Below are 122,714 nucleotides of genomic sequence, written 5' to 3' on the forward strand. Positions count from 1 at the left end.
TTTTTTGGGGGGTAACAAATGAAAAGAGGTGTTTGGGTTTTCTATTCTTAGTAGAGCAAACTGTCACCTATTTAGCAGCTTATACAAACACCTTTTACAGTTTTGGAAATCATAAATTCAAGATGGAGCGTGTTCGACTAAACATCATACCAGGAAGCTGTGCTCCTTCTGCCAACTCTGCAGGACCGTCCGTTTTCTTGTTTTAATTTCTCATGGCCACCTACATTCTCAGCTTAGAGACTCTTCCTCTACCTCCAACACTGCTTCTGCAGCCCTCTCTTCCTCTGCCTCTTTCTGAGGATCTTTGCGATGACATTGAACTCACCCAGATCACGCAGAACAATCTCCTCTTCTCAGGATCCTTAACTCAATCACATCACAAAGTCCCTTTTGTTTGCAGGCATGAGGATTAAGATGCTCATCTATTACAGGCCCTGCCTCAGCCTGCCCCACAGGGCACCGTGACAAAGGTGACGGTGGAGGTGTCAGGTGTTACACACATGCAGAAATACGCTAGAGGGATGTGGAGGAGACACGCAGTGTGAATTTAACTAAGTCTTGCATGCGTGACGGTGACTGGTGGGGATGTTCTGTGGATGTGGCAGGAAAAGGACACAGGATAGGATGACACTTGCATTCGTGATGTATGGTGTCATTGTTTGTTTCTGATTAAACAGTCCTAGTAATGTGTATTTGAGAAATCACACTGTCCGAGAGTCATGGAGCCCAGAGCCTTAACCAGGTGACTGGACAATGTGGACTTTGTGAAGTCACAATTAAGTTCTGAGTTGGGGCTGTGTTCACTTATGCTACTGTGGGCTGAGGTATCTCTATCTCTCATTTCTCATTAATATGGACCTCTCCATACATTACCTACATAACACGGCATCTACCTGAATTCCCTGAGCAGGGAGGGAGGCAGGAAGAAAGGAAGGAGGAGAGAGAGAGAGAGAGAGAGAGAGAGAGAGAGAGAGAGAGAGAGAGAGACTGAGAGAGAGTGATCCCTTCAAAGAAACAAGTTGTTTTAAACCTAACCTCAGAAATGTCATGCTCTCGTTTCTGCCTAAATCTGTATGGAGGGACCACGCAAAGAGGTGAGCACTAGGGACAGTAATCACTGGTCACATCTTACAGGCAGTTGCTTGCTGCTGTCCTGTAGGGCAAAGGATAAAGTTGGCTTGAGAAGAGAGGGCTAGAGCAAATGACGGCCATACTCTGACCCAAGGAATCTAGACCTAATCTCTTTATAGACCAGGAGGTATTGGGAGGCTTAGTCATGGGGAAGAGTGACGAAGAACACTGGTGTCCTGCAGCAGGTGAGAAGTAGGTCTCAGTTCAGGTCAATAGCGTCAGGACAATTCAGTGGATGGGATGGTTTTGGGAAGTGGGGGATGCTCCAGGGTGCTGGTTTGGGAGGGATAGAAAACACTGAATGAATTCAAAAAGAAGTCCAGAATTGGCATGTGAGTGAACAAGTTAAGGTATCTAATTCTGGAAGGTTGTATTTCTAGAACTTTCCGGTACAGTGATTACCAATGGCGTTTAGACTAGATTTCGGAAGGACACTGAGCACTGAGGTGTCTGTCCAAAGGACCTGTGTACTCTCACCCAGGAGAACTCACATCACTTTGTGTTGGTTTTATGTTCCAGCCTGTGTTGAATGATATTTCTAGCAAGTTTTTTGTTGTTTTTGTCTGTTTTGTTTTGGCAATACCGCCATCCCTGTAACTACTGTTAATTCTGCACCTCTTGCTGACCACGGTTTCTTACACTATGAGACATAACCCCAGGGGAGATCCTGTAAATGAATGTGAGGGTCTTGAAAAGTTTAGGAAAACAGAAAGGTTGATGAACATCTAATGTTCCAAAGAAACGTGCCACGAGCCAGAGATGCTTCTAGCAGTGCGCAGCTGTGTTATATATGGTAGCTTCACTATGGCCATGGTTTTGACACTCCTGTGCGCTCTTAGCTCCATACGTGTCAGGCCACTCCACAGCAATGAACACGCTGCCTGGGCCATCTCAGCTCAGATGGAGACGGCAGTATGCTGTGAACTGCCGTGACTTCTGTGCCTGCCCAGGCCTCTGCTCCTGGGAACCAATAATTTAACTAAGGAAAACAACAACTTCTTAATATTTTCTACTGCCATTCTTTAGCTTGTATCAAATTACTCTGTCTTTGGATTGTATTGAGTTGAATGATTTCTAAAACTGTTTCAATTGCTGAGTTGAGTTGCATAAATAGCTATTAAATGAGATTTGACTTTGGGTTAAGACAGACTTTCCAATAATTTCTGAAATGGTCCTAAACCTACATTTGTCATAATGCTTTATTTATGTGAAATGAGAATCCTCAGCATTGACAATTATAAAATCAAAATAGCAATTAATGCTTCCTGTCTTGCAGTGTCAAATATTCAGTAAAGAGTCAAGTTTCGTGTAGAAGTAAATAGTCATCTCTTCATTAATGTAAATTTGGCTCTGATTTAGTGAGGGGCAAAACTGTATATCTACCAAAGAACTGCTTTCAAATAAATTTCTTAAGATTTATTAGCATTTGATTTGAATACACATTTTATTTGCTTTTTATGTTGATATATATGCATAATTTTTTGAACTTCTTATTGATTCCTTGTGGGTTCCACATCGTGCACCCCAATCACCCTCAACTCCCCATCCCTTCATATCCACCCTCTGCCTTTTCAACCCCACATCTGCAAAATAAAATGAAATAAAAATCCAAAATAAAAAAAATCTCACTGCGGAAGCTGTAGGTGTGAGTGAGTCATACAGTACACCCTTCAGTCCATACATCTTTACTTGCAAATGCATTGCTCTGAGTCAGTGGTCTGGTTGAGTCCTCTGGCTTCTGCTACACTAGCAATACTGGATCCTCAGTGGGACTCCTCTTGGATATCCTATTGCTGCCTTGTGTTATGGAGCTCTTGCAGCTTTGAATCTGCAAGAGCTTTATATGCTCCAGCAAGTCACAGATGGAGTGGATGTTGGGGTGGGCCATCTTACAGCTCTGGATCTGAGGGTAGCTGAGTTGGTCAGCCCGCTTGCTCTCCCGCGTCCCCACCACTAGGGATAGCTCTCCAGCAGTGCCCTGGCTAGCTCACCAATGTGGCAGCCAGAAAGGGATGGGGCCAGGTCTTCCTCTCTCACACACTCTGGGGCTGCTCTATTGTGCTTCCCAGGCAAGGTACAGGTGAAGCCAACTCGGTGAAGCCCTTGGGTATAAACATGGTCCCAGGTGGCAGTCCAGACCAGGGACATCTACGTGGCCTTTGGTGGTGACATGGGCCATGGATACTAACACATGTCTCTGCTGCTGTATGACCATGGCCCTACAGTTTTACCATGCTGTGTCTAACTTTGGCCAAAAATTTGGGCTGGACAAATACTTGAAGATACCCAGAGGCCCTGCCCTCCTTCAGAAGAGACCCTACCCACTGTGTGGTCCACCCGCAGGACAAGCCAGTATGATGTGTAAGAATGGCGTGGGCAGAGGGACGGGGACTTCACCATGTTATCAGGCGGCTTCAGAGTTTTCTCACATCAGGCTGTTCCTTCCACCCTTGCATTTCCAGTTCACCTCTCTTCACAGGGCTCAGACTGCCCCACTTCTCTTTCTATCCCCTCTCTCCACCCCTCTGTGGACCACTCTCCCCTTCATGCCATGCAGGATTTACTTCCGTTCCCATTCAAACCATCCCCTTGGGCATGTAGCGCTCTTACTGTTTTACGTAAACAAAGCCATAGAGATGGGCAAACTTCCCCCTTTACGGACAGTTTCGATGGAGCTGATGACTGCAGAGATCATTGCAGTTCCCAGCTCCATGTCTTATCTGAAACCTTGTGTCCTTTTGAGCAGTCACCTGTGTGATTTACAGCAGTGAAGACACCACTCCCCTGGGGGATCTGCGGTTTATCAGCCTGTGCCTGTGAGAAACGGGGAGCAGACCCACGAGACAGGACCATAGTCATGAATCCTTACCTGTAATATTCGGAAGAGGCAAATGTCCTCTTCTCAGCACACACACACACACACACACACACACACACATGCACACACGCACATGCACACATACACGCACACACACACAATGGCAATACTTAAAAATGCCCCCACCCTGTTTTTCCTGTTTTCTGAAAAAAAATGTGAGGAACTGTTTTTATTTTCTTAGAGACTATCAAATTGTTCATTTTCCTGTCAAAGGAAAGCACTCTGCAGTAGCCAGACGGCCCTTCAGGCGTAGGATTCCTGCAAAGTGGGTTTTCCCACAGCGGCTTTTTCCCCCTAAGTAAGGAGAGAAAGGAGTGGGCGGTTGAAAGTTGCTAGGGACCGGTGTGCTTTTGTCTCAGGGAAGGTTCTCACAACGGCAGTAGATTCGCTGGGAAAACTGGTTATTTATGTAGAACTCAATGCTAAAGGGTTCTCCTGTCTAAGGGTGCACAGTGAATATAAGAGGCAAAAGGAACGGCAGACACAACCACCATCATCTCCAGATCCCAGGCTGGGCATTGTCCCAAGGACCCCAGCTCCAAAGCGCTGCTTCTGATAGGTCAGGTGAGAGCACAGGGCCCCCGCAGAGGAAAGAGGAACTTCACAGCCTCTGAGGTTGTCTGAAATTTTTCAGAGGAAGCAAAAAGATGTGGATAAATATAGACTTTCACCTTGAAAGGCCATAAAAGCAATAAAAGCAGGGCATAGTAGTTAAACAGGGTGGTTTGTAGGGCTTCTCCTTCGTGTTCTATGTGAGTTTCCAAGCAACAGAGCTGCTCAAATCTCGAGAAGAAAGGGAGTGGCAGGCCCATCAGCGTCAGGTGCTGGGTGATTTAGAGCCCACATACAGCTCTGAGCACAGCAAGCTGCTTGCCCCATCCATGGTTCTGTTCACAGCCAGCTCCACTTCCCATTCCATATGGTCTTACCTGCTAACCATCCTCTTCTCCTTCTCCTCCCTGTCCTCAGGATCTTGTGATGTCTCCATAAATCTTACTTGTTCACCCAGTGCACCTTTCTCCATCTTCCCTGAGGCAGGAACACACACAACACCTGTCTTAGTCTGCTCTTTATTTAGCTGCTACTATAATTGAGTACCACAAGCTGTGCGCCTTGTGAAGAACAAAAGTTTACTCAGGTTCTCGAGTCTGAGAGGGCAAAAGGTGAGAGGCTACCTTTGATATGAAACTTCTTACTTTGGTGTCCCACTGCAGTGAGCCAACTCCAATAGATTCTGCCTGAATTTACATATCTGTCAGCTTCTATGTTGGTTGGAGATGCTTTTTAAATTTTTTTCATTTTATTTCGGAGATTGTAATTTAATTACAATGTTTCTCTTTTTCCCTCACTCCCTCAAACTCTCTCACATACCCTTCCTAGCTCTTTTTCAAAGTATAACCTCTTTTTCATTAATTGTTATTGCGTGCATTTGTGCATTTGTCCATATAATATTAATAAATATAACCAGCTGACCTCATACGCTATATGTGTCTCCAGGGCTGCCATTTGGCACCGGACAGCCGGTTGGCCTGCTCTCCCCTGGGGAGGACTGTCTTTCCTCTCCCAGCTCTCCTCAGTTGCCTGTACTTCTTTGTAGGGTTGAGGCCTCATGGGCTTTCCTGGTCCACTTTGGCTTGTCTGTTGGCGTCCTCTTTGTTCCGGATTGTGTGGTCCTGTTGGTGAGACTTTGAGTATAGCTTCTGATGTTACTAGGAGACACAGTCTCACAGCAGAGTCCCTGATCCACTGACTTTTTAAAAGTTTATCTTACTTTTTTTTAAATTTTACATAACGACCAGTTTTCCCTCCTTCCTCTCCTCCCATCCCCTCCCCCACCAATTCCCATCTATTCCCTCCCCATCCACACCTCCCCCATCTCCATTCAGAAAGGGACAGGCCTCCCATGGGCCTGAATAAAGAATGTTTGTTTTTCAGTAGTTATCACCAACTTCTGTATCTTAAAAATTTTCTGCTCCCTATTCTATGATGGTCCCTGAGTATCTCCTCTCTTCCCCCTCTGTCTTCCCTCTCTTTTTCTCTCCCTTCCTCCCTCCTCTTTCTGTATGATGATGACATAGATATTCCATTTAGGGCTGGGCACTCCACAGTCACTTAGTCTCTGAAGTTTGAACATTTGTGAGTCTCTGGATTAACCACCATGCACTGCAAAAAGACGCCTCGCCTCTCTGCAGGCTGAGAGCTGCACTAATCTATGGAAATAGAAGTAAGCATCCTGAAGGAAGTCTGACACACTATGTCATGTATCGAAGTAATAGTAATAGATTCTTCCTCAGGACCCATGACAGTCCCAGCCATGGGTTCTTGGCTGTGGTTTATAGTACCAGGCATGAGTTCTATCTTGCTGAACAGGCTTTATATCCACTCAGAAAATAGTTGGTTACTCCCAAAATATTCGTGCCACAATTGCATCAATAGGCATGTCTTGCTAGGCCAGCTATTATTACGTGGTGATATTGTTTATGATCTAACAAATAAAGCTTGCTTGAGGATCAGAACACAGAGCTAGTCACAATAGTTAGCCATAGAGGCCAGGCAGTGGTGACACACACCTTTAATCCCAGCACTCAGGGTACAGAGGCAGACAGATCTCTGTTAGTTCAAGACCACCCTGGGCTATAAGAAATTAATTCATTCTAAAAAAGAAACAGCTCACACAATGGTGATCCCAGCACTTGGGGTCCCACACCTTTGATCCCAGAACTTGGGGTCCCACACCTTTAATCCCAGCACTAGGGAGGTGGAGACAGGAGTGATATGGCTGGACACAGAGAGAAATATAAGGTGGGAGAAGACAGGAGCTCAATGCAGTCAGTCTGAAGCAGTTTGAGGATGCAGTCTGAGGTTTCATAGGGACAGGATTGCCCCTTTGGTCTGAGCATTGGTAGAGGTAAGAACTCTAGTGGCTGGCTGCTCTGCTTCTCTGATCTTTCAGCTTTCAACCCCTGATAACTGACTCCAAGTTTTATTATTAGGAACAATTAGAACTCCTGCTACATATTTAATCTTTCTTTGATACAGAGCTAGGTAAGACTGTGGATGATGTTGACGACTCTCTCCCCCAGTACCCTGCATGGCACCTTCTGACTCCACAAAAGCTAGACCATGGGGTGGGAGCTTCCAGCTTGATTTTTCTGTGTCCTGTGACAAAAGCACATGGCATCTTTAGCAATAGGGTCTTACTGTCCTGTTCTTCCGAACAATAGGGTCTTACTGTCATGTTATCCTGGGCAATAGGGTCTTAATGTTATGTTCTGGGCAATGAGTCTTACTGTCCTGTTCTCTTGGGCAATAGGGTCCTACTGTGATGTTCTTCTGGGCAATTGGGTCTTACTGTCACATTCTTCTGGGCAACCAAGAGCAACCACAAAGTCTTGTATTGTATTGGAAATCTTTGGAACCCCTCTGGTCAGATTAGGCAGAGATATCCCACACATGGCACTGGGATTTTGTATGACTTCCAAGAGGAGCACAGTCCCAGCTCTCCCACAAATGTAAAGTAACTCCATTCAAACTCTTAAACAACACATCCCAGGAAGTTTATGAAAAAGTAGGTTCCTTATGGATTTTTAAGGGTCTTTTGTGTTGTTTATCCCTTCCTTTTCTACATTTCTCTCTCTCTCCTCATTTCCCAGTCCTTTCCCTACATAAACTTCCTCACCATATGATTCTCCGTTGTCCTTTCATAGCATTTTGGTCCTACCGTCCCCTTCCCTTAAGAACTTTCTCTTCCTCTAAAGGTTCCTTTCTAGTTCCTGACTTCTTCAGGTATTCCAAGTTAATCCACAATAAATGAATATTTTCTAAAATCAGTTTAGCACTTACACACCAATGCATGCATTGTATATGCTTGAGTATGTAGAGTCAAAAGACAACTTGAGCAAGTTGCTTCTTTCCAACCATGTGAGTCCCGAGGATCTAAAGTAGGTCAGCAGACTCGGAAGCAATTGCTTTTACCCACTGAGCAACCTTGCTAGCCCCAAAGCAGTGACCCATGGATTCACTAATCTATTAAATTTGAGAACAGATGTCTTCGTGGCCCAATCATCTCCCAAAAGCCTTACTCAAAACACTATTAATAAATGACCTTGAGAATTAAGGTCACTTTGATTATCCAGTTGCATATAACTTAGGAGGGGAAAGAAGGTTGCACTCTCACCTCCTTTGCCATAGTTACCCAGGTTAGTGAAGCAGGTGCCATGGTTACCTAGGCTAATGGAGCAGGTAGAGAGACTCTGAGCATGGGTCAGTCATCCTACAAGGTGGGGGATAGAAAGCTCTTTGCTATTTAAAGCATGAGCTTTAACATAACTACTAGTTCTTATTTGGGGGATCAAAATATTAGGACTTAGTTAAAATTAATTTAATTCACGCTCAGCAACTAAGTTTTTTCTCAACTAATTTTAACATTAACACATAGTTCTTTTTATTGCTCTAATTTTTTTTAACTAGATGGAATGCAAATTAACGAAAGAAAGAAGCTTATGAAACTTCTCGTCTGACTATAGTCAGTAGGTGCTTAGATGCCTACTGGTGTACTTGTTAGTGCTAATGCAAAACACAGTTTCATTGTTCAGTTTGCTTCTCTGGCTGTGATAACCACCATGACAGAAAGCAACTTGGAAATAAAGGATTTACTTTGGCTTACAACTCCCAAGTCACAACCCATCATTGAGGGAATCAGGAAAATAACTCAAGTCAGAAACTTGGAAGCAAGAACTGAAACAGAGACCATGGAGGAATGCTGCTTTCAATCAGAACAAAGCAAAAACAGAATCCAATAGTGTAAATATCTCAATGTCCAGCGTCTGGACTCACACATGGCTTTCTGAGCTTCCAAAGACTTAGGTAGCCCCATCTCTCCAGCTATACCATTTGTAGCAGACTACACAACTGGTGTTGCAGTCGTAGATCTACAGATAGAAAAATTTTACAAAAAAATGTGAAGAAGACGATTAGCTGGCAATTAACCCTCATTTCAATATACAATCCCAGCAAACAATCCACACAGATTCAATTACTAATTCAACCACGGCAAACCAGTCAAGGGCCAGAAGGAAGTAGATGGGCGAACTCAGCCTTTGCTTTGACTCTTTAACCATCTGCCATAATCAAGAGACTCATTCTTCCAGGCTCTCAATGACCAGCACTTCCTAGTCATCACCAAGTGTTGATTTAGCAATCTTAGGAACAATTTTCTATTTGCTAAACTTGTCCACATTTTATATTGACTTTGACTGCTTAAAATTCTTTTGATGTCACTAGCAAATGAGATATTTTCTGAAAGGTTTTTCAGAGAACTGAAATTATAGGAATGCATTTCAGGATAGAATCTGTTATTTTTCCTCTCTGCAGGGACACAGCTAGCCCTGGAGAAGACACTCCCTACACCCATGGATGGCAGGACTATTTGGCTGGCACTCTACGTTCTGAGGTCCAAATGGAAGTGACCTCAGAAATCTAGAATTCACTCTTTTTCCTCCAGTTTGGCTCCAATCTTCTCTGTCAACTTGTGGATTTGTTGGTTCTTCCTGCACAGAACTCTATTATGATAGCTGACTCCATATTTCAAGTTGTCTATTTGTTCTCTCTTCTATTTTTTGATCTGGCTACTTGTTTCAAAAACTAGTCTTGGTAACTTGCCCACTCTGCAAAGTCTGTAATCCACCCAACAGTGCTCCTGGGAGTCCCGCTGCCCCTGTGAGAAGCATCCAACATTGCAGGGAGTCCTTAGCTCTGCCTGAAGGAATCTGTGAAACTTTTGATTATGAGGTACCAGACGAGACAGAGGGTGGATGGTAAGAGGCCCAGTAGGGCACTTTACAGGAGGGTAGCCTATAAATAGGACATGCTAATTGAGACAGTGCATGGTCAATATTGATTGTTCCACAGTCCTGTGCTATTTTTCAAGGAAACATATCATTTTGACTATTTGTTGACTTTTCTTTGTAGTCAAATATAAATGTTCTACATATTACTTTACATAAGATTTTAAATTGCTGGTAAGTTATTGACTTCTAAGAGGTTATAATTTAGTTTGTGCTGGTCTCTTTGAATAGGGGATTTTAAAACTTGGCACCATAACCTATGTTCTTGCCTGTTTCTTAATTGGGCCTTTTGTGGCTGAGTTGGCTCAGAAATCCATTTTTTTTTTATTTGAAGATTTAAAAAAATTCAACTTTTACATTCTTTCCCAGATGTTAATTGCAAGAAATTTAACATTTAAAAAATACTACATCAGGGAAACAGGGGAGGTCCACTCACTCCTAGTGTCCAGGTGGCTCTTTCTCAAGTCTCCACTCCCCCCTGAGACAGAAGTGTGGCCCAGAAGAATGAGAGCACAGAGAACGACCTACTAATGGGTGTGTGCCTTGTGCCCGTCACCACAACACATCTGATGCTTTCCAAGTCCCATCTCCCGCCCTATAATACCAAAGCCAAACACACAGGCCTGGAATGTGCTTATTCAGAAAGCAAATGACATATTCAGCTTCCTTTAAGGAAGGGTCTCCCCTAGTTTCGTATCCAGGGAGAGATGCTGAACCCTTTGCCTTACTACGCAACATTCACTGAAAATATTCCTTTGTGAGACATCTGATGACAGGAGGGAGGCAGCAGATGCTGATGGGAAGCACTCAGCTGCCCCAGAGAGCAGTGACCCCTGCACTGGTGTCCTCCATTCCTTCCTGGAAACGGCCTTCAAATGGCTCAGTGAAAGCATCCTCTCTGACAGAGTCTGAGGTGTTTTCTGCCTCTCCAACTCTACTGCCATGCCTGGTGGGTGCTGGGAACTCAGCTTCTTCCCTACAAAATAGAAGAAATAACATCACCCTGGAAGGGTTTATGACAGGAGTAACCATGTTAATAATTTTTTTTTTTTGCTTTTTTAGAAAATTATTTTTTGCAGCACTTTTGAGACCCCATTTTTTACAAGTTCTCAGTTGTAAGGGTAAGGAAGAGAGTGGGTGACATTCGCAATGAAATTGAGTCTGAGCCTCTCTAGCACCATAATGAGACTCTGAGGCCTGGGTCTTGCCCTTTAAACTTGAACGACATTTTTCCTCCTCTACAATCCTTGACCTGCACTGGGCTGCCTGACTACCTCCTTCTGGGTCTTCAGCGTACTTCTGAAAGAGGTGATGCAGAAAAGAGCCAGAAGGCCTCTGCTTTGTAATACACAGTGAGCTCAGACTTGGTTTCAACATTTCTTTCTCTGGCTCTGACTTGGATGCAGGTACTGTCCCCTGCGTGGTATCCAGGCCTAAGTGTCTGAAGTGTGAGTATAGGGACTTTAAGGCAGAAGAACATTCCCAAAGACCTTGGTGGTATATCTGAGGACCTCCAGGAATCTCTAGTCATTAATGGGAGTACTACAATTGTACCAAGAGGTTCCATGACATCAAATAGAGTCTTAGGGAAAACCCTTGACACACTTTACCCTCACCTTTGGATCACTCTGGTCACATTATCAACATCTTAAATGTCCTCATGCTTCTTTGTAACATTGGAGTCAAGAAACTCATTTATCAATGTAATGAAAGCACTAAATGGGTTGTCAAACATAACATGCCCCCATTCAGTAGGAAACCCACAAGACAGCTCTTTATGAGCTACAGAACACATGGAGACAGCCACAGGAACATGGGCTATGGAACGCCTGCCAGAGGTGCCGTCCACATTTTCTTCATCGCGCAAGCATTTCTATGACACCAACGGTTTCCTCCACCGTGTGTGGCGATTTGGGATGTGGCTTGGTGGTATCACCTAAACCTTTGGTCAAAAAGACCCACTCTCTATTTCTCTTCAGCACCTTTTCTGGTAGGCTTGCAAGTCCATGAACAAAGCTGCCTGGTTATAAAGTCAACGAGAGAAAATAAAGTAGAAAGACAGAGACTGAGGGGGAGAAGGAAAAGGAGAGAGGAAGGCGGGAAGGAGAGGAGAGGGAAAGGCAGACAGAAACAGAATCTTGACTGTTTCTGTTGGATGCAGTCACGCCTGGAAGGTTTCAGATGCATGGGTTGACCAGTTCTGCTTTTCTTTTCTGGTTGGCTTTTCTGTTATTCACAACTAAGGAGGATAAAATTTATACTGACACCCAGGCTTTATATATCAGAACTATGTCTGTGTGGTGTATTGCCAGAGCTAAGAAGAGTGTCTGGCACAGGGTAAGCGCTTGGTACTATTTATTGATTAATCCCGCCTGGCCTCACCTCATCCCTGTCTTTGTTCCGTTACTATTATTGTGCTCTTTTCTGTTTTGGGTTTCTTGGATAAGGTAATTACTCAATTCTTTTTAATCCTTAAAATAGAAACAAGCAAATAAAAAAAAAATCTACCATTATTATCCTGGTTGTTCCTAGCTTCTTGACCTACTTTTCCATCTTGTCTGAGATTTTGTAAGGCATTTCATCAACCCATCACAGACTAGCTTCTGTTGCAGCTCTTTGGGCCCGGTTCCAGCTGTTGTGCCGTAGCTGACAGGGGAGTATGTGGTATGTTCTGTTAGTCACTCTTCTCACTTCTTCCGTGGAAGTCACTGACCCTTCCGCTTAGGCAGCAGGACCCTTCTCAGTCTCCCAGATCTTAGTTCCAGGCTCTTTTGTGTCTCTGAAAGTTCAGCTTAGGATCCCAGCGACATGGTAGCATATCTTGAAGTTTTTTTCCTTGCTCGGAACCGTGATGGGACTAAATCCTTTCTCCTTGGTCTCAGCGATTTGCCTCAAGTGCCCAAACCATTTCTCCATCATACATTATGTCCAGGGCCTAGAAGATATCACATTATGACTTGGAGAATCATGGTTGCTGGCTCAGCCTTTTCCCTTGATTAGTGCCCAGTTAGTATCAGAGGTTAGGCTCAGAGGATAGCTATTGTCTGCAGGAGAGAGATGTCTTTCGCTGGACCTAGGGTAGTGGACCACTTTTTAGAAGTTTCCGGAGAGGAACTCTGGGAGGAGGTAGCAACACACCGATTAAAGAATCCCTCTGAGTATTAATCCTTGCTGGTTCTGATGATCTGAAAAGCCAGACATTCAAGCAGGGCTCCAGATGCATGACGAATGTGCATAAAGAACTCATTATTTAATTTACAGAGGCTTAAATTAATCTGCTCATCCTGCCAGAGTTAGGAAACATTACAGTTCTTCAGTGGCAATGTTCATTTAATCCATCTAGCCAGAAAATATTTAGCAAGCATCTCCACCCCACAGAGAGCTTATTATCCACAGAGAGACAAAAAATCATGTAGATAAATAGTTTTAATAGAACGTATTGTTTAATGGGAAAACCAAATGGGTTTTCTCCTGTAAAACAGCCCCACGAAACCTTAAAAGCAAGGGTTGAGGTAACAGGTATGAGGTGTGCATTTAACTTAGATGTCGCCAGGTCATTTTGTTCACATCAGAATTTTGTGCAGTAGTTTGGTGTGACCGTTTGGAGACTCCTGCTCTCCAGTGATGTGGCCTTGGTTTGATCATTGATACTGCTACAATCTGTTTTAATAATTGGACATAAAATCACAGTCTACTGATGGTATCAAGAGAATGGAGGTGGCTCAGTTGGTAAAGGGCTTGCTGTGCACACCTGAGGACCTGATACTGATTTGCAGAACTCACATAACGCAGCTGGGTGTGGTGGCACATGCTTGTGTCCCCAGTGCTGGGAAGGAGAGACAAATGGATCCCGAAGACTATCTGGTCACCCACAACAACGATATTGAGTTCACTTGGAGAATCCTAAATACTCTATTGTAATGATAGCTGATGAACGATTTTAACTTTCTGTCTGTTTACTTTTCTCCTGCTGTTTATCATAAGCTAAATCCCAGGTTCCAGGAATTGCACGTGGGCATCCTCGGGAGCCAATTCTGTCACGGCGGGCCTTTTCACTGTTGTTTCTTTCTTGCCCTCTGTAAATTTAGGCTGTTTGCTGACAGATACAGGTCAAGAGAGTAAGGCAGGAGGGAGGATAGAAGTGTAGGGCCAGATGTCCTCTTTAAAGGGGCAACAGTTGATTAAGCCTGGCTAAATGCTGTCATGCTAGAATGGGAACCCAGTTTTCCCAGATCTTTCTCTTTCAGAGAAGCATGGACTTCAACTTTTCACTCTTTGCTACATCCTCCAACTTTAAAATTTTTACATTGGGCTTGAATATATCAAAGCATTATGCATGCTAATCCACCTGCCTCTTTGCCTATATCTGGCCTTGGGGAATCCACTCAGAACCTCTCCTCTCTTTTTCCCCTGGAAATGATTTCCTCATAACCAACGATTCAACTATCAACCTGTACTATGCCTGGTAACCTGCAAGGCTGGCTGTCTAACCAGATGTCTGTGATAAGCTGAGAACAACCCCAGCTGCATGCTGAATAGACCCATCAACCCAGATCTGCTGCCCAAGCCGATTGGAGTAGTCATTCCTTTCCTGGAAGCCCTGAAACCCTTCCCTCCTGCATTCTTGCTTCCAGTCTGAATTATATTCTTACTAGATTATTATGACATTCTTATTGCATCTCTTAGTATCCATGTGGCTTCCTGATGTCAGTCTGCTCCTACAAGATGCTATAAACAGCAGCAATAACAAAACACACACATACAAACCCCCCAAACACCAACCAAACAAACAAAAAGAAACCCTAGGATTTCTTTTTTTGTGATTCTGGAGGCCAGATGTCTCAAGCCACAGTGCTTGGGCTGTTGTGGATATGGCAGAAATGAGGACAACTTCTGTGAATTGTTCCTTTCCCTCTGCCATGAGCATCCCTGGGACCGAACACTGGTTATCTGGCCTGGAAGCATCGTCCTTCACCGACTGAGCCATCTCGGAAGCCCGTACACATCTTTTCTATTTAACACCCTCCAGTGGCTTCCCGCCATCTATAGAATGAAGCTCACAACCGTATTATATCATCTGCTGGCTGCCTCTCACGATAGGACCCTGAATGTCCCTCCCATCTCAGTTCTTATCGTTTCTTCATTGCTTGCTACTCTGGCAGTACATTAACGGTAGCAATGGTGCTGACCACTCTCTCTAACTGGAATACCTTTCCCCATTGAAACTGGAGCCCTCTGTATCCTTACAGTAAAGAAGAAGGTGCCTGTGTGCTGTAAAGTGTCCTCTGGTTTTGCCCCTGTGCTTTTCCGTAGCAGCTCTGAACTCTCCTGATGTGATTTTCATTTGTTTTTGTTTTTTTTTACACTTCTGTCTCATATGATTTTATTTGTTCTCAGTTTTGTTTTATATCAGTTTTGTGTCACAACTTCTCAGCAAAGAACACACACAGTAATATCTCTGAATGAGCAAATGGATGAACAAGGAGCCATCAAGGCAGATGGCATCTGTCCTATTTACGATCAAAATCACCCCCAAGGAGGTGGCATTCTTTGACGTGTTTCTCATCCCTCTTTCCAATCAGTTGCTGCCTTCCGCCAGCTGCAGAGCTCTTTGAATGACTTCAAATGTGGGATTCAAAATTGGCTGCCAAGAAATGCCACCTCATCTCCTTTCTAGAGGAATGTGATTTTCCCCCTGTGACCTAAGGGAAGCACCAGTCCTGGCTAGGGGGATTTTTTTCAAGGACAGACGGGAGTTAACAGGAACAAACTTGAAATTTGCTTATTCCCTTGGTACCCCACAGGTGTCTCCAAGCTTGTTCAAAGGGCACAGGCAAAAGGCACTCAAGGTCAGGCTTTTAATCACACAGTGCTAGGAAGTGCCAGCACTCTGTCAAAGTTGCTGGCTTCTGCAGTATTGTCCTGGATCTAGACATGGAACACAAACCACAAAGCATTGCTCTCTTCGACTGAGAGCAGAGTAGTCATCTTTCCAAAGATAGGAGGAGCAGCACAAAGGGATGCTTGTCTTCTCAGGGAGCAGAGTCCACAAAGCTAGTGGACCAGCTAGGAGGGCTGAGCTGATTCACTGCTGCCCCGACCAGAAGGCACCAGACAACAGGTAAACAAAACAAAACAACAAAACCCAAACCCAAACAACCCAGTGTACTTGAATCAAGTTTTCCAATATTATATTTTAAAAACATCTGAGCATTCCTCTCCTTTTCATAGGAGTATCGTCTATGTACCCTTCTGGAGGAAGGGAAGTATTGTCTATGCATTCTTCTGGAGGAATGGAAGAATGAAACATCCAACTTTTTATACTGTTATTTATTTATTTTTATTATTTAAAAAATATTCATTTTACATACTAATCCTATTTTCCTTTCCCCCCACAAAGTCTGACAAATCATTTGAGGCAGGACCTGTATCTAGGCTGAATCATAGGGAATGGGCTCCAAAAAGCCAGTTCATGCACTAGAGATAAATCCTGATTCCAATGCCAGTGGCCCCAAGGACTGCCCAAACCACACAACTGTCATCTACATTCAGAGGGCCTAGTTTGGTCCTATGCTGGTTTTCCCAGCTTTCAGTATGGAGTCAGTGAGTTCCCACTAGCTTGGGTCAGCTGTCTCTGTAGGTTTCCCCATCATGGTCTTGACCCCTTTGCTCATATTGTTTCTCCTCCCTCTCTTTGACTGGACTCCAGGAGCTTGGTCCAGGGCTCTGCTGTGGATCTCTGCATCTGCTTTCATCAGTGGCAGGATGAAGGTTCTGTGATGACAATTAAGGCAGCCATCAGTCTGATTACACGGGAAGGCCGGCTTAGGTACCCTCTCCACTATGACTTAGGGTCTTAGCTGGGGTCATCCTGTGGATTTCTGGGAATTTCCCTAGTGCCAGGCTTCTTGCTAACCCCTTAACGGCTCCCTCTATCAAGTTATCTCTTTCCTTGTTTTCCCTCTCTGTCCTTCCCCCAACTCGACCATCTTGCTCCCTTGTGTTCTCCTCCTTTCTCCCTTTCTCCCCTCCCCTGCCCCCAAACTCCCAATTTTCTCAAGGAGATCTTGTCTATTTCCCCTTCTTAGGGGATCCATGTATGCCTCTCTTAGGGTCCTTCTTATTATCTGGCTTCTCCAGGGTTGTGGACTGTAGGTTGGTTATCCTTTGCCTATTACTTATTTATGAATAAGTACATACAGTGTTTGTCTTTCTGGGTCTGGGTTACCTCACTGAAGGATTTTTTTTCTAGTTCCATCCATTTGCCTGCAAATTTCAAGATGACATTTTTTCCCACTGAGTAAGCACTCCATTATATAGATGTACCACATTTTCTTTATCCATTCTAATATTGAAGGACATCTAGGTGAAAGATCCAACCTTGAACCATGAACATTTGATGCTTTAGCTGCTTTGAAAAGAAACACATTGAAATATGAATCATGCTTTTTGCAAGCAAGAAGGCAGAGAGATCAACAATCTTGTCTACTTCCTCAACTTGATAGAAACAGCAGAGGGTAGGGTCAAGACCTCAATTCTGGGTAGGGACAATTTTCACGTCTATGCTCATTCTATTTATGTCGCTTCGGATGGAGAAAATGGCTGTGAAATTATAATGTTTGTGTTTATGTGTCATAATCAATTGCTTCTTTTAGCTTATCCATTCATGACAACTCATTGGGCTAATGTTTCCAGAGTATTCTCAGCCCAATAACTGGGCAATCAATCAACACACTAGAGGAAGGTCCTGGCAGGCTGATACAGAGAGGCCCCGAATCAGCCCCTACCTGCCAGGACCACCTCTGTCTAATGAGAGGACGCCAGTGAGGAGTCCACAGGACAACACAGGAGCTGCCTCGGACAATCAGCTCAGAGTGCTGACGGCTGCCATGGCTCACACAATGTGTGTGATGCACAGCCGGGGTATCTGAGGTCAGAGGCCTCACTCTTTGTTTGCCCACTTACAACAATGCATTGGGACGCAGGCGACTGGGAGACTGCTTCCAAAGGCACCACTCGGGTTGGCGGTAATGTCAAATCAAACATACCCACCAGGTCTTTGGAGTCTGAATTATTTGTAACTAAATACCAGCTGCTACTATTACAACAGATGATGCTACACCCATGCATTCAGAGTTATCACGACTGAGAAGCACTCCATGGGAAAGAAGCTTAATGTGGACAAAAAAGGGGATGCTGGAGGCTAGGCCGGGAAAAACTGGGGTATCTCATGCAAAACAGTGATGCCCAGACCGGCGTCTACCCTAACACAATGCCCGACAGAGTGGAAAAGAGCGGAGAGGTGAGAAGCACGCCAGGACCTCACGCCGAGGAGCTGCAGGCCAGTGACCCCTAAGTCAGTCACCTCAGAGTATGATGATTTCCCAGAAGAAAAGTAAAAGAGGGAAGGAAGAAAAACCACAAAGCTCCAAAGAAGGACCTAGGAGGAGCGAATGTTCCTTTGATCCTCTTGAAATTAGGTAAAACCATAATCTTTCCCCAGAACCTATTTATTGTGGTACAAAATTATTATTTTGAGATAGGATCTGCCTTGTAGCCTAGGTTATCCAGGCAAGGCTGGCTTGGAAATCACAATTGAGATTTTAGGCAGGCCTCACTGTGCCGGTCACCGGAGGTCATTTCTAAGGATGTCCAAGTGCTAGTAAGCACTGAGTGTTTTCCTGCTGTCATTTTCTCCATCCACACAGTTCTCTCGTGTTATCACTCATGTCCTTTCTCTTCCCAGTCACAGGAGGCTTGGATGCTGGAAGACAACGGAGACCCTGTTGGGGCTTGTTCCAGTGTGAAGCAGGGTCCCCGCCCTCTTTTGAAATACAAGTCTGCTGCCCCACAGTGTCTGCTGGCGATCAGTCAGGTCTAAGGAGAGGGGAGACACCACAGGTCTGGTGGTGACAGGTCTGGTGGCGTGCTGTGATCTAGAGCTGATCTAGAGCTCGTTTGGACAGCAAGTGGACTTGAGGTCACACATCAGCTGCTTCCCTTTTTCTAATGTTGCTTTGCACAGATTGGTTGGTCTGTCACTGGCCAGTGAGAGGTCTAGACTACCACCAACTCCCTATACCAAAATGGGACTCGAGTCCCCTCCCCCCCTTTTTAAATTGATTTTATTGAGCTATACATTTTTTTCTCTCCTCCTATCCCTTACTCTCCCCTCCCCTTCAACCCTGTCCCATGGTCCCCATGCTCCCAATTTACTCAGGAGATCTTGTCTTTTTCTACTTACCATGTAGATTAGATCCATATATGTCTCTCTTAGGGTCCTCATTGTTGTCTAGGTTCTCTGGGATTGTGATTTGTAGGCTGGTTTTCTTTGCTTTATGTTTAAATACCACTTATGAGTGAGCACATGTGATAATTTCTGGGTCTGGGTTACCTCACTCAATATGATGTTTATAAGACCCAGCAATACCACTTTTGAGTATATACCCAAAGGATGCTCAATCGTCCCACAAGGGCATGTGCTCAGCTATGTTCATAGCAGCATTGTTTGTCATAGCCAGAACCTGGAAACAACCTAAATGCCTCTCGACTGTAGAACAGATGAAGAAAATGTGGTACACTTATACAATGGAGTACTACGCAGTAGAAAACAATGACATCTTAAAATTTGCAGGCAAATGAATGGAGCTTGAGTCCCCCTTTTTATAGCAAAAATTATAAGAAATGCAAACAAGCCAAGTCTGAAGTAGAAACTAAGAAATAGCCTCAGGTTTCAGATCATCAGTAACCTTGGTGTAGCCTTCTCCTTGAACACACTGGCCTGGAGAACAGCAATTCCACAAAACAGTACATATTAGAAAGTATAGCAGAAAGAATTCAACTTCCTTCTACTTCTGCTATACTGTAAATACCAATACAATAAAGGACAGTTTGCCAGAAGAAACTGAAATAAAAATTGTAACTGAATTTTAAAGCTACTTTATTTATGCATTTGTGTGTGTGTGTGCGTGTGTGTGTGTGTGTGTGTGTGTGTCACACATGGAGGTGAAGTTAACTTGCAGGCATTAGCTCTCTCATTCCACCGTGTGGGTCTTGGGGATCGAACTCAGGTCATCAGACAAGTGTCTTTACTTCTTGCTAGCACTGTAATGGAGTCTAACACAAATCAAAAGCTGAAGTGGAAACCAAAACTGAAAAAAGTTCCTTCCCTACAAAAGATTTACAAAATCATAATGAAACCTTGTGGGGTTAGAGTCATTTCAAATTTAGACGGTCAGCACCTGGCCTCCTGCAGCCAGAGAAGAAATTGGATGACTCCCGTCATTTCTTACTTCCTCCCTTTGTTACCTTCCAGGTTTTGTGTTTTTATGGTTGTATTGGTCTGTTTTCTAAGGCTTGGCACCCACTGGCTCTATAATTAGTGACCACAGCTGCTCGAATGGGTGTTTTCTTTTCTCGGGTTCATGTTGACCCCGACCCCCATTACTGCTTCAGCCATCAGTTCTTTTCATTCACGCCCACTCGGAGCTGAAGAAAGGGCCCGGATGGAGTTTTCATTGCTTCCTTAAAGGAGCCTGTCTTGTGCCTTTAGATGCAGTGCTGCTTGGCTGGGTCTAATACTCTTGGTTCCTACACTTTCGTCCTGTGCCTTTGCAGCCATTGTATAATTTGTGTGTTAATAACGAAGAGGCATCGGAAACTACAACCTCTTTTCCCCTCTTGTCTCGGGGTAGTTGGGCTGCTTTTTTGTTTGTACGGGACCGACGGTCTTATGCGTTCTGCGGATAACTTCGGACATCTGGTCCTTTTCTCCCTATGGCTGGAGCCCAGGGAATACAGCTGTGTACCACTATACCAGGCTTTAGTCACTGTTGGGCCTCATTAGGGCCTCCCGAGTGCTAGGAAGCCCTCTACCAGCTGAGCCACATTCCTAGCTTCAGTGGATTGACTGGTATGCACAAAATTTTAATCGTCAAAATTAAAAATCTTCCTCAAGATATGAGTTGGTGTTGGGAGGTCTGAGAGTCTGCCCTGAGGAAAACAGACTGCTCTTCCAATATGCAGATTCAGCTCTTCTGCATTCGAGAGAGAAACGCTTCCCCAACCCATTGGAAGACCTTTCCTGTTTCCGTTGATTAGTTTCGAGTTGAGGAATGTCCACAGTAGGTTATGTTCATTCTCATTTGCCATTTCTGTTATCTCTTATCTTTTCCTTCTGTTTGCTGTAAGGGCCTCGATCTAGCCAGAATGCTTTCTATGTGTAAGTTTGCCCTTCAGCTCTGGTCTGGGGAGATGTTTATCTTGTTTTCATTGCGATTTATAAACTTAAAAATGTTTAAAACATGCTCTATTATTGTCATGTGCTTTGGAAGAGACAGCAGAAGGAAACAGGAAAGGCTTGTTTATATAATATAAGTTATATAATAACTTCACAGATCTGCCCGACAAGCATTCTCCTAGGTTTGAGAAGCAGTCTGCGGCTATCTCATGTTTCACTCCTAACGAACATATAAACATAGTGGGGCTTTCGTCTCTTTTTGTGTTTTCCATTTATACTTCTCAGAGGCTCCTTTTCCTGAAATACAGTCACAGGTCTCTAATAGAGGTCTGTTCACAGAAAACTCTTTCATCTGGAACAGTCATCTTTTTAAAAACCATAACTTTTTCCTTCATAACGATGTCTGGTCATCTAGTACAGTGCATAACAGGAATGGCGACCACAGGGACAACAGTCAGGGTCCAGTCAGGAAGACAGAAGTTACTCCAGCTATATAACTGATCAGAGTTATGAACGGAAGGGTCAGTTTAAACCACCAGTTGCATTCTACAGGACAAAAAAAAAAAAGAGTCCAAGTTACCTAAGAAGTTGAGAAAGCCTGCTGAAAACACAGACCCAGTAGCTACGGAACTGAGCACCAGGGGACATTCTGTTAGCCCTGGGAGAAAGGAGGTGGACTTGGGCCACACAGTAAAGTGGGGAGCCATGATAGTGGCCACGAGCTGAACAATGGGTAATATCCAGTGGATGGTGTGGAAACGAGGGGGAGGGCAGGAGGAAGGCCCTTCGTTTACCTTTCTCCTATTCTTGAGTCATTTCTCATCATTCCAGTCAGGGCTGTCTGGACCACAAAGAGCAGCCACCTGGGAACTAGTCTCTCCACACCTGTTAACCAAACAGTAGTTGCCTAGGTAAAGGATTTTAGGTTTAAAAAAAAAAAAAGTGCCGTCCAGGATGTTGGCTCTGTACCTTCTGGTGTCTGTGTCTCAGGTTAATAAGAAATCACTCCTTTGAGGGGAATGTAATTAAGACTTTGTTGTAGAAATGTTGCTTTTTGTTCCGCCTGGCAGTTTATGGACCATTTGATCCACAGAGCTTGAGGGTGCTTCTTCTGAACTTCTTTTTATTGCCACTGTCTCTAGCTCCTTCTTTAGAAAAATTAGATAATTATGTCCTATAGTGAGAGTCCCATATTTATTCACATTTTTCCTTTGAAATATTCAGGGGGCTGGAGAAATGACTTGTCAGTTAAGAGCACTTGCTGCTCTTGTGAAGGACCCAAATTTGACTCCAAGCCCTCATATGGCAGCCTCCAACCATCTATAAGTCCAGTTCCATGGAACCAAATGGGACCCAATGCCCTTCTGTATCCTCCACAAGCACACTTTGGCGCAATTCAAAGTAAAATTAAAAAAAATACTTTAAAAAATGGACTCAGATCTTTTAGACTTGCCCCTTTAAAGAGAATCAATGTGTTGGGTGGACTGAAGGAAGCTCTCAGAACTGCATGAGCCAGGGCTTGCTGGGTGGGCCTCAGTGATCACAACAGTGTTTCTCTTGGTGCCAGAGATCAAACCTTGGGCCTTGCACACAGGAAGGAAATCCCTGAGCTGTCCCATCAGCCCTATGACATGCGCCTTCGCAAGTGAAGACGGAAACAGAAGGGCCCAGTTAACGTAGTGAGGACATGGCCCAATGGTGCTGGTTTTTAGAGAAATGGTCTTTTAAGTCAAGGGAAGGAGGTAACGTATAGGAAGGAGTGGAGAAAGATCAGGAAAAAACCCTCTGAGGCTCCAGGAGAAAGGCAGCCTCGCTTCTATGCCAGCTTTAGCTGTGGGTATTGGGCATCCACAGCTACAAGGTACACCTACTCCTTAAGTCACTTGACTTAGGAAGATGTTTTAGAAGAGCAACAGAAAATGAGTACCAAATGGTCATCACCCACTGAACTCTACCCCTTCTCCCAAAGAAAACAGGAGAGAATGATCCAGTGAGATACCGCCAACATCACCGTTAGTGGGTGAGCCAGCCCCACGTTTGATGGACTGAACCTACTGGGCCTTTTCATGTTCAATTTGAACTACTCAAAGAGGTTAGCCTAACGCTCAGAGAAAACCTACCGGGGAGTTAGCAGTGACTTGAGTGGGCCATGTTTTCTTCAAGTCTCAGTGTCGCAATAGCTATTCTGTATTCCAACAAGGTCAGAAACAGGCGAGAAGGCACCTGAGCTTCCCCAACTTTTGAAAACATCAGTTTGATGGTGGCCAAGTGCTGAATGTCTGGGAGGTCAGCACATGAGTGTGGGCATGTGCAGTTCTGTAGGGGCTTTAATTTGCTAGCCTGTCCTAACAGCACCGCAGGTGGCTAGCCTGTCCTAACAGCACCGCAGGTTGTTGGCTCATCCTTCTTGCAGTTCTGGAGTGTTGACCCAAGATCTAGAACTGGCAGAAGTGACTTCTGTAGAAATGCCTCTTCATGGCTCTCGGTGCTGCCTTCTGGCCATGCTGCCTACGTCTTCTTGGCTCTCGGTGCTGCCTTCTGGCCATGCTGCCTACGTCTGATCTTCCTTTGGGATGTTACTGCCCTAGCTTCTCAGAAAGCCATCCATACAACCTAGTTTTTACATTAATCACCCCTAAAATGTTTCTTCCAACTATAATTATACTCTGAGGTACTGGGAATCAGGATTCATATATATGTAATAAATACACACATCACATTTTTTTTTTCTTTTGGGAGATGAGGCCTCTCTTTCATAACCCAGGTTAGCCTCAAATTCATGATCCCCCTGCCCTGCTCCAGCCTCTTGAATGCTGGGATTTCATGTGTGCATACTGGGATAATACATCATTTTTGTTCAAGGCAAAAGTTAAACTGAGCCCCTCGAGCACAAAGACTATCAGGCACATATTCAGAAAAGCTAAATTGAAAGCAAATATTTATCTCCACATCTAACATCTGTGCAGAAGAGAAACTTTATTGTTAATTTGGTCTCAAATAATAAGTTATAGGATAAAGACATACCCAGAACTTTATAAGAGAAATGAGAAAACTGAGATTTATATTCAGCCCTGATAATGACTAAAAAAATTAGCACTAGAAACAATAAGAATCATGTTAGAAAATGCATGAGTATTTGTAAATGTTTGCAATGACCATCAAACAAAATTGAAAGGTTTTAACATAATTATCTAAAACTGCATATTTCTCAAGCCATGCACACTGCACACTGAATGGCCTAGCTGTGAGGGTGGAGGAGAGCTCCAAGGTGGCCTTGAAGAGCAAAGCCCGTGCTCCTAGCTCACGGCACACTCAGCATAAAGGTCTCACAGCACCAAACTCACAAATTCACTCCCATCGTTAGGAGGAATCTGGAGCAGAATGAGGAAGCAGGGCCACTGGGCAACCCGGGCACACCCAGCAGTGCCGAGGTCAAGGTCTAATCTAAATAGAAGAGTTGATATTCATCCTCTCCTGGCTCAGAGCTGAGCCGCCAATCACTCCAGCTACCTGAAAACTAGGAATCCAGCCACACCACCGGCAGAAGAGACACCTAGGACGAAGGGCTTTGGCTAGAACTCAAGACTCTGCAGCCTTTAACCTTTGAAGATACTTTAATTTTGCGGTTACTGATGAATTAAAAAACACATTTTCAGCATTTCCTAGCTATAGTAGTGCATAGGAAACTGCACTCTAAACAGAGAAGTAATTAATGAAATAACAACACACCTTACATCTTACACCGAAAGCTTACAGTTTACAGGGTGTTTTTACATACATTATTTCATTGGATTCTTACAACAAGCAGAAGGAAAGAAAAACAGTCAGTGGGAAAAGGATAGCCATCTACTTTTAGGCTTACACTGAGCAAGTTTTTCAGACCAAGGGGCAATCAGTACAGGAATACACCAAGAACAAGACAGCAATACCCATAAGCCACAATATCTTTTTGGTAGGCTGACAGTTTGATATCAAGTTGATATTTAGCATTGGTGGGGGAGAAAGGAATGGGCCAGACAAGAATCTTATGATAGTCAAAGGATTCTCAGAATGTTGTCAGATGTAAGAGGAAGGACGCACAGAAATGTATCACTGTACAGAAACTTACTTCAAAGTACGACGTCCCTTAAGAGTACTGGATACAGGGAACCTTGACCTAACACGGGAAATTGCAAGGGACCCCAGAAAGTGCTTTCCAGCTCTCTGTCTGCAGCAGACATCACTCTGCTAAGTCTCACCATCCTCTCACGGCTCCTTTCTGCACAAGGCTATTCTTTACATTCTGGGCAAAAACATCATTTCTTCTGTTTTGTGTAATATAATTTAAGTAAAATACTGGTTTTTGCCACTGACTTATTTCAAACTTTAAAGAAAATCTTTTTGGCTACGCTGTGGCTAAAAATGGGAATTTTAGGTATGTTAAAAGTATTCCAATTTAGTGTACTTGATTAGCCAGAACTAGACCCCTTTGACACGTCTGATGGTTTGCTCATGTACTTAAAACAGACGCTAAAATGGAATGGCCGAGGGGTCATCTCCCGGGCAGACTCTAGCTGGGCACTAACACTTTCATAGAAAAAAATATTTTTAGGATTCATAGAAATCTGTTCAATTTTTGAAAACTAAATTATAACAATCAAATTGTCATCCCCATGATTTATTGAAACAATTTTACAGTAATATACAACAATGCTACCAAAGAAATTGTAGCATACATAAAACACAATGATCAGCATGTTCTTGGATTTAAATGAAATACAAAAAACTAAAAGTATTTTGTACAAATGATGCTTTTAATTTATTAACACAATGATATATCTTTGTTACATAAAACTTGCTACAGCAGAGTATTTCAATTTTTCTTGCACATTTTAAATACAGGTGGACCAACTGAAATCATTATCTGTCTTTGTGGGACACTGCCATGCAGAGACACTTGACAACCGAAAGACATGCAGCTAGGTGGAGGGGACGTCTCAGATAGGACTTCAGTGTCCTCAAGGGTTTAGTGAGGGTGGGTGCATATGAACAAGAGTGGTGTCAATGACCTACCTGCACCAGTAAGGAAGCAGATAGAGGTTATATATATATATCTATATACATTAGGGTTTGACGCAAAACAATCTTATATGCTTGTTGATCACTCATGAAACGGAATATTTTAAACCATTTGGGTGAGCTGATCATTTAAGGTAGGTCACTGATACAGAGAAAAAAAATGAGATGGGAAAATTAAAAGCAATGAAAGAATAGTAAAGAAAAAAGTTAGCCATTTCTTCCCAAAGGAACACCGAACTAAGTGTGCAAGAGTGTTTGAAATTTCCTCCTGATGGCAACATGTGAAGTCAATTGGCAAAAAGTATAAAAACCACGGAAACGCAAATATTAGAACTGTATCTGCATGATCATATACTCTGTCCAAAAAGAAAAGGAGTTAGAGATTCTGATATATCTAAGGATATCACACCTCGGAATTAAAACACAAATGTGGCAGTTTCTTAAGCTTAGCCTCCCTTCCCCACCGCCACAGGGCAGGGTAAAGTCGAAGTTGCAACAGTGCCCTCCTCTAACACACAGACTGCAGGCAACGGCAGCTTCTGTTCAACCAAAGCAAACAGAAAATGTCCCGTAAAGGAGGGCACCTCTAAGCTGTAAGCAGGGATCAAGGCTTTTGCTGACTTAGTATTTATCCAAATCCATGTTCCCTTGAGTTGCTCGTTTCCCTTAAGAAACAGACAATGTGGACTAGCTAAGAAATTTTATCGGTCATGTTTTCCTAAAATACTGGCTAAAACCCTCACACAAGAGTGAAGTCTTCGAAACCTTCAAACTCCTGTCTAACACACAGAGCTGTTGGTACCAAGGGAGACAGCCAGGCAAGGAGCCACGTCCCTCACTTTTCCTGACAAATGAAGAATCTCTCTGGTCACTCACTTTCTCACAGAGAGAAGACTATTAAAAGGCAAAGGGATGAAGGCTCTGGTCCACTGAGTTTACCGCCCATCACTGCCTCCTCAAAGTTATTATCTTCATGTAGGCAAATCCCCTTGGTGATAAGACATTCCATCTGCAAAAATTATTAAGAGTTTTGGCAAAACTGAGTCCGAGCTACTCGAAATAAAAATAATCATTAGAGTTTATCTTCAAGCCACTGGTCAGCAAAAATATCGCTCCAAACTACAAAAAGCAACACGCAGCTTTCCTTTAAATAACACACAGCCATAACACTGCCATCTGAAACACCAGAAAACAAAACGGAGCACTGGTCAGAGAAGTTATGAGAAGGATGCAGGAGGGCGGAGAAAACAACCGACAGCAGGAAAGTGGTGCACACTGTGTTATGGCACGGCCAGTGCTTGCGGAGTGGTGCCTTGGTACACAGGTGGTTGCAGGTGCACACTGATGACGCAATAAGGACCTCACTCAGTTGCTGGAATGAAGGAACTTGGTAACTGCTTCGACAAGCAGGGCTCGGCTCCACCTTCCACCTCGACAGCGTGCAAAGACTGAGTGTGAGCTCGAGGCAATCTTTTTCCTCCCTAAAATTCACAAAATTCTTTTCCACATTTTTCTGTTATAGAGACACGGATTTCTTCTTCTTCATAGTCATCGAAGTTGCTGGTATCTCCAGAGCCTCTGAACTTTGGTATGAATGGAGCCTCAACCTGTAATAGACATCAAGAGGAGAATCAGAAAAAGAATAACTCCTCAGAAACTTGCAGCCACTGAGAACGGTAAAGCCCCAGCATGCACTCACTCTGCTACCTTTAATGAGTAAGCCCTTGGTATGCAAGGCACTAGAGGGGAGCTAGAGTCTCACATTTTCATCTGAGAATTGTGACAAAATACTAGCGAGGTTTTTTGTTTTTTTCCCGCAAGACAGGGTTTCTCTATGTAGCCCTGACTATCAACCACCTGCCTCTGCCTCCTAAGTACTGGGATTAAAGACATGCACCACCATGCTCAACTTTATACATCAGAACTCTTTAAACACTAACAAATCACACACACACACATCAGAGAAATACATACTTTCGTACAACACTGGCTAACAATAAATATCACAATAAAGATGATAGAATCAGTAATGATAAACAGTAGGGATGATTTTACAGGAAAATGTCAATTTCTAAAACTGGCTGGAGAAGAGTAAAGAAGTTTTTATGCTAAATTTACAAGGGATAAATACAGATAATTCTGTATAAAAAGTTGTAACTATATGGGGAACTTTAAAATTGCTGAGCACCAGAAAAGTTGAATAAATATAGAAGCATGTTCTATTCAGAAAGAGAGTCAAGTGCATAATAGTTTTGTACTAAGGGGCTAAATCAAGGCTACTCAACAATGCTAACGTAACACCAGGATAGTTACTGTACAACAATAAACAAGAAATGAGATCGCTAAGTGCTGGGAGGAAGCAGGTGTCAAGGAAATTCTTTCAGAAAGGTTCTGGAATGAGGTATTAAGTCCCCCAGTGGGATGTGTATTAAGCATCAATTGTGACAGAAGACTGAAGTTGGGAACTATGACCATGACGGAAACAGCAGTGACAACATGGCAAGGAGTGGAAAGACGTCCACGGTCAACATCAGTCACGTCTGGGGGTAGGATGACTCCATGTTTGAGTACTCACCAAATTACCTGAGCATAAAAGGAGCCTGGACTTAACTGCCTAGTCCTTCTCTACATACCGAGCTTCCTACTGTTCTCTAGTTACCCACACTTTAGAGAGTGCTAAAGGCTCTGTTTATACAGTTGAAACCATGTGCTCAAGATCATACTGTAATGGGCGGTTCATCTGACCTAGGTTCAGAGTTCAGGTCTCTCTCTCTCCCCAACTCCCTCTCCTTCCTGTTGAATCAGCCTTCCCTTATAAAGACTCGAAGCAACAAGTTAAACAGGTGGTGTGTAAAATCCAAATGTTTTATGAAACAATGTGCTACTCAACACTGCGTACCTTCCTTTTAATAATAATAATGTTAGAGCAAACTTTAAAAGCCCACATTCTGGCTCAGACCTATAATCCCAGCACCTGGAAAGTCACAGCCAGAAGAGCACCCCACCCCACCAGGTTTAAGGATGGACCTGCATAGTCAGAGTGAGACTGCATCTCAAACACACACCATACAAAACCCAGAGAGAAGGCAGGCAGACTGTAAAGTGGTAACATGCTGAGATTTGAATCTGGTGAACTTGGGATGGAAAGCTTATGTGGGAAGCACTGACACTCACAGCAGCTCTCTACCTAGGCTATTTCTTTATTAGCAAAATAAAAGAAACAAAGCAAAAACCCCTAAAAAACATATTATTTTCTTTTTCACAGGAAAACTTCAAACTCATGAGAACTCGTTTAATTAACCATAACGAATGGTCTACAAGAGCCACAAGCGTGCTTTACGAGCCGAGAAGTCTGCTTTACTCACCAGGGCCCTTATTTGAGAGCATGTCACACATGCTGAGCTAAGATGCCCGAGGCCACACCCCCAGGCCTTGGCTGTGAGCTTTGGTACCCTGCTGCCCTCAGCCTGTTTCAGTCTTGCTAAGCTTTCTATTAGCTGAATTTTAAAGTTCTTTTATAGCTTTGTTTTTATAATCTTTTAAAATTTTAATGAATTAGAAAAACTGCTTCTAATATGAAATAGGGTATTAAATTCTTTTCCCTCAGGAAATGTGCTCTGTGGTTGTTCATCATGAAATGTGGCAAGCTTCTGAAACATCAGAAGCTGTGGTTTTGTGGGGCTGGGAAGAGGGAAGCTAAATATACACACTTCATGAGAGTTATTTTTAACTCAGCATTCAAGACTGAAAGCAGAGATAAAGTTAACAGAGCAAAATCTTAAATTTCCCAATTTCTTTCCACAGCAGAGCACTTACTATTGTTACATACTGCTGCTATTGGGGCTGTTACCCCGCTCACCTCAGGAGCAAAGCGAGTTTCTTATATACACACTGGCCAGCTGGGGTTGTCCTCTGCTTAGCCAGGTGCTGCAGTAATGCTCTAGACGGGCTACACTTGTACTCACAGCCAGTGTTCGCACTGCCTGAGCTTTGCTTCCTCTAGAATCTTCTTAGTCTAGGCTCTCATGTGCCGTCTCCTGTGTTCCTTTGCTATTAGCACAGCAGACTGATTTGCCTCCGATCCCTTTAGCGCTGAGGTCGGAGTTGGAGGAGTGAGACCCACTTCACTGATCTCACCACACCCTTAGCACCATGAATAATGTCCGGGGCCAGCACAGGGCGCCACTTACTAGTTGGAGGAGTGGTAAGTAAATCAATAATTCCTTAAAAGACAAAATACAGTGATGTCAGATAATTTGCTTGCACTCTCCCCAGGGCATGAACTTCATCTCTCCTAAAGAAGTCTCAAATGGACGAAGGGCAGTTGCATCTGTGGAACGATGGGTACTGGTTAGGGATTTGGCTACAAGTCAGATGCACATGTCAGTGGCTCTCGCCAGGGACAGGATATAGAAGAAGGGAGATAAAGTTCCTGTTCCCATCAAATTCTCTGAAATGAGAATGAGCAAGGAAGGACATGCTTCAGAGAAACCAGCACACTGAGGCAGAAATTTAACTTCAAGAATTCATTGGAATATGGAAGGTGGACAAACTGGAAAAAAATCCTTGGGAACTGAGAGGCAGACATGCAAGAGGACTTAACGTGTGAAAAGGCTGGATCTTCCTGGGAATGATGGAAAAAAGCTGCAACCCTGGTTAATATCCACAGCAAGGCCAAACTAAAACTGAAAACATTCCCAGAACTTAAGCTGATGCAGTGTTCGTTTGGCTATGCCCTGATTCTGGAGTGGATTCATTTATACATTATATTTTTAATGTGACTTTTATCAGTTTTGAAACACAAGCCTGTAGAATACTATCTAAAATCTAGCTTCCACAGTATTTTTTTTTTTTTTTTTTTTTTTGGATTTTTTTTTTTGAGACAGGGTTTCTCCGAAGTTTTTGGTGCCTATCCTGGAACTAGCTCTTGTAGACCAGGCTGGCCTCGAACTCACAGAGATCCACCTGCCTCTGCCTCCCAAGTGCTGGGATTAAAGGCGTGCGCCACCACCGCCTGGCTTCCACAGTATTGTTAAGAGTTAGCATGGCCAGGGAAGATTTATGAATGAAACCATGCAGGTGTTCTCTTTCACATACGATAAGGCACTTTGGGATTGACGCTGTGAAGGATTAGCTTAAAAGGTGAGAGAATTGTGACGTGCTGACGCTCAGGGCCCCTGCTACATGACGTCACTGCAACGTCTCAGAGGCTTTAAGTTCAGAGTAGACCCACACCTTTCTCTGGTAAATAGCAATCCAGTCGGTGGTGGCAAACCACTTGTGGGTCTTGATGTCGCTCACACCATTCTTCAGGTTCCCGAATCGCTTTGTCAGATCCACCTGCAGCAAGTTCCGGAGAAGGTCCTTGAGGTCAGAGCTGAAGTGCGATGGGAATCGGACCTGCACAGACACAGAGCAGGTGAGGGAGATTTCAGATTGCCGGCTAGTTCTCTGTTGATTTCATATAAGCTTTTCTCAAGGACAGATCACTATGTCAACGGGAGAAGGTAGAGGCGACCCCCAAACACTTTTCACGACATACCATAGTCTTAAAGGATGAGTGCGATTTATGTAAAAGCTAAACTCCTCGGAGAGCCTTGTTTCAGTGGTGAACTCCCTTTAAGAACACAGAGCAGCCTCTAGAAATTGAACACTATCAGAAGGCTCACCCGTATTCAGGAGAGAACCCCTTGCGCCTCACTGTAAACCCCTCAGAGATACACAACTTAAACTTGTAATCAAAGGGGAAGCGCCATAGGAAAAATATCAGTAAATGCGTTCTGGAAAAGGCTGTACACGCCCACACTGCCTTTTCCAGCATAGGAAGCCATTACATTTGTTAGAGAAAAACTTTGAGCAGAATTCTGCTACTGAGAAATAACACCGAACTGCCAGCAATAACTCAGAAGATACAATATTAAAAGGCAGGTTTGGGGGCTCAGGTATGTTGCAGCGCCCACTTCACAGGCATGGGTGAGGCAACTGAGATGAACAATAATCAAATGGCTTGTTTAATACCGCAGAGCAAAGAGACAGAGCTCACGTTCCAAACAGACATCTGGATTTCAGCACACACCCATCTCATTGTTCTGCAACGCTCCCATGACTAAGAGGCTAAAAATGGTATCAAAAATCATCTAGAGATGGTTGAAAGTTTAAGCTTAAAACTTTTCTGTAACTTTTCATCTTTTCTACAAAGTAAGGAGTATCAATTTTCTACTTTAAAAACAGCAAGACAGTAATGAGCTTCTGAAACAAACAAGAACTTCCCAAAGGAAATTACAGGGGGAAAGGCAACAGTCACGAGACCACAAACAGATGCTGGGGAGGATGGCAAGCAGAGGGACCCTTCACACGCTCTGGGACCGTAGATCTGTCAGCCACCACAGAAGCCATCAGGAGGTTCCACGACGACAGGATGAAGACTACTGCACAGCTCAGCTTTACCACCCTGGGTATTTGACCACGAGGGCCCAAGTCAAGCCATCACCGAGATACTAGCACATCCAACATGTAGACCTGGCCTGATCATGTACATTGACCTTAATAAATGCATGAATCTGAATCCACTCTTGATGTAAATCTACTGAGTGCTAGGCACTGATGTGGTTGGGACACACAGAAAACAAAGTAAGACAGAGACCTGCCTTCAGGGGATTTTTATCCTGAGAAAGGAGGCGATAAATAATGAGACAACAGAGTGACCTTCTAAAAACGTGACATCGCTCCTCAGAAAGCAACACTGCAAGAGCTTCGATTTTTACTCTGCAGAATATGGGGAAATCATAGAGAAGTGTTTTCTTTTGTTTTTGGTTCTGGAGACTGGACCCAGGGCTCCCAGCATGCTGAGCCCGAGTGTCCCCGCTGACCGCAGCCTCATCCATCACAAGCTCTTACAGGACGACAGGATGCACTTGTCCCCAAAGGGTGCTGGCAGTGGAGACAGTGGAAAGTGTAGCCAAGGGTGGCGCCAGGGATATGTTCCCTGTGTGTTGGTTGTGTTATCAGGAGGTAAAAATGCTAGTAATCTGCTTATTTATACTCTCGATCCCTCACCCGAAAGACAGGCTCTTGTAATGTTGCCTACACTGGCCTCAAACCCATGGGGGCTGCTGAGCCTCAACCTAGTTAGTCTTGAAGATGGCAGCCACCTACCATCACACCTGGTCAAATCTCCTCAGCAGAAATAATTCCAACTTGCAATCTCAACTTGAATTATATACATATTCTGTGACCTATGGAAAAACCTTTCACCTTTTTCAATCTCAATTTATCCAATTATGATATGAGAGAAGATATTTTATGTGACAGTGAAAATTATAACATTTATGAAAATGTTATGGCTTTTATTATGCCTAATAGTAATGCATTTCCCACCTTTTCAGCCTTTTTATTAGAATACCACCTTAATGTTCTGAGGCTGAAAAATCAAGGAAGGAGCTTTAAAGACAGAAGTCCATAATCTATGTCTCTAAAATATTCAAATACAGTCACTGTTGAAATTTTGATAGAATGGATGACCCTAGCCTTGCTTTATAGGAACAGCACTGTGCATACAGATGGTATCCTACATGGCTGTATTGCATTATATGATATAACATGTGAGGCTCAGTCTGAGCTGAGCAGAGTGAGAAACTGCTCTACTCTCAGCACCACTTATAGGCTCATGAGTTCCAGTTTTGGAATAACTATTATTTTCTACAAATTTAAATGGATACATTTATTGCTCAAAAGTGAAGTTACATCCAAAAATTAAATTAATGCATGTTGTCATGGTATCCATGATTTAAATGTACTAAATGGTTTTACTGGGCCCACCCCTGACATTTAGCAATAAAATAAGTCAAAATCAAATTTGTCTTCACTGAGCTTAATTATAGAAGTTATAAAACTAATTTCTGGCTGATGGAGGGAGAGTCTTGCTAATATTCTGCAGTTATTGGTATGGGGGAAAGATTACATGACTAGTAACAATTTTTATGCACTGGAATAAACTTACTAGGTTAAATGACTTAAAACAGAGTTTGAACACTGCCTAGAGTGGTACTCTATTAACTTCTGGCCACAGCATACTGGAATACATTTTAAGAAACCATTTCTCTAAATGAACTATTGCAATCTCAGTAAAGGATTTATCTAGCAAAAAAGCTATACATTAATTAAATTTTCTAAAGATAAAGCATTTTTAATCACTAGGCTTTCTATAGATGTGCCGATACTGACACTGTCCTCAGGAGTTCCTAAGAGAAAAGAGAGCTGGGCATTACAATACATTTATCAGCACTGACTCTAAGGGGAACTAATGAATCTAGATGGGTGCAGAGGACTATGTCACTCTCTTCTCAACAGTGTTGGAACAATCCGCTCACCAGACCAGTAAGACTATCTTATTAAATCACCAGGACAAAAATGTTAAAAATGGCCCTGGGTTTTATGAAATTGGTACAAGAGCTTTTGTATTTCATGGGCACAGTATTTAGGGCCTGGGGACACAGCTCAGGCAGTCAAGTGCTTGTCTAGAATGTAGGAAGCCCTAGGTCTCCTCCTAGCACCACAGCATAAAACTGGTCCTCCTGGCACAAACCCTTGGGAGGCAGAGACAGGAGGATTAGTGGTTCAAAGTCTTGTTTGGCTACACATTGAGCTTGGCGCCAACCTTCAACACATGAGATCCAGTAAAAAGAAGATAACGTCTGAATACTTCTAGGTCAAATTAACTATAGTCAAAGCTAAGCAGAAAATGGCATTGACGTTTCCTAAAAAAGCAGCAACAAAAATACCTTAGCAGTGTATTTGCATATGTGTTTACTGTTTTTTCAAAAGCAAGATACATGCAGAGCATAGTCTAAAAGCTGACTGATCATCTTTATGTGTATTTAAAAATACCAGTTTGGGTGAAAATCTTGTAGTAGAGAAATGACTTAACAATCTAATGTTCAAATGTTTGTATTTAAGTGAATCAATAATATAATAACTTGTTTTAACTATGACATTGCACCCATCTTATTATATGGTTTCAGAACACGAAATATTGCTGCATTATGTAATATGCTTTTGAAAAGATTAGACAAAGCTATTCCTTTGTTTCTTTTTGTTGTTATTAAGATGGTTCCATGTAACCCAGTTTGGTTCTGAACTCATGAACCTCTTGCCTCTACCTCCCAAATGCTAAGAGTACAAGGATGCACCATCTCTCCCAGAAGAAAAAAATGATCTTGAATGAAAAACAACTGAAAACTAGAAATACAGACTCCCCAAATATAAGATGAAAATTGGGTTTGAATGACACGAATTATGAAAACTTTAAAGCTAGCTAAGTTCCAACGTGGCTTTCTCTGCTAGCGGAGGCAGGAACAGGCTCACAGCAGAGCTTCCGTTAGATCTGACGCTGAAGCAATGTTAAGGGGAACTGTGACTGTGGCTTGTGTTTCACACACACGGATTCTAACGATGACACTCTGGCAACATTCCATGCCATGAATTTTGCTTTTGATGGGAAAAAGGTATTTCTGTGGGGGATGGGCGGGTGAGTGCCACTCAGGACAATCTGCAGGAGCTGATCTTCTCCTTTCCCTTGTGAGGCCCCAGGCTTAGAGAAGATGCCTTCACCTGTGAGCTATCTCTCTGGCCCCCACAGCTACAAAAGCTGTGCTTCCCTTCTCTCCTGAAGTGATCTCAGGCTTGAGCGAAGGTGAGAATGACTGCCTTTAACGAGAGGCTACGAATGCAAGAGCAGAGTTCATGGAATGATCTAGGCAATGCCACGGGCTCAGTCCACTCATGGTCAAGGCTGATTATTGTTTCCTATTTGCTAAAATTCAGCCTCTATTATAATCACATTAAACATAAGCAATTCTGCTAAAATCAATTCTAATTTTGATGTAATTCAAATAAGAAGTCTGTGTTTAGAACTGTTACATAAGAACAGTCCCTAAAACTGTTCTCCAAGTGCAAACCAAATGAGATCATTATTCTGATTTACAGGAATTCTGCAAATAATTACAATCATACTTTCTTTTTAATAAACAAAACCAAAATTCTAAAAAGGGACGCTGCCTTATAACCTTGTTGATGGGCTTGTCCAACAGCTCTTTCTCTAGAAGAACAGCAGAACAGAGTACTGTTACTCCCCCTAGTTTAGGGAAGTGTCTGACAACTTGCTATGCCTCTAATCTGCCAACTTGAAACCACACCCAGATAACGAGAAAGAAAGGAACAATTACAGGTATCACTGACCTTTCCAGAAACGATCTTCTCATAAATCTGAATTGGTTGGTCTGCAAAGAATGGGGGGTAACCAGCTGCCATCTCGTAGATCAGCACCCCCAGTGCCCACCAGTCCACCGCCTTATTGTACCCCTGAAACAAGGCAGAAGCAATGCCAGTCAACATATGAGTTACTGGGGAAAATGAAGACAAGCAACTTCGAAACGATCTGGAAATGCATGAACGTGACTCTAGCAGTTGTTAGCAGCTGTGAGAGGTGGGATATGAGAAATGAACAAAAGCTATCTGGACACGTTTACGCAAACGAAATGACCAATTTCCAGATACTCCAGTTTGATATTGAGAAAGACTGTTAAATCTCTTAGGCTTCAGTGGGAGACTCTTGCTGTTGTTCCACAGCAGAGAAGGAATTAGACCACATAACCTCTGCTGGGCATCCCACGCCATGGCCTGTGTGACAGGTTAGCAACAGCATAGCTAGAAAGGTAAAAACATTCTAAAACAAAATTGGATGACTAGAACAACGAATGATGAAGCTGACTTCAGAAAAGCTTATATTCTTGGATCTGAGGTGAAAATACTTGAGATAATCATGTCTATTTCAGTATCTTTTGAAAACTTAAAATTTAAGCATTTTTTAATCAGCATTAACATTCAAGTACATGTGAAGTTTGCAATCTATGGTCTGTGTCTCATCTCCTGAAGGCACAGGAAGGAAGACACATGCATAGGGTTTTGTGAGCAGCCTATCAAAAGAAAAGGCAAGTTTAAAGAAATACACTATGAGTCAAATACAACTCAAAGGTTCTGATCATCTCATCTGGTATTTTTTATATCAACCTTACTAAAATCCACATAAACATTTTATAAGAGGACACCTATTGATAATGTTTATATTAATACATTTATAGTAAGTTTGCTATAGGTCAGGGTCTTCATCAGATAAAGATTATGTGGGGGGGAACAACAACCCCATGTTTCACCTTTTTGTCAAGACGTTAGCTTTATTTAGCTTTCTAATCATTTAGCTTTCTAATCATTGAGTAAAATCTAATACAATATGGAGATTTCCCTTTTTCCTCTGATTATATATTTTAAAGGAGATCTGTTGTAAGACGGACAATATCTTGCTAATAGGAATGGGACCACCTGCTCACTTTCACTTCTGTTTTACATTCTGTGGATGTTTATAGCAAACATATCCATCAGCTACAAGATAACACGTGGGATAGAAAATTTAAATGTTATTAGAAAAACACTATACATAGTTAACAGGCAAAGGATCTAGACTCACAATTTAATTTGTATACACATACAAAGAATACTATGGTAATTGCATATTTGAAAATAGAACTCATAATCAAATGAAACGAGATACCATTTATTGTCTTTTAAATTAGCAAATATTCTCAAGTTCCGAAAGGATGCGGTAAAAAAGGCATTACCACACACTCCTGGTAAGTATCTAAAATGCTACAATCTTTTCAGAAAGCAACTTGATCATTTAAATCAAGACTCTTAAACACATTCATACCTCTGACTCAGCAATTCCACTGCTGAAAATAGAGGAAAAACTATACTACATACAAAATCTCAGAAAACTCTACAAACAACAAGACAACAGGAAAATGTAAAAAATAACAATAGAAGAGTGACTAATTTATGGTACATTTGCACACATGCACTAGCAACACACATGTACATATTTATGTGTGCATGTTATGTATGTGTAAAAAACCATACACAAATTATACATTCACCATGATTGCAACTAGTACATACATTTGGAAAAACATACAACACGTCTTTTCTTAAAGACTGCCTTTGGGGTAGGAGGACTACAGGATTTTTGGGATTCTTCATTTTCCTAAATCTCCAATTTTGTACAATGAACATTTCATAATGCACTCTAATACATACACGTGTGCAAGTTTTCACAGTTATTTTATGGTCATATTTATAAGTGCATGAAAGGGAGAAATGTGCAAAGTTACCAACAATGATATTTAATTTTTAAGGATTAATTAGACTGTAAGACACTAGGAAGCTAACTTAAGACAGCTCATAAGCTTGTTTTTAATTATCACTTAATTTCCCCGTCTCTGCAGTCCTGTAGGCCTGTGCCTGTCCTCCTCCTCACTTGTTCCTTTCTGAGCTCAGTCTTCACTTTCCCTTCCTTCTTTCTCCATCCAGAGAAGAAAGCAAAAAATGGAAACACTCCTTTAAGTGTGGCTACATTTGCTACACTAAATGTAAATGCACTAGTACCACAGTCTACCATTTGGAAAGCAGGCCAGGCTTCAGCAAGGTTAAAAGGGCTTAATTGTTGTATTACTATTTATTACTATTAAACTAAAATTAAAAATAACTTTCAAAATTCTCTTCATTTAGGTTTTGAGTTGAAACAAAGCTAACAAGCGAGCTGTCTTGTCTCTAGATTTGTGCTTGGAGGAACCGGGAGAAAGCCTCCTGTACTGGTCTACTGGGGAAGAATACTGACTGGGGCTTCAAATGGTCATTGCTCTACACGGATTAGAGACCTATGCCAAACTCTAGACAGACTGTTATCTAGAAGTCATGCGCTGGTAGATTTAAATTCATATCTGAAAAGACCTCCAGCTTCTATCAGGGAATTGCTTCTCAGAAGTCCATAGACTTTGCCTCTCTGCACACCAACAGCACCCAGTACCTTGCTGAGGATGATCTCTGGGGCCAGGTACTCTGGGGTACCACACAATGTCCAAGTCCTGCCCTTGACTCTTTTGGCGAATCCAAAGTCTGTGACCTATGAAAGGAAACAGAAACGTTTGAAGCGATCGCTTGGCAGAGAACGGATAACCTATACTTAAATTCAAAGTTAAAATTTAAGAAAAAAGGAAGATGTGGAAGTAAAGAAAAGAAGAGTCAACATGGCAGTAATCCGTGAAGGCAGAGCAGGGCAGTGCAGCTAGACACCCTCTCAAAACAAACAAACCAATGCAGCCGGACAGGTCCCAGATCAACTAATTTACACACTGAATGAAAATGGAAAGCAACAGTTTTACTATAAAGCGAGCACTGATGAAAACAGCCCTGAAGTCCAGCGTGTCTCTGGCCACAAAGTGTATCACCAGGGAAGGCCGGGACACTCCGCTGCCAGGTAAGCCACATAAAGCCGTGGCCCTGTGCTATCAACAGAACTGGAGAGAAGGCTACCAATTTCATCCCATCCCATACTGAGTGGTAAAGCGTCTGGACTCGGAGACGATTGGGCTAAAATTCTAATTCTTCCACTACTGGCTGTGTATTTGGCTGTAACTGAGTCTTATTAGCTTTAAAATGTCTACAATAAAAGTATTAACAATTCACAGGGTTATTAGTACTAAAGGAGGAAATGCAGGTTGAATATCCCTTATCCAAAACACTTAGGACCAAAAGGGTTTGCAGTTTTCCAGGTTTTTTAATACTCGTAATGTACAGTGAGCTCCTAGAGAGTCATGCTTCCTAGGCACCTTGTGGTCACAGCTGGGAGGATTCCCAACACTGTAGAACACATGCACCTGAGTGCACCGTCACACGAAGCCACCCGAGGAATTTCCCACTTCCAGTGCCTTATCAATATAAAAAAGAATTTCACACTGGGGTCTTTTTTCTTTGTGTTTTCTGGCGGAGGGCTGCTCAGCTGGTCCACACGGGCCTCCGGCACTCGTCGCTACTCCCACATGTAGCTATTACTGTGACTTTCTGCAGGAGTTTGATTCTAGGAGATATAAACAGGCTTCTCCCTGATGTGCTACTTACTTGTCTGCAGTGGCAGAACTATGAACTCACTTTAGATAGACACAATTTTTCCCTCAGATAACAACTATCAAACATTGACAGTTGAGGCAAAATGTGTGACGCTGTTTCTTAGTGTTTCCCAAATACATATACGCAAAGTGTTCAAATCCTACCTGGATGTAACCCTGGTGGTCAATTAAGAGGTTCTCAGGCTTGAGATCTCTGTAGATGAGGTCGAGGGAATGGAGGTACTCAAACGTTAGCACAATCTGGGCCGCGTAGAAACGAGCATGGGGTTCACTGGAAAAGAGAAGAGCGTGGTGATGCTCACTACTGCAGATGGTGACGAATGCTCACTAGTGGGTTGCTCACTACTGCAGATAGTGATGTATGCTCACTAGTGGATTACACACTACTGCAGATGGTGATGAATGCTCACTAGTGGATTACACACTACTGCAGATGGTGATGAATGCTCACTAGTGGATTGCTCACTACTGCAGATGGTGACAAATGCTCACTAGTGGATTGCACACTACTTCAGATGGAGTGGAGATATTTCTCACTCAGAAGTTGGTGAAGAACTCACATTTTCAAATATCTATTGCTTTCAAAAACACTACTGTACATTTATGGGACATACTCCCTTTATATAATAGTAAATATAAGATACACTCAGGATCTTATTTTATACTGAGGAAAACATAACCTTAAAATCATCTTGTTGCAAATTACCACTGCCCACACTGGGACTGGTGATGCTGTTACAATTCCAGCTGGTTTGAGAAGGACGGAACAGCCACTGTGCCCATTCTATAGTCTATAGAGCCACCACTGCAGGCTCCATTCACAGGGCGCATTTATTTTCTCAGACAGTTAGGGGCTTAAAGAATTTCATTATAAGAATCTCTTAAGTGTGTACACCTGAAAATGAACACTGTCTCTGCAGCATGTCCTGTGCACAAATGGTGACACACAGTGACCAGAGAAAAGGCATAGTATAGAGTACAGAGAAGAGCACATGCAATCCAGTCCAGAAGCCCACAGGCGATCTTGTCACGTGAATTTCCAAATCCTGTTCTAGGTATGTTTACAGTCACACATATGCAAGCTATATGTTTTCAAAAACAAGGTAAGGTTCTAATACACAGGCCATACATCAACAAACTCTGTAACTTTGACTATTAGTGTAATTTTCATGTTACAGTCTTAGTATTATTTAAAAATGGTCTGCCAAATTTCTAATCTGAATTTCTAGTTAATTTTCTCGTACATTCATTGAATGTTTCCTAATTTGCCTGACTTTAATGACCTTCATATTTGTGTCTTGAATGAACAACATCAACATTTAAAATTTTCCTCAAAGGATGGCACCAGAACCAGAAATATCTAAAGAGTGTGATACATGCTGCTCTGTATGTCCATCAACACACCAGCTCTATGTCCATCCACACATCCCAGCTCTATGCCCATCCATATCCCAGCTCTATGCTCATCCACACACCCCAGCTCTATGCTCATCCACACACCCCAGCTCTATGCTCATCCACACACCCCAGCTCTATGCTCATCCATACATCCCTAGCTCTATGCTCATCCACACATCCCAGCTCTATGCTCATCCACACATCCCTAGCTCTAAGCTCATCCACACATCCCTAGCTCTATGCTCATCCACACACCCCAGCTCTATGCTCATCCACACATCCCCAGGTCCTTGCCTCACTCTCTACAGGTGCAAAGTAAGCAATGGCTGACTTTTAGCAGTGATATTTTATAATACCCCTCCAGTTTCAGTCATGTACAAACAGTGTAGCAAAGAATGAGGGAGGCCCTGGAGTAGATTTTGGAAGATTCCTCCCCAATTTTGGGGCATGTAACCTCAGAAACTTTGAGAATTTCATCTGGAAGTTCCCTTTTATTTTTCTCCTAATGTATAAATATGAAGTCTGCTGAGTATCTTATTTTTTTTTTTTTTTTTTTTTTTTTTTTTTTTTGGTTTTTCGAGACAGGGTTTCTCTGTGGCTGTGGAGCCTGTCCTGGAACTAGCTCTGTAGACCAGGCTGGTCTCGAACTCACAGAGATCCGCCTGCCTCTGCCTCCCAAGTGCTGGGATTAAAGGCGTGCGCCACCACCGCCCGGCTGTATCTTATTTTTTATAGAAGAAATATAGAGATACGCAATCTAAAAATTTTAGCAGCTTTAAGTGCAGACATCAGGGTAAGTCAGGACTCAGGTGACTGACTAGACTGAAGAAAGTAACACTGAGCAATGATTTAAGCCCTCTGGCCTTCCCTGGGGGAGAACAAGGAAGGCCTAGGGCTCACATAGCGCAAACATGAGAGTTCAGGAAAGACAACAGCCTACTCCACTACTTCAGTCAGTCTGCTTCCTTACAGCACTGTGTGGTGTGTTAAAGCAGCTGTAGTGGTTACAGCTGTAAGCTCTAAGTGCAGACTGTGTTTTAGGACAGGTTTGAGTGCGACATTTCAGTACGAGCATGGGATAACTAGAGAGGAGCACGAGGACTCCAGGACTCTGACAGGGGACAGGAAGGAAGTGAAACAGGAAGTAAAAGGACACTATCACAAATAGAAGTCACTTTTCATTACAGTCTCCAGATAGGAGGTTCCCCTAACACTAAAGGTCAATAAATACAATCTTTGCTTAGGCCTCAGGCAACTCAAGGAATGGTTGCCTCCCTGCTCTGCTCCTGTGAGAGCCCAACTCTGTGACCAGCCTAGTGGGAGTCGTCAATCCCCAGGGAACTCACACTTAGGTTCAGCTCAATTCCGAATACTGAACAAAACTGGTTATGGTCTTAATTTTAGGTTCATTTTATGAAGGTTACTAATTTCTAGTAGCAGCTATGAGCCTTGTACACAGATAAAACTATTAGAAGGTTGTATTGGAAAAAACCTAGTACATTGTAAAGCCTTTACACTGTGTATGTATTTAAGAAACTCAACATAACAAAAGCTTTATAATATAATCTCATCATCATAACATTTATTGATTGATTCGTTTCTTTGTTTTGGTTTCTCTGTGTAGCCTGGCTGACCTGGAACTCACTCACGGATATCCCCCTGCCTCTGCCTCCTCATTGCTGTGTCACTATCATTTTCATATCTCTTCCTCATATCCACATTTACTCAAACTTCTACCATAAATGCTACTGTCATTAGATATTATAAAGCACATAGCATATATTAGTATATGCCTCAGATACTACTATTTGTTCAATATATGTTGGTATTTTAAAGTTTATTTTTTGTATTTTTTTTCTTCAAACCGTCTCACAATACTTACCAGTGGTAGAATATTTAATTGGCTTCATCCTGTTCTCATGTGGATTTTAAAGCTCATCTATGCTATAACCTCCTATTAATGCTTCCACCTAGTACTTTCTATGGATAAAATACAGTTAATGAAATCAGTATATCTTGGCTGAAAGTGAACACAAGCATGGGAAGAATCAAGGAAGTAAGACAGGAGTCAGTGTTACCTGAACCTTCCAATTCTTCTCAGATGAGAAAACATCTCACCCCCAGGAACATACTCCATAACCATGTATAAATTAGAATTATCCTATGAACAAAGAAACAAGTAAATACCAATTATAAAATCTGGGTAAAAATATTTTTAAGATGACAGCATGTTAAATTAGAAAGGGCAAAGTCAAATCCATGTGACAGGTCACAGAAGTGCTCCGGCTCTCCCACACACATCTCCACCCCCTTAGTATCCCAGCCACGGTGACGCGCAAGACTTTCGCTGTTCCTGCTCTTGCAAGGAACATTTAACTTCTGGATAATGAAATACTGTAGCAATGACATACTGGCACAGCATTTGCAAAGGAATAACAAAGTTAAAAAACAATTTGGAAGAGCTAATAAGAATATTTACATCTTATGCTTGCGAGATAGATGGCTTTAATATTTTAAGTATATAAAGCTTTATTACATTTAGAGAACAAAGGACTAAACAAAACCAAAACGCTGCCTATGATTCAGCAGCGCAGAGACCAAGTTATAACTCATTCTAAGGAACTGAGGAGGCCTGGGTTTAAAGGATCCACCCTCCCCACTTAGTCTGACTCATGGGCCCTGCACAGAGGCTCATCTCCCTGGTGGTAAAATAACAACAGCAAAAACCCAAAACCACAAAGTTCCAGAATATAAATTACTGCATGAAGAAAAATGTTCAAGTCATAATGCGAAGGGTTTAAGAGATGCAGAAAGTGTTCAGCATCCTCATTTGAATGGAGCCTAAGACAGACGAGCAAGATGCCTGCTCCTGCATCACTATAATGTTGGGTTTTGTGTGGCCTTCCCATGAAAACCACACATATCATCGTCAACACCTGCTCCGGGGAGAAATTCTGTTCATTTCCCTGTCTAGTTCCCTCATCTCACTCGAGTTCTATTAGTCTCAGATGTCAAAAGGCACATCTCATGGAAAAGATCTTCCTTAGACACTAGGGCGACTAACCTTAAAAGAATACTCCAATCGGACAAGAAAGGGAAACTCCACCGCCTGTAGTATGCGTTTCTCATTCAGAGTATGCTCTATCTGCTTCAGCTTAACCACCTGCACGTGAAAAATACATAGATAGACTTTAGAGCATTTCTATTATCGTCTCAAAGAAAAGGCTTTCATATAATAACCACAATGGATAAGTATCATTACTAGACTTCAGTAAAGAAAACAATCAACCAAGTTGATAAGAGTCAAATGCTTACAGCCTAAAAGAGTCCCAGCCTTGGTCCTCAGAAGGTGAGTATGTTCCAGCTATGGTGATGCATGTCCACTAGCCCAACACTAAGACTAGGCTAAGTTCAAGGCTAGCCTCGGCTACACAGTAAGCTACTGCCCTCCACAAAAATTAGCTATAAATCAAGTTAAGGACCAAAGTTAAAAAAAAATAGACCTATATTGCTTTAGAGGTTACTATGTGAAAGTATTTGCTACTAATGATATGATCAAATCACTTATCAGCTCAGTGGCAGGAAATTGAAGATGAAAGAAAAGTCAAAAGTTGAGAAAGGAGAACAGTGGCAAATATGAATAAGCTGTTCAAACTGTGCTTGGAGAAAGATAGCTAAACTCTAAAGGTCAATTTACATAGCCACAGAGAAGAGTGTGGAAGAAATCTGATCCTCAGAACAAATGAACACTGGATTGGTCAACAGATGGTCTTAGGGGGGTGGAGAGAATGCATGTGTGTATCAGTGGTAGGGGTTTCTTCCAGGCCAGAGGCTTCTCTTGAGGTAAGGCAATCACAGACGTCAGTCCCCTAGACTTGAAGAAGAGTACTGGCCCAGCCAGAGCCTGTCACACTGTTAGAAACGGGGTGAGCACTGCTGAGCAATGACTGACTGACCGGGAGCCGGAAGATCTGGGTTCTAGCCTAGACCTTCAACCAGCCTTGGGGTGCTTGGAATGCTACTGCAACTCTTTAGCTTTTAAAGTCCATACAATGAAGCTGTTGGGTCACTACTGTCCACGTATTAACTATCACAATGAATCACTTAAGTGACACCAACTGGAGAATTTATGTTTCTTTGTGTCTGATTTTGTATGATACAGCAGATTTTTAACTAGGCATAAAATCTGTGTTAGTTTTTGAAATAAGTAATAAAAATCACAGGAAAGACATTATCTGTCTCATGAACTTAAGCCAACTATATACATATGTGATATAATGATTGAACAGGCATTATTCAAAATAGCAGAACTGGTAAGGCATATGTTCATCCAATTTTTAATGAAAAAGTTTTAAAAAATTTAACTACTTAGACAAATTCACTTTTAATTATGATCATCCACTACATATAAATCATGAGAGAAGACACTCATGTGACAGGGTAAGAAAACGTCTGCTTTCACATTGCAAGGGTTTACTTGAAGGATGCCTGAATATGTAAAGAGTAATATGTGACTTGTAGTGATAGTTAATTTATATTTTAATAAATGAAGCTTGCCTGAGGATCAGAAAAGTAAAACAGCCACACTGGCCAGTCTTACAGACCAGGTAGCAATGACACACACCTTTAATTCCAGTAGCCATACTAGCTTAACATAGAAACCAGGCAGTAGAGGTGCATGCCCTTAATCCCAGCTCTAGAGAGCATTATAAAACAGGAGAAGACAGCTCTCAGTCTCAGAATGAGATTCCTGGAGGCAGGATCGCCATTTTCAGACTGAGGTAGAGGTAAGAGTCAGTGGCTGGCTGTTTTGTTTTTCTGACCTTCAGGTTGAACCTCAATTTCTGTCTCTGAGTTTTTATTAATTTTGTTTCAGTCAATGACCAGCAAATGAGAACTAAGATGTCAGAAGGTATCAGAAGAGAAACTGCTTACTTGAGGCCAAGTACAGAACTCTCATCTCTAAAATTCTGATGCTTTAAAAGTGGTCATGGGACACATTGCAAGGCAAACGGTTATGTACTGCCTGGTGCACAGTAACAGCGCAAAACAAGTCAGCTTACTCAAAGAGAAAAGCACTGTGATGAGTGTAGAAGATGGAGAGAGAATAAAGGCTCAGAAGACATGGAAGGAAAAGCAGTGTAGAGGTTAATCCCTAGAACCAGCCCCAAAGGAAGAAACACACGAACGGAAGCAAGCTACAGTTAAGGATAACATTTCTGAAAATTTGGTAAACAATATGTCAGAGAAAACTTTATAAATATCCCTTGGGATACAGTTCATATTTTATCTTCAAAATTCATATATAATTTATTTTTAATATGTATATTAGCTTAAATACCAGTTGGTATTTCAAGTAAAACATCAGAGGAGCTATTAATAAATCATAGGTTGTACAGCACCTCCCACGCCCAGAAAAATTACTGTATCCTTTTGTGAGTCAGCTTTCAAGCCAGAGAAGCAGACACAGGCCATGTGGACAGCATGAGGTAAGAGAGTTTGGGAGACACATCATGACAGGTTAGGAAGTAGGAGGTACAAGCTGAACTCTGTCTCCGTTTACTAATGTCAGCAGCCTTCAGATGAGTCAGAGAAAAGCTATGGGACGGTGAGAAAGCATCTGGCTGGAGAGGAAGGGAAACAGAAGTAAAAAGTCTGGGGTTGAGGAGTCACGGTGTTACTATAAAAGGCTGGCTGGTGTTAACTGGGCATCAAAGGGACTGGAAGAAAGGACCCCGGGGATAAGGGTGTGTTTTGAAGGGAAAATGAATTAGGAATAAGGCACAGAAATCAGATAAACCTTGGCCTGCACAACGGGCTTAGCTTACTGGCTGTCAGATGCTGGGGAAATTGAGAGGTGATTAGCTTAAAAGGGAGACCAATGCCTCATACACTTGTGAAGAGTCACTGACACAACAGCTGCATATATGTTACATGTTTGTGTGTGTGCACACTCACGTATATATTTGCACATGTGTATGTATGTGTCTGCTGTTTGCCTGTGCTTTTGTGTTTATGTATCCTAGCAATATCTGACACCCTGGAATAATGCCTTTAATTTTTGTGTTGATATTCCCCCTTGTACACTAAGACTGGAGAAGCTAAGTTTACCTAACTAAATGATATATATGAACTTACTGGCAGAAAGAGAGTTATTATGACCTGTTATTTTATCACTTACCTCAAGTAAATTAAATAAACAAAAAATCAGAATTTTTCATACTAATTTATGCCAAGACCCAGTATTCTGCAGTACGGAAATTACATGAAACTCTAGTTATTCCTCTGTGAAATATCCATTACCATGACTTATCCATGAGGTAGCCACCTTGGTAATTTACTTAACAGGTTTCTAGAAGCTAAAAATGTCTTTCCAAATACTTTCAAATGGTAAATGTCACTAACTTCTTAATATTTTTGAAGTGAAGCATTTCATAAATTCTTTAAGAAAGATGACACAATCTTAGAAGCTGTCCTGACAGCATTAAAAAACATTGTAATGGCAGGTTTACAAATACAAGATGAAACTGAAGCCTCACGCCTTTTTCTTACCAGCATGAACAGGCAAGTTGCTAACCTCGAGATCCATTAACTTCATCTATAGAACAAAGACAAGAATTAAATGACCTGGGAAAGCTCCAAGCTCAGACAGCATAGGAACCAAAAGCCTAAGAAAGAGTGGCTAAGAAGCTATGTGGAGAAAATGTGAAATAACCAATGCGGGTGGGTGGGAAGGTGAGAGAGAGAGAGAGAGAGAGAGAGAGAGAGAGAGAGAGAGAGAGAGAGAGAGAGAGAGCGCCTAGAGCTTAGAGACAAGCAGTCCTTGAAGAACACGGAGAAACAAAGGAAGACCCACAGAAGAAGGGCAGGGTAAGGAGGGTGGTATGTAAGAAAAGGACGAATAAGAGGAGCAGAGTCCACTGGAGTTGGCGCTGCGGGCAGAGACATGTAGGAAGAGCAGTGAGAGGCGGGAGACGGACAAGGAACAGCTACACTGTGGGGTCAGAGCTGAGAGGAGTGAGCCAGTGAACTGCTGCTTCAAGAAGAACGGCTAGAAACTCTGGGAATGAAGGCAGACGCAAAGGTGTTCAATTAGATGTATGTATCATATCTTTAATTTTAGGCACGTAAGCCATTATCTCCTTTTCATGTGAAAGATTAATCTGGTTTCCATTAAAATGAAGGTTCAAAGAGTCTGATGCTATGGTGTCCAACATGTGTGGTCATTTAACATTTAAAATGTAAAATACGCAACAGGTTTTGAAGACTTAGTATGAACCACAATAATTTTATATTTGTTAAGTACTAAACATTAGGCTATTAAATAAATCAGACTTTAAAATTAATTTCAGCTACTTTTTACTTCTTATAATGTGGCTATTAGTTAATGTAGAGTTACAGGTACGGCTTCTTGTATTACATATCACCATGGGATGGAGTTACTTTGCCACATCTGTCCCTTGGCACTGTATTCCCATAGGTCAGCTACTCCATCGTGTCTGTCCCCTGGCTACTTCCCCACTATGCTGCCACCAATTTCCTACCTGGATTCCAATAGGACAAGAAGTCAATCTCTGTCAGGTAACAACTAAGTAACATGTAGCAATATTTGCCCATGCTAATATTTGCCCTAAACTGTCAGTGATTTCTAGGAAAACAAATGCTTACTATCTAAGGTAATAAATATTTCAGATATCCAGATTTATCATATTGGTATAGAAATTATGAAAAGTTGTCTTACATTGAAGGTAGGTTTTATAGTTTCTTCATGACTTAACTGATACACTAAACTGACCAAACCTAATCCTGTCAAGCACCAAGTATCTGCTATAAACTAAAATAGGACATGAAGCAAAGCCACTAGGCTTCTGTTCAGTCTGTGGATGCAGTGTGAGAGGTGCTTGTTCTGCACACATGGAATATATATATTGTTAGTGCACACAGATATGTTATCAATAGACATAGCAATGGCATGTTCCCATAGACTAAAACCTACAGTAACCACACATTAAAACTACTACCTACACACCCAAACCTCTATTAATCATATAGAAATACTAAGTAATAAAAATGCAAGCAGCAACCTCCAGCATTAGGTGAACAAGCCGGTGGCAGCTTATCCAGCTGACCCCGAGGGCACAGGGCACCCACCTTCTGCTTGTCTAAGATCTTCATGGCGTAGTACTGCTCGGTGGCTTTGTGCTTCACCAGCATGACTCTCCCAAAGGAACCTGTTCCAAGGGTTTTCTTCCTTTCAAAATCTTCGAGCCCAGCATTACTCTAAACAAGCATAAAGATTACAATAAACCTTTAGATTAGAAATTCCCGCAGGACTGCAATTACTATGACTCAGTGTTATATAATCATTGTGGGTAATTTAACTTGCAGCTTCTCCATGTAGAAACAACACATACACACTCTTCATATTTCAGATTACTCATTCTATATTCTCCTTTGAATAACAAAAGTCCAGTAACAGAGAAAAATTTTGTAAAATGGAGTATAAAATAATGAAGGAAATAAAAGCCTTGGCTCAAACATTAATGGTCATATTTCATCCACTGTGAAGTCCTAACACAGTTAATGAACTATTTGTACACTTTTAGAATCAAATAGTGTATATGGTCACAGAACACCTGTAAATAATGGTACAAAATGAAAACAGAGAGATCAGTTTTCGTGCCTCCGAGGAAAGTGCTGCTCTTCGTGTCTTTATGTAGTGACAGAACTAGTGAAAGACGAACAACAAGCATCAGCCACAGAGCTGCACAGCTGTAAAACAACAAGCATCAGCCACAGAGCTGCACAGCTGTAAAACTCGCCAACAGTTTAGGACTTGGGAATGGCCATGGAACTAGGCAGTGTCCTCAGAACTTTCCCAGGCTTTCTCCCTGCTGTAATAACCTAGTATTACCTAAAACAGGAAGGAGAACAGAGTCTTCATTCCGCAAAGAACCAAAGCTAAAGTCTCAGAACAATAATCAGATCCTTCTCGTCCTTGAATGGCTGTTTTGTTATAAGCAGACATCTTTGTTTGGCTTTGACTAGCGCATAGAAGCAAAGAATTAGAGGCATCAATCCATTCAATTTGTTCCTCCCACAACAAAACGAAAATTACTAGGAACAAATTATGTACTAGCAACAAGTAGTAATTGCTGACCCATCTGTTTAATAGGTTTCATTATGAAGATTCTCATGAAAACCTCAGAAAAATATTTCCAAGGCTCAATCTTGGATTAGCTTGAGCAAACCCTGATGGGGTCTGACTCTTTGTACGGACAGATCTGGACAGCAGAAGGAGAGCGCCACAGTAAAGCAAGTGCATCCATCCAGAGACACATCCTAGTCTCTTGTTACGTCATTACAGAAGGAAAGCAGGATTACATTTGCTTATAAAATTGTATGACACTGTTCATTTCACATTTGTGGGAACTCTTACCAAAGAAGAAAAAAGTCTTCGTAATTCTGATTGAATTAACTTTATGGTTTTACATCTAATTATTGATTTTACTAAAACAGGTGGGCTAATATAGTCACCCTCAAGTAGTGGGAACAAACAGTGCCCAACAGAACATCTCTTTATGTTTAATCATTGCTTTTCTTCATATGATAAAAGAACGACTCCTCCCCTGCCCCCTTTCTAATATTTCCAGTGATAACTTGTATAACTAAAAATTAGTATTTCAGAAAATCATAGCAACTCGAATTAGTATCAAAACTTAACAACAGTCTTGGCAAATAGCTAGGTGGTAGAGAACTTGACTAGGATACGTGCGACCCTAAGCTCAAATCTCAGGAGTGTTCCAAGAAATAAATAACAGCAACCACCCACCTGCCCTTCAGAGATTCTATAAGAAGCGGATTGCTTCTTCAATGGCGGTAACTATAAGATTGTCAATTAATGGATGACATCACTGCATTAGGGTGGAATTCCCACCATAGTATATGCTTACTAACAACACTTAAAAACTACACTTTCTGGAGCAACAATAAATTAAGGCAGAATTGCAATTTTATATCACACAGGTGTCTCTAGCATAGAAAACACAGCTTCCTTACCGGGGGAGGGTTCTCCCATTTCCGCAGAAAGTCTTCTTTGGCTTTGGCTAGAAATTCTTTCACTGGAAAAAAGAAAAGAAAAGAAAAATGGATGGTGTCTTGAAAGAATGCTTATCTCACATTAAAGAAGACAGATGACGTGGTATGTGGATACAAGTATCCTCATGTGAGCTACTGTTGTAAGGACGGGGTGTCCACCAGTGTGACATCACAGGGAGCTCTCAAGAGTCTCCAACGTCTAAGAGCCTCAAGCATTGCTCTACGTAGGGACCACTCTGGCAACTTCAAGCTCAATAACAACAATGTCCCAGGAAACATATCTGAAAGTCGTGTAGAAGATACCAATCAAAGGCAAATCCTGCCGTGAGTAAGCTGAAAGAGTATGAACAGAGTTGAAACGTAAGCTGAGGATATTTACATGTCTTGGTCTACGGCGTTCCGAGAACAGCTGGCTGTGGTAAAGGGTGGTTTCAGATACAGCATTTGTGCATTAGATCTGTGTCTCTACCAGCAGAGAGCAAAGGAGAAAACACAGACTGACAGCTACCAGATCCTCAAACCCATAAACCCGAATGGAACAAAACGCTACAACAATACAAACTACTTCAAAAACTAGCTCTGAACTTGTATAGAAAATTAAACTGAATGTCTGATTTAAAATTTACATTAAAATAAAGCCAAACAAAAGCCAGTGTTAAGACAATGGCTAATGACAGCTGCACTTGTACGGAGCAGCATTTGTACTGAGTCATTTAAGAGGATCCACTTACACACGCCTCCCACAGGCTCACTAACAAGGGCTTCTGTGGAAAACAAACTTCCATGTTTTAGAAACAAATACTCTTGAACGTTTTAAAAATTTGATATATTCTTATGTTTTATGTGAAAAATGAAAATACAGTCAGATTATACAAGATCCCTTTGCTATTTCTCTTTCGTTCAGCAGATTCCTGACATCTCCCTGTCCGACTCTGTGCAGGAGCAAAGGATAGAGAAGAACTGACAGCCACAGAAACAGTAAGATGATGGGGGCGACTTCAGAAACACTGAATGGCCTGGACCAGAGCCAAAAGCATGCTAGACATGGCCGGTCAGGTCTGTGATCCTGGCATGCGGGAGGCTAAGGCAGCTGCAGTGTGTGTTCAGACAGCCTGGACTACACGGTGAGCCCCAGGAAAACCTAGCCTACTGGGAGAGGACTCTGTCTCAAGCAAACAAACAACCAAACTACGAAAACAAAAGACAACACCTTTTCTACAGTATACCTTTGGCCTGCCCCACCCAGCACAGACCAAAATGGTGCTTGGCATCTAACTGTTTTGCCCACTCAACATAGTGATGATGACAAGTGTCAATGCCAGACGATTGTTTTAAAAGAACACTGGCTTCTGCATTTCTGGGAGGATCATTTTACTACTTTCTAAGAACTGTACTACACAATATTTCCAAGACATTAGAGAAAATTAACTTTCAAAGTTAAAATTCTCATGTACCAACAGTTGCACCTAATCAACACGTGAACTAATTCAGTCTAGGACTGGAAAAGTCAAGAGGTTTTGGATCGTGGTGTGATCTTTGTATTTCTAGTATGTATGTACCTCTAGTATATATGTATGTGCACTATTTAGATACAAAGACTAATATAATTGGTTCTCAATAAAATAGTTTACACATACACATGTATATATGAAAAATGAAAACTGACAAAATAAAATATTTTATATTGAACAGTCAGTATACTGGCTGCAGCCGAAGAGCGCTGGTTTGCTTTGTTTGAGCTCCAGGATTCCAACCCAGGAGCACATAGCTGGCCGATCTCCCACCATTGAGCTTCATCCTAGGTGCAAGAAAGCTGGTTCTATAAGGTTTGTTTGTTTGTTTGTTTGTCTGTCTGTTTTTTTCCCATGGACTAGAGATGCCTGCACATGGTCATGACTTGGAAAAGATGGCTTTAAGTTAAATTTAAAAAAAAAATATATGTTGGAACATAAAATTGTGGCTTCTGAGAAACCACACTACACTTGGTGATCTTTAAACAACAGACAATCCAGAGCCTCATGTATTTTCCATGGACTGATTTTATATTTCAGATACGGCTGGCTTTACCTTCTAACTGCTTTTCTATGGGTCTTTTCACAGCTGCTCCCCACTGACATATTAGTAGGTAACAAAACAAGAGCTGGGGAAGACGGGCAGACTCACACACTGTAGCCCTGTAACCCATTCAATCAGTGCACTGTGAGGTTCTCAAATTTCAGTTTCTTCTGCTCTAATACGTAGTCCGTCCAGACATCTAACCATTTGGAGCAGTGCGATTGGCTGGTGGGGTTTTTGGAACCTGGTACCTAACAGGAACAGTGGCTCCAGCTCTGTGATCACAGGAACCATCAGCAAAGCTCCAGAGTGTCTAACAACTACGCTTAGAAAAGCCTTCAAGGAAGGGGTTTCTCAAATACATTTTGTTCTGTGTTGTTTAATAAGGGAGCAAACTAGATACAAAAGAGGGCACACCAAAAATCTCATTTATTCATTCACGATTTTACTTATTATACAAATGAAATGATTTTCTCTTCAGTTTTGGTCATTTCTGGTCTGTCATGTTGCACTCTAGAAGAACATAGCAAAGGAGTCTATAAGCTCATCCAGAGATTGTTCTTATTGTTCACCTGGCCAAGGAATGAAGAAAGACACAACAAGAGGCAGGTCTCCTGCATTTCCACAAATACAGAAAAACTCTCATTTCTTATCACTTTCTCCACCACACTGATGTTTTCGTACATTACTTGAAAACAAGTCACAACTTGAAAGTCAGATTAAAGCTCATTTAATCAGGAAATTTAACTAAAACGTCAAGTATGCTGTAATTTTACCTATGCCATTCACGTAGCTCTACAATGAACGAGAATATTTCAGTGGCGACATTAACAAATTCACACGGTGTTGTTAGACTTGAGAGTTGCTTATCTATCATGACACACTGTGAGTCACACTGGGCAAAGGTCTAACTGCTGGACGTGATCATGAGCATCTCATGTGCAGAATGCGTAGATTCATTACTGAAAACGCGACAATGCTGCTACTGATGTTGAACTCTGGAGTCTCTAAGGAGACACAACTCATCTCCTCAGCACTCCTCACACAATGCAAGGACCACTTTCAGTCCAAATATATTAGAAAACACAACCAACAAAATAAAAACTTCCTGGGACAAATGTACAACTACAACATTAATTGTTTCACTCAAAATCTCTAACACTGTATCTTTTCAAAAGCCACCCATCATAATCCTAAGTGATACACAGCCCATGTCTTCTGCCTTCTGTCTCAGAGAGCTCTCTTCATTAGCTGTAAAACATCATACAAGGACTACAACACCTAGATGATGATCTTATAAAAATCCAACATAAATTTAATTAAATAATTTTCTTCATTACAAAAATATTTTATTAAGTCAAAATAATAAAATCAAACTATGAGAATAATAAAAATTTACAAACAAATGAATAGAAAGTTTTAAAGTAAACACTTGTTTTATTAAAAAAAAGAGTTGCCTACCAGATATGTCTGAAGAACAGGAAGCTTGTGTACAAAAAAAATAAAATAAATTAAATAGTGATTAAAACATACCCATAAAGTAGTAGCATGTTAGAATAAAGTCATTTATATACATTTTCTAGAATATTTGTAGAAATAAAATATTAATGTAAAAACTCATTTATTTGACTGCATATATTCAAATAATACAATTCAAAATATCAAGAAACGAAACTAACAACTACTATTTGATACCAAAATTTGTTTCATGTTAATTTTCCTTAAAATTACAGGTGACTGGGCATGGTGGCACCCTCCTTCGATTCTAGTACTTGGAAGGCAGAGAGGCAGGCAGCTCTCTGTGAGTTCAGGACCAATCTGGTCTGTCTACAAAGCGAGTTCCAGGACAGCCAGGACAGTTACACAGAGAAACCCTGCCTTGAAGTACAAGTGCCAATAAATTTGCCAAGGGTTCCTGGTGAAGCACCATGGGACATATCTGTGCTGAGTCTTGAGGGACAGAGCTGCTCCAACAGGCAAGGTTGGAAGAGGACCTCCGAGGCTGAGAGATTGTGTATAAAAGGCATGAAATTCACTTGTCCCACCTGGCAGTCTTTAGAGAAAGCAAGGAGCATGCACCTGTGAGGAACGGGGACGATGCCTACTCCCGCTGCTTCTCTAGCACTGTGCTGTTAGCTAACATAACACTGAGACAAGAAAAGGTTAAGGCCAGAACTGCCATTATTCACAGGTGACTCACGGTTGCTTACACAGAAAATTCCAGCTCTCGCTGTCATCTTAGAACCCACAATCTGACAAGGCTGCTGGATACACTATCATTCTGTAAACATCTACTCAGGGACGAACTGAATTCAAGATTCCTTCTTTAGTCTCTGGAAGTCTTTTACTGAACTAAAACATTTTAAAATTTTAATCTAGTTTTGTCTTGTTTTGACAAGGGCCTCACTCTGTCCCCATGGCTAGACTGCTACTTGCTATGGCGCAGATGGGCTTGAACACAGGCCAATCCTCCTGTTTCAGTCCGTCCAATGCTGAGATTTACAGACATACACTCCCATGATCAGCTTGAATAAAAGGGTACAGTTTTAATCTGGTCTTTAAAATTGCTTTGATCAACCAGGGGCTGTCGCTAACACTTTGGCTCGTTCTTGGGACTCTCTTCCTCATATGGATTGTCTTGCCCAGCTTAAACACAAGGGGAGGTGCTTAGCCACACCAAAAGTTGATGTGTCATGTTTTGTTCATATCCACGGAGGTCTGCCCCTTTCTGAATAGAAACAGGAGGAGGAATAGAGGGGGGGAGAGGGAGGGGAAAGGGAATCGGAGGAGAGGAGGGAGGGGAACTTCAGTTGGGATGTAAAATAACTAACTAAAAATGCTTTCCATCAAAAGCTATAGCTCTTATTTGTATTTTCTGTTCTACTGCCTTCCACTCAAGTCTGTCACTCATTTCTCCCGGACTCTTTACCTATGCTGGACTTTCAGAAACTCATTGGCTTGTGTAACTCTTTCCTGAACACTTCACAATCTCTCTTAAGATGCATCTCAAAATCCACTTTGGCTACACTCCATAAATTTCAATATATAGTTGAATTTTAATTTATATAAGTTACTTCTTGGCTCCTGAATTATCAGAATTTTGTAAATCCATAAGCAAACACATTTGTGTTTGTAAAAGAGCCTTTATTGACTGAACTCAATTACTCCATGTCCAAGACTGTAAGTAAATAAATAAATATATCTCACATTTTGAAATTTGTTGATTATGATTATAGAATTGATTTTATAAGCATTCTTTATATTGGCTTATTCTGTGATCACTAGGTAAGAAATCTCAATTAATTTATACATTTTATATTTTATAATTTCTCCCAAACAGGCCAGTTTTGCCTTATGCATTTTGAGAACCACACAAAGACTCTGGTCTCTGAGATCTTACAACATGATACTCTTGTGAAGACCTCACAAGTGTGGAGATTTGCTCTAGGATGGTGAACAGAAGCTTGGCTGTTGTTTTACCTGCAGAAAATGTCAAGGCTTGTCCTAACGGAGGCTCTGCACCTGTTTCTGCTGGGATCAATGTGTTACTAGTCTGGATTTGTCCCAACAGTGTGTTTTATTAGCAGCTCCATAGACCACAAAATTAATATACATTAAATCCTGAAGCCTCCTAAAGGGGTAGCAGCTGATGCTGACTGTTCAAAAGAGGCATCCCACATGAATGAACACACACGTCCCGTCCCTACCACATGAGTGAGTACACACATCCCACCCTAACCAGACACTCAAGCCCAGACGTGAGCTTCCTGTCTTGCCAACAGTTGGTTTTCTAACTTACACTGCACCGGGAGATCTTTCCAGGGTCCTGATCACACAATCCCAGGCTGCATAGATGGAAGAACTTGGTTTCTCTTTTGTGAGAACATTTAACTGGAGAGTCCTCAGCTGGCCATAGTGGAACACACCTTTAATCCCTGCACTCAGGAAGTGGATCTCTGTGAGTCTGAGGCCAACATGGACTACATAGTGAGTTCTGGGATAGCTAGACCTATATAATGTGGCTCTGTCTTACCACCTCCTCCCCCACCCCCCAAAAAAAGAAAGAAAAAAGAGGAAAGCTGTTTGGACAACAAGGTATGTAAAGAGTGGGGGAAATAAGAATACGCGCAAAGAGGTCAAGGTCATGATGATCAGCTTACCTGAGCTGATAATGGGAGACCACCAACTCTGGCCTGACAGAGAGGGAATCAGAATCTGACCAAACTAGGCCCTCTGAATGGGAGTCACAGTTGTATGGCTGGGCAGACTGTGGGGCCACTGGCAGTGAGATCAGGATTTATCCCTACTGCTTATTCTAGCTTTCTGGAATCCATTCTCTTTGGAGGGATACCTTACTCAGCCTAGACATAGTGGGGAAGGCCTTGGTCCTTCTTCAAAGCAATGTGCTAGATTTTGTTGACTCCCAATGGGAAGCCTCCCTCTCTCTGAGTAGTGGGGAGGGAGTGGGAACTGTGATTGGTACATAAAATGAGAAAAGATAGCTGTTTTTTTTTTTTTTAAAGAAAATCTATAGCTTGTTTCCATCCCCTCCCCTTTTTTCTCACCATGGGAATTTTTTTAATTCGTGTGAATTTAGAATTTACTTAAGGGATGCTTGTTACAGAGTCTTCAGCATTCTAAGGTACTGGATCTTCATTTTTTTTCCCCTTAGAAGGAGCTCTTTTTTTGTTGTTTTGTTTGTGTGTTTTTCCTCACTGGAAAAGCTTCACATGAGAGTTTAAGATTTAAAACCTAGATATTGGAAGATTGATTTGTTTCCCTTAAAATTCAAAACTGCCACCAGCAAGTGCATGGTGCTGGGATCTTTATGAATTTTATCAAAGCACAATGACAGCTTCTGCTTTGCAGAGGAAGTTTTCTTAAAGATGTTTTCTTATGCGCTATGTGTGAAGCGTGGTGGTGGTGGTGGTAAGTGCTGGAGGTCCCTGGCACCAAAACGAAAAGCATGTTTGCTTAATTAATTAAAAACCACCACCACCACCACCAAAACCTGTTCTTTCTACTGTTACCACTGCCCCGAGTGAACATTGCTCTGAATTTGCAGAATGACCTGCTTCTATCTAACAGAGTTCATCACTTCATAGGCTCTCATTTCTGCTGCACCACTGTCTGCGCTGCATATTTGGAGGCAGTATCTGGCTGCAGAACCAGACTTGCCTCCTGCTCCTGAGCCTAGGTTGCCGACTGCACCATCACACCTGGCTCCCAACGCAAAGTTTCACGTATTTACATTCATTTCTGGATGATTACGTGTGCGGTGCATGCACGTGTGTGCGAGCGTGAGTGCAGGCCAGTGCAGATCCCTACCCCCACCTTATTGCTTTGAGACAGAGTTACTGTCTGAACCACAAGGAAGTTGTCTTGGCTCTAATGGCTGGCCACCTGTTTCACCCTAGGTATTGGGGTTACAGGCACATGAAACCTTGCTGAGCTTTTATGTGGGTCCTGGATTCCAAGTTCAGGCCCTCCCTCATGCTTGCACAGATTTCTTACCCATGGAGCAGGCTCCCCAGTCTGAGCAACCGGAAGCTTTATCTTGCTCATGTCCGTCACATCCTGGAAGGGCTTATCAAACCAGTTAATTCACTTTCCAACCACAACCAGTCATGGGATGCCCTGGTCTAATGCATCCTGCTGGCTACCTTCCAAGAACCAGGTGCATCTTTCTGGATCACCACAAGATGCTGCTTTTTTTACCCTTGCCTGATTTTAGCCCCTTCTTTTCATCCTAGTCTTCTGTTGTTTTCTTAAAGAGTCATCTTATTATGAATGTGTATGCAAATATCAATGTGTATGTGTGAGTACATGCACACAAAAGTATGCTTTCGGACCTGGTGAAATCATATGCTCCCTGATGTGGGTGCTGAAACTTGAACTCAGGTACTTAAGGTTGAACAGCCAACACTCATAACTGCTGAGTCATCTCTCCAGCCCCTCTTGGTTTATCTGGTTTCTTCCTTCCTATTTAGTATTCATTTGAAATACTGAAGAATTAGTTCAGATGCTCTCTGTAGGTTTTTTTTAAACAAATATTTCTAAATATGAGTTCATTGTTTTCTCTTGAAGGCTGTGATTTTGTTCTTTAATCATGTATTGCCCCTTCTATTAGGTTCTAAATTGTTACTTTGCTTTATCCATAAATGATGGGAAGCCTTTAAAATCTTCACATATGATCTAAAATAAGGTAGCTAATTTTTAAAATTTTTTCTCACCTCCTATTGTAGGTGCTATTAGAATTAAGTTCTTGGATATTTCTGTCTGTATGGACATACATTATTAAATAATCCAGCAACTTTCAGTGGTTGTAGGAGCTGGAGAGACGGCTCAGCAGTTAAGAGCACTGGCTGCTCTTGCAGAGGACCCAGGTTCAGTTCTCAGCACCCACATGAAGGCTAATAATCATCTAAAACTCCAATTCCAGGAGATCCGATGCCTTCTCATGGTCTCTGGTTACTGTACGCACGTAGTACGTATTTAAGGTAAAAACACTCATACAACAACATGAAGGAAGTATATAAGTATTCAGGACTACAGGAAACTTGCCGGTTATTGATGCCAGGCACATCAACAGAAAACCGTCATACTAGGAAAACAAAGGCCGTCTTTTCATTTTGCAATGACCTAATGAATTCTTGGCTGTCCCAATAGAGCTGCTTGTCGTGCGCCAAAGCAAAGGGTAGCCTTTCCACGAGCCTCTTCCTGGGAAGATAGGAAAGGTGAACGCTTCTTTCTCTTTCTTGGAGACAAATACTCCAGAGTAAAACAGACTTTAGAGGGTGACCATCATCTGGTCTAGGCTATTTCTGGGAAAATGCCGTTCCTCAACTGCAGGACTGCTGAACTGCTCTCACAGTTTTGGTCTTACGTTTTCAGTCAAACGTAAGAAAAAGAAATCAACCAGCTGCTTATTCCTGTTCAGGTCTGTAGCATTTCTGGGAACCACAGAATATCAATCAGGCTTTCTTCTTCAGATTCACGCTCAATTAAGTTAGACCAAGATGCAAGCTCACCTAGAAGCTTTCTATATTGACACATAAGATCTGTCCATATTTACTGTGTGCATATGGTGTTTCTATGGATACACTGTATAATGTGCAACTCAGGGGGAGCATATCTGTTTCCTCAAATGCCTTATTTTTGCAGTGAGAGCATAAAAAATTTTCTCCACTGAATTAGCAAAATGCAGGCTCATCATCTCTTGCCCCCTACTGTGAGCAGAACACCAGTGCTTCCTTCCCTCATCGAGTTGTAACCAAGCACCCATTAACTAAGGTTTCCGCCCGCCCGCCCCCTCCTGTTCTTCACTGAGGGTTCTGAAAAGGTGCTATTGGTTCTGTTGTAGGTATGTGAGCCAGGAGAGCACAGCAGCTGCATCTGTCTCCAAGCTCCATCTTGCACAAACAACACAAAAACCTATGTTACATACTGTGATGCTAGAACATCAGACCAGAGAAAATGAAAGTCATGCGATCTTAGAAGCAAAACCGAGAAAGTGTTATGATCCAGGCTCCCTCACCAGCCCCAGTGCTGGTCCTTGTCAAAGCTTCGTTACCTTTGCCTGGAACTCAACACCTCAGCATCCTGACAACACCTGTGTCTGTGTACACTGCTCCTGCCCGAGAAGGCTCTATGTCTTCTAGTCATAGGGCTTCATGGAACTCAACAGAGTTTTGGGAGAATTCCTTTAGAATTTCTTCACAAAATTTGCTTAATAGGAGAAAATCTTCACCAAATGAAAAAAGAAACACTTAAAAGAGGACAGTAAAGGCTCTTTTTACATTTATAGGCAGTTTTTAATGCCAGAGAGATGAAAGAGTAGATAAGTACAATTTAGTCTCTGCATCATTTTTGTCTTCATGTTTCAAGATAGACATATGAACATTGTGATTACTGTGTTTTCTGAAACAGCTCATACAGCTGATATTTTCCCTGGTAATATAACACGTGTTCAGATTCATAACTAATGAATACTACTTGGTCATTCACGTAGCCTTCTAACGTGGCTTCCTTGCTTCACTTGGGCCACTGGGATAACTAGTAGAAGCACATATATGGCCAAAGGAAGGCTTGCACTCAGGAGCTCCAGATCAGGAACTGTCAGGTAAATATATAATTTCCTTTTTAAAAAAATATTGTTACACTTCATACATTTGCTTGAAGGTACAGAAACATCACCGGCAGAGTTTGTAACGGAGTCCTGCACAGGTGATCCTCACGATGTCTACAAGAACATAAATATGGAAGAGCATTCCTTGGAGGTACTCATGCACAGGCCAGGAGGGAAAGCTGTCTCTCCTGGCCTGCTACGGAGTTTAATCTCTACTTCAGTGGCAATTACAGAATTTCAAGTTTCACACTGGGTTAAGAAATGGACTTATTTCCATTTAAAATTCAGTGTGGAGAGTCATCTGAAGAGACACTGGAAGCTTGGGAGGAGACAGCAAGTTAGTCAGAAAATAGGGTTGACAAGCCTTCCCGTTGATACTGTCTGGAGAAGACCTGATGTACAATCAACAGAACTAAATGATCAAATACACAGCTAGGGGTCAAGAGTTATAAACAACCCCAAGATTCTGTTGTGGGGGTCATTAAAAGAAGTGTGGACCCAAGATGACGGAACAGTCAGACGTTCAGAGAGAAAGAACAAACAGACTCTTGGAATGGATCTTTCAGGTAGTGACAGGCGCAGGCATAGATGAGATCACTCAGAAAACACAGCACTGAGAGAGCCAGAGCCAGGTTTCCAGAGAAGACGAATATCTAATCATCCGGAAGTAGAAAGGAACAGTTTTACAGCTTTTTCCACAAACATAGCTCGGTGTGTGTAACACACACAAACATCATGTTGTAATTCCAGACTCAGATAAAAAGGCCCAACATTTGACTATTTTCACTAATGAAGCCACATTCTTTTGTATTTTTCTATATTTTGAAATGGCTAGAACATTCAGTCACAGCATGAGTGAAATTATTTGAGACTGAACATTCTTGAAAAAGCCCGTGTCCATTTGCTATTCCACACTTAGTGCAGGAAAAGGCTGTAAGATCACACACAGGATCACAATGAACTACTTTAACCAGAGCTTTCTTGAAAGAAAAATAAAACAAGCAAGGAGCAGCAGCAATGTCTTCAGCTAAACACATCAGACTGTAAGATCCCCACACCACCACAGTGGTGGCTGAAGATGCTAAGGTTATATGCGAGCTCTCAAAGAAGACATGGCTTTATTCAGCTAAATAAAGACAACCAGGTCTATGCAGTTTCATATTTGTTGAAATCCTAGAAAAGTCAACATATTGATTTCACAGTATCAGCCCAGATTTCAAGGGTTAGGTCAGAAATAGCTACTCTAGAAACAAGAATATAACTGTCCAGTCGAGTCTTAACGTTTTACATAGAAAACAGCCCCTTCTGTATCGAATGCACTCTACAGCATGAACAGCGTTACTGCAGCAGGAGTGTTTCCTGTCTATAATGAAGTCATCACTACTTATGGAAGAAAGGTTCTTTGGCTTTGTATTTCTTCACTATACCATAAAATCCCAAATCTTTCTGATTCAGAACCTAATCCCAAATGTCTTAAGTGTGAACCCTGTTATCACAGGGTCACATAATGCTCTGGAAGTGACACCTGGCCCAGTCTTTCCACCTCAGCAGCGATGCTAATGAGCTATGCTCTGAGCAAACACTCACTGACAGCAGCAGCATGTCTATTTTTAGCTGCAGGTTTGCTTGAAGTGAACAGCCCCTGCTCTGTGATAAGCTGCAGTACATACTACAGCAGATTTTCTCGAAAAAATAAATAAAAGCACTTTTGGACATGCTTAGAAAAATGACTAATCATAGCAAAAGATTCATTTTCACAAATGTATATAGTCTCATAAATAATTTTCCTAAAATAATTTTAACAAAGCCTCCAGAGTCAAAACACATTTATTTATTTTATCCTTAATTCACTATTTTAAACCAATTATAATTAAAAGCAACCCCCCAAAAATCTATAAAATTTTGGCAGCATCTTATTTTTCAGGATTAGAATTTAAAAATAGAGCCCCAAAGAAGCCAACAAAAAATAGTTTTTGGATAACAAAACTAATTAAAGTCATGTTAAATATGATTATCTCAAGCATCATATACTAAAATAAAAACCTCTTTGTACTGCATTGGTTTTCTACTTATTAATTTACCACACAACACAGTCAACAACAGCAGTGCCAGTAAATACAAGAAATCAAACCATGAAGACACTCAGAAACGGAATGTTGGGCTATCAACACTGTTATTGTTTATAGTTCTCAATGGCTTTTAAAGGCACTTTACAATAATGCCTACTTTAAAAGCATCGACACAAACGTCATTTACCACAATCTCCACATAAATATCTTTTCCTCCTGCAGTTAAACATTTTAAATATATATATATAGCTGAAGAGTCTGCGAGATCATACTTACCATTCATGATGACAGCCAACCTCTCCAGAGCATATTGCTCAGAACAACAGCCCAGCAGCAAAGGGAGTTATGCTAATCTCCGGAGGCAGAGCAATGGTGTAAACACATTCGCTGGAGCAGGCAGCAGAACACCAAGAGCTCTCTTTTGTTTTAAAAAGAAAAGCCCCCACAAGCAAAGCCTAAATGCCCAGTAGGAGGTACCCCTAGATAACAGAATAATGCCAAAGATGTTTTATGTAATCAGGTTTAGCGTTTCTTTCCCCCCCAAGCTAGCTATCCTAGCTTCCTTCATATACCTCCAGAATCACTCAAAATGGCAGGAAGAAAATGCGAACCAGAATGTATACGATATTCTCAATTGTAACAGCACAAGTTGTTACCACGGCAACATTAGACCAGCATTATCAGTTTCCTCTAACCAAGAGGTAGCTTTCCTAAAGCTTCAATCAACCAAAACAAAATGCCTTTTTATTTTAGGGCAACATGATCTCCAAACTACAACATTCTATATATTTAAGCACTGAACTACCCTTTTTATATATCTTTCAAAGATATTTTTAAGATTTTTTCTTCCCATACTCACACAATCCCATGTTGAATCCGGTGAGGAGCAAACGGCAGAATGACTGCACCTAGACGCCTTTCATTACAGCAGCTCGTTCTGCTAGCTGCGGACCTCACCGCGATTAGAGTGCTCTGTGCTGTTGCTAGTGACTATTGGCGATGAATCTTATTGCCCAGATCGCTGACAGCTTTCATTTTTCATGAGCCAAAAGCTATACTGCAGCACAAATGTTAACCATTTAAACATTCTGTATCATGGGAGAGGCATAATAAAATGCTATACATAACCTGCTTCTATAAAGGAAAATCAGGGAATAACATTTGTAAATTTTCATTAAATTCAGCATTAAGTATCTGATCTTAACCAGATAATATTTAAGAAAAAGACAACACACAATAAATTTACTGGTAATCATTATTCAAGTGTGACATTCCTCCCATTAAACAGGACTCTGAGCACAGATTGTACGGCAAAGTGGGGAGGCTGGATTGCATGACGAGTGGATTGTGCTAATCTCACAGACCTAAGGTCTGTACCACTAATGACCCAAAGGGCCTCGAGAACCATGTCTGTGAGGCAGAAGTTCAGCAGGTGAAGCATCCGCCCCTTTAAAGTTGCCAGGAGAGGCAGGACTTGTGATGATGGACACTCAGTCAGTAGCCTTCCCCAAGAAACAACTAGCAAGCTGGACAAAACTGCTGGAAAGGAGGTTCACTGCTCTGGTACAGATTAAGCACAGACAAGTTGAGAGACATCAGGAGGCATCACAGCGCTCTGGGGAAGAACACTGAAGTCTGCGGCTTCTTGTCCGCTCAGATCCCTCCAGTTTGGCCTGGGAGGCTTACAGGCCCTGTCAGAGGAAGGCCCGAAGCCCCACATGTAATACTATACGCGAGAAGGCAAGCTGTAAGTGAGGAGTCAGTGGGGAAATGCCCAGCTCCTTTAGCTTAATGCCCTGCAGAAATGGACAGCAGACTGATGGTCTAGCAAGAGGTTTAGGAAGGAAATAGAGAGAAGACAGAAAGGAGCTAAACTCTCTAAAAGTCCCTGGATGCATAGGACTTTATGACCCCCATTTGAGATCCCAAATGTAAAGCTCTATGGCCCACACGTGTGCTGCCTATCTATGGCCCACACGTGTGCTGCCCCCTCTGCACAGCTCCACCAGCACGCCCTTTGACGGTGTATATCAACTGAATTCTGGGACTCAGGGCAAGGGATAAACCAAGAGTAAATAACATAAAATCAGAATTTAGAGACGAGCAGCACAAACCATGAAGGACACTAAATCTACAAACTGGACTAAAGATGTTTAAATAAAAAGACCAATTATTGAAGCAAAAAATTAAGCCAAGTATAGAGCTACTACAAATATCTCATTTTAAGGACTTGATTTTTGCCCAAACCCATATGATTCATAATGAAAAGAACAAGTAGTTAACAGAAACTGTCCCAGAACTGGGATTTATGTACAATTTAGAAAATATTTGCAAACATTTAGTAAAATATTGAACGAAATGAAGGGGAACTGTTCAAAGAGTTGATGAGAATGATACAACAGATGGGAATTTCAATACAGAAAGGGAAATATGAAAAATAGAAAGTAGAGACCTGGTAAGTCAATATGAAAAATGTAAACTCACTATAATTCTGACATCACATTTCAGAAGCAGAAAAGATCTAACCTGTAAATGTGAGCTGAAGATAGACTGGAAATCTGAACAATATCAAGAAAAGGAAACAGTCTTAGAACTATATTTAATACCGAGGGCCCAACACACATCTAATAGGAACCAAGAGCAAAGACTGGCTGGAAAATGTTTAAAGAAATAATGACTGAAAATGCCCTAATTTGAAAAAAAAATAACCCATAGTTCATAAACCATGTGAAGCAAATAGTTAAGCTAATACTAAGTAGAACAAACAGGAAGACCCACATCTAGAAACCTCATAGTCAAGTGAAAAATAAAGACCAAGTAAAAAATTTCAAAGCAGGAAGAGACAAACCAGTGCTCAGGTACAAGGGAAAGCAATGCAGTGAGTGTTAGCTTCTCTTTAGAAATAAGAGTGACTGGGAGACAGTGAGATGATGCACAGAAATGCTAGAGAAATAAGAAACAACTGCGCAGTAAGAACTGTGTATCCAGGAAAACTACTGTCCACAAAAGTGTAGCAGATACAACAGAGGACACGTGCTGCAAGCAGAAATCACAAGCGAGTCCTCAGAACACAGGAAATGGCAAACCAGTAAGGAAAAATCTATATATATAATGTGTGCATATAGACACATATAATGGTTATACATAGTCTTCTTACATATTGAGTGCATGCATGATGCTGAGTATCAAATCTTAAACCTGCTAGGTATGAGTTCACAAAATGTACAAATGTAACATATATGAAAATATTATATTTAGACAATAAATTTATCATATTAGTGCAAAGTTGTTCTATTTTACTAGAAATGATGTCAATTATATACTGAAGAAGACTGTTACTATATAAAATCATTAAAAACCAAGAAGAGTATATTAAAAAATATATATATATATATATTTTTTTTTTTTTTGGTTTTTCGAGACAGGGTTTCTCTGTAGTTTTGGAGCCTGTCCTGGAACTCCCTTTGTAGACCAGGCTGGTCTCGAACTCCCAGAGATCCGCCTGCCTCTGCCTCCCGAGTGCTGGGATATTAAAAATATTTTAACAGTTAAAAAGATCAGCAGAGGCTTTCAAATGATGTAATTTGTGTTTGCTTAATAAAAATGAAGGCATTATAAAGGGAAAATAGGATCAACAATAAGAACAAAATCTATAAAACAGAAATCAATAAAACAAGACATAAACCCATCATGTCAACAATTACATTAAATGTAATGAAAGAAACAAATGAAAAGCAGTAATTATCAACCTGATTAAGAAGCAAGGTCCACATAAATGTCATCTGTAAGAGACACTAGTCTGCAAATAGAAACAGGAACAAAGGAAAAGGGGTAAAGACACCTCACCACAATAATAACCAGAAGACATTGTGGTGTCTACATTGATACTGGTAAATCATTTCATTGATAATATTAGAGAAACAAAAGATCATGCATTATAAAGCCAACATATCTGGGGAGTAACTACTGGGTACATATCTGTACTGAGCAGAAGAGCCGCTGCAATGTGGACACTGACAGACTTAAAGGAGAATTAGGTGATTTAGTAACTATACTTGTGTGCTGGTACAGCAGGGATACAGTGTACGGAATGTGTCTGTGACAACTCTGTGGTTCACGCATCAGGGAGTGCTCACACACCTAGACAGAGCCCCTCCCCCAACATACCTAAGCACTGTGCAGTCTACTGCTCGGCCAGAGTTGCTCCACCAGATGCCTGGCACACAGGTCCCTCACAACCAGCTCACTGGGGGGTTCCCCTAATGCCTCAGTTGTCTTCAGGTCTGCACCTAGATACACTCACTTTCAAGTCTGCAGTAAATTCTTAATCATGTTTACAGAGCTACTAGAAAATCTAACATCATTGTAAAATCCAGGCTTTCCTTTCTACATTGCAAATGTGATTGTTAAGAACCTCGTGGTGTTGAGAGGGAAATAAATGTGAGAGTCCTTTCTGGAGTCTCCGCTCATTTCATTGCTTCCACAGTTTCTGTCTGGTTGCTCTTCTTCGTCAAGATCACAGTCACAACAGAATGGAACACGTAACAAACAAGCAATGATTCTCACTGATTTTCCATCTATGTAGTCCTTAGTTACTTCTTTCATTCCCAGGTCAGGTGATGTGGTCTCTTACTGGCAACAGTGGCAAGGTATTCCGTATGTTTAAGGTGCATGATGAGCATGGCGATAAGAGACTGACTTAAACACGAGAGAAAATCATGCTGTACAGCAATGCAGTGTGAGCTACACGAGGCTGCTGCTCACATGGCCTGTGTACTGCTTCAGAAGAGACTCTTAATACATAAACAGAGGGTATGTTCTAAAATAACAATAAACAATGTAGCACAAAAAACACATAAGCCAGCAACAAGTCTGTTCACTCTCATTACCACGCACTACATGGATCTGTAATTACACGTGCCGCACCTTTACACAATCGTCAGAGCAGATCTGCTGATGGCAGTATTTCTATAGACACATGAACAACACATTGAACTACGGAATTAGGACAGCTACAGAGTCACTACACAATACAAATGTTTCAGCTCCATGATCTAAAGGAGCTACTGCCACACAGGTGGTTCACTATTCACTGAAACTCAGCAATGCGAAGCATGACTAGACTTGATGATTTCAAAACTCTCTTCTTAATAAATCTTAGAAAAACTAGACAGGAAGTGAGCAAGGATAAACTAAATTTGCATAATGCCTTAAACAATCCATAAAAGACAGCGCCACAAGTCAGCAGAATGTGATTCTTTTATAACATAGATGGAAATGCTCTGTCTTCACATGAAGGACAACAAAGTAGGTGATTCATCCAAAAGGCTCTCAACCCTTTAAAATACAGTCTTTTATCAAGTTATTCAGGGCTCACAAGATAGCTGAGTGGTAAGGCATCTGGCACCAAACCTGATGACCTGAGTTCTATCCCAAAGTTCCACAAAGAGAGAGAAACAACTCCCTGTAAGTGGTTGGTCCTCCGACCTCCATACCTGTGCCATGGCATACACACATCACTCACACACACATACACACATACTAAATGGATACAGTCAATAATTTTTAAGAGCATAATTAAAGAATCAACAACAGAAAGATGTTTGAAATCCTAAAATTCTGGGAAATGAATGACAAAGACATCGCAAGGGAAATAAGGAAACATTGTGCACAGCAAGGAAATGACATACAACCATTTTGGGGATGCTCCCGGGAATCCATATTGGCTACAGGTGTCCTATGTCTAAGAGGTCCCACAATCTCATAGAACTGTGTTGCCTACTATGAACCAACTGTGAAAATACAAGATCATGGGTGACTACCAAGTGATTTCTTCCATTTTGTTTATTTCTTAAAGGGGAAAGTAGCACAGATGGAAGAAGCGATTAATAAAATTGAAAGGGACTGAAAAATGCAACTCTCACCAATAATACAGAACTACAGTAATACTAGACTGAGGAACATTTAAATATAACAAAATTACTAATGACTGAATTAAAGATTAAAAACAGCATCATCACAAAGGCTAGAGAAACAAGATTATTTAAAAAAATTATTGGTAATTTCATACTGCAGTGGTTAAAAGAAAATGGACCCAAAGGGAGTAGCACTATTAAGAGGTGTGCTTGCTGGAGTAGGTATGGTCTTGTAAGAGAAAGTATGTCACTCTGAGGTCTCATATACGCTCAAGCCATGCCCAGTATCTCAGATCACTTCCTGTTGCCTGCATATCAAGATGTAAAACCCTCAGTTTCTCTAGCACCATGTCTTCCTGTGTGCCACCTTGTCTCACTATGATGTCAATGGACTGAACCTCTGAAACTAAGCTATCCCATTAAATGTTTTCTTTATAAGAACTGCCCTGTCATGGTGTCTCTTCACAGCAACAGAAAGCCTAACTAAGACACAGGCCAAGCATATAAGATGACTTAGATAAATTTGTAAAAAATACAAATTACCAGAATTAAGATGAATGAAATGGATAAATTATTTAAAAGTTACAAGTTTTTCTTCCATAATTGAAAGCTAAAATCCAAATGGGTTCCTGAATAAGTACTCTGAAGTTATCAAGTATAACACCAATTTTAACAAGCACAGAGTATTCAGAATTATACAGAATTCAGAGCAAAGAACACTTGTGAATCATTTCCTGAGGGCTGAAAGTCAAGCTGGGCAAAGACCTAAAGCAAACTACCGCTCAGTATATTCCACTGACGAAAAGATTATAAAAATTATAATTATAAAAAAACAGGAAAGAACACCAAAGTGAAATTAATGAAGAGTTTCATTCACAATAAGATTAGTAGAAATGAAGATCTCAGATATGAACTCTGTCACTTGAAGACATGGAGAGGCATGTCACTGTATGACAATTCCTCCCAAATCACCCATAGCTTCCAGAGTATCCAGAGACATCAGCAGGCTTTGCTTTAGAAACGGACAAGCTGATCCAGAAATTGTATGGAAAGACAAAGCCTTTGAATAGCTAAAATAATTTTGGTAAAAGAACAAAATTAGAGGAAACACACTACTTGATTTCAAAACTTACTTTAAATTCACTGTGACCAAATCAATGTGGCTGGCGTAAAAACAAACATATATAGTTCTCAGTGAGTTTTGGCAAAGGAATTAAGATAGTTCAATGCAGTAAGGAAAGTTTTTGTAAAAAATAAAGTAATAAAAACCAGAATATCTCCCTCTCTCTCCATAATTCACAGCAAATACAGAACTGAAAATATAGGCAGATTTATAGGAGAAAGAACAGATTAAAAAAACTAATGGCTTTGGTAAGACAAAGACGTCCTAAGGTCTGGCACAAAAGGCACAACGTGCGAAGGAAGGAAAGACAGTGCTGACTTGACTGAAGTGCCAAACCTCCCCTCCTCACAGACAGAAGCCTAGAGCAAAGGTTTGCAAATTACAAACCTTCACAAGAATCTGGATTCAGAATATATAGAGGGCTCTTAAGACTTAGAAAAAGAAGGCAATTTAATTTTGAAAGTGAACAAAATATTTAAGTACACAGTATCCAAACCAGATACACAAATGGATTCTAAGAATACAAAATAAACCAATACCACTAGTTATTATGGACACAGAAGCTAACACCATCCTGCAAAATACCAGTTCAAACCTCAAACTGTCTATACTCCATGAGACTGACCATACCAAGTCCTGACAAACACACGAAGAAACTGGACTCTTACATCACAGGTGAAGCATGAAACGGCACAGCTACTGTGGGAAAGCACACTGGCCATTCCTGAAGAGCATGAAAAGGTACGACACAACCATTTCATTCCCACTCTACACCTATACACCTACTCAAAGAAAGAAAAAAGAACTGTGTACACAGACTTGCTTTTAAATGTTTATGGTAGCATCCAAATAGCCAAAAAATCTAGAAACAATACTATTTTAGTCAATCACAAAACAGAATGGATAAAGCAAATTTGTCATCCAACACAGTAGATTCTGCAACAAATAGGAAGCAACTATTGACACATTCTGCAACGCAGATGAAAGATGTCAGAAACAGACGTTATATGCTATCTAATTCCAGTGGTATAAAACATCTAGGAAAAGGAATTAATAGAAAGAGGAAGTAGGTGAGTATTTGAGTTTGAGGGAAGAGTGGGAGATCAGTTCCATCTGGAGACAAAGAAATAGGATGTAACTATTGTAAATGATGTAAATGTAACTGTTGATTACTTGAATTATTACTAAAAAATCATGATCAAAACTCACAGTTAACAGTGGAAAGTGCCTGGCCTGGAAATACAGTATTTGCTAGGGTCAGGTGAGTATTTTGGTATTTTTAGTGAAAATCCATAAACCTTTCAAAGAAACTGCAAAAACCATAATGGAACAAGTTAGAAAGATTTTATTAGCATAAGCCTAAAAAATATAAAATGCTAAGATAATAAATAAAGCATTTACTGAGAACAGGGTAGCAATGTCAGAATGAACCCACACTCCTTATGCCTCCAGGAAGTTAAAGATCAAACTGTACAGACAGACACAACCTGAGGAGTGACAGAAACACAGCCCCAACCCCGCAAGGCTCACTAAAAGTGAGCAGAGGATGATGAAGAAAGGAATCGTGCATTCTAATAAGAATGAAAGACGGAAGAACAGGGTGCCTGGTAGTCTTGTTGAGAGCCGTTACCTGAAAGAAACATTAACTATGAACAAACCTCATCATTGGAAGAACTTCTAGAAGGAAATCCCATCAGAATACTGCAAACAAATACCGTTAAGAAGGGGATCACAGCCAGGTGGTGTGTCTTTAATCCCAGCACTCAGGAAGCAGAGGCAGGAGGAGGATCTCTGTGAGTTCAAGGTCAGCCTGGTCTACAAAGCGAGTTCCATAGCAGCCAGGGCTACACAGAAAAACACTGGCTCAAAACACAAACACAAACAAAAACAGAAAAGAAAAAGAAAAAAGGGAATTCACTATTCACTATCTGGCTATTATAAACTGCCATATTCACTGTAACTTTAAAAGTGTTAGCTTGAATTAAAGACCAAGTATGCACTTCCCTGTAGAAGAATAAGCAAATTAACTTTTGAATTGCATGTTTCAAATTCTTTCGGCTCTTTATCTAAGGTGTTGTACTATGATTCTCCATAAAAAATTATGTTAATGGGATGGAAATATCACTTGCCTACCCCCATATCCAGCAGCACTCACACAGACATTGGAGGTGGTGAGAAATAAAGAGTTCCTATTGGCTTCTACAATTACAGCCCAACATTCTGCATGTTAGTGTGGCTTAAATATTACATTGTTTCTGGCTGCTCTTCTTACTCTTGTTTCTGAGGGTAAAATCATCTAATCTTCCTTGAAATCTTTATAATTGTAGACTTATTTTTATATTATGTGTATGAATGCTTCCTGCATATGTGTATGTGCGCCACATGTGTGCCTGGTTCCTAAGAAAGGCAGAAGACATCTTTGGATCTCCTAGAACTGGAATTACAGGCAGTTGTGAGTTGTCATGTGGCTGCTGGGTATTGAAGCCACGTCCTCTGCAAAATAGCAAGTGCTCTTAACCCTGAGCTATATCTATGACCCTGATAATCACAGCTTATAAACTATGATACAATCCATACTCAAAAAGATTTTTCATATGAGTAGAAATTGATTATAATCAATCAGCTCATAAAATAGTTGCTGAGTGAAAAGAGATAAAAAGTAATTTAGAAGTTACAATTACACAAACTCGAGGGACTATCAAATTGGGTTTAAAAAGCTTCAAAGGGGTAAAAGTGATAAATTATTCTATTACAGTCACTTGAGTTATCTAGTTCTATCGAGAAAATTCATATCCGAAATCATTTACCTACTCATTATAGTATTTAAATCTACACTTACTAAAGTGAACTTGCATCCACCACAGAAATCAACAAGCACTTCTTGGGCAAGAAGGACAGGTAACAGTTTGATGATATCAACGCACTGCTCTTTAAAATGCTCCAGCTTAGACACTGCTAAGTTTAGAAACCAATGGCTCACAACATCAACCCTTCTATTACTTTCAGTTTTATACAACTGCAATTACAACAAAAAAGATTTCAAAAAGAAATACAAAAAATTTTCTAGGAAGAAAAGTCAATGAATGTCAATAACTCCATTTATTCTGAGCCAGGACGAAAAGCAGAATTCCTATGTTGTTACTTTGAACTTAAGTATGCAAGAAAATAGCTATTCCACATGTTAAGTTACCAATGAAGAGTTACTGTCAATTTAGAGTTAAAACTGAAACCCACAGAAACAACTCTGTAGCTTACATTCTATATCTATTCCTACAAATAATGTCCCTGGAGAAGAGAGAACTCTAAAGTTTACCACCTTCTGTTATCTGTCATCTAATGAAAGGGGTGTGACTATTACACTCAGGTGGGAGCAGGAGGCTCACAGCAAGTTGGAGGCCAGTCTGGGCTACATAATGAGTCCAGAGTCAAACTGAGTCACATAAAAAAACAAAACAAACAAAAAACAAAAACCTGTTTCAAAAACCAAAACCATGTTTGCTAAATTAGCCTTTTATCTTTACTCAACAGTCCACGGACCTAATTTTTCAAGTAATGCTCTCCTGGTGTGTCAGGAGCTCCAGCCTCCTCTTCTCTGCTCAAACAAGCCCTGCTAGTGACCTCCACAAAAGTAGCTTCCAGCAGTGCTTTTTGCTGGAAAACTCCTTCTTGTCAAAAGCTCTTCCTTGTCCAGGTGAGATGGCTCACATGAAAGGTATTTGTCCCCGAACCTGGTGACCTGAGTCCACTCTCAGGACCTACATGATGGAAGAAAGATCCTGCAAGTTGCCCTCTGACTTCTACACTTATGCGTTTCCACTCTCACCCCCAAAGACGCATTTTTAAAAAGCTCTTTGTTAGCATATACACAAATGAATAAAAATGTTTTCATCACACAAAATAAATAAAGCGAAGTACAGAGATGGCAGGATTGCAGCTTCTATCTCTGCATCCTCTCGTCTACACTGACAGCCAAGAGGCCATGCTTACTGTGTTCCCCTTACATGAAAATCACGGTGCCCATTAGAATATTTTGAGGATATGAAAAGGAGAAGAGGGTGGAGGAACATGTACTGAATTCAGTTGCTCCTTAACCATTTCTTACCAAGCTCATTATTCATAGAGCTACACTTATGACATTTGGTCATAATTGTATTTGTATGCCATGATACTACTGCCTTATTTGTTTCTTTTTCTTTTCAACAGAGAAAAAAAACCTCAGCATTTTAAAGTCTGTTTTTCTAAAAGTCATGTGTCTGTCACAAGACTGTATTCTATTGCTGCATTTAAAAATGTTACAGAAGCCGGGCGATGGTGGCGCACGCCTTTAATCCCAGCACTCGGGAGGCAGAGGCAGGCGGATCTCTGTGAGTTCGAGCCCAGCCTGGTCTACAAGAGCTAGTTCCAGAACAGGCTCCAAAGCTACAGAGAAACCCTGTCTCGAAAAACAAAAAACAAACAAACAAACAAACAAAAAACCAAATAAAAATGTTACAGAAAGTATACAGATCTTACACACCTCCAGCCCTTTCAGTCAAGTGCAAACATAACTCCAATGATTAAATTCTATTACATTCCTTCCAAATGCAGAAAATAAACTGTTTTTGTTCCTTGTTTGAAACTATAAATACTTTTAAAGAACACAAAATAGCTCCAAAAGGGTTTATAAAGACTGAAATTCACAGAGCAGGCACCGGGCCGTGGAGATCACGGTAGCCTGTGCTGCCACTGCAGTTCTCAACAGTCCATGAACTAGACACACAGGAGACTCTTCACCTGCTAACTTCCTACGCAGTGACGATTAAATCCAAGTAGTGAGATCTTTTGAGAAGTTGGGCATGATAGTGCAGGTTTATAATCATAGCACCCAGGAAGCTGAGGCAGGAAATCTTGGGTAAAAACACACCCCCACACTTACTCCTCCACTCCCGCCCCCTCCACACACACACACACACACACACACACACAGAGAGAGAGAGAGAGAGAGAGAGAGAGAGAGAGAGAGAGACCGTGTTAAAGATAAGATAGTTTTATACAAAAACATGCTCTTTCTCCCTAGACTAGCTTCAAAGAGTTATAAAACAATTCGGATGCAGTAAAACTTAGCCTAAGCTTCCTCAGAGCAATCTACATGTACATTTCTTTTATTTTAAAAATGAGTTTTCTTCCTTAACTGCTTTGGAATCCATGACTACAAAGAGGCAAATTCTAGTTCTATTTGATGACAGCAAACAAGGGCAACCACTGCTCTCCTTAACCACAAGGCAGTGGGGTCCTCAGGAAGGGTCCTAGTTAATGTGGGAACAGAGTCCTCGTGCTGTTTAAATGTGAAACAGCCTTCACACTTTATGCTATCAAAGCTTCTAAATCATTTAGCGAAACACGGAGTCTGAACATTTTAACAGGCTCCGAAGAAATGTAATACAATAAGCAACTTGTTTAGCCTATAGTAATATTCATGTATGATATAAAATACAAAAATGAAAGATTTTGATCTCAATCATGTAACAAATGTACAATACAATAAGCAACTTGTTTAGCCTATAGTAATATTCATGTATGATATAAAATACAAAAATGAAAGATTTTGATCTCAATCATGTAACAAATGTACAATTTTACACAGATTAATAATCTATTTTAGAAGGTTTTTCTGTAACAACTGTAATAACTTTCACATATTCATTAAAAGACAGGTGACAAACCCAATAAAATGTAACTGTAAACAAATGTAACATTCGAAATGTAAAGTTAGTTATAAATAAAAGAAATTGAAAAGTAGTCAGGTCATTGTTTATATTTGTTTGTTTTTGTACCTCAGAATAAAAAGTAAAAACACCAACAGGACATATATTAGAAATCATATAAGAATATCACCGACAATTTTATCATTGATATTTGACTTAAGGAAGTCATATAAAATTTTAAAAAATGAACTACACATGATTCATCTCAACTTACTAAGTTTTTATGGAATTTCTCATAATCTTGAAAAATCTTCTTCTACAAATCATAAAACAACAGACAAAACTGGGTTCTTTACTTCTGATTCTGCAACCCCAAACACTTTAGCTACTAATTACAATGTATCGGCGAAACAAAACAAAACACTTACTTGATCTGTCCCATAAGGCAGTCTGCTCAGAGACCCGAAGGCTGTCATTCTCCAGAGCTGCTCTCTGGTCATGTGCGGTGCCTTTGGAGTGCCTGTGAAACAGGCGGCTAGCAAAGCCTTCCAGTTTCTGGAGGGCTGTGGATGTGCCCGTGTGCTGGCTGCAGGACAGTTCTTTGTAGGCTGCCATTCACGTGCATTTACACTTAAAGTCACTGCGAATGTTTCCAGAAGGAGCTCAACTTCCTATCGAGAAGCTAAGGGCTGTGCATGTGTTAAACTTCCTGTCTGCAGGGTTTGCAAACCACCACTGCTGCTTCCTGTTAATATAAAACAGCACACTACCAAGCCTTCCTCTGCCAAACTCCTCATCTCAGCCAGAGATGCATACTTTAAACCTTGCCACAGCTGCTCAAAGGCTCTAGGTCTTTATGATTCTGATAGGAATATGCATGGGAATGAGCACAGGAAGTATAAAAGTTCACAGAGCAGGGTAATAAGTATTTTGCAAAATATGGGAAACTAGTTAAACATGTATTACAACCCTATGTAACTAGTGGCCAAATATTAACATGCTAGAATTAGCTTACAGGAAGTCAGCCTAGATAGACCGACTTTATGAATCTTTATAAGCAGTTAACATTTCATCAAAATTGGTATGACTAGATGTGACAAGACTCTCAAAAAACAACTGATAACATATGTCATAACTAAGAAAAAACTGAACTAATTTCAAAGAACTCAAAGTTGCTAACTCACTTAAGTTTAATACATAGGGGAATTACAGAAATTTTGCATACCAGTTTTACTTATCAAATTTATTTCTGGATATGTGCCTGTCTATAAATAGTACATTTCAAAACGCTAACATTTGGAAAAAAACAAGAAAAAAATCAGATTTAAATTTTGGAAGACAATCATATGGCAACCACAGGTTGTAATTTTATTGGCTGTCAGCCATACCAAGAAATTTTCATTCAGAGAAAAAGAATTTCTTCCAATTGGTTGAGGAATGTTAAACTCCTAATACAGAAGACTGCTGCTTCCTTGATCTTCTGATATAATGATCTTAGAAACATTACCTACAGCAAATAAAATTTACCATCTCCAGTCTGCAGGATAAAGGGTACTGGAGGGCATTTAACAAGGATTCTGAGGGTTTGCCTTTTGATATCATGTGTATCAGGATGTGTAGTTTTTTTTTCCTTTGGAAGCTCAAATGCCAGAAATAGGGAAAATTAAAGAGAATTTAAAAAATAACTATACGATTAATTTAAAAATGTGTAGCTTTTGCCAAAAATCATCAAATGTGTCTAATCAGTGATTTCTTAACAGCTGACATTGTCTTACATGAAACAGGAGACTGGATGGGGCCTGCAGTGTTTAAAAGTATCCAGAGCACAGAGTGACCAGAAAGCAAAGAATGGATCAAACTTCTCAATTCCTTTGACTTGCTCTCCTAACAGAATTCTACTCATTGTCACGCTCACCACCAATGTCACCTTGCCAGCACAGCACTTCTACACGACTCTTAGGAAAGCAAACTGCTCTCCTGTTTCCATGGCCCTTATCATTTCATATTAATATTGGCTGTTTATCAACTCGTGACCCTGTTGTCTCACCTGAATTTGTAAAGTGCAATGTACATTGTTACAAGATCAATAAACATGGAAGTGAACCATTCACTGTTAGGCCTCTAAAGGTCTAAGTAAAATCACCAGCTATTAGAAAATATTCTTATTATAATAGGACTATATTTATAAACGAACTAGACAGCACTGAGTAATTTATGTAAAGATAATAATGGAGGTGACATTACTGGACTTTTCATAGCGCTCTACAATCAAAGTTTGTCTTCATTCTTTCGTGCTTATTAGGTGCAAAACAGATTTTCAGAATCACCCCTGTTGCCCCTGCTTTCCTCACCACCGACAATTGTTAATCTGTTTCTCTGGCTTCCCCAGATACCACAGCCACGGTGCTTCCTTGTCAAACACAACTGAGTGTAACATTTCGGCTGAGCCGTATTCAGTTTTAACAGACATTTAGCCAGACTTATGTTTGATGTTGCTTAAATACAGAAGTCCCACATTTCAAACAAGAAATGAGATTCATTTAACTAAAACACATAAGATATACAATTATTATAGAAAAAAAAGTAAAATTCACAAACTGAGTATCTTAAAAATAATATGTTTGAAAGCTTTTCTTTTTTATTTAAATAAAACTGTTTCTTTCTGTTTAAAAGACCATGCAGAATGTAGAATATTTAGTTTCTGAAATATTTTTCTTGGTAATATGACCAGGAAGCTGTTGCTATAGAGGTGCTCAGAGGATCTGCCTTTTATTTTAGAAGAACTCTACTGGCATCTGCTGCCTGAGAGAAACAACTGCAGCTCCAACTGCAATGCAATTACAAGAAACAACAGCAGTTTTCAGAGGTGAGCTTGCTCTGATTGCTGTGGGATGCAATACATACATATATACATACACACACATTTCTTATATTTAATATCAAACACTAATGATGTGTTTGCTAAGTACTTTACCATATACAAGAAGATCTGCATTGTGATATTCAGGTTCATAAAATATTTATAAATGAGAAACAGCACCAATATTATGTGATTCCCACCACCAACCCCAGGGTCCCTTACAGGGGATTCACCCCTGTCTCATACGTTCTCAATAAGTACTGAACCAACTGAGATATATTCTTGGAAATTTCAAAAACTGTATTTTGGGACAGGACCTTGCTATTTTGCTCAAGCCAGCCTGGAATTTGAGATCCCCTTATCTCAGACTCCCTATGCGCTGGAACTGCAGGACTAAGGCACCATGCTCATCTGAGCATGCCCATTTCAAGATGGACACACACTTGAGAACCTTAGCTACTTGCCCACAGTCACAGGTGTTTTAAGCCTCAGTTCTGGGCCAATAGGCTACATGAATATAATTTTCCAGAAACACCTTTCAGGTCAGTTGCAGTTTCTCGTGGGTGGGAAGTGGGGGTGAGGTGGTGGACATGGTGGGCTACCGGATCTACGGCAGGGATCCGATACTCTGCCATGGGCATATTTTCCTTCAGGTGGTCACCTTGTAGCCATTCAGTTTTGTTGTCTACATCTATGTTTACAAGCACTTTGGGGCCACACAAAATTATGTACAAAAGTTTGAATGTTAAGGAGGACAAGGAATCATATTTAATATGTAATGATGTTGCCTTCACGTAGAGGACAAATGACATGACCTTGCTACTCAAATAAAAGTTTAGAATATACTGTTGTCTTTTCTACAATGTCATCTAAGTGACTTTATACAGCATGTGAAATCCATTTAGCATAACATAGTAACTGCCATTTATCCATGGAGTCTGAAGATTTCACCTTTAATGAGTAAGCATTCCACTGTATGGATTTGCCACAATTTACACATCCACTAGCAATTAAACTGCATTTGCACCTGTCAAAAGTCAAGTGGTCACATCTGTGGGTCCTGATCTGTTCCTTCATCTACCTCTGTCGGTCCCTTTACCTCTACCACACTGGCTTGGAGGTCACAGAAGTGTCAACCTAAACATCTTACAGTGTAAATCTTCCAGCTCCCACCCAATCACTTTCCTGTTCCCACACTTTCCTCTCCCTCCCCCTTCTGCCTCTCTCTGTGTGTTTAAACCAGGGCTAAATCAATCTAGTCATCTTTATAAACGTAATCATGTTAGGGTTATATTGGGATTTTGCTCACTAAGAGATATAACATCTTAACTCTGTATAATCAGTCCAGGATCCTAGAGTTTCCTGGCACTAACCTGGGTGTCTGATTTTTTTTTTGTTTTTTTTTGGTTTTTTTTTGTTTTTTTTTGTAGAAAATCAGTTTTCTACCGTTTTCAATATGGAGAACTTACACATAACTTGGTAGACATATACTCAAGTCTTTTTTAAGGTTTAAATTTGCTTTTAACTGGTGTATAAAAATGTGGAATCACACATACTATGGTGTATTGAAATAGAACATAACAATTTTGAATGTTATTTTACACTTGTTCACTACTGGCTTTTATATATTGACACTGAATAGTTTACTTGTGCTACCATACTAGGTCCCTTTTTTCTTTTTGTAGATTTCTTGAAATTTTCTATGTAGATTTAATGATTTTTGGACAGTGTTCCCCTAAGATTTCTGCTTCCTTTGCTTTCCTTGCCAGATGGAATGCCTATGACTTCCTGTGCAATGCTCAACAGGAGAAGCGAGGATATCTCTGTCTTATTTTATGACTTAGGAAGAAAGTTTTTCTTCACTTCCTATGTTACTATAGATATAATTTTGGTAGCTATTCTTTATTGAACTAACACATTTCCTCCTGCTTTTAGTGATGACTTGAAGATACATTGTTTGATGAGATCACATGGTTTCAATTCTGTCTGAACCAGCCTAGGAGAAACACCTCCCATTCTCTTTATATACTGCTGGATTTAATTTACTAATAATGCTTTAGGAATTTTTGTGCCTATATTTATAACAGGCACTGTTAACAGCTTTAATTTCAGATTTTGTGTATGTTTTTTGGAATCAGGTTAATAAGGTGACTTCCTAAAGTAAGCTGAGATGTACGTCTTCTATTTTCAAGAAGAGATTCTGAAAAGAGACGCTCATTTTTTCCCCTAAAAGTTTGGGGAAACTATACGAGCAAGGAAGGTTTTATTTTCATTTAAAGATTACAACTGAACTGTCCATTTCTGTGTGTGTGTGTGTGTGTGTGTGTGTGTGTGTGTGTACACACACGGATTAAGAGGTGGTCTCGTACTACTGAGGCCCCCTTGCGCATCTGTGAAGGCATTTCTACTTAGCTGATGAGGAATAATGCTGGAGAGGAAGATCTTTGCTGAACATGGGCGGTGCCTTCCTATAAGCTGACAGTCAGATGAGAAAAGAGTTGCAGAAAGAGCACAGTGTTGAAATAACCAGGCTAGCTAAGGATAAAACAATTATATTTTATTTATTATAAGGGAAAAACTCATGGAACAGGAAATGAGAAATCCAAGAACAGCAATGTCTCATAGGAAAACGTGCAGAGACAGTGCGCAAACGGAAGAGCACAAGTTTTACCCTAGGTCCCAGTAAAGCCACAGCTTAACTAAGACCCACCTCTTAAAGAGGGTTGGCTAACAAGGTTCCCCATCAGCACAGGACCCCTGTGAGCACACCTACTGTGCTCATGTCACATGCCTGCTTCTGCAGCCACTTTGGGTGGACACCCTACGATTGACTTTCAGGCAGGTTCTGGCTTCCAGTACTGGAGTGGGATGGCTGAGACTCATGGCTTTCTGGACAAGGAATCTGGTTCTGTTTCTTTATCAGTGTAGATGGTCCCAGACATGTAAGCTAACCAAACACAAACCCTTTAGACTATATTTACACCATATAATGGTTCTGTCCTTCTAGGGAGCATTAACGAAACAGTGCTGTTTACTATCTTCTATAGGTTGGAGTTTGTTTAATTATTTGGTCTTTGGGTTTTTTTGTTTGTTTTGCTTTTTTTGTGTGTTTTGGAGTTTTTGTTTTGTTTTGTTTTGTTTTGTTTTGTTTTGAGACAGAGTTTCTCTGTAGCTTTGGAGTCTGTCCTGGAAACTCGCTCAGTAGACCAGGCTGGTCTCGAACTCACAGAGATTCACCTGCTTCTGCCTCCCAAGTGCTTATATTAAAGGTGTGCGCCACTACCACCTGGCTTGGTCTTTGTTTTGATTTGAAAAAAATCAGCATGTTGTCCAGCATTAGTGTTCATTATGGCATTTCCAAACAGTATTTGTTCTCTTGACTCTTCTCCCTGCTTCCATCCTCCACCACATTTTCTCTCTTTCCTTTCCCTTCACCTCCATGCTTCCAAGTCACACTTCCTTCTTTCTCACTTCCTCAACACTTCCCCATCTCCTGGACACTCACCACTACTTACAAACACACGGAGACACTGTAAACTAGGGTCCTTATGAGAAAGCACACGATATTTGTCAGAAACCAGCACATCACTTGATGAAATAGCTTGCAGATGCATATGTTTTTTTCCAAGTAATTCATTGTTTTAGAGCAGAAGCAAATTCTAGCGCATAGATATTATCCTCATAACTACTTTTGATGTTTCCACAATTCCAAAGTTCCTAAAGGTGTTACCTCATATTAAAACTATGTCACCGTACCGTAAACAGCCCCACATGTCACTAATAATTAGCACATTTTACAATCAAGAAATAAGTGAGTCTGAGGTGAGAACTAGGTAACAGCTTAAATTGACCCCATCTGAAGTGTCTCAGGCCCCAAATTAAAAAAAGAAAAAATTGGGTACTATGGTATAGTTAGACAATACTTAGCACATAGCAGTAAAAGAAATGGAGACAACCAGAAGGTGGCAGAATGGGGCTATGTAGAATTCAAATTCAAATCTACAAAATTCTTTTGCTATTTCTGTAGCTTTGGACAACAGATGAGAAACACAATTTTAGACCCTTACCCAGATGATGTCCTAGGAATACACAAGAGCATTATTTCATGCACACAAATCAGGTTATGAAACTCCCGCACAGACCATCCTATCAGAAGACTAATCTCCATTTTCCTGCTCCCAGAAACCCACTTATGAAACACTAAGCAAAATAAAGCCCTCTCACATCCTTCATGCCATTCCTATATTGCATCTGAATTCACTGAAAATTCCCTGGAGAATTACTATAAATGTTATGCCACTTAACATATTTTATTTGGTAAGGTTGATAGCAGTTACGACAACAGCAAGGTAAAATCCTTTATAAAAGTTCACAATACTATTAAGAAAAGTTTATATTGACTATTTAATAAAGTCAACTATATTTTTCTTCAAATGCCAATTGACTGTTTACAACAGATTTGTCTGTCTTTGCATTGCTGATTCTTACTACAGGGCCTAGAACACAAAAAACACTAGAAGGTTTTGCTCAGTCAGGTACAACATCAAGTGAAAACCAAGATTGAAAACCACTGAACAAATACGTAAGACACCAGTGTGTATTAAAGTAGTTCACCTTTCTTTATTATTATTATTTTCATCTGAAAATAAAACAGAGGTGCTAACAGCTCTCAGGTAGGGATGGCACCACTGGGAGACGAACTGGGAGAATTATAACTAGATCTGCCAATAGCAGCCAATTTACATAAGAAGGCCAAATAAAAGGATCCCTGAGAAACACCGAGTCCAGGGCAGTGGTAGTCTGAATGGAACTGGACCCCATAAGCTCACAGGGAATGGCACTGGTAGGAGGCGTGGTCCTGTTGGAATAGGTGCAGCCTTGTTTGAGGAAGTGTGTCACTATGGGTGTGGGCTTTGAGGCCTCATATCAGCTCAAGCCATGCCCAGTGTTTCAGATCACTTCCGGTTGCCTGTGGGACCAAGATATAAGAACTCTCAACTCTTTCCCCAGCACCATGTCTGCCTGCATGATGTCATGTCCCACCATTACAATAATGAACTAAACCTTTGAACTGTAAGTAAGCCATCACCATTAAATGTTTTCCTTTACAAGAGTTGCCATGGTCATGGGAGTCTTTTCACAGAAATAGAAACCCTAATAAGACAGGGTGGTTTGAGTTCTGCAGCAATATTCAGAGGAACAGGTGCCTCGTCAGGTCTCATACGAGGGTTTGAAAGAGCAGCAGTGACCTCCAGAGCCGCAGGAGGCTGGACTGTTTTAGTGGTGAAATCTAAGAGTTGGGAGGGAGCGGCCCACAGGCAGTCCTAGAGAGAGACCCCTGTGTAATGTGAAGTGTAGAAAGAGAAGGGGGCAGCCAGAGGAGAGGCCATGTCCAGGAAGACGACAGAAACCCTGGTGCAGAACAGACTGAAGGAGAAACTTCAGGTCTTCTCTAATTCTAGCACTGTGTTGGAAAGGAGTTAACAACGGCACAACTTCCTGACTGTCCTTCCCCTCCTCACTGCCCTTTCTTCCAGGTGTACAGGAACAGCTGAAGCAGTCTGGGGGAAACTGCAGAGAAAGAGGCACCTCTAACTAAGGAGATGCTTTGGAAATGCTGATAAAAAGGATAAATTACCCAATCATGGTCTTGACCTCTTTGCTCCTATTCTCATTCCCCCCACTCTTCCAACTGGATTTTAGGAGCTCAGCCCAGCACTTGGCTGCTGGTCTCTGCTTCTGTCTCCATCAGTTTCTGGATGAAGGTTCTATGGTGACATTTAAGATAGTCATCAAACTGACTACAGGGCAAGGCCAGTTTGGGAACTATTGCTTAGGGTCTTAGCTGGGGTCATCCTTGTGGATTCCTGGATTAGCTGGGGTCATCCTTGTGGATTCCTGGAAATTTCTCTAGTGACAGTTTTCTTGCTAGCCCCATAATGGCTCTCTCAATCAAAATATCTCTTTCCCTCCTCTCTGTCCTTCCTCCATCTCAACTATCCCATTCCCTCAAGCTATCTTCCCCTTCCCCTTCTTCCTTCCTCTTCTTCCGCCCTCCCCCCCCCACCCCATGCTCCCTATTGTCAGGAATCTTGTCTATTTCCCCTTCCCAGGGACGGATGGGTGTGTGTGTGTGTATAAGCATATGCGTGTGTATGATTTTCTTAGGGTTTACCTTGTTACTTAGATTCTCTAGTGTCGTGGACTATAGGGTTGTTATACTATGCTTTATGGTTAGTATCCACTTATGAGTGAGTATATACCATGCTCATCTTTCTGGGTCTGGGTTACCTCATGCAGGATGGTTTTTTCTAGTTCCATTGATTTGCATGCAAATTCCAAGATGTCATTGTTTTTTTTACCACTGAGTAGTACTACATTGTGTAAATGTACCACATTTTCTTTATCCATTCTTTAGTTGAGGGGCATTTAGGTTGTTTCCAGGTTCTGGCTATGACAAACAATACTGCTATGAACATAGTTGAGCACATGTCCTTGTAGTATGATTGAGCATCCTTTGGGTATATGCCCAAGAGTGGTACTGCTGAGTCCTGAGGTAGGTTGAGTCCCAATGTTCTGAGAAAATACCATACTGATTTCCAGAGTGTTTTTTAAGTTTGTACTTCCACCAGCAATGGAGGAGTGTTCTCCTTACTCCACATCCTCTCCAGCATAAGCTATCATTGGTGTTTTTGATCTTAGACATTTTGTCTGGTACAAGATGATACCTCTGGGTCGTTTCGATTTGCATTTCCCTGATAGCTAAGTGTCTTTCTGACATTTGAGATTCTTCTATTGAGAATTCTGTTTAGATCTGTACCCCATTTTCAGTTGGATTATTTGGAATTTTGATGTCTAATTTCTTGAGTTCTTTATATATTTTAGAGATCAGTCCTCTGTCTGATGTGGGGTTGGTGAAGAACTTCTTCCACTCAGTAGGCTGCCTTTTTGTCTTATTGACTGTTTTGTTTTACAGAAGCTTCTCAGTATCAAGAGGTCCCATTTATATATTGTTTCTCTCAGTGTCTGTGCTACTGGGGTTATATTTAGGAAGTAGTACCCTGTACCCATACATTCAAAGCTACTTAACACTTTCTCTTCAGTCAAGTTCAGTGTGGCTAGATTTATTGTTGAGGTCTTTAATCAATTTGGACTTGAGTTTTGTGCATGGTGATAACTATGGATCTATTTGCCATTTTAGACATGTTTACATTCAGTTATGCCAGCACCATTTGTTGAAGATGTTTTCTTTTATCCATTGTATAATTTTAGCTTCTTTGTCAAAAATGACGTGTTCATAGGCATGTGGATTAATAGCCAGGTCTTTGATTTCATTCCATTGGTCAACCTGTCTGCTTTTATGCCAATACCAAGCTGTTTTCATTACTGTAGCTCTATAATAGAGCTTGATGTCAGGAATGATGATGCCTCCGGAAGTTCCTTAACTGAACATGATTGTTTAAGCTATCCTAGATTTTTTGTTTTTGTTTTTCCATAAGAAGCTGAGTATTGTTCTTTCAAGGTCTGTGAAGAATTGTGTTGGGATTTTGATGGGAATTGCATTGAATCTGTAGACTGTTTTTGGTAGGATTGCCATTTTTATTATGTTGATCCTACCTAGCCAACAGCATGGAAGAGCGTTTCATTTTCTGATATCTTCTTCAATTTGTGTTGTAATATGAGTGGCGGGCTGCGTCCCCGGCACCCAGCCGCCCGCATGGCTAGCTTATGCCCCAAAATAATTACACGGAAACTGTATTCTTTTAATCACTGCCTGGCCCATTAGTTCCAGCCTCTTATTGGCTAGCTCTTACATATTGATCTAACCCATTTCTAATATTCTATGTAGCACCAAGAGCTGGCTTACCAGGGAAGACCTTAACCTGCGTCTGTCTGGAGTGGGAGAATCATGGCGACTCTCTGACTCAGCTTCTTTCTCCCAGCATTCTATTCTGTTTACTCTGCCTATCTAATTTTCTGTCCTATCAGGGCCAAGCAGTTTTCTTTATTAATTAATCAATGAAAGCAACAGATAAATGCAAGACCCACCTCCATCATTTCCCCTTTTTCTGTTTAAACAAAAAAGAAAGACTTTAACTTTAACATAGTAAAATTACATATAACAAAACAGTTATCAAGCAAGAATTACAGTTACAATATTTATATCTACTTTATCTTTTATCATAACTAAGGAAAACTATAACTATCTATTTATTCTTCAACTCCATCAAAGACTCCAGGAGGATATAATATTACCTAAGTAAACAAGAAATAAGAAAACTCTAGAAATGACAGAGACATCTTGCTGCCTGGACAGTCACCCAAAGTTCCTCTGTACCATTGGGGCATCCATCTTCAGCCTTCAGGCCCATAGTATCCAGCAGACATTTTCATGAAGCAGGAAATTCCAAAGACAATTCAGTCACTTTCTGCTGTGTCCTGCAGAATGTCTTGCAGACTCTTTCATGAGTCAGGAACCCCAAAAGACCATCTCACCTTTTGGCAAGTTCAGCAGTCCTCTCTCTGAGGGTTCTCTGTGTCCAGTTTATGCAACAGTCCAGGCAAGTGCAGTTTCTTGCCCAAATGGCTATCAAACTCCATAAGGAGCCTCTTCAATGCCTATCTTCCTCTTGAAGTAGATTGGTGCTGCCAGGAGCAGACGTGTCTCATTGTCATGAAAAGCCCTAAGTTATTAAAATATTTTAAATGCCATGTTCTGTAGTCTTTGAAAGATAGGAAGAATGCCTATCTAATTGAAATATATCTCTATATATCTAGAAAATCTAACTAACATGACTACAAACTTGACTATTATTGATGATTATCCATTAACAACTTATATTTCCTATTTTACATTACATTTTTAAATGAACTACACAATCACAATACCTTAATCAAGATCAGAAATACATATACATATAACAAAATTGACCTTAAAATCTATACCAATGCAAATTATTCATATCTATATCATATCACCCTTTAAATGTAAAAGAATATTCATAAACAATATTTGGGAATATGGGCGCAGTTTTTTTCTCTCCAAACTGCTTCCTGCTGAATGGGGGTGCTGTATTCAGATCTTTCATGGTGTAACCTGTGTGTCAGGGTCATCTCAGTCGGCAGTTGAGTGAAGTAATTTTCTGAAGGTGTTCACAGCAACCTTTCAGGAGGGCGTGGTCTATCATACCATATTGGGATAGACGCAATCCACAGAGTGTCAATGGCTGGGGCAGATTGACAGTGTGGCCAGGATTTTTCCCTATTGCTTTAACTGGAGTTTAGCAACCCATTTTCTTTGGATGAATATCTTGCTCAACTTAGATATAGTGGGGAAGGCCTTGGTCTTGCTTTAAAACAATGTGGTAGACTTTGTTGCCCCCCCCCCCATGGAAAGCCTTACCCTCTCTGAGGAGTGGATGGGGGGGAATTGGAGGGAGCAGGAGAAGGGGAGGGAGTGGAAACTGAAATTGGTATGCAAAATGAGAAAAGATAGTTTTTTAAAATAAATAAATAAAAGTTAATTATAAGAAGTTTGCAGATCATATCAAAGTATTAAGCAGGGGAATTCCAAACAGAATGCACACTTGGTTACATAGTCAATTTAAGAAAAGTAATATGAACATGTTAGAAAAAAATCTTTATTTTTTTGATAACAGACACAGATGACTAACAATGATAAAGACACACAAACTTCAATAGTCAGTAGGAGAACGACAAAGATAAAGGATTAATAAACACCATAGTTCAAAATTAATTTAAAACTAGTTATTACCAAGAAAGCCTGACATGCTCTGAAATCTTGACGCTCACATAAGAAAGAAGCTTACTAAGGAGCAGAGAACAGTGTTGTTTCTTCAGCTGCTAACATGCATATGGGGACTACAGGGTGGAAATGCGAATGGCAGACCTCACAACTCTATCACAGAGTTAGCTATAGAGTAAGATGGAGATTCTAAGAATTATATTACTTCATGCACTGCTATGGGAAAACAAAGTCTAGCGACTATGACATGCTTTTTAGAGTCATTCACTGAGAACTCTCTAGACTTTGATATAACTTTTTCTATTGCCCTTGAACATATATACAAAGAAAAAAACATTAAACAAAAAATACTAAAGAACTCCCCAAGCCCCTTTACATACAGAATCTACCTCTGACTCATTCTGTGGCTTGGTCATTACAAGTTCTTACATCATCATTTATTATCTTTCACGATGTAAAACTATTATAGACATCCGATGCTGAAGTATTTCTTGCAGGGCTTTATTACCACTTCATTTATTTTCTTCCTAGCTGGGGATGCTGATTCGGTATCTGTGCATACAACAGTAACAAGTCTGTCACGGCTTTCTGGCTGACCATACCAATAAAACCCTGAGGTTTATAAAGCAGTCTAATACCAAACACCTAATGTTTAAAAACTTATGCATGTTAGAGTCACTGGAATATAGCACCAAGTTCACTTATCCACTGAAAACAATGTTTTCTGCCCTGTAATTCTGGGCTCTGACATTTTATAAAGCTGAGTCCTCAGAAGAGATGGCATCTTTCAAAGAGACATAATAAATTCTTTGACACAAAGGTGGGAGTGCTACCTAGGGGTTCTGGATGCCCCACTTCACTGAAATAGTGGGCAGGGGAGTTCCTATTTGGGGTGACTCAGCAGTGAGGCACTGTTGGTGTCTCCTGCAGGAGATGTGGCACATGCTGTTGACCCAGGCAACCTTGAGTAGCATTGCTAATTTCCGTAAGGATAGATGAATTCAGCAATCCAACAGGAACAACCCCTGATTTACCAAGGTTCAAATTATAAGGGTATAAAAGCAGCACACTCAGTAGAAACTGAAATTTTATGTCTTAGTTTTCACTGTTTCCCAGGCTGGCAATATACACTGAGATATGTTCTTAAGATGCTGGGCAAAGGCAGAGAGGTGCAGCTCCCAACCGACCACATGACAGGCCTACACACCTGGTGCCCACCACATGCTTACTTAAAATGGTTTCTGCTTAAGATGGGCTTATCAGGAAGCACTACCAGACTCTCAATGATTTAAAAGTACCTGTCTGAACTACTACCATGGCGAAGCACCTTCTATCTTTATACACTGTTGAAGGGAACATGGGATCAATGATAAAGTTATAAACACAACAGCAATTCTCAAACAAGATGACTATATATTAGCTACCCATAAGTAGGCCCTTCTCAGTTGTATGTGTCTGTACATATGTGTTTGTTTCTATAAACACCAATTTCCTTTTCTTCTTCCCTCAGTAATTTTACATAAGGTATGATTATGGAAGTTTTAACTTTACAATCCAGAACCAGAACTGCAAGAACTCACGGTGAGCACCATGAGGAAATGACATAAGCAAACATCTAGAGACTGACAGAGGGACTGGTGGTATCTGAGGTGTCTCTATTTGGTTCAAAGTTGTATTTTCATTTATATGAACAAGGGTAGCATATCTGAGGTGGAGCATACAGTGAATGCCCTTGCTGGGGACCAGCGGCAGAAAGATGTAAGTCGGTAAGGAATAGACCACGCTGGAAGCCACAGAGGGGCTCACCCCACACCTTTCTCTTCTCCTCTGATGGCAGAAAGGGGAAAGCTAGGAAGTCCATTTCCTGGACTCTCTATTGCTGAAGTTTGAGATACAACTTAAGCCACCTACTATGAGCACTTCTATACAGTCTAGAGCACTTCTGTTAGCAGGCAGCAGTGTGTGAGGTACTTTAGCTCTGCTTTCTGAGTACCAGAAAAGGTCACTTTAGTATTTTAAAACAAAGATGACAGAGGCAGAGACAAAGACACACATAAGTATAATTACAGTATTTGAGATCCTGGGTATTGTGATACCTAAAGTCAATCTTACTACTTCTGCTCTCAGGTTACTGAAAATTATTTATTTCTGCTTTTTTTTTTTTTTTTTTTTTAGACAAGACCTTATTATGTAACTTAAATTGGCCTTGAACTCGTGGTTCACCTCCTACCTCCTTAATGATAGGACTACAGGTGCTTCCCAGCACAGTCTGTTCCAGTCACTTGAACTTGGCTTCTGCATCTCGAAATGAAAACAACAAAAACCCTGAGTCTAAACCCAAGAATAATTTAGATGATTCTATTTTATATGTATTAACTGTTTGCTATTGATAAGCCTATTTTTAAGTTACGGGGGGAAAAGTCTACCTCACTTTCTTCAATCAAAGAAATGTGCATTATGGATGGTTTTTGAGATCACTCATGAACAAAGACAGCCAACAGATCATGCTGTGAGTGAGAAAGAACAGAGAGAGGCAAGCCTTTCAGAAATGGCCACAGAACAGTCAGACTCAAGACCACCGACATTACACCCTGCTGATGAAACATAATGATCCCTAAGATCTATGTCCAGCGGAGTCCCAGATTCTTTGGCTGTAGTCACTGCCAGTATCTTCTGCAGTCAGTGACCTTGACAGACATTCCTGCTGCTCTGGAAACACACTTTAGGGACCAATGTATGTTATTACAAGGCTTCATCCTCAGTGTGCAAACAATTCATAGCAAGGAATAACCATAATAATGATAGAATTCTAATTATATGTAGAATTAAAATACATGTAAAACTACAGCTAAGATTAAAGAAATGGTGACCAATAGTGTGACATTGCTGTTAGTACTCACTGGAATTTATAAAGTAATACGCTTACAGGACAGTGTAGAAAGTCATGGACAAACACAACATCTAGAGAAACAGAGAAGAGCAAAACTTAGAACCAACACGTGAACACAGTGCTGACCAGGAAGCTCGGAACAAAGCGAGAGAATGAGATGTATGGCAAAACCCACAGGAAACAAGTGGCAAGCATAAAACCAGTCTATAAAGAAACTACATCAGAAATAAAAGTTGTCAGAGTTGATTAGTAAAACCTCAATTATTCTAGTGAAGTCCTTCCATATAAGCATTGAAAAGTTTAAAGATTATTAAGAAAGTATGTCATACATATGATAGTAAGAAATAATGAATAAAAAAAACTAATGCCTGACAAACTAAAGAAGGGAGTTTTATAAAGATATAAAGTAACTATAAAAGAAAAAATACTAAAATTAGCATCTTGAAATACAGAATTTATGTATTTAAAATGAAATCTGGCTGACTGGAAAAAACACACAGATCCATTGAGATGCTTTAAATACTCAGCTATAACTAACAGATTAAAAGATAATCAATAAAAATAAGCAATACTGACCCACATAGTGACCACTTTTCTCTAAAACTGTGTGATGTTTGAGGATTGGGAGAACATTGTAAGCAGCAAGTACAGCAAATATACTGTCATAGGTTGTATTTCTGACCTGCATGATATGCCATGCCTTTCCTGTCATGATGGACTCCATCCATCTGGACCTTAGGAACAGCTGCTAGATTCACCCATGCACTGCCCGAGGAGTTTAATGAAGTATGAAGCAGTGAGTGTCAGCTACTACTCCATAATGTGATCTCCCCTGACAGAAGCACAAATGCCCAGTTTAACATGGGTCAGGTTAATACCCACGAAGACAGAAATATGCAGACAGAGCACAGTGATGTGTGCAATCTCAGAGGTTTACATCTATGAAACAGAACTTCCTTTAAGTTTAATAACGTATAGAAGAAGCAAGTGACCACTCCCAGTCAGAGGGTGCAGATGGAGGCTTGATTGTTAGGGAAGGCTGCTTGTCCTTTCCCGGCTGCCCAGAGCACAAAATAATCACTCAGAAACTATATCATTTGCAATACTGTTTGGCCAATAGCTTAAGCGTATTGCTAGCTAGCTCTTTCATCCTAAACTAACACATCTCCATTAATCTGTGTATTGCCACATGGCTGTGGCTTACCAGGTAAAGTTCCCTCCTGGCATCAGTCTCCTGTGGCAGCTACATGTCTTCTCCTTGACTCTACCTTCTTTCTCCCAGCATTCAGCTTAGTTTTCCTGCCTAGCTCCATTCTGCTAAGCCAATGGCCAAAATAGCTTTATTCATTAACCAATAAAAGCAACACATATACAGAAGGACGTCCCATATCACTTGATGTCTCAGAGTGGATTTGTGACAGTGCTTTAAGAACCCATGTGAAAAACTTACGTCAATGGCTTCCGTACTATTTATGTTAAAATGAAGACAGGATGCAGACTATTGTGGCATGAACTGAAAACCACAAGTCTCAGTGTAAATAAGCTTCTAGAATGGTTATTGGAGGTCAGCATAGACATTCATCATAATCACTCTACCTACAGCCCAGGTAGCTGGATTCTGGGTCATTATCATGAAGATGGTAATTTTAGTCATAAAGGGGTATGGGACTCAATAAGTGATTTTAATGAAGCCCAAACTACTGAGAAGCTTTTTAAAGTCATAAAGTGCAAAATGTTGAGTATGTAGGCATTTCCAGTAAGTAAAAAGGATTCAACTAGGTATGGTCATACAATGAATAAGTGACTTATAAACAATGAGTGACATCTTCCTAATCAACAAAACTAACAGGTCCAGGTCTCCTAGGACTCAGCTGCCTTCCCCCCGAGACCCCTTGCTTGCTGATGCTCTGTGCCTCCCCTGTCTCCACAGCAGCCTTCTGCAGGCTGTTTCCACCAAAGAAAAGGAATTAGACGGTCATCTAGTATCCAGAAGCTCCTCTTTCAATGCCTTTCCTGAGCAGGTAAGGGCAATGACCTGCTTCCTGCTGGCACTGTTGGAAGCTAAATTGGTATTCAGGGAGCTCAATTACCAGCAAAGTCAGTCCCTATAGAAAAAGTTAATACCTGGACTAACACACGCTTTCAAATGTGTGGCTTACATAGAGTCTCCTGCTGCTATATGGTCACCTACTAAAAAGGAATGGCAATCAAACTTTACAAAGTGAGACCATAAAATAGTCAAATATCAAACAGTTTCTTAATTTTTGAGGTTGAAATCTACATGGAAAAGACAGGTTTGCCATAAACTTTCAGACTGAAATTCAACAATTGCCTTAAAAGAAACGAAAGTTTCAGAAGTCACCGAAGAGTCAGCATGTGAATCTCAACATGACCATAGGTGTGACACTCATCTCGTGCTGCCGCGAGCCTGGCAGAAGGCGCTGAGGCAGAGCTAATTTCAGCCAAGCTAGTGCAGTGACTCAACTGGTGGTTTTCTGTCTTTAAAAGAACCCCAAATCTAACTCAAAAAAAAAAAATGACCTAGACATAGAGCAGTAAATCTAACTGACAACATGATGCCCAAGTCTTTCATCATACCAGCTACAGAAAAGCAACTCACTGCCTGCACCCCATACACTAAAGGATGCTAAAGCTAAAGGACCATACCAAGGCCGACGATTTATTTTCAGAACCCACATTTTATCACATCACTCTCCTGGACTTCAGAGTCTCTAGCAACTGTTTCTAGGGTCAAATTCTGAGTCTTCCCATGAGGTGGCCTCTGTCCTTTCTTTGGTTCTTTCATTATACAATCTCTCACCAACCCCACGCTCCACCATTTAGTTATAGCAGACAATTTACGTCCTAATCTTGACATTACGCTGTTCTTCTTTGGTTTTCTTCTATAATCCCTCTCATGGATGTTTCCCATTTCAGCATCCCACTATGGGACCATATCTTTGAAAGGTTTTTTGTTTTTTTTTTTTAAATCTCATCTACCTCACCCCTTGGCTCTCCTATTAACCGTTTATGAAATAATTTTTTGTTGTTGCTTTATATATTTCCTTTAGAATATATAACCAGTCCTCATTCTTACAGTCTCACATATACTCTAACACACACTGGCTCATCTCTGCGTGCTAAATAAACGAGCGGAGGGACAAGGAAAGACACTCTATACAGTTCTTATGATGTAAGTCAGGCTAGCCTTTAACTTATGATTCTCCTGCCCTAGCCTGTCTATTATGGCATGACAAGTGTGTGCCACCACCTCACTTACTCTTGGAGGAGTGTGCATGAGCGTGATATGTGAGTATGGCTATATATAGAGCCATCAAAGGAAAACCTCAACTGTTAGTTTTCGACGTCTGCCTTGTTGGAATAGGGTCTCTGTCGTTTGCAGCAGAGTGCAGCAGACTAGCTAAACTAGACTTCCGGAGATTTTCCTGTCTTGGCCTCCCCTCTCACCATAGAGCACTGAGATTACACACACGCACTACTGTGCCAGCTTCCCATGAGTTCTGGCGATGTGAGCTCAGTTCCTCATGCTTGCCCACTGGGCCAACTCTCCAAATCTAGCATGTTTTTAAAGAAAGATTAAATGCAGTAAATAATACAGTACTGATGTACATATATTTATCTTCCATAAGTTCTGTATTTTTCTATTTAAAATAAGCTTTCACTAAAAATTTATGATATATTTACCTGAGAAAATTTGGCCACAAATCTATACTAGCATAGAGTAGTATTTACCTATGTTCTTAATCTTGTAAATTATGTAATGATTGCTTTATTTTGTTAATTCAATTTTAAGTATCAAAATTAACTGTGATAAACTTGTAACCTGTGAGGACTTAACAGCTGCTCTGGCTTACCTAGACTCTTCCCAGGGCTGCCTCTGCCCCTCAGCATGGCTGACTTTTCTAAGCTGGCTTTCATGCTTCTCAATCATCCTGCTGCCAGCAATGGAAACAACAATCTGTCTGTGTCCTGTGTAGAGGAGCCTGAGCAGAAGAGGAAGAGAAATCATCCCCAAGCAGGAGGCTGTTTTAAAGAGTAATCTGTGCAAAAATAAAAACTGAGAGCTAAATGAGATCATGTGACTATCAATGAAAACTGAGTTCAGTAGTTTGACTTTTTCTTTAAGTCCAGGGAAGACTATTCCAGCACCTCTGCCAATATGGACAAATAATCTACTTCTAATTACCCTTTAAAAGCTAGTCTGATAAAGAACAAGTTCTAAGATGTAAGCAAGATGCAAGAGAACACTAAATTCATTTCTTCTCAACATCTGATCCTAAAAAATTTCAACCAAACTATACTTTCTTATATTTATGACTAAGTCTCAACAAAAGGAACTTAAGGTAACTTCATGAGCATATACAAACTACTAAACCATAATTTGTTCACCAACTTTGTAAATTGTTACTTAGAAGAAATGTTGATGCTTTTGAGAAAACATAAACCTAGAATTTTGTTTCTGTAAATACACTCAGGATTACCAAATTATCAAAATTATAGGAAGAAGGGATAGCATTTTTATTATATGTAAAGATAGCCCTGTCAAAACATGGCTGTCAATATACCAAACACCAACCAGACAGGCCCAAGGTAAAATCTCAGTTCTTCAGTGGCAGCAGTTGCATTTCAAGTTCTCGGTAGCTACACCTGGGTAGAAACCGCTTCACTGAAGAGTCTAAGTGGAGAGCCTGTCTAGCATCATAGCAGCTGGGTTATATAAACTATTGGAAATCACAGAAGGTGCAAAACTCTAAACACATTAATAATAGCAATGCAAGTTTAAATGACTTTTTGGCTTGCTACCTAACAGAAGACAAAGTACACATTTAGAAATGAGTAGTAGAAAAAAATACAGCAATGAAATATCTACAGGTATAAAGTTATATATGGTTAACTTGGCATTTTTACCACATTGAAAATGAAATACCTGCAAGGTAATTTAGCCCTTCATTTTACAGATGATGATATGAATCCAGAGATTGGGACAGGAAAGATAATCTTTCTTATTTTAGACAGGTAGAAGATCCAAATAAATCATTATTGAAAGCAACCACAATGAGATATAATTGATAAACTGAAGCAAAGTGTGACCTATTCTGTGGGTCCTGAATTTGATTTTGCACTGGATACTCAGAAAGCTCAGCATAAGCCCTTGAGATCAGAGGTTCTGACATCAGCTTGCCTAAGTTCAAATGTCATTCTTGATGAGCTACTATGCAACCTTAAACAAGTTACTCATCACTTCTTTACCCAGTTTTGAAAATGAGGCACTATTAGAACCCATCACCGGATTTGAAAGAATATGTACGGAAGTGCAAACCACCTAGAGAAGCAGGCACACACTAGTTCTCAAAAACAGTAACAAGTTTGCATCTGTTGAACCTGTTCTGCTAATAGCTTTCTTTGATCAATTTCTTTTCTTTTTTTTTTTTGGTTTTTCGAGACAGGGTTTCTCTGTGGTTTTGTTTTGGAGCCTGTCCTGGAACTAGCTCTTGTAGACCAGGCTGGTCTCGAACTCACAGAGATCTGCCTGCCTCTGCCTCCCGAGTGCTGGGATTAAAGGCGTGCGCCACCACCGCCCGGCTCTTTGATCAATTTCTATCGTCTCTCAGGGTCTTTTTTCTCTTCCTCTTTCTTTTGAGGCAAGGTCTCACAATGCCACTATTGCTCACCTAAACTTGCCATGCAGAGTAGGCTGTCCTTGAACCCAGAGACCAACCTGCCTCTGCCTCCCCAATGCTGAGATTGAAGGTGTGCACCACCTTCAGGGGCATTTCCCAAAAGATTATATAACCATTAGGCTACAGGGTGGCTTTCCTATGTCTAATCATGAAAACAAACATCCAAATTTCAAACAACAGCTTCATCCACAGACCTGAATGACAGTGTGCAATACACAGATCCATAGGCAGCCTGTGGCTGTAATATATTTTTAAAAGATTAAAGGGATTCTATTACTAGTAAGGCTATGTGAGTAACATATTTAATTCAAATTAAAACAAGTCTTAAATTATGAGGATTGAAAACATCTCTGAGACTCTTGGCCTTCTGTTTCTAAAAGTTCACAGTTCTGTGTATTAACTGATGTTTAAGAAAGTACACTCAAATTTTGAAGGGCATTTATTTCGAGAATAACTTTAAAAACACATAGAAAAAATATATAATAGCAAAAGTTGTTCTTTGAAGCATCCCAATTCTCTGAGGAACTCGAATTAATTTATCACTAGAAGCTGTGGAGATCAGAATGGAGTCCTTTAATTTTAGGAGTAAAGGGGGAAGGTTTTAATGAGGACAACACAAGCCTGGAATAGTCAAACTTAACAATAAACAAACAAATAAACAAACAAAAAGTCAACAAAACAAAACATCAAAAAAAAATCCTTTCTCATCTGTCTTTATGCTCAACTTCATTCTTCAGGAGTATTTTTAGAACTAAGCTCTAGAATTACCTGTCTGTGGGAGGCTTATTCCTCATCAAACCGCAAAATCTTACCTTCATATCTTTAATTAGCTTTTCAAATCAAATACTTCCCTACTGATAATTTTCTGAGTTCTAATTTTACTTTCAGAATGTTAGCACTTACATTTTACCTTTCAGCTGACACAAGATAGTAAAATGTTAATATTTTGTCCAAAGGGTTTAAAACTAAACCCAAAACACTTGGTAAATAATCTGGAAGCTGGACTGTCTAGTGATGCAGGATGCAGTCAGAGCATCCTGCTCTTTACTGTTGTTAATAGCATGACCTCAAACCCAACTTCCTCAGAGGTCTGGCACTTGAGTCTTGAGATGGGATAAATGCATTGATTCAACTCTTAAGATCATGCATATTTCTAAAAGTTTATTCTGCTTATCAAGAGAAATTTAAATAATTATATTCAAATTTTGAGCCACAAATCTCTAGAGTAATTCATTTGAAAACTACACAAAATAGTTAGGTCCCCAATGATAAGACATGGTCAATCATTAAGCTTTTAAAACATAATGTGAAGTCTTTGCTACAGAAGACTATCAACACATGCCAGTTAACGTTGCTCCAAACAAAACCACTAAAGCTGATTCACAAATGTCTCTTACGGTTTTCTGATGAAATAACATTTGCTATCTTCCTTCTTGACACTTCACAACTTTTTTTTCAAACTATTATAATGATTTTCAGTTTCTATAAATAAACTTACACAAGATTTTGTCATAGCTACCAGTTTAAATTAACACTATCTAGGGGGAAATTGGTCTGGAATCTTCGTAGCAGAAACGTATAGAGTACAGGAGCATGAACTACTATTAAAAATACAAGAACCGTAGAAGCACCTGCTAAGAAAATCGCTGGGCTGATTCAATGATCAAGCACATTTTCATAACACAACAAGAGGTAGGGAGACAGCAATATCAAGTGGGCACAGAATTTGTCATTCTTCATCCTTCGTGAATCAGCACGACTAGTCACTACATGTGTACAATTAATAAAAGAATATGGAAGTCCTGCTTCTACATTTGTTTGTCAACATCTCCTTGTCAGAAGCTCACTAACAGTCTGTACACTGTTCATGTAACTTTCCGGATCGAACGTTATTGATGGAACATAAAATAAATTCTGACTTTGCTGTTTACACTACACAATAGCTAGACCCCCTTCAGTCAATTCAATTCTGCTTTATTTATACAGAAGAAAAGCTGCCTGGTAGCTTATTATAAGGTTAGCTTGACTCCTCTGTTATAGACACAGGCACAATGGGAGATGCTATTTACATAAACATGAACTAATTGTCAGCCTTACATCAAGCACTGGGATGTCATTTACTTATGGCAATGTAACGAACAGCAAGTGCCTTCAATTATTCCGAATCATAAAATCTAGTGTGTGTAACCCTACAATGGCACACAATTTTTACTTCACAACTTGTTACACTGTGCGTGTACATGCGTGTGCTTATATATAAAACCATGCTGCCAAACGGAAATTCGATTTCCACGACCCTTTTGTCTTGAGATTTGGTGTAAAGAACCGAATGCGTTGCACTTTCAGGAGAAATCAACCCACCATGTCTGAAGAACTTCAACTCTAGAAGACCTTTAAGTTCTACAGGCACCCTGAAACACTTTTGATGTTTAGAGCGAAAGCAAGCCTGTTTCACTTTCTCCCTGCCTCGAATGGATAAAGTTGCTGCTTGTGTTTATGTTGGCCATTTCCAATCTACGGGATGAAAGAAAGATCCTGGAACACGGGGGCTTAATGTCACCTTTGGAGACCCCCACACGGGCACTCACCTCGTGATAAGATTGGGATGGATTCAGGAGTTGGAGGAGAAAGAGTCAACTCAACCCGAAAGCACTACCTGTAGCTCCCTAAAAGAGGGTCAGGGTGTTGGGGACGCTGGGAGAAGGGAGAAGAGCGAAAGAGTGAAGGGTGCGATCACAAAAGGGACTTCTTTTCAAGGACCATATTTGGGGAAGCGTTCCAGACTGTGGCAGTCCTCCTTGCTCTAGTAAGAAAGAGAATCACAGGGACCGCTCAGCCCGCCCTCCCTCTCTCCGATGAGTCCCGGCGCTTGGCCCTCACCCCTCAGGCCTGAGTGGGGGAGGGGACAGAGAAGAAGGCGGCCAATCTCCGGGGCTCCTGCAACTGCTAGGGGCGCCGCTGCAAGGCCTGGCCGGTGCCTCGCGGCCTTGGGGGACTCTGGCCCGGGGCGCTGCACCCCGGCCCACCCGGCGGGAACCCAGCCCGGATCTTAGACTCGACTCACCGCTCTCCACCTCGCTGCCTTTCTTGGCGATCGCAGTGTTCCCCATGACCCGGGAGACCGCGAGCAGGGGTGACGGAGGGGAGGGGACCGGGGCCGTCCCGCCGCCCCGCAGTCTGCAGCAACTCCCGCTTTTGCTCAGCTCCCGCAGACCCCGGAGCGCGGCGTCAGGGCGCGCGGAGCAGCCGGGTGTCGGGGAGAGATGCGGCGAGCTCTCCGGCAGCGACAGGGACTGTGGCGCTGGCGGCGGCGCGCGGACACTCCCCCTTCCCGAGCCCGCCCTCCAGGCGCGCCCCCGGCACCGCGCGCCCCCGGCAGCCGCACACCCGGAGCGCGACCTCGGGCCCGGAGCTTCTTCGCGAGCGGGCGGGCGCACCGGAAGTGATGTCGGCGCAAGCCCCCCCGGCGGGCGGGAACTCTTCTGTGCCGGGCTGGAGCAGTGACCGGTTGCTCGACTCGCGCTCGGAGGCCAATCCCGAGGTAGCGGAGGGACGTGGAAACCGTTACCTTGGTAGAACTACGAATCCTTCCTCCGCGTGGCACCCGGTGCCCTAGAGCAGAGTGGGGGGGCACGGTGCCGGGGCTCGGCCTGCTCCTGCATCCGAGTGGCGCGGGTTCCGCACGCAGAGGCTGCTCACAGGAGGGAGATCCTTCATGGGTGGTGGGAGGAACCTACTTGTGCCCCTCTGAGTCCTGCGGCCCCTCCTGATCCTCGGGTCAGCCTCAGCCAGGAAGGCCTGCTCTCCGCTCCCAACTGCTACTGGAGCTTCTTCCCTTCGCTCTTCTAGGTGTTATCCCAACACACGGATCCATCGCGTATTTCTTGACAGGTGATACCACCGATTTCCTAAGAGGAAATGTTACTAATTTTAAACAAGTACTGTTTTGTGCATCATCGCAGTTACCAACTTCAGGTTTCAAAATAAACGCATACTCGATTGTTTGTTGAGCTTTTCTTCCTCTTAAGAGTACTTGAATTTTCTGTGAGCTTAGTAGATAATTACATACCCGTCTAGTAGTTTTTGTTCTCTATTCTTTTGAGCTTTTCTATGTAAGCACACATTCCAAATTTAGAAAAGAAAGATTAACTTCTGAAAGGGCAGAGGCCATGTAAATTTATTTTTTGTCTTCGTAGCGCCAAGCGCAGTTGGCGTTTAATGGCTGTTGATTTGAAAGTAAGCCGCGATTTCTCAGTATGTTTTTTGTTTTGTTACTGTATAAAGACAGCGGTGACTGGAAGATGCCAAACAGATTCATCCTATTTCTTACTGTCAGTCACATTAAATTAACAAACATGTACATCAGGCATCCTAAGGGTCACACAGATAGTAACTAATTTGTCCTAAGATCCCAATGAAAATGTAGCATTACCGTCATGGTTAAGATCCACCTGGGGCACAGAGATGTTAGAGAACTTATCCTAGGTTGCATAGGTTTTACCTAATTAGAAGGATTTGAAATGAAGAAGGTAAAGACATACTATCTCAGAAATGCCAGATTGGTAATTATTTCAGTTTAAAATGAATTGAAGAGGTCGACCCTCCAAAGAGACCGTTTGTCCCTTTTCATTATAGCAAGCCTTACTGTTTTGGGAAGATATCCTTTATATACAAAGGACAGAAAGTAAAGTTAATCACCGATACTACTAATTGGGGTCACAGTGAACTGGAATAAACAAACTCTGACATAATTCCCACACATACACCTTTTAAGGAACTTACTAGTCCTTTCCAGATTGTGTTTGTCTAAAGCAATATGAGAGCACTATATCTGTCACGTGTTTAGACTTCTCTTTCTGTGAAGACCCGTGTACCTGGAGAGTTAGTGACATGCACATTACTGTTGTCAGTCAGCTCTCGTATCTTCCTAGGTCCAACTAAAGAAGGCACACAGATCCAAGGTAGGGTGGGTAAGAGTGTCCTGTCCCTCTGATAGGCAGCTGGGCTCCACAATGTGTGACTTGCTATACTGTAAATCAGACATTAGATGACATGGTGAATTACATTCCCTCCATATGAAACCCCACTGACTTGAAAAGGTAGAAGGATAATTAGTCTACTTGAGGATATTTACATTTATTCCCTGAGTTTCCATTAAATACAAATAAAATAACAATAATAAGGAGGCAAGTGGACCAGACATGCTGACCCACACTTTCAATCCCAGTCTAAGGAAGCCAAGACAGATAGGTCTCTGAGGTCAGCCTAGTCCACATAGTTCCAGGACAGTCAGGGTTACAGAGACCCTGTCTCAGAAAGAGTGTACAGGAGGGAAGAAGGAGAACAATAGAAAGTGGCCTACAAGATGTGAGGCTTGGTGTTGCCATGCAGAGATCTCACACCCTTTTCCAGTTACAATTAGCTTTGTGGATGAGATACTTTGTTTTGCATACTTTAATGCAGTAACAAACCGTGTGCAAACCAAATGTAATGCACGTTGTTCTGAGAAGGACCTTCCTAGACTCATAGAAGGCTCTGCTGCCTCCGTAATGTTGACTTTTAAAAACGTGTACATGCCTGAAGGTGAGCTTAAATGATACAACTGTACACAATTTGTCTCTTCCCCAACCTTATTTTCAATCATGAGTCTTTGATAAGAGAGAAGCCATCCATTTAGTGAATCGTCCATTTGAAAAGGGCATCACTGGCACCTCTTAGAAAGGCAGAGTCTTAAAAGATGGCTCATCAGGTGAAGCTATTACTCAGCAACCTTGAGCAGATTTCTGTTTCTTGAGTCTGATTAAAAGTCAGGTGGGGGCTGGAGAGATGGCCGAGTGGTTAAAACCACTGGCTGTTTATTCTTCCAGAGGACCCGGGTTCGATTCCCAGCTCCCACATGACAGCTCATAACCGTAGGTTCAGTTTCAGGTGATCTGACACCTTTCACAGGCAGACAGGTGTAGGCGAAGACTGCCTGTTCATTTCCCTGCCACTCATATTCAAATAATCACACAGAAACTATATTAATTACAACACTGTTTGGCCAATGACTAGCATATTCCTAGCTAGCTCTTACATCTTAAATTAATCCATTTCTATTATTCTGTGTATCGCCATGAGGATGTGGCTTACCAGAAAGTTTCTGGGTCCTTCTTAGGCAGCTACATGGCATCTCTTTGACTCTGCCTACTTTCTCTATCTCTCTGGATTTCCTGCCTGGCTTTATTCTGCTCTGCCATAGACCCTAAACAGATTCTTTATTAACCAATGGTAATAAAACATATTCACAGCATACAAAGAGGAATCCCACATCAGACAGGAGGCAAAACATTAGTGTACATGAAATATAAATAATTAAAAAATGTCTTCTTAAAAAATAAAGTCGGGTGAAGATGCTAGCTACCAGTACTGGAGATAGAGATAGAATCTTTAGAGCAAGCTCACAGCCAGAGTAGAGTAGCCAGAGGGTAGAAACTATGAATTCCAGGTTCAGTAAGACACCCTACCTCATTACATGAGATGGAAACGATGAAGGAAGACATATGACATCAATCTTGAGCCTTCACATGCATACATGTGTACACACACCTCCACACATAAGTGTGTCTCCATACATGTGTGTCCCATATGCATAAAAGGAAGTTATGTATACCCTAACTGACAATAAGTAGATCAAAAAAATGAACTTTGCAAAAAAAGCCATCTCCCTTCACTCTGCCTGGATAGGACAGTATATTATTTGTTCATAATTGCAAAACATATGATGATCAATTTTGAACTTTTTGTCATTTTTCTTAGCGCTGTCATTATGGTTTGTTTACACTGCTCATTAGGAATTATGTTTTACTAAATAGACGACTGCCCTGTTATTAGAGACCCATGACTGAAAATAATGGGAAAGGAACTGTCAAATTATACACAGTTACTTCCGTCATTCCAGCTAGCCATTGAACATATTACATATTTTTGGAGGACAGTTGAAGTGTTCTGTGTAATTATGTTTTATAAGGACATTTGATTGCTTGTTAGTTAATATTAATGATCCCATATAATTGCATACATATTGCTTTTGATTATTAGCAAAGCATTCTCTATTGGAATCAATCCATTGTTCATGGCAGGCACTCTTTAAAAGACTATGTCATAATCATATTTTTATGAATTCTTCAAATGGCAAAAATCTTTAACTGTTTAACCACTTTTGAATGATCAAAGAATACAGTACTTTCTGTCTTTGGCCAGCAATCCCTTATGGGATAAGCCTGTATTTTGCTTCTCTATGGGCTGTCACAGCAGCAAATGGGTTGCACAAAGACTGTTTCCTTCTGTGTCATAGTTTTTACTAACCTGTGAGCATGCAGGGTTCTCTAGTAGGAGAAACCAGAGGAAACTGTTTTGGAAATTCTTTTCCTTGTTACTTAAATTATTTGTAAAACCACTTTTGTCATATTTATTTGATCATCACAGCAAAACCTACCAAAACAAAGCACCACCTTCTGCCCCCAGGGAATAACACAAAAAGGAAATGTTATGTCTTAAAAACTTTTGTGTGTCAAGTTGACAAGGGGTCAATTGTGCTGGCAAATTTTGTGTCAACGAGTCATGGGGGTGGACCCCAATTGAGGAAATGTCTCTATAAGCTGTGTCTTAAGCTGTAGACAAGTCTGCGGAGTATTTTCTTAATTAGTGATTGATGTGGGAGGTACCATCCCTGGGTTCTGTAAGTCTGTATGGCTGTATGTCTGTCTCTCTTAGGGTCCTCATTATTGTCTAGGTTCTCCGAGATTGTGATTTGTGAGCTGGTTTTCTTTGCTTTATGTTTAAAAACCACTTATGAGTATGTACATGTGATGATTGTCTTTCTGTATCTGGGTTATCTCACTCAAAATGATGTTTTCTAGCTTCATCCGTTTGGCTGCAAATTTCAAGATGACATCACTTTTTTCTGCTGTGTAGTACTCCATTGTGTAAATGTACCACATTTTCCTTATCCATTCTTCGGTGGAAGGGCATTTAGGTTGTTTCCAGGTTCTGGCTATGACAAACAATGCTGCTATGAACATAGCTGAGCACATGTCTAATTTACATGGGTAGTAGAAAAAGATAAGATTTCCTGAGTAAATTGGGAGTATGGGAACCTTGGGAGAGGGTTGTAGGGGAGGGAAGAGTCGGGGAGGGGAGCAAAGAAAAATGTAAAGCTCAATAAAAAAAGAAAGCAGGCTGAGCAAGCCACATTTAGCAAGCCAGTCAGCAGCTTCCTTCCAGGGCTCCACATCAGCTCCCGCCTCAGGTTCCTGCCCTGGTGAGTGTCTGTCCTGACTTCATTCTATGATGGACTACAATGTGGAAAGCTGAAAGATAAGCCTCTCTTTCCCAACTTGCTTTTGGTCATGGTCTTTCATCATAGCGATAGGAACTCTATCTAGGAGAGGTACCTTGAATCTGAACTGTAAAACTATTCTCTTCCTTCTAATTTCTTTCCTTTAAAAATAATTATGTGGAGGCCAGCCTGGTCTAGAAGAGCTAGTTTCAGGACAGGTTCCAAAGCTACAGAGAAACCCTGTCTCGAAAAATAAAAAAAAAAAAAAATAAGAATTATATGATTCGTCTCTGTGTGTTATGCACACATGTATGTATGTGTGCACTTATTGTTAGGAGGCCAGAGGAGGAGTTCCTACCTGTAAGCGACTGTGAGTGTTACAGCTCTGGAGCAAAGATATCTTGACGTATCAGGAAGCCAGGCTACACCTAGAGCCGCAATAGAACAGCTCTGGAGGCTGGAGTCACTTTAGAACAGCTCAGCCCTGGAGGGAAAGGTGTCCTGGCTTGTCAGAAAGCCAGGCTACCTGAAGCTGGTGATGCAGTGGGGAATGGTCTCCCTGCAGGACATAGCAATCCTGCTCCTTTCCTAGACAAAACTGTCACAGCTGAGCTCTGCTCTGTTCCCCTAAGGGAACGTCTTAACAGAGCTATCTGCTTCTTCTCTGACTCAAGAGGTTACTTCTGTTACACTCTACTAGTAGGAGATAGCTACTAGAAATGTAGCTATCTCCTGCTCCTGGGAAAAGTTGTTACTTTTTCTGCTCAGCCTTGCTCAGTCCCCACTAAAAGAATGTCTCAGCCAGGCTTTTTCTGCTCAGTCCCAAGGGACATCTCAGCAAGGTTCTTCCATTCTGTATCAGCTAATGAAGATCTTCACCCAAGACTCTTTTGAGAAAGAGATTTATTTGGGGAAGGAGGAGTCCAGGAGAGTGTCTGCCTCTGTCAGGGTGTTGAAGGACAACCCACAACTGAAGAGGCAGAGGGGCTTACATAGGACTTCTTAGGGGCCCAGCTTTTCCAGGGAAAAGGTTTTCTGCTCAGGATTGGTTATTTTTCCAATTCAGTGACTGGTTTGTTTGGATGGTCTAGGGTAGAGTTGGCTGTGGTTTCAGGACCAAATTGTGTTTCTTTCACTCAGATTTATAATGTTTTTAATTTTGAATTTGAATTAATTTTTGTTGTAATTTCATAAACTTTTTACTTTTGCCAATTTATTTATTTATTTTTAGTTTTTTCAAGACAGAGTTTATCTGTAGCTTAGGAGCCTGTCCTGGAACTAGCACTTGTAGATCAGGCTGACCTCGAACTCATAGAGATCCGCCTGCCTCTGCCTCCCAAGTGCTGGGATTAAGGTCGTGTACCACCACTGCCTGGCTTTACTGTTGCCAATTTTTTCACCCCCAGCTCCATTCAGTTATGTGACTCAATAGGAAGCCATAACCACATTTTAAAAAGGAATAAAAAATACTTAATAACACCTAGAATACTAAGTATGTTATCAAGTAAACTATTCAAAGTACAAATTTGAAGCTAAAAGGAAGGCTCAGCGGATAGGAACACTTACTGCTCTTGCAGAGGACCTCGGTTCCCATTACTCGTATGCTAGCTCATAACTCTCTGGAACTCCGGTCCTCAGAATCTGCTGCCCTCTTCTGGCATCTGGAGGAGGTACATGGCAAAAATGCACGAATGCAGCCAAAACACTCAAACACATAAAAATAAAACCAAAATGAATATTGAAATAAAGCACAGATCCAAGAGTCGTATCCAGCTCTATAGCTCCCAGAAGCAATAGAAAATGACAATCAGAAAGCGGGGAGAAACGTGTGGATGAATAAGACAGATCCAACTGACGTGCTGCAGACGGCGACGGGCTGCGCTCAGGCTCTGTCCTGTTGCTGCGACACGTGCTTTATACTTCTAGTCCATCAACTCTCTGACGCTCCTATCCAGAATTCCTAGAATAGTAAATTAGTGTGTTAGCTACTTCTCTTGTTACTACAACAAAATGCTTGACAAAGCAAGCTAAGCGAGGAGGAAAGGGAGGGCTTGTTCTGGCTCACAGTTTAAAGGCCCCATCCATCACGGCAGCAAAGTCACGGTGCTGGGAGCCTGGGGTAACTGATCAGTTTGCATCCACAGGCAGGAGGCAGAGAGTGAGGAACCCTCAGCATACTTTTTTCTTTTTATTTGACACAGGATTCCAGTCTGTAGAAAGGGGCTGTGTGGTGGTTTGAATGAGAATGGCCATCACAGGCTCTTATTTCTGAATCTTTAGTCATGAATGGGTGAAAGGTTTTGGGAAAGAGTAGCGGTGTGTCCTTGTTCGAAGAGGTGTGTCACTGAGCGGGGTGGGCTTCCAGGTTTGGAAAGTCCACGCCGGGTCCAGTTTCTCTCTTACGGATCAGGGTACAAGCTTTAGCTACTGCTCCGGCACCATGCCTACCTGTCTGCTGCCCTATTCCCTGCCATCATGGGCTGAAACTGTAAGCAAGCCCCCAAATTAAATGTTTTCTTTTATGAGTTACCTTAGTCATGGAACAGTATCTAAGGCTGCCCACAGATAACTTTGGCCTTCTCTACTCAGTTAACCTTACTTACGTAATCTCCCTCACAGGAATGACCTGAGCCCTATCTTCCAAGTGATTCTAGATCCTGCCAATTTGATAACATTAACTAACATAATTAGTATATACTTTCTGGAATCACTGCAAAGATAAAATGGTATCGATCGTGCAAAGTTCCAAGCGTTGCATATGCTGCAAAGTAACATTGCCAGCACAGTTCCTACGGCTTCCTTTCAAGCAGGGTTCAATTAAAAGATAAGAATTACTGAGCTATATAAAGTGAGGACTTTAATACAAGGATTATACCTCCCCTAACTGGAAGCTGGCCTAGAATTTTATTTCAAACTGAATAGCCTTGCACTTGTCAGCTGTGGAGTGCAGGTTGGTAACGGGGCGGGGGGGGGGGGGAATATGGGCTTCTGTGATGAATTGGAACCTATGAGGACAATTAGAATCTTCTGCTGAAGAAGATGGCGTCCTTGCCATCAGCTTCACACACACCTGGCCCAGGACACTAAGAAGTGACCTGAATGAGCTCGAAAAGGTGTGGTCCCAGTGATGTGCCCCATCATCAAAATGACCTGGGAAATCCGGGACATAGGCACTATAACAGACAAATGGTAAGCAGTGCAGAATATAGGCTGTGATGTTAGTACCTCAGAAGAAGCACATAAAGAATTTAATAATTAAAAAGTCAATGTCTATATATAAAAAGTTCCTGAAAGAGGAAACAGGAAAACTGCAGAAAGAGCTACTAAGAAAGCAATTGAAAAGGGAAAATTTGTTGACATTTTCCATGCTCTGGCACGGCAGTGTGTTGCTGATAAGGACAGGGCTGTTGCTTCTCCTTGCTCACAAAGTGTAATCAGCATAATTCTGTCCATAGGATAACGCAGACTCTTGTGGAAATGGAAAGCTGCCAGGATTCCTGAAAAATGTGTTATCCACAGGTCTAGAGAGTTACTGTCTCCGAAGGTCATTCAATGAAGGTGATTTTTGGTCTTGCCGTCTGAAAGCAAAGTACTTGTAGGGAATATTATTAACAGGGATGGAGAAAAAGGAATTTTCTAGATCAATAGCTGCTTATCAGGAATCATGAAGATGTGCTAATTTGATCAAGCTATGCAGCTACTTCTGATAGTGATGAATCGGCTTATAGTTTAGCTTGTGGCGACACCTCCGTTCTCCAAATTCAATGAATCTTCTGCAGCATCCAGTAGATGGTGGAGTGGCAGGTGTGGTTGCTCTCCCCTGCATCCTTTAAGTTCTTGCTACTGGCATTAACCTTTTTCATTTTTTTTCGGAGCTCAACAATTCCAGCCAGTCTAGGGCTGGATCCCTTGTCTTTCTCCGTGGCTCCTGGGGTTACAGGTGCCTTACAGACTTTTATATGGGTCATCAAGTTTGCACAACAAGGCAAGTTTTGTCCTCTGATGTTGTCTGAGGCTCTGTCCTATCAGGTCCCCCAGCCATTTAGTCCCAAGAAATCACACAGAGGTCTACATTAGTTATAAACTGATTGGCCTACTAGCTCAGACTTCTTATTAACTTTTATAACTTTTATTAGCCTATTATTCTTGTCTATGTTAGCCATGTGGCTCAGTACCTTATTGGGTAAGGCATTCACATCTTGCTTCTTCTGTGGCTGGGTCATGACTGTGGATTGTGCTTCCATCTTCCCAGAATTCTCGTTGCCCTGCCTCTACTTCCTGCCTGGCTACTGACCAATCAGCATTTATTTAAAATATAAGTGACAGGGTACAGACCATTGTCCCACAGAACTCTGAGTCATCTCTGCAGCACAAAGGTTTTGATTTTGAATTTTTGATAGTAGACTTTAAAATTCTTCATGCAGCCACATAAACACAGTATTTCTCTAGAAATCATCAATGTGCATTTTTTAAATTTTAGAAGTAATTTCCTAAATTTCAATACATCATGAGTTGTGTTATGTCGTTCACACACACACATGCCATCACACATGTTTGACTTTATCCTTTCCTTCCTCACTGCCCCCCTGTCTCTACTTCCTCACCCTGGTCCCCACAGACAATACTCCTTCTGTTTTCCTATCACAAACATCCCATCATGTTCTCTTTCCCTCTTCTCTCCCTTCAGCAAGAATTTCCCTCTCTTCTCTGGGGTTTCCTTGTACTTTACACCCAGCACTGCTACATACAAATACAGATAAGTCTAGATCCCACACAGGTGCCGTCTGTCTTCCTGGGTCCGGCTTCTTTTGCCTAACATTATAAACCCCAGTTCCATCCATTTTCTTTCTGAAAACATCATAATTTTTATCCTTTTTATAGTTGAATAAAGTTCCATTGTGTATACTGCGTTTTCGTTATTCATGCCTCTATTTCATGGTGTTTCTTGACAGTTACAGAAAATAAGATGCCTCACACAATGCCAGTCAACTGGAAAAAAAATTAAAAAGACAAAGTCATTTGTTATGAAAGCTGGCATTTAAAATGTAGTTATAATTGTCTAAATAATCTGGTCAAAGAAACCATCACACACAGACCATCACCCTAGTACACCCTGCATGTAATTCATAAATCCAGGTCATTTCACCATTTGGAGAATATGTTTCTACATGAGAGTAGAGGGTTATCCAGAGTGTTCAAAGACACACATTTCAGATGAACATTTTGTTTCTTCTCTTTTTGGGACCCAGACAACAAAGTTTTTGTCCTGGTATGAGCTCTGGTGAGACTCTTGTTGCCAGTCTGGAAATCTAGGGAGTTGGCTTGCACATCACACATCCTGGATATGTGGGAAATCATCCTTCCTATATGGTATAGTTCAATGATATCACAATGCAAAAGAAGCAGGTCAATGCAAGACACAGAGAAAAAGAAAATTTCTGTGTTTCGTTTGGATGACTTGCTATGAACACCCTGACCACATGTCTAGTGCTTTCTGTGCTCTTTTAATGCCCAGTAAACCTACATTTGAATCCCCTCTCCATCCTCGTCCTCATCTGGGAAGTGTGGGATGCCAGCAGCGCACAGCTCATCCGGTTGCAGGAGGAATGCATGGCACGTGAACGGTATTAGCCGCACTAGCGTTATGACAGAGGATGGTGCTGTGCATCTCTGGATCTAGTTTAGTATTGATTGACATCAGTTTCCCAGCTGCAACTGATAATGCAGCCCTGATTTGCAGCAGGAAATTTGCAAATTAAAGCAATTTGTAAATTATTCAAAGTCTTCACTAAATGTTCCTAGGCTCCTGTTCTTTTGTTACATAACCACTTACCTGCTCACCAGAATGGAAGCATAAAGCAGAAATAAGAAATGAACAAGGAAGGCCAGGAAAAGTGCGCATGCTTACAGAAATTCCTCTTGTGTCCCAGATCTCAGTGTTGTAAAGTTAAGTCTGTGGTCACCCAGGTGCCCATCCTGCAGCTTTTGAACTTGAGTGACAGACTGCACATACATAAGCTTATCATAAACCCCAATGTCTAATTACAGACAGTGATAGAAATAATAGCTTGTTAGTCTGGCAAAAGTTAAAACAATGAATAGACATCAGTGCAGGGGCTGGGGAGATAGCTCAGTCAGAAAAGCGCCTCTGCGAAAGCACAGAACTTGAGTTCATTCCTTAGAGCTCACATTAAAAACTAAGAAAGCTGGGCATTTTTGGTTCAGTTACAGAAAAACAGAGGCAGGCATGCCCCTGGGGCTTGCTAGATAGCCAGCCTGATCTACTTGGTGAGTACCAGACCATTGAGAAACCTTGTCTCAAAGAAAGGGTAGATGGCATCTTAAGGACCGTTAGTCAAGGTTGTCCTTTGACCTCCACATGCATCCCCCCACATACCACACACATGCACACATGCATGCCCTCATGCACACACCGCAATGAAGGACAGGGTGAAGCTTCTTTAGCCAAGCTACAACTAGATGCAAAAAGGTGGGGGTTGTTGGTTTTATTTAGTATGCCAAAATACTTGTGCCAGATTGTTTTCAAAGATGAGAAGAGCAGTAAGTTTGATTTGATTGTTGTTTTGCTCACACTTCTCGACACCCAGGGCATGGTGCTGAAAACATAGATAGACCACAGTAGCAGGAAGATGTGTGGGGCAGAACAACCCAATGGCCAGACAGGAAACCAGAGAATGACTCATAGGTCAAGATGATTCTTTTAATAACTTCATTTTATGAGAAGAAGTTAGGATCTCATAGGAATTAATCCTTTCTGATCACTGAACCTCCTAATTTCCATTAGGATTTCAACTGTACCCTAATCAGTTAGAAGATGTACCACCACCTCCCATCACTGCCACACTAAGGACCATAATTCCATTATTTGAGCCCTAAGGGGATAATTTCAAGTCCTTCCCTGTCAACAGCTCATCTTAGTCCCCTAGCGGCATCTATGCCCCTGTAGGCAGGTGCATTCCAGCCTATAAGGCTATGAGGTCATTCTCCCTGCTTTCTTTATGATGGGATTCTTTCCTTGACAGCTTACTCTTTCTTGCCTTTCACAGCCTCAGGGACCTAAAATACATTGTTAAACGTGTCACATATCAAAATACATGATACCACACACGACACTTACACAGCACGATATGAACAAGGGTGGGAAAGAGTTGATCTACTCCGTGATTAGTGTTATAATATCCTGTCTGGCATGACAAAGTAGTTGAGACTACCACAGTGCCAACTCCAGGATCTAAAATGATTAGAAGCCAGTGATAGTCATGGTAATTTCTATACATTAGTGTCTTCATCAGGAGCAGAAGTAGGTATATGGAATCTTTTTAAAACTTTGGCTACTTTGTTGACTTTTTTGCTTGTTTTGGCCTTTGGCTTTTTGAGATGGGTTCTTACTATATTTTAGAAGGACACATTGGTAGACACAGCAAAGCAGATTTAACACACGGTGTTGCATCCGTGAAGTGTGGGCTGGCGGGTGTGGGGTAGGTCATCAGAAAAGAGTCCACCATGTTGTCTAAGACGTGACTGACACTGGTTCCAGTCTACTCCAATTTCATCCTTTTTTCACTCAGAAATGTTTGGTGCTTGTTCTATGAGAAGCTCACTATTCAGAGAACGATAGGCGAAGAGATACCATATAAAGACTGCTTATAAGCTGTTTTATTTTCATCTCTCAGTTTTATTCTGGGATATCTGGTCATATATAGAATGCTAATCTAATTGGGTTTGGCAGTGAATGGTGAGAAAAGTATAGTATCACTAGGGAACCATGTTGGACTAACCAAAATTGCCAACTTGTCATGAGCATTGCTAAATGATACTTTGAGAAAACAGGATTCTTTGGCTTTTTGGGAATGACTTTGTAGATCATACAACAGTTTCCCCTTGTGCTATAAATAGATGAGTTCCAGTGATCGCTGCTTGGGTTCTGAGAATATTGTGGCATCTTTAGTCTTGGCAGTGATGTAAGGTCAAAGACTGTGGAGAATCCCATCTCCTAGGATTACTTATTGTGAGTCAGTTTGTCATTCCTTGTGCTTCTAAGAAAACTACTATTTTTGGATTGTGAGAATGACCCCAAAGGTTAGCAAGTTTAGTGTGCTGTTTACTTGGTGATGGGAAGGTTTTCTTAAGAAACTTGCCTTTTAGTAAAATGCTTTTTGTCTGAGATACTTGAGTCCTGGAATATGATGAACCACACAGGCCACAAGGCAACAGACTCAAGGAGTAGGGGGAGTGTTGCATGACACTTTTCCTCTTTTGCTCCTTGAGGGGCCCACCACCCAGCTCCTCAATAAATCATAAATCACGCACAGAGGCTTAGTCTTAGTTATAAACTCCAGGCCTTACATTGGCCTGTTGCTAGCCAACTTTTCTTATCTTAAATTATCCCATCTATCCTTTGCCTCTGGGTTCTTTTCCTTTTATTCTGTGTATCTTACTTTCCTTCTTACTCCATGGCTGGCTGGGTAGCTGGACCATGGCATCCTCCTCTCCTTGTTCTCTAGCTGTTTCTCCTTTATTTCTCTTACTCATACTCTCTGCCTGCCAGCCCTACCTATCCTTGCTCCTGACTCACTATTGCCATCTAACTCTTTATTTTTTTGAATATTTATTTATTATGTATACAATATTCTGTTTATGTGTATGCCTGCAGGCCAGAAGAGGGCACCGACCCTATTACAGATGGTTGTGAGCCACCATGTGGTTGCTGGGAATTGAACTCAGGACCTTTGGAAGAGCAGGCAATGCTTTTAACCTCTGAGCCATCTCTCCTGCCCCCATCTAACTCTTTATTAGGATCATCAGGTGTTTTAAACAGGCAAAGAATCACAGCTTCACAGAGTTAAACAAATGCAGCGTAAACAAAAGTCACACACCTTAAAATAATATTCACCCACAGGGAAGAGATGTTTAGAAACAAGAAAGAATTGACCACAGAAAAACTTGGAAAAATACAGTTCTAGCTTTGTATCCTGGGGAAGGTATTTAATATTTTGAAATTATTAGTTTCCCTACTTTTGTTTACACCCATGGACTAAAGCTACCCTTAGCCCTGGTCTAAGAAGCTTCTTTTTACCATCGGTGGTAGTTATTACTGAGACCCAAAACCGACCAAAGTATTGAGACTAAATGACTGTTGAGTGTTCAGCCCTACACAGGGACATTGGTACCATTATCTCTGAGGCTCATCGAGCATCATGGAAGAGGGGCTGGAAGGAACATAAGCATGGAAAGCTGGAGAAGAGTGCTGCAAAGCTCTTTGCTTGGCATGTCATGGCCATTGCACGCATGCGTTCACAGCAGCGGATGTTTCCTGCAGAAGACCTGCATACGGGTTCCTTTAGCTTTCCACCATGAACAGAGCAGGAGCTCATGGGGTCCACTCTCCCCTGAGGAACTATTGGCAGTTAACGGATATGGAGAGAGTCGTCATTTTCTTCAGTGGTCTAGACATTGATAAGTCACACAAGCCCTGGTAAATAACTTCTTCCACATGTTTATGCAAGCAACCATAATTGTTCTCAGTAGAACACAGTTAAAAAGACATGAAAACAGAAAGGAACTTTGTTTGAAAGAAGAAAAGATTCAGCAGCAGGAGGAGAGGGTTGTGTTAGGGCAATAAAACAAAAAATGACCAAAATTCATTATAGACACATATGAAATGGCCAAATACTTATTTTAATCATCAGTTTCCCCACATATTAGACGACTACACATGAAAATACTATATTTATGTAATATCCTTGCTGAGCATTCAGCATTCAATTCTATAAAAGTTATTATTAGCTTGCGAAAAAGGTACAAAAACCCATCAGGCTTGCAGCCTCTTTAAGGGACTGTGGTTGAATTACTTTAATAAAAAAAATAGAGGTGAATTTGATACACTGAACTGTTGTCATTAACATATTGCCTCACTGTAATTATCAGCTGGATATTTTGGTCTTATTCCTAATTAGACTTGCAAATTGCAATCAGAAGAGGAAGGTGCCAGTCACCAGGAACCAGGAATGACAAGCAGAAAGCCTTAAGCTGTGTTCCTCACAGTGTGGAGAATGAGAGTCTTATTGAAAAACAATGGCCCTGTTCCCTCTTAAATCATATCTCCCTTGTTTGCAGGCCATTCCAAACATTACGTTTTGCACAGGAAGCTGACACATTTGTAGCCTGCAAACTCCATCATAAAAGTGTAGAGCCCAAATCAGTAGAACCAATATTTGAACATCTCTCTCTCTCCCTCCCTCTCCTTCATCCCCCTCTCCCCCCCCCTCTCTCTGTGTGTGTGTGTGCGCGTGCACATGTGTTCAAAGGTGTGTGTATTCACATGTGAGGCAGTCAGGGTTCATCTTCTGGTGCTGTTCTTCAGGTGTTATCTACCTTGGCCTTCACAACTGGGTCTTTCACTGACTAGGAACCTGTCAAATTGGTGAGCTCTCCAGCAAGCAAGTTTCAAATATTCACCTTTTTCTACCTCCACAGCTCTGGGCTTTTGAGCGCACTTCACTGTGCCTGGCTTTTTACTACGGACTCTCGAGATGAAGCTAAGTAATCATGTTTGTAAGGCAAGCATGTTAGCAACCGAACCATCTCTCGGTTTCAGTTTTATTGTTCAGTTTGCTTTGCTGTGGCTTGGGGAAAAGAGTTGACTTTGTGGATCCTGAGCTAGATAAACCAGTTAATCCTTGGACCAACCAGTCATTCCATTCCTTATGGAGTTATGGAGAAAGGCCATGGCTGCAGTTAAAAGTGTTTCCTCACACTTTAAAGGCTAGGCTATTAAATACGGAGACACAGAGACAGCAAGTGGTCATATTTGCTTTTGAGGCTCTTTGAGTTCCACTCAGCCTGTGCTTGATTTGTTTCAGGGAGGGGTTGGGGCTAGGGAAGGCTTGCTTATTTCAGATGCTTGGGAAGCACATTGCATCTTTCTCTGCTTGAGAGTCCAGGAAAGCACAGTCTCCTGCCAGCCAGTTCTTGGTGATGCCGGGACTGCTGATGTTGATGGTAAAATCCTGACCTTAGAACAGGTCTGGTTGAACCTAGAAAAACAAATGAGCAGAGATAATTCCCAAGTTAAACAGCGTTACTTGCTCATTTTATCATGGAAGTCCCAAATATTGCCATTTTGTTACTTATTCAGTTTTCTGAATAACATCCATCTTAGCAATTGCATGACCCCCACCTTCCTAAGATTCAAACACATAATTTGGGCCAGTAGATAGTGTTGGCAGAAGATATTAGGCTACGTCTGGGGTATGCTTCAACAACAGATTACAAGGCCCTGAACTTTAGCCTTAGAACATAGAAAAAAATAAAATAATGCTATACTCAAATAACTTGTCTTCTGGAGGAATGGCATATATTTTTAATCAAGCTGTGCCCAACTTTTTCACCCTTATGGTGGGTTATTTTAATCAGAAGACCCCTCAGTCCCTCATTCAGATATGTTCTTGGTGTTCTAGATAAGTCCCAACTAACTAGTTGTCAGAGCCTAAACAGCCTGCACTGAGCCAGGCGCCCTGGAGTAGTTGTCCATTACAGACCTTTTCGTAACATGAAACTATGTGTTGGAACATGCAATGACAGTTACCACAGACAGCCTGGCTCTATGCAGGTCATCAAAATGGATAGATGACTCAGATCTGATGTCTTCTTTCCCAACACCAACATTTTTAGGCATCTGCTAAAAACTCTAGAACCATAACCCAGATCCCAGGAAGATATGGGAAGATGTTAATTGATTGAGATTAAACCATTGTCTGACAGAGGGAAAGATTCAAATACAAGTTAATTTGAACTTCAGAAAACCATTCTACCTAAGGGAGACTAAATATATATGTTGATACAAACACATCCCCTGTTCCCAACATCCCTGGCTATCTGTATTTACCTTGTAAGAATCTTGTGACTGTGGGCCTTTATGGACTGTTAGGTGGACATGAGCTCTGTTGGGATAGAAGAAGAGGGAAACCAGCCCAACTCTTTCACTCCCAAGACTCAGGCGAAGAACATCATTCAAGAATTAGCTAGAACTGAAAGCAGCAGACACTGGGACTCTTGGGTGGTTGGAGATCTCAGGGTTGTGGACAGAAGACAACAATGTTGGCTCTGATCGTGTTGACCTCACAAGGCCAAGACAGAGCTGAGCAGGAAGCTAATCTTCCTGTTTCCAAGGATGTGAGAGTACACGGAGATCTGTGAGCAGGGGAGTTTCCTCCAGTTCCTATGATGGGAGCCGGGGAGTTTCCTCCAGTACCCATGATGGAATCTGGAGGCCACTGCGTGAACCAGAGGCCTCTGTTCTTAGAGAAAGCTGCGTCTTTCGTCCTTTACTGTCTGCGGGGCTCTCATAATGCTGGTTAAAGACCAGTGCGCTGGGTAGGCGTTTGCTTGTTTTTGTTTTTATTTATTTTTTGTCAGTTTGATAAAAACTAGAGTCATCTGAAAAGACAAAACACCAACTGATTAACTGAGAAAATGCTTCCGTAAGATCTAGCATTCCTAGGCAGATATCCTAGATTGTGTAACAAAGCAGATTGAGTAAACCAAGAGGAGGAGCAAGCCAGTAATTAGAGCTCCTCCGGGGTCTTTGTTTCAGTTCCTGCCCCCAGGTTTCTGCCTTGAGTTCCTGCCTTGGCTTCTGCAGATGACACTTCTGACCTGAGAGTAATTGAAACAAGCCTTTTTCTCCTCAAGCTGCTTTTGGTCATCATGTTTTATCCCAGTGACAGAAACCCTTAGTCACCCAGTGAGCTGATTTAGGGATATGACCCACCTACCAGCTCAGAGAAAGACGTTAGAACCAACCGATAGCACCACTATTGTGCTGCTGAGGAAGACAGAGAACAGAAATAATTAAGAACAGCATCAATGTGTCTTTCTGGAAAATAACTAAGGAAGAAAGTCAACACTGAAATGTGGACATGTGTTCCAAGATACATGTCTAATAAACATGTCAAAGCATAAGGCAAAGCAGCCAGCTAAGAAGACAGAAGTCTTCTGTCTGGTCTGGAACTCCCTACATAGAGCAGGCAGCTCTTGGGGGACCCTGTTTGGGGCACTCTTCCTGTTAATGGAAGACCCTCCTCTGTTTGGGGCACTCTTCCTGTTAATGGAAGACCCTCCTCTGTTTGGGGCACTCTTCCTGTTAATGGAAGACCCTCCTCTGTTTGGGGCACTCTTCCTGTTAATGGAAGACCCTCCTCTGTTTGGGGCACTCTTCCTGTTAATGGAAGACCCTCCTCTGTTTGGGGCACTCTTCCTGTTAATGGAAGACCCTCATGATTACCAGCTTCGCTTTCAACACCATAGCACCAGAACACCGGCAATTAGAGTCTGACATATGAATTTAGGGAGAGATATAAGCATTTGTGTCGTGAAACAGTTTCTTAGAGAACATTTTATTTCTTCAATAGGGCATGTAAATATACGAATAAGTACATTTCATATCTCAATAAAGTATTTATAAAAGTTATACACCCTATCAAAAAGAAACCCTTAACAAACTGCCGTGTTTGCAAAGTTACAGTCTCATCCTACTCCAACTGAAAGTTAAGAAACACTCAAAGTAAAAGAAGAAAATTTAAAAAGACACAGTAATCTTGAGATGTTAGGAAATTGAATACTTTTATTTTTGAGACAGGGTTTCTCTGTAGCTTTGGAGCCTGTCCTGGAACTAGCTCTTGTAGACCAGGCTGGCCTCGAACTCACAAAGATCTGCCTGCCTCTGCCTCCCTAGTGCTGGGATTAAAGGCGTGTGCCACCACCGCCCGGCAAAATTGAATACTTTTAAAACAATGGAGTGTAACAAAAATCATATATGTCTGTTGTGGTATTATAAGATTTTCATAAGAAAAATGTTCTCTGCACTATCAGAAAGTAAAAAAGAAGTAAAAAGCCAAATTAGATCAATTATTATAGAAGAGATTGGAGAGGTGGCTGATCCTCTGCTGAAGGAAAAGCCTGAAGTCGGATGAATTTAGTGCTGAATCCCTAACTCATGGAAGCTGATAACTCCAATATCCTTTAAATGATTATAGGTGTTAGAAATAGGAGTGGTTTTACGATATCAGAACAGTAACACCGTAGCCTAAGAAAGCAACAACAGCGACTGAGAAGGCACATCTGTTTGATTCCTGGAGATGTCAAACACGTGACGAGTTCTTCAGGGACCCTAACAGAGGACTGAGTGCCCCACACCAAAGCCCAGCGAGGGCTTTGACAAACAAAGGAAATGCAGTTCAGTTCCCAGAAGTCTCTTTACTTATTGCCAGCCATTATCGGTAGGTGAAAGGTATTTTGGCAGAGGACGGACTGACCAATGTAACACGTAATGTTCAGTCAGGGAAGATCTAGTAACAGTCTATGTACAAAACACTAAACCATTACTCGACATCAGCAATTGCAACACTGGCGTTTCTAGGAACAAGTGGGACAAAGGGATACATGATATAAAGAGATAAAGTTATTGATTCTGAATATGCGCCTCCTTTCTTTGAAAGTTCTCTTGAGGCTTCCGTAATCAAACAAGACATGATCACTCGTTTCAGATTCTGAGAACAGAAACACGGCATTGCCCTTGAGATGGCTATCATCTAAACCTCACATGTGAGAAATGACTTTTTTTTTGGAGAAATTAGCAGTGAAAATAGATGTAAAACTAAGCTTGGCTGGGTATATTGGTGCGAACGCAGATTACCAGCACTTTGTAGGCTGTCGGTATTCACAGCACGCCTGTGCCCAGAAACCAGAAATAGACAGGTAAGTATGGTATAGACTTCCTATTGCAGACAGGCGTGCACTTCACAACTTGCTTTCTGCGTGGCGGTGTTGCTCAGTGGTATGTGGAGGGCGATACTGTGTGTTGGCTCAGATTTGAAGCCAGCCTTGTTCCTTCTAGTTTTGCCATTTCCGCTTGTGTTTTCTTCTCCTCTGTGATGGAGAGGTGGTAATATTTACCTCAGATGCACCAATCATTTAGTAATTTAGCTAGGCAAAGGCAAATTATGAGAAGCTACAAAACTGACATCCTTAGCCTGAGTATTTGGGATTATGGGAATGCCATTTCCTGCCTAAGCTGACAAATATTAGGAACCCAATGAATATGCTCTGTTCAAGATTCAACACTGTGCTTCAACACCACAAATTGACTTTGTCAAACGCATAGCGTGTAATCTTTCATCTTTCTTATCATTTCAAGGCAGTACTTTTTAATATTCCCAGGTCATGCCTGTTTGTGAATATAAATACATTTACCTTAATAACCAGCTTGCAAGAGAAGTTTGAAAGGCATTGTGGGTAATAACTCTCCTTTTCCTCAGCCAGGCTTCATTCAGCACAGCAAATCCTTATTCTCTCCGTCTCTGTCCCGTACTCTGCCACGAGGTTCCGAGAAGTAGTTCATAGATCTATGAACTCACAGTCATTGAGCAAATGATTTCTTCTTATATGGCTCTACTGTGTTATGCATGGGCTTGAAAACTTTCAAGACCCTGAAGAAGAGCAGAGGGTCCTGACTCTGTGACATTCTGCGTATTTACTCTGACAACCTTCCAAGGACACCATCATAAAAACGTTCTTTCCTTTATTCAGGAACGTACGCACTAAGAACATCAACTTACAAATAGGTGACCACAGACGATCCCAGACCAACAAGTCCCTGATCGTAGACCATGTCTTTCTTTCTATATTTCTCTGTTTCTACCACTTGCCATCTCTTTAAGTCTTGTCTGTCCCTACTGACGCCACATTTAAGAGGGAAACAGTTGTGCCTGGAGCCAGCAGTACATATGTGAAGCTGATGCTCTGTGCCCTGCATCAAAGCTGCTGGCTTCTCTGGGGACTGCAGATCTGTGTTCCTCAGCAACATGGCTCTAGGGATGCCTGTGCTGTTGGTGAACATTGACATCAGTTTACCCTGTCACAATAGCACACCACAGGGATGCCAGCCACTTCTGTTCCTGATTCCTGTAAATGCTGTCTTGAGCTTCGAAGTTGATAGTGGCCCTGTTTTTATTTTTATTTTTTATTTTTTCTCTAACTTATGGTAAGGCATATGAGCAACCACTGTGGTCGTTTAAGAACTCTTATTTATACTAGAGAGCAGAAGAATGGTGACCTAAAGCTTAGGTGTAGGATAAGGTGTCGGCATACATAAAATGATAGCATAAGGCTGGCTAAGCAGCAGGTAGTGAGACCTATGCCACACTCCCCCAGAATGCTCCATTGAGCTTTGGAGTCCGATGCCCAAGCTCCTTCTGGGGAAAGCCCATCTTTCCCTTTCTCGTCCCCTTTTCTACCTCAAGGTGATGCTCATTTTAGATACATCCCTTCTCCATCATGAGACTCAGTTCTCACAAAGGGCAAAGTCATACCCATGTCCCAGTTAACTATGATAATAAGGCTGACCGTGTATCTTTCCCCAGAGTGAAGATGCCAGTGTCTGCTCTGCCACCCAAAAAACTAAACATCAGGTCAGTTCAGTGCACAGTCCAGTCTGCCCCATTTAATAGCCAGGAGTGT

General features: G+C 41.2%; 1 protein-coding gene across 6 annotated transcripts; it reads right to left on the reverse strand.

The window, feature by feature from the left end:
• Positions 1-24,053: 24,053 nt before the first annotated feature.
• Prkacb (protein kinase cAMP-activated catalytic subunit beta) lies at positions 24,054-101,191 on the reverse strand. 6 transcript variants are annotated; one of them, XM_057793062.1, is made up of 11 exons: positions 64,775-64,901; positions 55,180-55,203; positions 51,625-51,686; positions 49,717-49,845; positions 44,630-44,728; positions 43,644-43,726; positions 40,312-40,438; positions 39,069-39,164; positions 36,389-36,511; positions 31,388-31,552; positions 24,054-27,759 (listed from the first exon to the last, which is right to left on the reverse strand). In XM_057793062.1, exons 1-11 carry the CDS (start codon positions 64,782-64,784, stop codon positions 27,634-27,636), a joined length of 1,044 nt encoding a protein of 347 aa, XP_057649045.1. In that variant the 5' UTR covers positions 64,785-64,901; the 3' UTR covers positions 24,054-27,633. The 6 variants fall into 6 exon arrangements, with proteins under 6 accessions (XP_057649045.1, XP_057649046.1, XP_057649044.1 ...); XM_057793063.1 differs by lacking the exon at positions 64,775-64,901 and adding an exon at positions 64,192-64,495; XM_057793061.1 differs by lacking the exons at positions 55,180-55,203; positions 64,775-64,901 and adding an exon at positions 100,920-101,191.
• Positions 101,192-122,714: the final 21,523 nt, after the last annotated feature.

Source organism: Chionomys nivalis, chromosome 18, assembly GCF_950005125.1.
Source record: "Chionomys nivalis chromosome 18, mChiNiv1.1, whole genome shotgun sequence".
NCBI lineage: Eukaryota > Metazoa > Chordata > Mammalia > Rodentia > Cricetidae > Chionomys > Chionomys nivalis.

Bases quoted from the DNA above. Each gene is read 5' to 3' on its own strand.
- Prkacb (XM_057793060.1), bottom strand. From the start codon at position 77,252: ATGGCAGCCTACAAAGAACTGTCCTGCAGCCAGCACACGGGCACATCC. The intron at 40,439-43,643 runs GTAACACTGACT...TCTCTTTTCCAG, and splicing joins AGAAGAATTGGAAGGTTCAG to TGAACCCCATGCTCGTTTCT. The intron at 36,512-39,068 runs GTACTGGGTGCT...GCCTTGTTTCAG, and splicing joins CAGAGATCATCCTCAGCAAG to GGGTACAATAAGGCGGTGGA.